General features: G+C 38.7%; 4 protein-coding genes across 8 annotated transcripts in view; 2 read left to right on the top strand and 2 right to left on the bottom strand.

Moving 5' to 3' along the window:
• Nucleotides 1-4060, bottom strand: part of LOC127623808 (sodium-dependent glucose transporter 1-like) — a 12699-nt gene extending 8639 nt beyond the window's left edge. For both annotated transcript variants that reach the window (XR_007968097.1, XM_052098331.1), the window contains exon 1: nt 3624-4060. Coding sequence is in view for 1 of the 2 variants with exons in the window: in XM_052098331.1 (XP_051954291.1) it covers nt 3624-3791 (168 nt within the window). In the remaining variant the exon portion in view is untranslated. The remainder of the gene's footprint in view (nt 1-3623) is intronic.
• Nucleotides 4061-14126: 10066 nt separating this feature from the next.
• On the top strand, nt 14127-52362 carry LOC127624135 (RAC-alpha serine/threonine-protein kinase-like). Of its 4 annotated transcripts, none has more exons than XM_052098815.1 (14): nt 14131-14401; nt 29625-29760; nt 40779-40907; nt 42654-42765; nt 42960-43086; nt 43415-43546; nt 45441-45506; nt 45659-45727; nt 45916-46041; nt 46666-46794; nt 46940-47154; nt 49241-49328; nt 49418-49520; nt 51640-52362. In XM_052098815.1, the coding sequence occupies exons 2-14, from the start codon at nt 29715-29717 to the stop codon at nt 51717-51719; spliced, it is 1422 nt and encodes a 473-aa protein (XP_051954775.1). In that variant the 5' UTR covers nt 14131-14401; nt 29625-29714; the 3' UTR covers nt 51720-52362. The 4 variants fall into 4 exon arrangements, with proteins under 4 accessions (XP_051954778.1, XP_051954775.1, XP_051954777.1 ...); XM_052098817.1 differs by lacking the exon at nt 14131-14401 and adding an exon at nt 26203-26368; XM_052098816.1 differs by lacking the exon at nt 14131-14401 and adding an exon at nt 26204-26372.
• Nucleotides 52363-57259: 4897 nt separating this feature from the next.
• Nucleotides 57260-102621, top strand: LOC127624139 (centrosomal protein of 170 kDa protein B-like). Its single transcript, XM_052098822.1, has 20 exons — nt 57260-57280; nt 58606-58740; nt 73452-73541; nt 78016-78094; nt 83063-83121; nt 83393-83507; nt 83981-84097; nt 84198-84698; nt 90616-91721; nt 91978-92154; nt 92282-92408; nt 92559-94208; nt 94362-94593; nt 94698-94857; nt 95377-95415; nt 95818-95949; nt 96112-96200; nt 96494-96587; nt 96686-96737; nt 100289-102621. The coding sequence occupies exons 2-20, from the start codon at nt 58636-58638 to the stop codon at nt 100456-100458; spliced, it is 5094 nt and encodes a 1697-aa protein (XP_051954782.1). The 5' UTR covers nt 57260-57280; nt 58606-58635; the 3' UTR covers nt 100459-102621.
• A 1167-nt stretch (nt 102622-103788) lies between these two features.
• On the bottom strand, nt 103789-142810 carry LOC127624140 (pleckstrin homology domain-containing family G member 3-like). The gene is made up of 18 exons (XM_052098823.1): nt 142705-142810; nt 134102-134550; nt 125338-125438; nt 120506-120575; nt 120330-120376; nt 118750-118900; nt 118147-118278; nt 116794-116976; nt 116568-116660; nt 116153-116239; nt 116034-116067; nt 115581-115676; nt 115432-115464; nt 114562-114572; nt 113467-113823; nt 112326-112412; nt 108583-110146; nt 103789-107238 (listed from the first exon to the last, which is right to left on the bottom strand). The coding sequence occupies exons 1-18, from the start codon at nt 142799-142801 to the stop codon at nt 106310-106312; spliced, it is 4521 nt and encodes a 1506-aa protein (XP_051954783.1). The 5' UTR covers nt 142802-142810; the 3' UTR covers nt 103789-106309.
• Between the last annotated feature and the right edge of the window lie 1369 nt (nt 142811-144179).

Raw genomic sequence — 144179 nt, 5'->3', positions numbered from 1 at the left:
AAAACTACATTATAAAGACATAAAACACTGCACTCAGAAATGTCAGCTGGTGTGGCTGCAGGATTATGACTCAAAATGCTCCGATGGGCTTTCATTGCTTAGCGTACTTAAGGGACCATCTGAAAATTCCACTCACTATTAAACACAGGCAGTGTCCAATCAATCACTTATTCAGTTGACACGCAAATTAAACATAAAACAATAAAGAACATTTTAACATTTTCAATGTTGTAGTAGGTTGCCAGTTAATAGACTGAGCTACTACAAGTGAGATTTTTACAGTATGTCCAATAATATGAATACAGTATTAGATTATTTAAAATAAATAATCCAAAATGTTATTTTCACATGTTGTAGTAAGTTCCCAGTGGATAGACTGATTTACGACAGGTGGAATAATTACAGTAAATCCAATAATGGGAGTACAGTATTTGGTTATTTTAGGATAAACATCATAAAAATTCCTGAAAATTTTATTTTCACATTCCAAAGGTTGTAGTACCTTCCCTGTGGATAGACTGACGAACTGTAAACATCTCACCTGTAGTAAGTCTATCTGCTGGGAAGTTACTATAAACTTAGGAATGTAAAATACAATTTTTGGTGAATTTTTCTTTTGTTTAGAAAACAATATATTACAATACTGTACCCATTATTGCATTTACTGTAAACATCTCATCAGTAGCATGTCCGTCTATCCACTGGGAACTTACTACAACCTTTGGAATGTGAAAATAACATGTTGGTGAATTTTAGTTAATTCATTTTTAAAATAATCTAATACTAATATTATTGGACGTACTATAGAAATCGCACGTGTAGCAAATCAGTCTTCCCACTTGGAAGTTACTACAACCTTTGGAATGTGAAAATGTTTTTGTTAATTTTAATGATTTCTGTTTCATAATATAAGTGAATACTGTACATTCAATTGCACAGCCATCACTCTGGCGATCTACAACCTGTGAAATGTATTTTGTTTGTTTTATTTTTTAAATATTTTTATTTTTTTATGACAGAACATGCAAGTCAACAGACAAATAAATGACTGCTATGATGCCAGTGACGTTTCAGTTGTGGGTGGAATTTTAAGACGGTCCCTTACGCACCATAGGTAAATATCTAATGAATATCGAACCAAAAATAGCTTTACTCTGCAGTTAAACGTATGCATGTCTTTACAATGTAGGCATATGCTTATGAATGTATTGTTATTTCCATAATCTCATTTAAAACAAAGACAGCAGGTTTATGTGTAGGGCTGTCTGATTAATTTGGCTAGCCTACTTGATGAAAGAGAGATACAGCTGAAGTCAGAAGTTTACATTCACTTATGTAGAAGTCATTAAAACTCATTTTTTTAACAGCTCCACAGATTTAATATTAGCAAACTATAGTTTTGGCAAGTCGTTTAAGGCATCAACTTTGTACATGTCTTGGCACAAGTATTTTTTCCAACAATTGTTTACAGACTGATTGTTTCACTTTTAAATCGACTATATCACAATTGCAGTGGGTCAGAAGTTTACATACACTAAGTTTGTAAAGCTTGGAAAATTCCAGAACATGATGTCAAGTCTTTTGACAATTAGCTTCTGATTTTAAGGCCAACCTTCAAACACAGTGCCTCTTTGCATCATGGGAAAATCATAAGAAATCAGCTAAGACCTCAGAAAAAAAAACATCATGGGAAAATCAAAAGAAATCAGCCAAGACCTCAGAAAAAAAAACATGGACCTCCAAGTCTGGTTCATCCTTAGGAGCAATTTCCAAATGCCTGAAGGTACCACGTTCATCTGTACAAACAATAATACGTAATGCAAGTATAAACACAATGGGACCACACAACCATCATACTGCTCAGAAAGCATTCAGATGCATTCTGTTACCTAGAGATGAACGTAGTTTGGTGTAAAAAGTGCAAATCAATTCCAGAACAACAGCAAAGGACCTTGTGAAGATGCTGGAGGAAACAGGTAGACAAGTATCTATATCCACAGTAAAATGAGTCCTATATCAAAATAGCCTGAAAGGCTACTATGCAAGGAAGAATCTACTGCTCCAGAACCACTATAAAAAAGCCAGACTACAGTTTGCAAGTGCACATGGAGAAACATCTACTTTTTGGAGAAACATCCTCTGGTCTAATGAAACAAAAATTGAACTGTTTGGCCATAATGACCATTGATATGTTTGGAGGAAAAAGGGTGAGTCTTGCAAGCCGAAAAACACCATCCCGACTGTGAAGGATGGGGGTGGCAGCATCATGTTGTGTGGGTGCTCTGCTGCAGGAGGAACTGGTTCACTTCACAAAATAGATGGCATCATGAGGAAGGAAAACTATGTGGATATATTGAAGCAACGAGATGGAAGCTTGATAGAAAATTTGTGGGCAGAACTAAAGCATGTGCGAGCAAGGAGGCCTACAAACCTGACTCAGTTACACCAGTTCTGTCTGGAGGAATGGGTCAAAATTCCAGAAACTTATTGTGAGAAACTTGTGGAAGGCTACCCAAAAAGTTTGACCCAAGTTAAACAATTTAAAAGGCAATGCTACCAAAAGCTATCAAAGTGTAGGCCTATGTAAACTTCTGACCCACTGGGAATGTGATGAAAGAAATAAAAGCTGAAATAAAGAATTCTCTCTATTATTCTGACATTTTAACGTTCTGGGACAGGGAATTTCAGGAATTGTGAAAAACGGAGTTATTTATATGTATTTGACTAAGGTGTATGTAAACTTCTGACTTCAACTGTAGCTCAGCTGCAATACAAGTGGAGAGTTTTGGAGAATAAATGGTAAAGAATGTAATATTAACTGACACTAATTCATCTGAACAATGAAACATTTTCAGACAGAACTTTTATTCTGTTTCACAGCATTGAGGAAGACGATGGTGCAGGTTAACCAATCAGAGGAAAGGGGCGTTTCAGGTCCACCCATATGCGCGAAACAAGCCATATACTAGTGAAATAAAATAATCAAAACACAGTATCCCGTGCCCGTGGCTATTTTTCCCATTTCCATTCCACTTAAGCATTAAATCGAAATTACGAAAAACAAGTAATTCTTTGTTTAAAATATTGGTTTTGAAAACGAAAAATGAAATTAGTCGTTTTTTTTTTTGTTTCTTCAATTTTGAATTCCTAATTGAATATGAAATGAACGAATGTTACACGGATTCACAACACTAAATTGTAAAACAAAATAGTCCAGAACAAAAAACAGAAAACCATATAAAAAAAAAAAAAAACATCCAAAAACAGAAATCAGCACACAACACTAAATTGGGAAACAAAAAACACAGAAAACAAAAATAAAATATTAAATGAAATAAACAAGAAAACAGACAAAGAAAATCCAAATCAGAACACACAACACTAAATTGTAAAATGAAATAGCCCAGAAAACAATAAAATAAATTAATTAATTAAACAACATACATGCTACAGATCAATAATATTAAGACGTTTCAAACGAACATACATTCTGCAGGACTAGACTTACATAAACAAATCGAAGATCAAACTGATCATGTTGCAAATGTATCCAATCGTTGTTCATAACCTTTATTTGCACAGATCATGCACTAAACAAACAAATAAAATGAACAGAGACCCACCAGCCCAAGAGATGACGCGTAGAGCGCAAGGCTGACCAGCCATCGCCAACATGCCCCGGTGTTGCTGTGGCCACGTCCGGACCTAACTGCATCAACCATTTCGGGCTGGTTCCCCTCCAGAACGATTTTCAGTCCTGTCCGCTTATTGAAATGCGTGTGCGCTTCCATGTATCTCTATCGGTGCGGGTTCAGCGAAGGGACCGTCCGAGGCGTACTACGCAAGTGCTGTTGTGTCAAAAGTCAAAGTGGGTTTTACGTGCCCTTCAAGCGGACTCGGAAATATCGTAATTACTAGTTCCGAGTACATTATTGACCATGCGAAGTCGGAAGTTCAAGGTGGAAACTCGAAATTCTAGATGTTACCAGAGATATTTAGCAGAGATGGGCCACTTCTATTAAAATTAATGGGAGAATTTGGAACGCTCAACCAAGAAACTCTTAACGGATGTAGAAAGGAAGTTCCGCCTTACAGTTAAAAGAACCAATCACCTTTTAGATACAGACGTCACCTGTCAATCAACTCTACGATGCGCATGCGCATTAGTTATACAAGCGGGGGAATTGTTTTTTGTTGCGTAATTTGAGGTAAAGAATCACAATTTATTATTCCAGTATTTTCATATTTGATTGCTGATTTGAAATATTTTCTTTGATCGTAATCTTGACAAACCGTTTTTGAGATTGTGGTCTTTCTCCATTCAAGTAGATAGGAACTGCACTGGCATGTCTTTGGAAATGGCCTCACGAGAGCGTTCCAAAGATTGCCGACAGTGGACTGATTTGCTAGAAATCCTTGGATGATACCCGAGTTTCCAAGATTGGAGGAGTCATAAACTGTCAACATTGCGGAGGAGAGTTCGGTGTCTATAATGAATGGCAGGTTTTATAAAATTTTCTAAAAACAGCTAATTGTTAACGCTTGCAGCTTCGGTCATATGTAGTTGTATATATATATCAGCAACAATTTGATGCATTTTGTACATGAGTAGTATGTTTACACTGAAGATGCAGCAAAAAAAAGTGTACTACGAGAACCCGGGTGATGTATTTTTTTCAACTGTCAAAACGGATTGTGGAATGTTGGACAATTTGTGCTCTGAGCACACGCGGCTTGCCGTACATAGCAGAAGGGGGCAGAGTTACCGGCAGCGATTGTTATCTTGCAAAACAATTGTAAATAATGGAGAAAATGACACTAGCAAAACTCCTGTGAAGATAGAACCTTACAAAAGTGAGTTAAACTTTTATACGCCATATGCCCACCTTACTTTCTAAGGAGTTTGCGTATGCCCAACTAAAATAAGTGATGCTACATATGGCCGCCAGAACAACAGGTAGGCATTTGACGTGGAACTTTTAATCTACTAACGCGGTGCAATCAGAACGTTCATTTCAGACGCGATTAGATATTTTGTTAACCAATCATATTTTACGTTCTAGTAAGGGGCGGGACATTTCCAGCGTCTGATACACAAGCATCCATGGAGAAAATATAATTTGCACTGTATATTTATTTCCCTGCTAAACGTAAATATATGTATATACATTTAAATTTAACTTATGCAATTAAACTTTGTGAAAATACTGCATTATTGCACCCCTGATTTATTTTTTTATTTTTATTTTTTTCATTATTTTTGTTTTGCCTTTTACTGGTGCCTTTTTGTCGTGATATCAAATCATTTATATTCCTAAGTAGGAAAACATTTTTACTCTACACAGAAAAGCACATAATATTACACAAATAAATAAAACAACATACATTTTTATTTAGGCTATATATGGTAATATAAGTTATCATGAACATTACTACACTCATATTAATGCTTAACAGTTTATTGCATATTATGAATTAGTTTATTAGTTAGAATAATAATCAAGTATTAACAATTTTCATAGCAGCATAATAAAAGGAACAATAATGACACCTATTAATTTAAATACATATATAACATGAAGTTAATATACCATTGAACCCATTTATTTACTACAGTAATATTGTAGTAGTAAACATGGTTAATTGTGTGGTAACAATGGTTTATCTAAATACCATGGTTAAACTATACTGTATTACTGTAGTGAAATGGTTAATTTTTGTAAGGGTAAACAAAATAGAAGTCTAATCATTTTCTGTTTAGGCAAAACAAAAATTATAATAATAATGACTTGAATAATGACTAAAATTATTATTTTTAATGACCCATTATATCCCAAGTAATCGCAAAAAAAAATTATTTAACAGAAGTATCGGTATTGGTATCGATGATATTGGACTTTAAAATATTGGTATCGGATCGAAAAGAAAATAAGTGGTATTGCCCATCCCTAGTTGTATTATATTTTAAAAAGTGTACAAATATTCTCTCTAAACGCACACGGAGCTGCGGAAAGCGGAACTGCAACAAGGCAGACAGTCAGACTAAGCTGATCCACCAATCAGGACACTCATTTCAGATGTGATTGGGATTGGATATTTGCTAACCAATCATATTTTCTGTTTCAGGAAGCGGCGGGATATTTTCAGCGTCTGATGCACAAGCATCCCTGGAGTAACCATAATTTGCACTGTAAATGTATTTCCCTGCTAAATGTAAATGTATACAGTACTGTGCAAAATGTTTTACATACTTGTGAAAAATGTTGCACAGTGAGAATGTCTTCAAAAATAATGCCATAAATAATTTTCATTTATCAATTAACATCATCCATACAAAGTCCAGTAAACATAAAAAAAAAGCTAAATCAATATTTGGTGTGGCCACCTTTGCCTTTAAAACAGCACCAATTCTCCTAGGTACACCCAGACACAGTTTTCTTAGTTGTTGGCAGATAGGATGTTCCAAGCTTCTTGGAGAATCCGCCACAGTTCTTCTATCTATTTAGGCTGTCTCAATTGCTTCTGTCTATTTATGTAATCTCAGACTGACACGATATTCAGTGGGGGGCATCGTGGGGGCAATGGCTTCTCTTGCAGAGTGCCCTGTTCTTCTATTCTAATCTTTTCTATTTGCAAAAGGAATGTTTGGGAGTCTAAATGTAATTTTTCCTATTTACATACTAAAGCTGAAGATATAAATAACCATCTTAAGACAAATGCTTTTGTGAAACATCTTATGTGCCTAAAACCTTTGCACTGTACTGTATGTTTCTGGTCTATTTTGCTGAACAGCAGAAATGTACCAAATAAAACATACTCGGAATATGTTTATGACTTGATTGTATTACTGTTTTTTCAACTTATGAAGATGATGCGCTCAACAGTTATTGAGTCAACAGTACATCGAGTCATTTGTAGCCACCATATTTGTGAGCGTCAGTGGGAGAAATGTGGCAATGACAGTGAATGGAAAAACACCGGAAAAACATGTAAAAAAAAAAATAAATAAACATGCTTTTTATCCATTTCAAGTCCCAGGAAATGTTTATACAGTTCTAAAAACAGCACTAATATTGCCAAATTGAGCTTTCATCTCCGTACGCCACCGGGTCTGATGTGTTACTGGCGAATACACACGACCACCGGCACATCTGTAAACATCTCTCATTCAGAAGTTTCAAAAGGTCTGATTTAATCACAGTATTATACAAAACGTTTGTGATGATCCCGTTTGTATGAGTGTAAGAGCATTTTCTAACTCCTTAAGGAGGTTTTGTCACATCTCAAAGCGCAGCACAATGAAGGTATGTGGAATATTGGTCACAAACATGACGGCGTGGTCAAACAGTGACGTCACATGAAACAGGTCAATAGTTCAAATGAGTGTTGATGCGCACTTAAGAGATGCAGTAGGCTAGAGCAGAGCAGATAATTGGCACAAGTTGTACCGTTACACTCGAACGACAAACAAAATCACACCGCGAAAAAATCGCTATATCAGATGAGAAGACTTTTTACATGCATAAAGCGGTTAACACGAGATTATAATTTAAATAGCCTCAGCAGTCCTAAATTTCATTTGGGCAGTCGCTGAAAAAAAATTAAATGGAGAACCATAGCGACCCAGTCCAAATAGACCCACCAGTTGATAAACTATGGTTTAATAGCTATTAGATTAAATGTTTGTTCAATCAACGGCTGATGGGTGGGAGTACTCGGGAAAGCTATTTGAAAACGGTGTTTGTTTTTGCAGTTCTGTTAGATGTCGCAGAAATTATACACTTCAGCTTTAACTTTATTTCATAACTAGATTTGGCCATATACGTTTACATGACCATTAAGTGGTGCTGTCAAACTTTCCAGAGACCCACTAAAAAGCATTGTCAAGATAAAAGCTCACTCATTGTAAAAACAAAACAAAAAACAGACCTTGCTGAAACGTAATGTGGGTTATGTGCCAATGTAGTCATCACTGAAACCTTTGAACCTTCACTTGCATTGAACATCCCTGTTGTCCCAGCATGTATTTCCATGTTGATTCATGTAGAGCTGGTGAACCAACATATTGATGTGAAACGTAGCTTGTGAATCGAGAAGGATATCGCTGCAGGCTGAGTTCCAAACGGGATGGGAGCTCCAAACCTCCAGCAAAGATATACAGAGTCTCTTAACCTAACCTTTTTCCTAACCATGTGTGAAAGTGTTGCCCCCTTTTGGAGTTGGCCCAACCCCTCTCTGGAGATACCCCACCTCCTTCTGGTGCTACCCTGCTCTCTTTGGAGATTCTACCCCCATTTAGTGCTGCAGCTATGAGAAGGGTTTGTCTGCATTCTGCAAGACTACTACATGACACGCCACTGCAAGTTCAAATAACCTGCGAAATGCTCAAGTCTTGCAACAGTTGCATGTCATATTCATACACTGTGTTTGTTGTGTTTATTTGGAATCCTGCAACAACTCTAAACCTACACCTATCCATGCACCTTAACCTAACCACAAAGATTAAAAAAGAAAAGTTTGTAAAATTATTAAAATTGCCACAACTTTAAAGTTTTATTGAGTATTGTAGAATACCACCACATCACTAGGTGGGAGAAAGGGAGGATAATTGTGATGAATATAAAGAGGAGGAGAAGCTAGCCGTTTGCTAAGCTAATAAGCTAACTGGTTATCTTGTGAGCTAACTGGAGAAAACAGAACAGAGTAATCTGTGAATTTTTTATTTCAACCATTTATATCTTCAGTTTAATAATATTTAATGTTACATGTAATTGAAAAGATTTTTGTTATATTTAGTTATTTCTTTATTTGATTTTGCAAGACATAACAAAACATTTACAAGAGTAAATACAATCAACAAAATGAAATACAAGGTTTACAGTAAATGACATTCTGAAATGAACTGAAGCATATTATATTAACTTATAAGTGGTACACCATGAAAAAATCTTACAATTCTTTAAATAATTCATATATAGATCAAAATGTTTGTTGAAAATTAATAAATGTAACATTTTGCAAGGAGTACTAATAAAATAATTGTAAAATTTACATGAGAAGAGTCAAATTTCAAGGAATCACCAAAAAAAAAAAAAAAAAAATCTGGCTAATGCAGAAGTTTGGGGATAAAATGTTTTAATTGAAAAGTCAATCCAAAACACTTTGCAATAAACACAATTCCAAAATAAGTGGTCAAGTGTTTCTTGAAAGTGATGACAAAAGGACCATATATTTACAGTTAAAACAACATGAATCATGCAGCGATGGTGCAGGATTTGGGGGCGTTACTTTGATTGGGCGTGTTGTGTAATGGGTGGTCCATGTTGTCAGGCTGGACACAGAGGCTGATATCACATATATCTTTAGTATATTGTTTCCCCCATGTATGAAATACTTAGTTATTTTACAAATAAACAATTTAGCCTGATTGTTGTAATGAGGTACTTCTCTCACTAGATGACACTGTTGGTTTTTATCTCAGCACTGTCAGTGTCTAGTCTTTTTGTCCTAATGTTTTATGTACTAATCTTAAAGAAAAAGAAAATCAAACCAATGATTACAAATATAAGAAAAAATGTTGTACACCAAGCAATGCTAGAATTAAATTGATAGCTGCTCTCAAAAAAGCATAGAATTCCAGGTGCAGTCAACACCATTCGCCATTCGCCTCTCCACAGATGCAAGTTAAGACTTTACTATGTAAAGTAGAAGCCATAAATCAACACTGAAAGCACTGCCGACTTCTCTGGGCTCGATCTCATCTTAGATGTAAAGTAGAACGGTGGAACCGTGTGTTTTGGTCCGGAGAGTCCACATTTCAAATAGTTTCAAACAATTCAGAACACAGCTGTCGTGTTCTACGGGCCAAATAGGAAAAGGACCAACCAAGCTGTTATCAGCGTCAGGTCCGAAAGTCAGTGCCTGCATGGGCCGGGGGTGTGTCAGTGCCCATGGCATGGGTAACTTGCACATCTGTGAAAACACCATGTATGCAGACAGAACAACAACACATTGTGGAGCAACATATGCTGCCATCCAGCACCGTTTTTCCAGGGACGTCCTTGCAGTTTCTAGCAGGACAACTTCAAATCACATTCTGCCTGAATTACAAGTGCATGGCGGTGTAAGCAGAGAGTGTGGTTGCTAGATTGGCCTGCCTACAGTCCTGACCTGTCTCCAATTGAGAATGTGTGGCGCATTATGAAGCGTATTAGATGGCAATGAAGACTATTGCAATGAAGCAATATTAACGAAGAATGTGAATTGCCAAAAAAAAAAGAAGAAGAATGTGAAAGTGGAGATTTATAGTGAAAAAAGAACTTGCACTCAACATACAATCACATTGCTTCTGAAGATATGGATTAAACCACTGGAGTCTTTTATGCTGCCTTTATGTGCTTTTTGGAGCTACAAAGGTCTGATCACTATTCACTTGCACTGTGTGGGCCTACAGAGCTGAAATATTCTACTGAAGATATTCAACTGTTCTGCAGAAGAAAGAAAGCAATACACATCTGTGATGGCATGCGGGTGACTAAATGATGAGAGGATTTTCATTTTTGGGTGAACTATCCCTTTAAGCTAGTGTTTTACTTATCTGGAAATTCAAATGAATGCCTGTTATCCACAGTACCAAGAAGGAATCATAATTCTGAATTGCCCAGAGCAAATGTGAAATAGCTGAGACATCAAAGTTTAGCAAGTGGAATAGACACTAATTTGATCTCCAGGTGATCATATAACTTGTTTTCACACTCTGCTGTTCTTTAACTAAATAAATGTTTTGTCCATGAATTGAATGTTACGTAGAAACCATTTAAAGAACAGAGACTATAGCCGCAGGTGCTGATTGTTTCTTCACACAGGGTCCTCAGAAGGTAAACAGCTCATTTCTGCTTAAAGATAGAAAGTCAAGTCAATTTGATTTGTATAGCGCTTTTCACAAAAGTCATTGTTTCAAAGGAGCTGTACATAAAATGATGCTATAACAGAAAATTAATAAATATAATGCCTATTATGTATTTATGTTTAGAACTATTAGTGGTTAAAATGAGTACACTAAGTAAGTGTTGTGGCTCAATGGTTAAACAGAATGATTTAGTAATAAGTTTTAGTGTTAAAATCCTTGAATTCATCCCGAGTTATCTGAGGAAATACATGTAGATGCATTGCCCTTTGATTTTGGCCAATGAATGCTTTTGTTAGTGATGAATTAATTTTCTGTGTAGTTCTTTTTTTTTTCAGAGAGTGTTATCCCTAATTTGACCAAATTGATATACGTATCATTCAGTGAGGAGCATCGCAGTCCGGCTGGAAGCTTATGGCATGTAATTTAAGTGAACTCCAACCTGAGCCCATGCTTCAGACATTGGCTCATGAAGAATCCCATGTCTTTGTGTTTGAATCAATTCATCTTCTGTGAAGTCTGTCTGGCACATGCTGCAGTTGGTCATCATCACTCAGCGACACAGTGGGAGTCGGACATCAGGCTGGACCGGAGATGGATCTAGCAGGCTCTGGTTTAGACAGGGAAGAAATAGAATAAAATAAGTGTAGATGCCATTCACTTTCAAGCAGGGTTAAAGAATAAGAGAAGTGTTTCTGGTTCCGGCAGACCTAACTAAAGCAGCATAACTATGAATTGAGGGATAAATTAGGTGTATGTCTGGCTGAATAAATAAGTCTTTGGTCTAGACTTTAACTGAGAGTGTGTCTGAGTTCCGAACACTGCTAGGGAGACTATTCCGTAGTTTAGGAGACAAATATGAAAATGATCTCCCTCCTTTTTTTGGATTTTGATATTCTCTGTATTGTTAACAGGCTGGAGTTTTGTGATCGTAGTGAGTGTGATGGATTGTAGCGTGATAGAAGGTAATTTAAGTACTTTGGAGCTAGACCATTCAAAGCTTTGTAAGTAATTAACAGAATTTTGAAATGACAGAAACTCATTCTTTCTCAAGTACACTATTTTAATGGCAATGTGTTTTATTTTGACACATAGAACCAACGTTTATAGGCTATATATACAGTATACACACAGTACTGTGAAAACTTTTAGGCACTTTTGAAAAATGTTGCATTGTGAGGATGTCTTCATGCCATAAATAGTTATTATATACTGTATATATATATTATATACTGTATATATATACACTCACCTAAAGGATTATTAGGAACACCTGTTCAATTTCTCATTAATGCAATTATCTAATCAACCAATCACATGGCAGTTGCTTCAATGCATTTAGGGGTGTGGTCCTGGTCAAGACAATCTCCTGAACTCCAAACTGAATGTCAGAATGGGAAAGAAAGGTGATGTAAGCAATTTTGAGCGTGGCATGGTTGTTGGTGCCAGACGGGCCGGTCTGAGTATTTCACAATCTGCTCAGTTACTGGGATTTTCACGCACAACCATTTCTAGGGTATACAAAGAATGGTGTGAAAAGGAAAAACATCCAGTATGCGGCAGTCCTGTGGGCTGAAAATGCCTTGTTGATGCTAGAGGTCAGAGGAGAATGGGCCGACTGATTCAAGCTGATAGAAGAGCAACTTTGCCTGAAATAACCACTCGTTACAACCGAGGTATGCAGCAAAGCATTTGTGAAGCCACAACACGCACAACCTTGAGGCGGATGGGCTACAACAGCAGAAGACCCCACCGGGTACCACTCATCTCCACTACAAATAGGAAAAAGAGGCTACAATTTGCAAGAGCTCACCAAAATTGGACAGTTGAAGACTGGAAAAATGTTGCCTGGTCTGATGAGTCTCGATTTCTGTTGAGACATTCAGATGGTAGAGTCAGAATTTGGCGTAAACAGAATGAGAACATGGATCCATCATGCCTTGTTACCACTGTGCAGGCTGCTGGTCATGGTGTAATGGTGTGGGGGATGTTTTCTTGGCACACTTTAGGCCCCTTAGTGCCAATTGGGCATCGTTTAAATGCCACGGCCTACCTGAGCATTGTTTCTGACCATGTCCATCCCTTTATGGCCACCATGTACCCATCCTCTGATGGCTACTTCCAGCAGGATAATGCACCATGTCACAAAGCTCGAATCATTTCAAATTGGTTTCTTGAACATGACAATGAGTTCACTGTACTAAAATGGCCCCCACAGTCACCAGATCTCAACCCAATAGAGCATCTTTGGGATGTGGTGGAACGGGAGCTTCGTGCCCTGGATGTGCATCCCACAAATCTCCATCAACTGCAAGATGCTATCCTAACAATATGGGCCAACATTTCTAAAGAATGCTTTCAGCACCTTGTTGAATCAATGCCACGTAGAATTAAGGCGGTTCTGAAGGCGAAAGGGGGTCAAACACAGTATTAGTATGGTGTTCCTAATAATCCTTTAGGTGAGTGTATATATATATATGTGTGTGTATATTGTCATTGCCATAATTGCAACTTGCTACATTGATATTTTGTATAGGTACCAGGAAGATGCATTGATGCTGTCTTATGCCGGGATATTTAAAAGGATGTTGGCTGATATATATGGTACGGTATTGTATGCTTTTTTTTTTTTTGCCAGGCTGATATCTCCAAATTCATATTTACTACTTCCAAAAATGATGTTTAGATACAGTATATGCTCTTCAGCTATGGACTTTTTTGGTCCTGTGGATGTTTAAATGACACTTTCTTCAAGCTAACTTTTCAAACTCACTAGTTCATTTATTTACTAACAATAAATAAACAATTTATTAACGGACACACACACACGCTTCACATAAATGTCCCCTTGGTTAAGAGTTAAAAAGAGATTAATAACTTTACAATAATGACAAAGAACTCATTTGCATTATAAATAATTTATATACAGTTATAACAACATGCATTTAAAGGTTGATTGCAATGCAATACTTGCCAAATAGTGGGACATTTTACCTCACATGTTATAAATGCTTAATTACACTTATTCAACAACAGTAACCTAATGCTGCTTTGAATACAGATGCTGTGATTGAGCAAAAAGACCTGGAAAATTACAGTATTTGGCTTGCTGGATAACAAATCTTAAATGTGACAATGGCCAACATCCTTTGATTGTAAGGCTCCACCCTCCCAGTTCTTCAATTTGGTTATTTTACTATGCAACATCGTAAGTGGATAATGCCTCTTTGAGGAAATGATCGGTAGTTTTAAGGAAATCTGACGTCACCGCGTGCGCAACTCATTCCCCTCTTACTGCATGATCTCACTGAAATATCCCGAACGAACGGAGGAAAAGCCGAATGAGGTGAAGGATGAAGAACACCGAGCAGGAGTGAGAGATCATAGGAGTTCTGCAGGACGCGCTTCTACTCAGAACATTGATGGAAATAAGTGGCACGATAAGACGCTTGAAGAATTTTGGAAATGAGCCGAAGTCACATCTGAAGTATTGGGGTATGGACATGATGTATATACATATGCATATCGATATGGTTTTTATGGCTTTTGTGTTAAAACGATGAATTTGCGGTTTGAGTCGATGGGTTGGACATAATGATTGACGAATGCATGTCAGAACTCATGATGTTTTGGGCTGGTCTGAACATGATCTGTAAAAAGTGAACGTCATCATATCACGTATAGCGATATTTTGTCGGATTAAACATCGGGTAGTTTATACACATGAGTGCTATTTGAAAAAAGCACTTCACCTCTAATGATGAGAAGAAATAGGTTTTATTTGGAGAGGAACCCACACCAGATTATGGTCGTGCTGGATGTCACCGAGTTCAGTCGTGAATACACTATAGGACTAGTCTACCTGCTTTTGACCAATGTATTGCATTGACTTGTTGGCTCCTAGACTTACTGTAGTTAGTTATGTAGGTCTAATTATATTTAAGTAATCTAAGTAACTGTATTCCACTACAGTTACAATTTAAATCATTGGTAATTAGAATACAGTTACTTTCAAAACATATTTTGATTACTGAAGAGATTACTTTGCATTTTATTGTCATTTGTTTAATTTATTATTTAGTGCTTTCAGATGGAAAACATTTATACTTATAAATGATGCGATCCAAAGTGCATTTGAACAGCGGTGAAACACTTTCTTATGATGTGTTACATTCATACGAGCAGACAGAGAAGTACGTTTAAAGTAAGTTTGGAGCAGAAGAAATAGAAATAAACCTTGTTGTCAGCTTTACGCTAAGCTAAAATGCTATTTTTAGCCATTTCATTTTTTTTTTTTGTAATCCTTAAATTTAATTAAAGGATTACATAAAAAAAAAAAAAACAATTCCAGTAAGATCTTTGATTTTAGGGCAAAAATCATATTCTTGATAATAATTTTAAAATGTTTTCCTGTAAAAATATCTAAAAATCTTGAACATGATCAATTAGATTGCATAAGATATTTAGGGTTTTCAGAGAATGTATTTTTAACATGTGTATTTTGTCTTACTGTGAGTTTTTATAGTCAAAACAAGTGAAAAAATCGACCAGTGCTGAAGAAGTAATCCAAAGTATTTAGAATATGTTACTGACCTTGAGTAATCTAATGTAGTAAGTTACAAATTTCATTTCACAGCATGTAATCTGTAGTGGAATACATTTCAAAAGTAACCCTCACAACCCTGTATATATACTGTATATATATATATATATTTACAGTACTGTGTAAAAGTTTTAGGCACTTGTGAAAAATGTTGCATACAGAGGATGACTTCAAAAATAATGCCATAAATAGTTTTCATTTATCAATTAACATCATACAAAGTCCAGTAAACAATAAAAAGCTAAATCGATATTTGGTGTGGCCACCTTAGCCTTTAAAACAGCACCAATTCTCCTAGGTACACCTGGACACAGTTTTTCTTAGTTGTTGGCAGATAGGATGTTCCAAGCTTCTTGGAGAATCCGCCACAGTTCTTCAATCTATTTAGGCTGTCTCAATTGCTTCTGTCTCTTTATGTAATCTCAGACTGACACAATATTCAGTGGGGGGCATCGTGGGGGCCATGACATCTGTTGCAGGGCTCCCTGTTCTTCTATTCTAATCATTTCTATTTGCAAAAGGAATGTTTGGGGGGTGAACATTGAGATTTGGTATTGACACACTAAAGCTGAAGATATAAATCACCATCTTAAGACAAATGCTTTTGTGAAACATCTTATGTGCCTAAGACTTTTGCACAGTACTGTTTATATATATATATAAATTACTCCAATACATATACAGTCACGTTTTGAGTATTGAGTGTAAGTTCACTCTTGAAAAGACACTTCACTCGACCAGATGAAAAGAAACAATGGAACTTCTAATCCAATAATCAAATTATTGTATCTGATTTCTTGTGCTAAAACTGATTAATACCATTGATAACATGCAAAATGTAATAATTTCTCAAGTGAGCAGTTTTGTTGCCTCAAGTGTTTTTTTATTCGTACACTGAGTGTACGCTGAGCTGATCTAGAAACTATCAAAATGAAAATCCTGCTCAAATGGCCAAAAATATGAAACTGTTATGGTCTGTATGTTCAGATATTTATATCACTGTTCTGCTTTATATTTACAGTACTTTATTTTTACTTACTATAAGTAGTTGAATCTGTATTTGTCCATGTCATTTTGCACTTGTTTGGAATGCTCTGATCTTCAGTCCCCATGTAAGCAATTCTATTATCTCAGAATGGTCATTCAGTGTTTGTTACAAACTCGTGCATTAAGGAAATATTCACAGAGCAACCAACAAACAACTTCAATTTTCTTCGTCATGAGTGATTGAGAATGCAGATGCAAACTGTTCCACATCGGACATATCTGTATGATAAAACAAATAAATAAAAAAAACCTTCAATGGCTACGATTTGATATTATTATAAATAGAAATCTGTCCAAAATGTACAGAATGCACAATATTAAGATGAAACCATTAACTGGTATTTTCCAAATTGAAATATCTCATAGACTGTCAATGTTTCGTTGAAACGGATGCTGGAACTTCATGATGATGAACCAGTTTTTGGGAAAACTACATTTAAAAGTGTGAAACAGAGATACACGCAGTGATTGCGGAAGCCAACACAATGAGCAAATAAAAGGCCTTTGCTCGAAATGTTAAATTACAGTGCTGTTTGTCCTGGCTACAAACATGCTGACAGACTTAAGACCACACGGCCTACAAATGAGAATAGAAGTCTGACTAAAAGCTGCAGTTCTCTCCACATTACCTGCTTTAAACAATGAGTGAAGTATTCATCTGACTTTGCACTATTTTCTTTAGTGCTATGAGCAATGCAATTATGAGTCATTAGGGCAATGCATGACAAGTTATTGGAACAGTTCACCCCAAAATAGAAAATTCTGTCATTACTGAATCATCTCGTGTTGCTCCAAACTTTTCTTATTCATATGGAAAACAAAAGGATATGTTAGGCAGAATGTCATCTTTAGTCATCAATGAATTTCATCTAATCATTTTATTTCCTTGCAATGATTGAAAAACCTTGAGGGTGAGTAAATTATTATGTTTCATTTTTGGGTCAGCGATCACTTTAAAACATTGATCCAGACTCCAGACCTCTAAATTGCTTACGTTTAAGGACTCATGTAACTCTGATAAACCAGAGTTGGCTCTGTTGCTAGGAATAGTAAGGTCAGTCAGTACTAAGCAACTGTAATGTAAGTGATGTAAGTGAGGAGTGCCAAAATGTGTCTAATACCTGATGATGTGACATGCACTACCCCATATTTTAAATGTATGCCACTTGTTGGGTTAGTTTGTATAAGAGGTTGCAATGGTCCCTGTTGCCTTGTCATGCCTCTCAAATTTGGTGAATATCAGAGAACACATTATGCAGTTAGCCATTTACAGCCTGGTTTGAGAGTGGTTCAGTACAATTGATTTGTCAGTACAGCAGCCACTCATGTGGCCATTTATCACAGTTTATGGTTTTGCTATGAACACCCACCCCGGTTGTTGCCTGTTTTATTTCTGGAAGTGTTTGGAACATTTTTCAATGTGGTGGTAAATCAAGGTTTCATGTTTTCTGTGTGGAGCCTGACCAGTAGACACAACTCCCCTGAGTGTAGAATGTAGGAAAAAGCCAGAAATATTTGCCATAGCTCTGTAAATGTCTGCTAAAAGTTCAGCCTGTCAGTGAGCCTTGAAAATTGGATTGGTTTGATTAATAAGATTTCTTCCATTACCAAAATGAGAGGGATTGCCATCAGCCCCACAGCAATACAAAATTACCAATGGAATCACAATACGACTACTAATCATTACAGTAGCCAGTCAATCCTTACTTAATGTTAGAGAGTCTTGGGAAATTTAAACTAGCTGCAGATAATCTTTTCATGAATTGGAGGATTAGTTCTAGAGTTTCTAACACAATTTTACATAAATCACATCTCTTTTTTCACACACCGTCAAAGTTTTATCCAGTAAGAAATGTTGAAAATGAAATTGAAAGGTGCAAGGCTCACTGGCCAAAGACTGTTCTGATGTTGAGAGAGAAAACATGACCCGCTTTTGAGAAATTCTTAAAAGAAAAGCTTCCTCGTCCTCAGGCTGAAAAAATCTGGTGGCTCTTTCAAGGTGGTCCATTCTCAACCAGGGGTATAGCGGTTGCTAAGGAACCAGACGTAAAAACAAACAGCCCTCTAAAAGCAGTAATTCAGGGCCATTTTGTCTTTCCCAGAATAATCAGAATTCAGAAGATGCATCTGGAAATTAGTTTTATATTTGGTCTGGTAAATACCCCCTTAATATACTGTATATTTACATATATTTCTTTTCTTATCTGCTACTCTGCTACTCTACTACTCTTCCAGGTCCAAGTGTGAATCAAAGCGAAATCAACAATTTTATGAGTGGAAGATAGCTTATAATGTTTTATTTTACATTAAAACATTAAAAACGTGAAAACAAACACACACACACAAAAAAAGTGTGGGTGGGTTGTTCCCCACTGGGTGTTTGCCATCAGTCCAGGGGGACCTATAAAATATCAGGGGCTTGGCAGAATAGATCAGGGGCTTAAGCCTCCCACGATGCCACTGGAAATGTGTAAAAATTTTTAACCTCCTGAGACCCCCGTGTGACTTCTGTGTGCATTTTCCATTTCCGCTTTTTTATTTGTAACTAGTAGTACCCAATGAACATCAAATTGTTTATTATGTGTCCAGGAGTGTTGGTTATTCATGATTTTGAGATGTTATAGACATTACAGCAAATTTTCTGTAAAGCTGAATAAATCATTCTTATTCAAAGTAATGACCTGCATCATCCAATCACTGCCAACCATGTTAAAATAAAATGATACATTATAAAATTCTGAATATATGCTGTGATTATCACTGTCCCATTTCTGCCAAATATGTTGAGTGGTCCAAACATCATCTGCAGCCTGAAACTGAAATTTTGGTCTGATTTTAGGAGTGAATGCAATTGCATAGAAAGACATAGGATGTCCCCTTGCTCCCTTTTTAGTGAATGACTTAAGCTCCAGTATGTTGTCTGTCTACACTGGTCTCAGAACAGATTTGAAATGCAGCTTATTTGCATCCTAATCCATATAAAGCCTCTGAAAGCTAAATTTTTGTATGAAATTGATTCTCTATGTGAAAATGCACAGTAAATTAATAGGAATGCATTTACTAATGTTAACTAACTGTGAATTGTTTGTTAACTATCTGTTTTACTATGACTTGAATCAATACAGTAATTAATTAACGTTCCGTTATTAGCTTTAATTTACCTTGGAGCAAATGTAAGTGTTGTTGCAAATGTTATATGTTCATTTGGGAATGAATGCTGACACGGTTTAATCAATAACATGCACTTCTGCAGATTTATGTATGGATTAAAAAAAAGAAAAGAAAAAATAAAACACTGTGGGTCAAGTCTCGGTTACGTACGTAACCTCGGTTCCCTGAGACGATGTTCAAAAAAACGATTTTTTTTTAGCCTGTTCGTGTCTCGTTCCCTTCGTCTCAGGGAACCGAGGTTACGTACGTAACCCAAACATTCCCTTATGACTCAGTTCACTTGACATTGTGTATTAACGCATATGGGGAACAGAACGCCGCTCTACACGACATAACTTCCCAGAGAGGAAACATAGTGGCGCAGTGTTATGAGTGATTCTCATAAGTGAGTGATTCTCATGATGGCCAGGAGGAGAGCGCTCATAACGAATATATGAACTACAGTCATATAGTATAATTAACTCCTTATGAACCCAGTCGGGAAGGGAGTTTATTTATAATGAAAGTGCTTGTAACTTTATGGTAATTATAACGGCCTGAATGCAGGCGGTTGTGTAAATGATGAGGAGCCCGTACTTAAAGGGAAGGGCATAAGTATATATATATATATATATACATATATATCAAAGACTTGCTCATCCATTTGTCTGAGGAGCTTTGCTTGTAATACCTGGAGCACTGCCATTGCGTGGAGTGCTGATTCAGCTTGTCCTGACGCTGAGTGGGCTTTTTCCGCCAATGTGGATGTCTGTCTAAACGGCTTAGAAGGATGTACAGGGCTTGATGTCCACGCCCTGTTACACGTAGGACAGAGATGTGCCGTTACCGCCGCCTCCACAGGGGGCAGTTGGGCATAGCCGTTCTTTTCCCCATGGTCCACGTTCGGGAGAACGGCGTCACTGCACATGCACGCTGAGAAGGGTGCGTGCCAGTACTTAGATTGTTCACTGTGCACTTTGTGGAAAAACGGGGCAGATCTGCGGGACGCTCATCCAGACGAGACTGCCCAGGTTCCTCTGGGCGAGACCACTCGAGGTTGAGTTTTTCAACCGCCTTTGTAAGGACGCCTTTGTCAGTGGTACGTAAACGGTTCCTCGCCTTTGCCAGGGGGAGGGGCGGTAGCATCATCCACTGACCATATGCCTGATGCGGCGAGAGACATCATCATCATCCCCAGCATCAGATCCACTAAACAAGACGAGGCTGCACACATCTTCAAGGGCGATTTGTGAGCGAAGCGACTTGAGACTCATGTCCTCACAGTGAGGACAGTTTGTCTCCATGAGAGCTGACTCTGCATGGGTACGGCCCAGACAGAAAACGCAGCTCTCGTGTTTGTCACTCGCACAATGAAACAGGCAGGGCTCAAATACCATAGCCAATATTAAAATATTGGCGTTATTATAAAGAGGTTTCAAATAGGTTGTGTATGCAGGCACTCCCATATGTGGTATATACGCAATGTCTTAAGGGAACTCTATTCACTATTACAAATGACCCGGTAAAATCCCGCTTAAACGTACTCAAGCACACATTACTCCCATAGGCTGTCATTGGAAAATAGCTAACGTGTTTCAGAGTAATGGCGGCAGGGCAACAGTTGCTAAGACAGAATTGGTCAGAAGCACTTTTAAGGCAAGGCTTAGCAAGTGTCAATTAGGGCTGTCGATTTATGCAGTAAAATGTATGCAATTAACATGACTCCTGACCCATAACTAAATTCCCTAATAAAATTACAAATTTTTCCTACCAGCAATGTAAGCTTACAGTACATGCGTTTTTATGAGCGTTGTCAGCAGGGGGCAATCATCATTCCTCAACAAATGCAACACAGCCACAGAATGAGAACCAGTCACACAGGACCCATTCTTGACAGGTATACAAAGCACAACATAATACTGGGAACTCGAAGTCGCAATTTTCAAAACTACTTTTAATTTGAAACAGTGTTCTAAAAACATGGTGCTCTTGATGCGAAAAACCATCTAAAAGCATCCATCTAATGCATATGATCATAGACAACAATATAATTAAAAAAACAAACAGAACATCCGAACACACCCTGTGAGAACAGGACAAATGGATTGTTGTCAACTGAAGGCTTATGTACAATGATTTGGAAATAAAACAAACAATAAATCGACATAACTTCAGACTGATCCCACAGTGAAATCGGTGAGTGCTTGTCAGTGAGTCAGCATAATGAGGCCGATCCTAGGGTACCAGAATGCTCAGGAACAACATGCAGACTTCCCATGTGATCATGTTGAATGTTTTACTCGTCTGCCACAATAATACAATATATTTCAGTCTATATTTTGGATTTATTATATATAGCCTATAATTATTTCAATTATGTTTAATGTTTTATTTATGTTTAAGTATCTTTATTTGGGTGCCATATATCAAGTACTGATATATGCAATTAATTAATTTGCAAGCAATGTTATTACTTCCATAATAATTCCACACTTTGTATTGGTTGACAGTTCTAGTTTAAATACTTTATCCTATATACCAGATTAAATTGACAATTATAAGAAAGCCATTCTTTAAGATTGATTTACCAAATAAGTGTAAACAATGTGACTTTGTGCAAAAAAATCTAAATATTGCTCTGTTTGTTTGAGTATCCTGACCAGGGGTGCGTTTTAGGTACAATGTTGTAACTCACTGCTAAACCACCATAGTACTATTTAGGGGTGGATAAAAATATAGTGTTTCCGATGCATTGCGATCTTCATTTGAACAATCACAATTCTCTAAATGTTTATATTTCACTCAACAGTGTATATACAAGTATACAGCAGCAAGATTTTTTAGTGTGTGTTGAGAGCAATTTGTTCCATAGCGTGTCCAGAGACAAAATCCACACGACCCATTTTTTATTGAATAATGTCTCTTTTAATACCCCCCGTACAAAAATCGAGCATTCATGGCAAATTTGCCACTGAATTTTCACATGCAAATGAGCTTTGCAGCAAACTTGTTGCCAAATGTTTGCTGCAGGTTCACCACTAATGGTGAAGAGCTGCAAACTTCTGGCAAACATTTGCCTTGAAAATAAGGAGTGGCAGATTTGTGGCAAGTTTGCGGCTAGTTTGCCAGACTTCAAGGTGCCTTTTTATTCTCTACACATCAAAAACAAAAAAGAAACATTTAATTCTAATCATGCATGGGACAAATGAGATAAAGCCATTAGAGTCCTGTCTCATTATCATGCTTTCACGCTGAGCAGGATGAAGACGAACACAGAGGATGTCGGTTAACCCAAATGCAGTACTTTTATGATGAAGATAAACAATAATAAACTTAAAAACTCCACTGATAAATAAACAAAAGTAAAGAAGTCACAATAATAACAATATTAGAGATAATGATACACAGCACTTATCTTGGGAAAAAGAGCATGTTGAGGTCAATGCTGCAATTGATGTGAATAGACCATGACTGGAGGGAAGTGGTGCATATAAATAGAGTCCTTGAATAGTGTGTGATTGGTGACAGGTGATGCCAATGATGGTTGTGAATGAGAGCGGGTGATGGTAGAGGACTGGGAGACAGATGGGGTGTGACAGTAGCCCCCTCTACAGGGAGCTCTGGAGGCACGGGATGGGATCTGGTAGCTTGGGAAGAGGATACAAGAAGGGCAAGTAAACCAGGGTGGAGCAGAGGGGCCAGGTGGACAGCCAGGCGATGAAGTAGGAGCCGCTGGACGCAGAGACTCCGAAGGTGGAGTTGCTGGGGATGGAGACTTAAGATCCTGAGCTGCCGGGAACAGAGGCTCAAGAGGCTGAGCTGCCAGAAACGGAGACTCAAGAGGCTGAACCACAGAAGGTGGAGGGTCAGGGGGCTGAGCTGCAGGAGGCTCAAGAGGCAGAACAGCAGGATGTTCAGGGGGCAGAACCACAGGAGGCTCAATAGGCAGAGCAGCAGAAGCTCAGGGGATGGATTCTAAGGGGGCGGAGCCGCAGGGGGCAGAGCGGATGGAACTGTAAGAGTTGGAGTGGGCCGGGCCAGAATAGGAGAACAAGATGGAGCCGCAGGAGTCTCAGGAGGTGGAGTGGGTGGAGGTGCAGTAGGAGAAGCAGAAGGAGCTGCAAGTTTCTTAGGAGGCAGAGCAGCAGTAGGGAAAGCGGCAGAGCCGCAGGAGTCTCAGGAGACGGAGACTCAGAGGGCGGGAAAGCTGGGGTGGTAGAGTCTCCAAGCGCTAGCTCTGGGACGGACAAGGCTCCAAGTGCTATCTCTGGGACGGACAAGGCTACAAACACTAGCTCTGGGATGGATAAGTCTAAAAGCCCTAGCTTGGCTAACGGACCATGGCAGGCGTGGGTGCTGGCTTGTGGGCCGTGGCAGGTGTAATGGGGAACTCCACCATGGAATCCACTGTAGGAGTGTTGGCCTCATATAAAAAAATATATATGAAATATAATGTTCAGTATTATTTATTGATTGAATATATAAATTTGTTCATTTTTTAAAAGCCAAGCAAAATGTAATCAAAATGATGATAATTATTTTTGTAAAATTTATATTTTCGTAATGTACCTAGCATTTGCTGGGAAAGAATTTCTTTCATATGTGAGCAAAAGGAACATTATAACTGAAATATACCCATATGAATTTATCCCAAATTGGATCAAATCGAAATAGGAATCGAATCGAACAGCTGGTGAATCGAAAACGATAAAAATATGGAAATCTGTATTAATACCCAGCCCTAGTACTATGCATTATTGGAGAAATTAACTAGGTAGTCACAATTGTTTCCCAAAATGGCAGTAACTATTTTGCACATCTGTCGTTTGAACCACATGGGTTCAACAAAAAAATCTGTTGTTAATGACGACATGCAGGGGTAGATTAAAGATTTCAACATGTATTGAATGGATGAAAAATTATAGCCTGTTTACATGGACACTAGAAAGCTGTTTTTTTTTGCAAGAAACCTGCTTAAGACACGTAAGTAGAGTCTGCGTTTTTATGCACTGTGAAAACAGCATTCTCGCAATCCCCCATATACAATACATATAACTTGGTATGTTATAGCAAAAATCGGTTAATGCTGAGTGAAATTTAAAACACTGCCCGAGAGGGGGCCTAGGTAGCGAGAATTGACGCTGACTACCACCCCTGGAGTCACGAGTTCAAATCTAGGGCATGCTGAGTGACTCCAGCCAGGTCTCCTAAGCAACCAAATTGGCTCGGTTGCTGGGGTTGGTAGAGTCACATGGCGTAACCTCCTCGTGGTCACGATTTGGGGTTCTCGCTGTCAATATAGCATGTGGTAAATTGTGCGTGAATCGCAGAGGGAAGCATGAGCCTCCACATGCTGTGCAACCTCTGAATCATGCTCGTCATTGATTATGCAAACGTGGTTACTTCCTAGTATCAATGCAGATATGAACGTGGGCCTCTCACGCTGCCGTCGCAATGTGCTCCCTGTCGCACCACGAGGAAAGGTAAACACACTAAAACCAAAAAAAAAATTGCCGCAAAGAAGTGCCGCATGCCAGTGAGTTGCCGATCCTAGGGTGCCGGGACTTTCGGCAACAGCATGCCAACTTCTTGTGTGATCATGTTGCATACTGCGGGTTCACTTGGTGAATGTGCACACATACGAAAATGCGGACTCTTCAAAAACCTTTAAGCACAAATGCCCACATAAGCGGCATTCTCTGACAGAAACCTTGGTGTGTTAAATTGATTTCTCTTAATCGGATGCACAAATGCACTTGCATGACATGTCTTATAGAATTAAAGATAAATATGGAATGAAAGATATAGAAGTCAAATGACGTCAACACCATAAATTAACGAGACAATTTGCTTCTAATCATAGGCGGAAAGCTGTTGTAGTTCCAACTACACAACTTTGCGATGCTGTTTGCGAATTATTCATAAAATAGTAACATTAGCTCAACTACAGTTTGGAGGGTAGCACTATTGTTTTGTCCCACCAATGAAAAATGGTGGGGGTTGTGCTAGGGAAACCTGTTTGAAACAAGTCATTAGTTTTGCAATTCCGATGCACACTTGCACACAATGACACACTTTACCTTTAAACACATAAAGACATCCTTACGAGGCATACCAAGAGTTGACAAGCTAGTTAAAAATTTTACGCACACAGATGTGCAATATGTCATTAAGGGTAACTAGGCACTGGCTTCCCCTAAAAACTGTGTGACTGATGCATCTTCCTTCCTCTGAGCCACGAGCAAGGGCAGAAATGTTGAATGAGGCGGGTGGCCTCATTGGCCTCCCCAGGGGCCTCTTTCTCTCACTCACTCACTTCATACGTGCAACGTGACCTTCCGTGAGGCCATTGAGTTCATTTGGAGTACTGCAGTGAGCACAGGATTGGCCGTCCGCCCACTTTTTAACTCTCGCTCTCTTTCTCTCGTAGCGTGGCTGCTTTTGGGAGGGGCCAGGCTCCGAGACAAGCTGCAGTGGCAGCACTAGTGGCTGACAGTGAAGTAGACACACATGAGACTTCTCTGGTGTGTGTGTTTGTGTGTGTGTGTGTGTGTGAGAGAGAGAGAGAGAGAGAGAGAGAGAGAGACAGACAGAGAGATAGAAAGTAGTTATGCCTGAGAGTTGTAGGTCTGTGTGCTCCTTGGTATTTGCTTGGCATCATTGTGAGTAAGTGGTTCTTCAGTGTGTATTTTCAGAGTGTTGGAAATATTGTCATGACAATTGTAATAGATTAAGTTATTGCATGTCAGCTAGCCTGTTTTTGGTGCAGCTTTTGCACATATGTTGGCACCCTTGTGTTGGTAATGGTTTGCTGTGTGTATGTGCTAGTGTGTTTTGTATCAGAGGAGATGAGGAATACCTACATCTAGGAGGAGCTGGTCTGTGGGCCAGGAGGCAGGGGGAGGGGAGCTTCACATAAGGCTGTTGTTGCAGACAGTTGTGAGGCAGGGGAATGCTGTTCTTTCTCACTGCATTCCAAGCAGCCCGAGTCTGCATAGCTGTGGGGTGCATCAAGGGCGGCAGGTTTCTATGGACAGACTTTAGTATGAGCTAAAATCAAAGCAATTCCCTTATTAGCTAGTACTGGTTCTAATACAGCTGTGCCATTTAAAACTGCAGCAAAAATGTTGTCAAATTGTTTATGAACCCTGATTGAAAAAAAATAAAACAGCACTACTGGTCACTAGTGTACATTATGTTTTAAATGCGGGTGTGCTTGTGTCACCTGTAGGCTTCTTAATTAGTTTAACCAGCAAGATTTCCTTGGTCAACCAACTTAATCAGAAAGAACACGCTTGTCAACCAGTTTTACCAGCAAAGTTTTGTCTTGTTTGTCCACCATCAGCTAGACCAGCACCAAACCAGCATATACTATCCAGGAGCAGCATGGAAATGCCTGTCTAAGCTTGTCTTTTCAGCAGGGAAGACCTTTTTTTAATTGTTGGGTCATTGACAAATATGTTGTACGTATACGACAAGTATTGCTGTATTCCAAAGTGCTGCGTTCTAATTGTTATTTACTTCACAGTTCAAATTAGTCAATATCTCTGTGCGGAACTCAGAACAATAGCAAACAAAATGTTGCTATGTTTGTTGACATACACTTCCATTCAAAAGTTTGGACTAAACTTCTGTTTTAAAAAAACATTTTGATCTGTAGGTTTATGCAAACATGATTGAAATTAGATGTGTCAACAAAAATTAATTGTGCTTAATATTAATTTCTTTACAAGGTTAAAATAGTTTGTCGGTCGGTTGGTCTTAACACTTTATAACACTAAAATAATTAGTTAGTTGGTCTGTCAGTTAGTTAGTTGTTTGGGTGGTTAGTTACTTAGTTAGTTTGGTAGTTTGTTAGTTAGTTTGGTTGTTAGTTTGGTTGTTAGTTTGGTAGTTTTTAAGTTAGTTAGTTAATTAGTTTGGTAGTTAGTTTGGTTGTTAGTTAGTTAGTTAGTTAGTTAGTTACTTAGTTTGGTAGTTTGGTTGTTAGTTAGTTAGTTTGGTTGTTAGTTTGGTAGTTTTTTAGTTAGTTAGTTAGTTTGGTAGTTTGGTTGTTAGTTTGGTTGTTAGTTTAGTAGTTTTTTAGTTAGTTAGTTTGGTAGTTTGGTTGTTAGTTTGGTAGTTTTTTTTGTTAGTTAGTTAGTTTGGTTGTTAGTTAGTTAGTTAGTACAATGGAGCATACATGGGGACTTTTTCAGTACTGTTTAAAAAACTTCCCTGGTTGCAGCTTTTGAAGTTGGTTGAGAGAATGACCAGAGTGTTCAGAGCGGTAATCTAGGCAAAGGGTGGCTAGTTTGAAGAAGCTAAAATATAAAATAGTTTTTGGTGCCTACATAATTCCATATACTTTTGTTATTTAATAGTTTCATGACTTGTTTTTTAGATTTTATTCTACAATACGGTAAATAGCAACAATAAAAATGTCTTTTGACTGGTACTGTGGACAATTAACCTGTATAATAAAACAGTGTAAAATTGTCTTGTATGACCTGTTATAGTTGTCCTGTGCATGGCAAGACAATTTCTTGGAGAAAATTACGTTAGAGACTTGCAGGACACTTTGTAATCATGGGAACGTTCTCTGCGATGGTCTTCAATGAAGAGGTGCATTAATGCACAGTACATTCATTCATGTCTGTATGCAGCAGTTTCCTGAGTGGGTGCTTGTGGGTTTATACCTCATTGCAAGATCTTTTGGTGCAGCGCCATAACGGGGGTCTCTTAGAGGGCGTGAGCATGTGCAACTTCCTGCTCAGCTGGCTAAATCAAAACATTGCTGTACACACGGTGTTGTTTATCACTCAGAAACAGTTGTGGTAGGGCTGTGTTTGGCCCACGACCCTCTTGTTTGCCACCTTGTTTGTCCTTTGCAATTTTTTTGTGTTGTTTTTCCATTGTTTGGTCTCATTATAATGTATGGCTGGGCAACAATATAGATTCTATAATTAATTGCGATATTCATATGAACAATCTGAATATCGATCCTTTAATCCATGATCAATCTTTATTTGAGTAAATCACTCACATATTCATCCAAATTTCACACTATTTGACAAAAAATGTCTGTAATTAGCCACTTGCTGCAAAATGTTCATATTTAACTCACTAATTGAGTATTATATTGACAAAGAGGTTCTTCAGCTAAAACTCAGCCAAAATTTTAAACAGTGCTGCCAGTGGCCGAAGCGGTAATTGTTGTTGGTCTTATGGGCACGTGTGAGTAGGGTCGCCACCTGTCCCATAAAATACAGGATCATCAAGTTTTTAAAGGATAATCTTTTGCGTCCCATATCGAATCAAAATGTGATACGAATTGTTCCGTATTTAAATTCTGAAATCGTTAAAAAAATATAAATTAACCTTTACATTCCTTGGAAATTTTGCCTGCGGTTGGTAAGGGAGCATCTGAAAAGTTCACACATTGATCTAAAATGTGCTAAAACTGTGGAGGGTGTGGTAAGGGACCATCTGAAAACCTCAGCCAGCATAACATTCCCTGGAAGATGGCACTTGTCAGTGAGCGAGTAAGTCAACTTATGAATGACTTATAGATTTCTCTGCACATTAAACTAGTGTAGGAGAAAGATTTTGTAACATCCAAAAAGCCTTAAACATTTCATGCCAGGGTGAACATCAGTCAATTGTTTGATAACAATAAACGATTAAATTTGGAGCTTTTAGGTAAAATGTTTTTCTCTGAGCCACAGCATTTCTCTTTTTTTTTTATTTTATTGTTGGGCAGTTTAAGGTTTTTATTTAGATTACAGGCAAACAGGAAAGTGGAGCCACTGGATCCGAGCCTGGGTCCCTGTGAGCCAACAGTTCTTATGTTTGTAATGAGTTCATCGCATGTGAACTACTGCACCTTCTGCACCACATCTCTGACTCTGTTCTTCTGTTCGTCTGTTCTTCCTATAGACCATCTGTCCTGCTGAATGTCCAGACTGAAGACCTCCACCAGCTATAATCTTCTGCCCCTGGTTCGAGAGGGGTTACTCTCTGGCCACAATGACTGAAGTTGTCATTGTGAAGGAGGGATGGCTGCACAAGCGAGGTAAAGTTTCTGTTGAGGGTATCAGTGGCATATGATTCCAGAAGGTTCTCCAGTTTCAGACCTAGAAGTGGTCACGATTCCTGTAAGCACTGAGGACTACAGCTGTGATCTGTACCTTCCAAGAAGTTCAATGTGCAAAACGGAGGGCGTTAACATGGCTTGTTAGCACCTGCTGATACAGAAGATGTCTTAAAGGGGCAGTTCACCCAAAAATAAAAATTCTCTCATCATTTACTAATGCCATGTGTATGACTTTCTTTCTTCAGCAGAACACAATCAAAGATTTTTGGAAGAATATTTCAGCTCTGTAAATCCATACAATTCAAGTGAATGGGTGCCAAAGATTTAAAGCTCCAAAAAGCACATAAAGGGATCACAAAAGTACTCCAGTGGATTAATTTAAGTCTTCTGAAGTGAAAATATTGGTTTGTGTAAGAAATAGAACAATATAATTTTTAAAAATATTTTTTTTAACAAAAAATGTTTGCTTCCAGCTTTTGCTTCCAGCCAGCTGAGGTATGTATGTTCGTGACATCCTCGGTTCTATCATAGGAGAGTATGTAACGTTAAACAAGCATGTTACGACTGTAAACAAGGGTGCAGATGGCACTAGGGACGGGGGGGACATGACCCCCCCAGAATCATAGTGACCCGATTCGTCCCCCGTCCTCACTATCCCTACGAAAGGCGACAAAAATCGCAACACATTGTCACACCCAACTCGTCACATATGGACGCTTCGCCAGGACCCCTTGGCGTCACTTATGCAGGGTAGTCCGATAGAACCGGAGCCTGTAGTGTTGAAATTTGACGTCTTGGGCTGCGAATGGGTCGAGAGTCGAGACTGCAATAAATAAAAATAAAAAGGAATAGGCTACAATAAATGATCTATGCCAGGGCTAGTATAATGGTGGCCCCCAGATCATCTCTATCTGGCCCTCCAACGTTTTTTTATGTTTAAAAACCCTCACAATCTGATATCAAAGTGCCCTCTCAGCAAAGGTTTAGCGCGTTCATAGGCATCCGCATTCATCGGTGAGTTTAACCGCATTCATCGGTGAGTTTAACAATAGAAGTCTATTGGACTACCCTGCACGTTGAAAAATGACACCAAAGGTATACCCAGTGCGTCAATAAGTTACGCCAAGGGGTCCTGGCGAAGCGTCCATATGTGACGAGTTGGGTGTGAGAATGTGTTGGTAAAACAGAGGATTACGGCCCGCCGCTGCTTCAGAATCGGGTCGGGACAGACGCAGGCTGACACACAATAATAATCTACACCGGTCGGCGGTCACCATTACTTTGTACCCACATTCTCACTACATGCTGTTCTGTTGTCAATAAACACACGATGCCATCATGCCACCGACGTTTACACTCTCTCTCTGTGTGTGTGTGTGCGCTACGACTCCTGAGTGACGTTGCCGGGGTCCTATGAGGAGGTAGCTGCCTCAATCGTGCCTGTAGGAGCGGACCGGTAACCATAGTGATCATATACCATCTATGACTGAGCTGAGTCGGTGATTTTCTGAACTGAGAAAAATCGACTGTAAATGCCACATAAAGGCAATGAAGAGACAAAAAACAATCACCTCGTTTTTTCAAAAACCAAACAATGTAAGTATCCTATGGCTGTTGACTTTCCCAGATGTGGCAGATTAGATTTGTTAAGGGGAATAGCTAGTCTTTTTGCACTTAGCAAACACAGCAAAATGTGGAGACCATAACTATGCATTTAGGTGAGTGGACAGAAGCAAATAATGAATGAACATAAAAAGAATGGTTGGATAAATCAAACAATTTATCGTCGTCAGGAAATAATATTTTATCTTATCATTTAACCCATTGTACTGTATAAATTGACTGAGGTATGTTCACTGTCGTGTGTAAGCCACTATAAAAATAATTATAATAAGTACATTTGTGTGGTGCAAGGTTTATGCAAACAACAATTAAAGGCCTACATAAACTTTTGACATCCTCTTATAGCAGGAAATCATGTTTTTTTTATTGTATTCTAATCTATAAATTGCAAAAACTTGTAATTAACACTTACATTTAAAATTTTGAGTTATTCTTAGACATTTGAAATAGTAGTTTTAGCCATTAATTCTCAGGAATATGTTGTATTTCACATTGTTGTGAAATTCTATAGAGGTATAGAGGGTTAACTGAAATTATAAGATTTAAAATGTTATCCTCCTGGCCTGCAGGCAATTTCTGATGACAGTGAGGCAGACCCTAGTCAGTCAAGTGAGGATCTGCAGGAGGGCAGCCACAGTAGAATAAGACAGCATGAGGAAGGAGAGACAGTAGAATTACAGACAGAAGAAGCAGGGACAGAACAACAAGGAGGGACAGGAGGCAACACAGAGGGAGAGGATGTTGACATGATAATGACATATACAACCTGACCCTAAAGTGATGAAAGACCGGACACTGACATTCCAAAAATCATGGTATGAGAAGTTTTGGTAGGTGATTGGCATACTAGTCAAATAACAGTCTGATCATGCATTGCTAGTGGTGATCTGGTAGGCCTTAGTTTACCTTTGTTCATTGTTGTTTATCCATGATTTCAAATAAGAATCCCCCAATGGCTTTTTAGTGCAAATCATTAGCCCAAATTAGGCAAAGTAACTACTTGAGCACTAGTTAAAGCCCAAATTATGCAAAATAACGAATTGAGTTTAAATCATTTGCTGACAGCTTGGTCCCCCCAGTTAAAAAATCCTATCTGCGCCACTGACTGTAAGTCACAGTATACAAATGAATTAGGAGAGCCTTAAACTGACAGCTTCCTGTTGCAAAATTGCGTGTCTTCTCTTGTGAAACAGCTATATTATTATAGTAAACTCCACACATAGTTCATTCAAAAAGTAAAACATGATGAAGATTAATGGACAGGCATTCAATTCTTTAAGTGTTGAGCTTATTCAGCACATTCAAACATCTTCAACATAGACATCCATTAAAAAAGAACGGCCTCTTGTCTTTTCACCAGTGTACCGCCATAGAAAGTCTATGTGACTGCCCCGTTATGCTATTTTATGCTGAGCTTGTAGGCCCCCCCTTGGAAGGGATCTGGCATTATCTCGACCCTCGTGAACGTGCCACATCTGGCCGGAAGCGAACATTTTAGTTAAAAAAAGTTGTATATATTAATCTATTTCTTACAACTAGCGCTGTGCTTTAGAAAACATTGATTAACCCACTGTAGTCATATGGAGTACTTTTTAGTGGCTATATGTGCTTTTTGGAGCTTCAAAACTTTGGCACCCATTCACTTATATTGTATGGACCTGCAGAGCTGATATATTCTTCCAATAATCTTCATTTGTGCTCTGCTGCAGAGAGAAAGTCATACACATCTGGGATGGCATGAGGGTGAGTAAATGATGATTTTTGAGTGAACTAACCTTTTAACTACACCATTATACCGTCAACAAGCATGTTTTTCAAATAACTTTAACCGTGAATTCCAGAGGCGTTCTCTCCATGGAGGAAAGGGAGGCAGTGCCTTCTCAACAAATTTACATGGGAAACATAATCAATTGTACAAAAATATAACAGATAAAATATTACAAAATGTGAGATCAAATAGTGTGTCCCTTGAGCTCATTGTGTTCGCATTGAACAGGTTTTTATAAAAACACTTTTTCTGAAAATTAACATTTATTCACTTCATAACTAGCATCATACATTTGTGTCAGCTCTGACAGACACACTAGAAAGCATGCTATTATATAACAAGAGTTATCAGTCTTTAATGATCTAATAATAGTGTTCAGTAAAGGAGTTAAGGGATCAATTACATTATATCCATTTTTTCTGTTTTCATGCTATTCTGAAAATTATGATGGTGTTGACAATATTGAATATCCCTACCTTTCATTTTAAATTTATATTTATGAATTTATTGCATTTTTAAACACTTTGTTTGGCAGTTTAACATTGTGACCTCTTGTTGAGGACAGGTTAAATTACAGAGCATGCATTAAAAAATTAGTTAATTAAAAATAGAAGTAATATATTCCCTTATTATACACATTTTCAGCATTTTTATTATTAAGAAAACTGATCAAATATAAACATTATCGCAACGCTGTACCACAATGGAAAAATTGCTTTGTTGCCAGATGGCAACTCTGTACTAAAATTGAATTTTTATAGATAGTGGCATCACTTCTGTTGTTGCATTTAGAAATGTATTTGGAAATGTTTACCATAATAAAATTGCATTCATGTATACATAACACAATCATGATTTGCATTTCTTCATGGAAGACAAAAATAAATGTCAATGTTTTCTTCCAATTGACAACAGTGAGGACGAGCTAGGCTGCAGTGATAGAGAAAATGACAACAATCAACAAATATTGAAGAATGTATGATAATGATTAACTCAATTTTAATTACATTTAATACAAATTTGAATATGTAAATATCAATTTAATTCAAGGAGAAATTTATAATTTTAAGAAAAAAATTAAACGTTTTTGGACCATTTTCCATTGGAGTTGTCATCTTGCAACGTTTCACAAATATATCTAAAAAAAAAAAAAAAATATATATATATATATATATATATATATATATATATATATATATATATATATATATATATATATATATTATTTACTCTTTTTATTATTAGAGATATTTTTTGTCTGAAAAATCAGCAATCTGACAACATGTTTCACCAGTGCCTAATTTTTTTGAAAGGCTCATAACAGTTCCTATCTGCTGCATGGAGGTCTAATACATATTTATTAGTCACATGGCATTTATGACTCAGCTGGCTGGCTCGAAAAATTATCTCCAGAATACCCATGAAGCAAAGATGGCAGAATCCAGGTCATGTGCTAGTGGAGTTATTTTATATATCTGTAAATATCTATATCTGTGCTTGAACTCCCAAATATTTAAGAATTTCATGGGCTTCTCTTGTAAACTTTCCTACTGTACTGTACGTGTCATTCAGAGGCCGTTACCGTATTGCCGTCCTCAGACCATGGAAATTCTGAGCTCATGTCTGTCCTTGCAAACCACAGAGCATCCAAGTCACTGGGCCAAAGACACAAAAGCAACATCGTGCAGGAGAAAGTCAGAGGGTGTGGCAAGCACAAAACAGAACAAGGGCCGAATATGGAGCCCTGAGGCACTCCGGGTGTTTACCAGGCGTTGTTTGCCGGGGCCCATGAGGCACGGACTGCTGGACAGTGCAGGGCTGTGTACTTCTCTAGGCAAGGTCATTCCAGTTCAACTATGCAGACAGACACCACCCGTAATGGCACTCTGGGCCCAGATGAAAAGCAGTTCTGCCTCGCCTGGATTTATGCTGCTTAGTGTGGCGGCAGGCTTGTTTTGCCCACAAGGGATTTGGGGAGTTATGTTTTCCCGTATGTGTGGCCATGGGGGCATGCAGGACAGCGTGTTGATTATTTTTTTTTCCATCTGTTTCTCAAAATGTAATTTCGGTCACTCTTAAATTGGATTTGATTGGTTCAAAAATATTCATCTAAAGACTTTTCTTTTTTTTTTTTTTTAAATAACCCCCTGTATTGACTGGGATGCATCTGCTCATCTGTCTTGAAACCGAATTGTTGCCCCTAAACGGAAGGAAGTTGTTGAGTTCAAGTTGTGGCCATGCTTAATATGGAACAGAACAGTTTTCATGCAGACTTGTTGATTATTTATACTGACAGCAATGGATGAGGTATTTATTTTCCATTACAGAGCGAAGCTTAGATGCAGTGTCAAACTCTTTTTGGACATGGTTGAACTTTCTTAGAGAAGGCTCATTGATTTTTACCTGATGAAAGCTTTGCTGACACGCAGCAGTCTGTTATCTGAATTCTGGAGTTTCCCCTGATGCTGAGTATGATCTGGCTCTTGTTAATAAAAATACTACATGTGATTCGATGATAAAGTTCATCTCAAGGTCTTATCCATTTATTTTTTATTGTTGAGATGTTTGTTAATCTGGCAAATTTTTTCGATTAAGTGTTGTCTCTCAATTAAGATGAGGCCATGTAAGCTGCTTGCATAATAATTATTAAATAGTTATTTAATAATGTCTGTTTCTTTTTATATTTAAAGAATTTAAGTGTTGAAAATAAGTCATTTTACACTAAAAAAATAATTGTAGCATTTAATTTCATTACAAAATTCCAGCAAATTAAATAGAGTAATCTTTAACAAAATAAACATTTAAAAACCTAAATGTTTTAAGTTTTTATTAATTTTGTAATTATTAGTAATTCATAAAAAAAATAGGCAATTTTTTTTTTTTTATATGATCAAATGTGTCAGACCCAAATCACTGGTAGTCACAAACAAAAGGAAAGAGTTATAGCGGATCCGTGGTGAATTCACTGAGCAGTGGCTTGTGGCTAAGGTCCAATTTGGATGTACAGGACTCTAGAGTCAGATATTAACCAGGGCTTGCAACAAAATTGATAAAAACCATCCAGATATTAAAAAAATGAGGGCATACATTTTTTTTGTTATCTAACTTTTGACTTTTATAATATGCTATTATAAAACAAAATTTTCCAACACTAAATGATCAGACTCTTTCATTCCCAAGTTGCGTGGCAACGGCAAAAAGCTTACGGTTAGGAAAATGAACATATTACTTGGCACATCATGAATTGTTTCTATAATTATTAATAAAGGCATTCATTGTTTATTGAACATTGGTTTTTTTGTGATATTGCTGTTGCTGCTGTTTGTGTATTACAGTGATTTTTCCCTGAGTGAAGGGGTTTTATGCACAACTAGAAGCTTTTTTCTAATTATTGGTTTAATTGTATTGGTTTGGTGCAGACACTGGAGTGACTTGTGTGAGTGATGTTGTATGTATGGTAATATAAAGTGGTTTTCAATGGGGAAATTGTTTTTTCTTTATAATGCATTGTAGAAAAGTGTGTATTGTACTATGATTAGAGGTTGACCGAAATGGGTTTTTCAATGGCCAATACCGATATCTAAATGCAGGATGACCGATATAGTCAATGCCAATAAACATAACACAATACAACATAAATATTTTCAGACAAACACTTATTTTATGGAATATTTACTCAGATTTGTATAAACTTGAACAGAAAAAAAAACTTGCAAACAGAAAGTGTTGACTATCCATTGACTATCGGTACATTTTGGAACTGAAACAAGGAAAGTTTTGTTAAATAAATAAAAAAAAAGCTTTGTTAATCGGCCAAGCAAATCCAGTTATCAGCCGATGCCAATAATCGCTGATAATCGCAAAATGGACAAATATAGGCTGTTTAATCAGCCTGGCCGATATATCGGTCTGTTACTAGTAATGAGATCTTGTGTATTATTTACAGCTTTTGTTTAATGTTTAATTTAGATGTTGCCACATGAGTATATTTTTTAGGTTAACATTTTTTTGTGTGTGTACAAGTAACTATCTAATTAAAGAAATCCATATGATTTATTTATTTAAATTAATTGAGGTGATATACACAAGTGCCCTGCTTAAATAAAAACATAATTAAGCCATTGTAATCTGGTTTGCTGGTCTTAGCTGGTCTTTCTGCTCAGGCTGATCAGTTTACTTGAAGGGAGACCAGCTTAAACCAGCAAAAACCAGCAAACCAGCTTAGGTTGTTTTAAGATTTTTATTTATTTATTTGAGCAGGGTGAATGACACTTTGTGTGTTTTTAAATGTTTAGGAAAAAAATTAAACATATGCCCTCATTAATGTACATAAATACTATATAAAAATACTATATATATATATACTGCCCCTTAATACAGAAGTGAATTTCTGCCACTGACAGACACACACAACCAGTCACGCAGACACTCTGCCTGGACGATGGTGTGAAATGATTGGGCTTTGCATGTGTTTGAGTGTGTATATCAGTGCAGATATGAGTCAGCAATAGCAGTAGCTCATTTTTAAACTGTTTGTATGGCCACGCTATCTTCTGTGTTACTTCCTGTTTTTAAGAATCAGACTGTTGGTTACCAGAAGTCCCTCTAATGTGGCGACATTAACAAAAGAAAAAGAAAAGAAAATACAACCATGAAACCCCCAAACACCAACAGCATTCATGGACACTTAATGTTGCTTTTGTTTTTGAGTAATCTTGTGCAAGTTTGTGTGGGAGTCTTCACATTGACAGTCACTCTCGGCCGATTAATAACGTGAACTCTTGCTGTTATTTGATGTTAGAATTTTTTTTTCTCTGGTTGAGTTTATATGAAGCTTATCTTGAGTGAGTTATTTGGAACAGAACAGCGGTTTCCTGTTTGTTGTGATTGCCATGGATAAGCTGATCAAATAAAAGCTGGTTATGATGAAAGTTCTCACCTATGAATTTTGTTGATGTTCAGGGATGCCCCTTCACTATTTAGCTTAAACTAGCAGTGGGTACTTCCCCAGCAGGCAGAAATGGACTAGTTGTAGGTGTGGACTTGCAGCCTGTGTGGTTTACAAGAGAATGGCCTGAAATAGTTCTAAACTGTGTGGTTTACCAGAATTTGTGTGCCGGTCAATGATTCTGGCCGTTCGAGAGTCTGTTCATCAGCAGCACGTCTGTGTTAAAATGAAAATAGTACCACTTAATATTTGCAATTTTATTTCTTGATTGCATGCGTGTTTTCCTCACAACATTTGCATAACAGAACTTTAAAGCTCCAAAACGCTATTAAAGGCAGCATAAAAGTAATCTATAAGACTCCAGTGGTTAAATCCATGTCTTCATAAGTGATATGATATCAATATTTAGTCATTGTTTTTACTATCAATGTCCATTTTCTATTTTACAATCTTCTTTTGTTTTTGGTGATTCACATTTTTCGTGCATATCACCACCTACTGGGCATGGAGGAGAATTTATAATAAAAAAGTAATAAAAAATGTATTCGTTTCTCACTCACACCTATGATATCGCTTCAGAAGTTATAGATTAAACCACTTGAGCCTTTTGGATTGCATTTACGCTGCCTTTATGTGCTTTTTGGAGCTTCAAAGTTCTGGCCACAATTTACTTGCATTGTATGGACCTTCAAAGCTGAGATATTCATCTAAAAATCTTAATTTGTGCTCAGCAGAAGAAAGAAAGCCGTACACATCTGGGATGGCATAAGGGTGATTAAATGATGAGAGAATTTAAATGATTTTTGGGTGAAATATCCCTTGAAAATCTGGTAAAATACCCACAACACACTCATACATGGAAAACATATATATTAGAGGAGTATTCAAGCAATTGTTTTTTTATGAATTGCATTTTTAATGTAGTTTTTGAAAAACTGAATAGATCCTGTCAAAAAAAAAGAGAGCATCGAGTCATCCCGCCCTGTTTTCTCCTGTTGTTTCAAAGAGCTGATGAGTAATGTGCAATAACTTTAATGGCCTCTGTAATTGCTTACAGAATAATGAGGCTTAGGAATAAGCATAAATAGATAATTTATAAATGATTTACACTCACTGAGCACTTTATTAGGAACACTAAAGTCCTAATAAAGTGCCCAACATGGTCTTCTGCTTTGTAGCCCATCTGCCTCGAGGTTCAACTTGTTGTGCATTCTAAGATGCTATTGTGCTCACTACAATTGTACTGAGTGGTTATCTGAGTTACTGTTGCCTTTCTGTCAGTTCAAACCAGTATGAACATTCTCTGTTGACCTCTCTCATCAACAAGGTGTTTCCATCCACAGAACTTCCGCTCACTGGATGTTTTTAGTTTTTGGCACCATTCAGAGTAAATTCTAGAGACTGTTGTGCATGAAAATCCCAGGAGATCAGCAGTTACAGAAATACTCAAACCAGCCCATCTGGCACCAACAATCATGCCACAGTCCAAATCACTGAGATCAAAATTTTCCCCATACTGATGATGGTTGATGTAAAAATGAACTGAAGCTCCTGACCCGCATCTGAATGATTTTATGGATTGCACACGATTGGCTGATTAGATAATCACATGAATAAGCAGATGTACAGGTGTTCCTAATAAAGTGCTCGGTGAGTGTATATTCACTATGTGTGACTATTAAAAGACATTAAATTAGTTTTAGATTTGGAGTTCCTCCACATGCCATTTTATTCACATATTTAAGTTGAAGTTAATTGTCTGTAAAATTGTATTTTCATTTTTAATCTTTTCATTTAACATTCACTAGTTTTCATGTAGCCTTTCAATTAATATGAAATAAAAACTGCATAATCTATCTATCTATCTATCTATCTATCTATCTATCTATCTATCTATCTATCTATCTATCTATATATATATATATATATATATATATATATATATATATATATATATATATATATATATTACAATACATACAAATAATTATAAAAGAATTAGTAAAATGCTGTTTGAAATAGTTTCAGATGAAGTATAGCATGTAACGCTGGATGCCAACTTCCCTAAAGTATTTCATGTCAACTACCCAAATAGTATTATTAGATGTATAATATTATTACAGTTTATGATATTCATGCTATCCAATTCCATCTTTCTAATAAAGAATCAGAATAGTGTTATATACAATATAATTATATTATTATATTTATTTTGTGGCGGGATGAACAAGAGACACACACACAATGTGTTTTGTGGTGTGGTGTGGCACAAGTGGAGTGGAGCACGTGCGGCCGTTGGACCCCGCCCACATCCTGGACCATTCCTTTGGTCACTCCCGATCCTTTACATAGCCCCCTTCACCCCGAGGATGCTAGATTTTCCTTTATTTTGGACTCTTGTTCCCCCATGGACACTTTATTCCCCTCTTATGTACAGTTTATGTTCTTTATTACTTCCAATAAACAGCTCTCTGAGGCTTGACACCACACCCACAATGTCTGTCTCTTGCTCACGGCCCCAAAATATATATTTCTTAAGTTAATCCACAATGAAATAGCATACATTTCAAAGTAATACAATTATTGTGTCCATGTTATTTAGTTATTTTTGATGTTAAAGATGTTCTACTAAGCTAAATGCATTTTCTGGATTGCCAGGAGAGTACATAAAGACATGGAGGCCACGATATTTCTTGCTTAAGAGTGACGGCACATTTATCGGGTATAAAGAGCGTCCACAAGATGTTGACCAGCTGGAGACTCCACTCAATAACTTCTCAGTGGCCCGTAAGTTTTGTTCTAGCACTTTGCAAGGGAGAATTCTCTCTCTTTCACTCTCCCTCTTTCTTGCCTTATATGTCCCTTTGTTCTCTTTTGCGCTCTTTTCTGACTGGCATTCGTTCACGATGGTCAACTAGCTGTCAGACAGTTTGCACATTACAACCCTCTCAGAAAAGTTGCGTTTCTAAAAGTTCTTTCTTGTGTAATGTCAAAAAACTGTATTGCAAACCACTGTTTTCAAACAAGTTTTCTGAACACTTCTCCCATCTGCCATTGTTCCAACAGATAGTCCTGCTCAGGGCTGCAGTTAGAAATTCTTTGGCCCGGTACAAAATGTATTCAGCAGGCCCCCCTTCAGTTAGTTGTCTGACAGGGATTCGGACAGTTCTTCCATCAACATGCGCTGCCCGGCAGTTTTGCTTTCCCTATTGCGCACTGTCTATGTGTTTATATCCGCGTCTCACGCTGATAGCACAAAGACGTGCTATACAATCAGGGTTGGGGAGTAACGGAATACATGTAACGGGATTACATATTTGAAAGACAAAACTATTTGAAACCGCCCCCAAACTCACTCTATTGGTTGATCCAACATTTGTTAAGCAAACAGCATTTTTTGATAGCAGCATAGAGCCACAGTGTTTAACTTTACAGGGAAAGCAACCTGTGGCCAGGCTATAAATAGATGTGTCACCAGCGTGTCGTCAGATCAATTTTTTTCAGAGCCCATTCTGTGTGTGTGTGTGTGTGTGTCTCACAAGCCTGTCAAAACTTTCTTCCCTTTGTTAGGAGTTAGAAATTGTTAGGCAGTGCACAGAACTTTCTTTTCTTCTCTCTTTGCCCTGGAAAAAAGAATATGTGTATATATATATATATATATAAAAATAAGGGGAGAAAAATGTCGGAAAGTCAAGGCAAACGATGCGTGTTCCCCTGTTTACGCTCTGTGGCTGAGAAGGACACGCATCAATTTTGCTTTGTTTGTTTGGGGGAAGAGTATGCTGCTCTCGCGTTGGGGCAGGGCAGGTGCGCACATTGCGATCTACTTTTGGTCAAAATGCTTCGCTCGCCTTGCTTACTTCTGAGAGCCGGCACCGCAGCATCTCGTTCCGCTTTTTTCAGGGAACAAGGGTTACACTACATAACCAGAGATGTTTTTAAGCCTCTGCATTGAGTTAAAAGTAGTTAAACTTTTGGAAATGCATCTTGAGGGGTGCCTGGGTTGCTCAGCAAATAAAGACGCTGACTATCACACCTGGAGTCGCAAGTTTGAATCCAGGACATGCTGAGTGACTCCAGTCAGGGTTCCTAAGCAACCAATTGGTCTGGTTGCTAAGGAGGGTAGAGTCACGTTGGGTTAACCTCCTTGTGGTGGCTATAATGTGGTTCTCACTCTCGGTGGGACGCATGGTGAGTTGTGCATGGATGCCGAGGAGAATAGCGTGAAGCCTCCACGTGCGCGTCGTCTCTGCAGTAACACGCTAAACAAGCCACGTGATAAGATGCACGGATTGACGCTCTCAGACGTGGAGGCAACTGAGATTCATCCTCCATCCCCAAAAAAATTCGAAAAAAAGAAAATGCATCTTGAGACCTCAGTCTATGTGCATCCTATGTGAACGCACCCTGAGTCAGGTAAACCTAAAACAGGCCTTTTTCTACCACTTCCCCTAACTTCCCATCCACATATACAGAACCCCAAAATAACAAAACCACACATCAGCTTTTTCTCACTCTCTTTAATGATCTCAGAATGTCAGCTGATGAAGACAGAGAGGCCTAAGGCAAACACGTTTATTATTCGGTGCTTGCAGTGGACTACTGTTATTGAACGCACCTTTCATGTCGAGACCCCAGAGGAAAGGTTGGTTTGTTGTATTTAGGTAAAAACATTACACCAATTCATCACCTTATGGAATTGCAGATATGTTGATGTCCAATTGATTAGACAAGCAGACACAGTAGCTATTCTTTTCTATACGTGTTATACTTTTAAAAAAGCTTTAAAAGAAAGAATTGAATGAATCAGTTAATACATGATTCTTATGTTTTCTGCAGGGAGGAATGGACAAAGGCCATCCAGGCTGTGGCAGATAGTCTACAGAAGCAGGAGGCAGAGAGAATGGACTCTTCGCCTGACCCCATGGACATGGAGATGTACCTGTCCAAACCTCGTCTCAAAGTGGTAAGACTGCAGTACACACTCAGCGTTATAACATGTGAGGCCCACATCACTATGCAGAGAAGTTAGGTCTGAGCTAAACCGCCTGTTTCCTCATCCCAATGTTATTTGATAGAAGAGATAGGAGTCAGTGTCTCCAGTGCTGAATGATTATAGGTTGATTGCCATGGCCAATATTTTGTATGTTTATATGTTTCCTTCATTGTGGATGTCTAAATGGCTAGCATATAGTGCACGTACACCAGACACATTGAATTCCCCCTCTTTTTATCTCTCTGTTGTCAATAAAAAGTGCAGAAAGCTATTTTACAAAAATGTTTATGTTGTGTAGACAATGCATGACTTTGAATACCTCAAACTCTTGGGGAAAGGCACTTTTGGGAAGGTCATATTGGTGAAGGAGAAAGCCACAGGCAAGTACTATGCCATGAAAATCCTTAAGAAGGAGGTGATAGTAGCAAAAGTAAGTCCTGTCCTTTTTTTCTATGTACTTTTTTTAATATAATGTGTAGTATAATGTGGTGTTGTTTACATCTGGGAATATGTATCTTAAAAGAATTGTTTACCAAGAAAAGATCTTTCTTTCATCATTTACTCACCCTTATGCCTTTCTTTATTCTGTGGAACACAAATGAAGGTATTTTGATGATGTACTAATAATGAATGAATATATCCATACAATGCAAGCCAATGGGGTCCAACACTTTCGAGCTCTGCCAATGTAGTCATGCGCAAAACCGATCCTATCATTCCAGAAGACATGATTTGAACCACTTGAGTCATATGGATTGCCTTTATGTCCTGATTAGAGCTTGGAAGTGTTGGTCCCCATTGACTTGCATTGTATATGTATTCACATCACATCTCCATAAAAATGTCTTTATTTGTGTTCCGAAGAAGAAAGAAGGTCATACGAGTTTGAGATGACATAAGAGTGAGTAAAATTATGAGAGAATTAGAGAACTATTTCTTTAAAGCTGAAGTGTGTGATTTTGTTCATATTAAAATACTTTCTTTTTCTATCCCAACATAATATTTAGAGACAACTTCAGGTTAGACATTTATAGGCAGATTTACCTAAAAAATGTTTTTTTTATAGAATTAATGACAAGATGTGCCAATTAATCAAATGAATTGCATATAACAATTTTTACTGTAAAAGGCCCCCAAATAAAGATAATTTAGTTTATAATAATTAAAATAATTACAAATATCATACATGATAAATATTATAATTCAGATCATTCAAATACATTATATATATATATATATATATATATATATATATATATATATATATATATATATAGTAAGTTATGCAATTCTACAATACAAAAAGTGGTTAATAGGCTAAATATTTTTTATTTATTTACAGATCATTAAACATGAACCTATTATTGGCCTACTTCCTTCTCATGCGTCTGAGGACATTTTGGAGCGTCTCACAATTGTTTGTGTCTTGTTTCAATACTTTCATTGTCCCTAGTCATAAGTGCCGTGTTTTTAGAATGCTGTCAAGTTGAATGTAGTTTGAAAAACGTGTCTCGAGATCCCTGCATTCTGTTGTGCTTAGTCCAGCTCTTTGAGCACAAAAGCAAACATATGGAAGGCCAAATTATAATAAAATTTTCCCAGCATTACTCTTCAATAATTGCAAAAACAACGTGCTCTCTAATTGTAATTCGAACTAGTAAAAATTGCATTGATGAGCTTACTAGTAAGAATTCCAATTTCAGAGATCTATAATAGAATTTTTCTAGTAAGAATTTAAATTACAGAGCTCTCTAACTGAAGTTTTTGCAAGTAAAAATGCAAATGAAGAGCTCTGTAACTGCATTCTAACTAGTAAAATAGAGCTCAGCAATTGGGATTCAGATGAGTAGAAAGTCTATTGTAATGCAATTACAATGAATAACGCTGGCTTGCCATGCACATGTCTTCATAAAGCTGTGCTGCCCATTGATAAGATGTGTTGCCTGTACAGCTGGCACCGCACTAACTGCCCCCTGCTGCCACATCAAGGTGGTACATCAAGTTTGAATTGATCCTATGGTGGGAACATTCTTTATTACGGAATTTACGAAGGGCGGGGCCATGATACATTTTGTAAATTTTTTTAAACCCATTATTTTTCATATAATTAATCACACTAAATGAACAAGTTATAAACACAGCAACAGCTTGTCAGACAATGATTTTGGGGCAGGACTATCTGTTTGTCTAACCAATTGCAAGAGGGGGTCATTTTCGCAGTTCCATTTGATAACACAAGTGGCGCACAAATTACACACTTCAGCTTTAATTATACATGTCTAACAAGTCCTAACAAGTCTTTTTATTTACTTATCTATTTATAGGATGAGGTAGCACATACACTTACCGAAAACAGGGTCCTCCAGAACTCCAAACATCCCTTCTTAACTGTAAGCTGATTGAATCACAATCAGTATATTTTAGGTTGAACAATATATAAATATTAGCAGTATGACATATACAGTACATTAATAAATGTCACATTAATTGTAATGTATAGTGTAATAAAAGGAAAAAACTATTTGTCACTTTTCTTCCGCAGGGTCTTAAGTATTCTTTCCAGACTCATGACCGCTTATGTTTTGTTATGGAGTATGCAAATGGAGGAGAGGTGAGCTATTATAAAGGGGAAGTTTAGCATTGCTTGAAGGTTATTGATTAATTTGCGCACAATCATATATTTTATTCACACAATGTTATAGTACAGATTATAAGCCATTTTATAACAGAACTCTCAAAATTCTATATGGGTTTTGATATTTTATAAATAAATAAAATATCTATATTTCAATTTCACAGCTTTTCTTTCATTTATCACGAGAGCGAGTATTTTCGGAAGAGAGAGCACAGTTTTATGGGGCAGAGATCGTCTCGGCTCTGGACTACCTTCATTCTGAGAAAAACGTTGTTTACAGAGACCTGAAGGTGAGATGATTAGAAAGAACAATGGAACATTTTTTTATACAGGATGAATATTGTATCATCATTTGAAATTCCTGCAATTACTTGTTGAATTAGAAAATGTTTTATTAAAGGGATAGTTCAATAAAAAGTGAAAATTCGGGCATCATTTACTCACCTTTATGTCATTCGAAACCTGTATGACTTTTTTCTTCCGTGCAATACAACAGAAGTTTAACAGAATGTCCAAGCTATGGTACACTCTTCCTTACAATGAAAGTAAATGGGGACCAGGGGCTGTCAAGCTCCAAAAGAGAAAAAAGCACCATTATGCAACTATATTCTATAAGTCTTCTGAAGCCATACTATAGCTTTGTGCAAGGAACATGCTGAAATTTAAGATGTTATTCACAGAAAATATTGCTTGACAGCCATGGACACCATTAATTTCATTGTTTGGAAAGAGCAAATTAGAAATTCTGCTATAAAAAAAAAGAAAAACAGATTTTGAACAACACGAGTGCGTAAATGATAACAGAAGTTGAAGAACTTACATGAACTAGATGAAGTATTGTGCAACTTAGTGCATCACAATCAAACAGATATAACACATCACATCAAATGAGGAATATAATTATTCTCCGGTAGTTGGAGAACCTAATGCTGGATAAAGATGGCCACATAAAGATCACAGATTTTGGCTTGTGTAAGGAGGGTATTACAGAGGGCACTACGATGAAGACGTTTTGTGGTACACCAGAGTATCTTGCTCCAGAGGTAATAAAGCATTTGATGAAAATGATTTGAAATGGGTATAATACACTGACAGATTGTACATATTAATGAAAATAAATATGTGCAAGCATTATTTCAATTTTAAAGTTCAAAGTACATGATGTCCATGACTCCTGGACTTTCTCAGGTTCTTGAGGACAATGATTACGGTCGCGCGGTGGACTGGTGGGGGCTGGGCGTGGTCATGTACGAGATGATGTGTGGCCGGCTCCCATTCTATAACCAGGATCATGAGAAGCTCTTTGAGCTGATCTTAATGGAAGAGATCCGTTTCCCTCGCACTCTCGGACCCGAGGCCAAATCACTGCTTTCAGGCCTGCTTCAGAAAGACCCCAAGCAACGGTGAGAGACCTTAATGAATGTACTAAATGTCTGTAGTATACTGTGGTTCCCATGTACTTTTGGAGAATTCATCAATGGGGGATGAATTTAGTCAAGAAAGGTATTAGTTAAGGAATTGGCCCTTGGCTAAGCCCCACTCATGTTTACATTTACATTTAGTTAGCAGTCACTTTTATTTTAAGCCAGTGGTTTTCAAACTGTGGTCTGGCATCTCACAGAGGGCAGCAAGTGGGTGCTGGGGCGTCTTTGTAAACTTTAAGGGGAAAAAAAGTGTAAAAATTAATAATAAAAAGTAAGCATTTACTGAGTTGACCAGTGTTGGGCAAGTTACTCAAAAAAAGTTGACAATTACTTCTCTAAAATTGTAATCAGATTGCAATACTTCATTGAAAAAGTAATCACAATACAAAGTACTTTACTTTAAAGGGGTCATGACATGAGGAATTACATTTTCTTTGATTTTTTGACATAAAAGTGGTCATTGTACCCTAAAAACGTACTGTAAGTTTCAGAACTCAAAACTTCCTCCTCACTGCAAAAAGAACATATGTTGAAACCAAGCTGCAAAAATACCTTGTTCGCTATTTCCTCCACATTGTGATGTCACACTGTGGTAGACATTTACATCTGACCGCCTCCACAACAACACATCAACGCCTACTTTACCTTATCACTTCCGTAGCCCCGCCCAGTAGCGACAAGCAGCGAGATGCCTAGAGAGCAGGTCAGTCAAGTGCAGAGAGCCAATCAAAACAGTGAGCGTTTACTGTCAAATCTTAACTGAGAGATTTTTAGTTTACCACTAAAAATGATTTCAACTCATCCCTCCCTTTTCTTTAAAATAAGCACAAATCAAGGCTACAGTGAGACACTTACAGTGGAAGTGAATGGGGCCAGTTTTTGGAGGGCTTAAAGGCAGGAAGTTTATAATTTTAATAAAGCACTTACATTAATTCTTCTGTTAAAACTGTATTGTTTTAGGTGTAAATTTGATTAAATTGTCATTTTTATAGTCGTTTTAGGGTTTTAGAGTTTGTTGACATTACATCGTCATGGCAGCAACGTTGTAAAATTGGCTATAGCTTTACACAGAAAAGGTTAGTAAGTGATTTTATCACATTCAAATCATGTTTAAACATTGTTTATGTCTTGTGGCTAAAATTTTGAAAAAGAGAGTATTTGAAACATTTGCGGATTGGACCCCATTTACTTCTATTATAAGTGCCTCACTGGAACTCAGGTGTTTGCTTTTTTTTTTTTTTTTAAAGGAGGGACAAATTAATTAGGGAAATACATTTTTGTGGTAATAAATGTTGTGCCACAAATGCTGTCCATCGAGCTCAACTTGTATTGAACCTAGAACATTCCTTTAACTTAATTAAAGGTCAGAGTAACTGTAATGTGATTACAAGGATTTTAATGTAACGTGTTGGACTACTTTTCTACTAAAAGTATTTGGATTACAGTAAATAATTACTTGTAATCAGATTATTCTCAAAACTGGGATGGACATTGATTTTTTATTTTTATTGAATTGGACAGTTTCATTCTGCTTTCTAAACGTTGGTCATAAATAATGAGATTAATAATAATCATGTTAAACAATACACCATACACAAATAACTCTACATTTTATTTAAAAGGTTTTTCTTTGAGTTTATACATCTAGCATTTCTCTTAGAGTAGGTTTTTTTATTCATAAAAATGCTGTAAACTTAATGCAAAGTAAATATTTGTTTTTATAATATCACATCTACTATGTGTCACACAATATAAATGAGTTTTTATGTGTGAAAAAAAAATATAGCTGTCTTTATATTTTAGGAAGGGGGTCCCTCACAAGGGGATCATCATGTTTGGCGGTCCAAATGAACCCTTTCTTAGATGACTTACAAATTAGAAATACAACTACATAAGTGACATAAGTAACAACATAATTTATCCTAACAATAAACCACATAATTTATCCTGAAGAGGCAGTAATACGATAAGTTCTGCTATACAAAGTTCCAAAATTGCTCTGAGAAGTACAAGCTAGAGCAGAGATGAAAGTGAAAGACTCTGTTATTGTGTTGTCTGTCTGCAGGTTAGGTGGAGGACCAGACGACGCAAAAGAAATCATGCAGCATAAGTTCTTTGCAGGCATTGAGTGGCAAGATGTTTATGAGAAGAAGGTGAATTTTTAACTGCATGTAGCCATTGACAAAATGCTTTTCATAACTGGAGGCTGCTGAAGAAATATTGTCTTTCTGTTTTTTCACAGCTTGTTCCACCCTTTAAGCCCCAGGTAACCTCAGAAACAGACACTCGCTATTTTGATGTGGAGTTTACAGGACAGACCATTACCATCACGCCCCCAGGCCAAGGTGCTGCCCCTATCTCACGTCATGTTAAAGCAGCAATTTCATTGCTTAATGCTGAAGTCACCACCTAGTGGTGATGCTGTTCAAGTTACAGGATGCTGAGCCAGAATGAAATCCATTGGTCTGTGTTTTTTATGATCCAACTTTTCAGGCCAAGTACAACAGTTGATCAAATCAGAACATCCAAATAACCCCTAGTCACAACAATGTTCCTTCTGATTTGTTCATTCACTTGGAGAACAAGCTGAAGGACTGTGAGCAACAAATACAATATGCAATCTCTTTAATACTATCAATGTTCAACAATGAAATATCAGGGCCTGGGTAGCTCAGCGAGTTTTGACTTCAACCCCTGTAGTCGCAAGTTCAAATCCAGGGTGTACTGAGTGACTCCAACCAGGTCTCCTAAGCAACCAAATTGGACAGGTTGCTAGGGAGGGTTGAGTCACATGGGGTAACCTCCTCGTGGTCACTATAATGTGGTTCTCGCTCTTGGTGGGGCACGTGGTGAGTTGTGAGTGCTATGTCTCCGCGATAACGGGCTCAACAAGCCATGTGATAAGATGTGCAGGTTGACAGTCTCGGATGCGGAGGCAACTGAGATTCGTCCTCCACCACCCGGAGTCACTACGAATTACACTATACCCAGGGCTGGACTGGGAAGAGAAATTGGCCTTGGATTTTACATAGCAACTGGCCCAAATGTTGAGTCTGTCCTTTTCTGCATATCGCGTCACAGTTTTGTGGTCCGTTCTGCATAACGCGGCCGCTCATTTTATCTTATCGCGGCCCATTTGTCCCATTTTGCGGCTGACCCTGCAGCCCACTCGGTTCTCCCGATGACCAGTACGCCCCTGATTGTGGATTAATCCCCCTGTGTGTATTTTCCGCGGTACGGTCCCCCTATGGGCGGACCCGCTGCTCCCGGTTGCGGTGTTTGTAGCAACTCCTCCCTCTCAGCAGGTAGGATCTACCACCTTGCCATTCCCACATGAAAACCCATGTGACGTATTTCGCCACCCTTTACCTCCTCCCAGCCTGGGCAGGATGTGGTCTCCGCGGTGTCTTTTCCCCCTGAAAGAATAGGAGTTGGAAAAGAATGCCTTCTCCAATGCGTGTGGTAGCGTTAAGATGGCCCCAGCTGCTTTAACTCAACGCGAGAAACATAGAGGGAGAAAAGGCGCGGCTGGCACAGCCTGCTTCCATGCTTGGCACGTCGCTTTGTTCCCCTCTTCGGGGTGCCGGGAACCTACAATTTTATTATGATTTTATGGGGCGTTGGGGAAGGGTACGTGCAGTCTGACGCAGCCTGTCGCTTTGGCACGCAACTGCCTGCACCTGCATCGGCAGCGCACGTACACGGTTCAGCGCATGGCGCGATTGAACAGGGACCCCTAGTGTCGCTTTACTTGACACAATGTCGAAGTGAGCGACAGAAGGGGAACATCTAGGTTACTGTTGTAACCTCTGTTCTCTGATGGAAGGAACGAGATGTTGTGTCCTCCCAGCCATGACGCTGAACCGAGCCGCTGTTATGGCTGAACCTTATTCTCGGCTCCTCACTGCAAAACCTGAATGAACAGAGGCATGATTTCCTCCCTTTATACCCGTATGTCCGGGGGAGGGACATGCAAATTCTGTCTGCCAAATTCTCATTGGCCTTTTCTCAAGTTCAGAGGTAACCGAGGCCTTCAAGAAAGTCCCCTAGTGCAGCTTCCCTCGACACAACATCTCGTTCCCTCCATCAGGGAACGGAGGTTACAACAGTAACCTAGACGAACTCCTTTGTAGATTCATATGAAAAATTATGATTTTTGAATGTCTGTTCGGGAGACGTTCATGTCACAAAACAATCATGCTGCAGTTCAAGTTTTGGCTTTCATTCGTCGATGAGATTTTAAAATGTCAGTTGGTATTATTAGTTGGCTTATTAGTTGACATAATGTATGATGTCCATAAGGTGTCTTTATCATTATGAAGCAGTGTTTCTTAATGGCATGAATCGCACTGAAGGCCTAGACTTCAAATGCCTGGACCGCCACTGCTTTACACACTGGTAAACGAAACAGTTTGAGATATTGTGATGATACAGAAAATGACTTATTATCTCTCTCTTTTTCAGATGAAACCATGGAGTCCTTTGACAGTGATAGAAGACCTCACTTCCCTCAGTTCTCATACTCTGCCAGTGGCACAGCATAAAAAAGCCCAGAAAACACACACATCCACAATTTCAAATGCACAAATACTCCCCTTTCCCCCGAGGCACTGCTGATAACGTAGCCAACTCTGTCGCCTCTTCTTCAATAGTATACCAGACTTAATTCACACCGAGAAGATTTCACCAGTAGTCATTATTTGGTCTATTTATGAAGTAAGCGTGGCATATTGGCAGTTTCTGTTTAAAGCAGGAGTGGTTCACTTTACTATGTCCAGTCGGTACAGTTGCTCGATATGCATACTGTGCATTATGAATAATGAAGACATTTTGAACTCAATTATTTGGTACGAGTATTTCCTGTGGTCCCTGGAGATGCAGGCTACCCCTAAAATATACTACTGTGTAAATGCAAATTAAATTACAACCAGACCTGGCATTTTAGATAGAGTTGGAGAGAACAGTATGTAAGAAGTATTGGCTATTTTCACTCATATCTCTAGCAAGACCCACAGTTCACAAGTACGCCTTGTTTCCAAAACTTCTGTAAAACTGGTTTGTTTTTTTAAAAATCACGTGGTCCTTAAGTGATATTGAAGTTTATCATGGTTTATGTTCTGTAAGGACATGATATTACCTGAATACCAAAGAAATTATGATTTATTAGTTTTGTTATTAATGCATTTTCCACATTACCCAATCACTTTTTTTGTCACACAAAAAATAACGTTGTTCCTTGTAGAGATACAGTCGTGCTGTATCATGCCTTTGTGCTATTGAGGACTGCACTACTTGCATGAACATTGCAGCCGTGATCTGAAGTTTGAATGGAAATATTTTGATTCTCACCCTAAATCTTATAGCATAAGCCCTTTTCAAATCCATGGATTGCAGCATGTAACCGCAACATTTTAAGGATTAGTTGAGAAAATTCACATGTTGCAGTGATTACTTTGCAGGAAATTATTGTTGTCCTTGCAATTTATACAAAATACTGTATATCTACTGTAAAGTAGGTGCAAGCTGCGAATGTTCTTTCATAAGGTTTTAATTCATGACTCCTAAATGTCATGAGCCGTAAGAAAATTACAGTAAATAAATTTTTGTATTCATGTGAATTTGTTGTTAAGAATTGCAAAAACATAGTAAAAATGGACAAAAAAAAAAAAAGACATGTTTAATGATTAGCACGCTCCTTACATTGGCAGGTTTTTGATTCACATGCCTAATAGAACCCAATATTTACCGAGATGTAAATTAATTCATGCAAAAATGGATATTTAAAGGAGGACTTCACTAAAATGTCAAGTCCTTTGATAAAGGAAAGGGTACTGTAGCCTATTCAATCAAAACAATGTGGTTTATTTTAGTGTGTTGCACATTTTTTACAGAAAAGAAGACTTGTTAATGGAATAAGCTGCAAATTCTGGTTATACAAAAATGCAATCATGTTACATGAGTGGCCGTTGTAATTTGCATATTTGCAGGCCTCTGCAAATGTGAAATAATTGTAAAGTTGCATCATAATATAAGGCGACAATTTCAAAGATTTTGAAAGATACTAATTTTGCCCCTAAAATAAAACATTTGACAAAATGTGCACAGACATTTCTGATTTGCTCCATGTTTGAATAATGAACGATGACCCAAAAATAATATTGAATGCAAGTTGCTCTCTCTCTCTCTCTCTCTCTCTCTCTCTCTCTCTCTCTCTCTCTACTTTGTTTTTATATTTTGTATAGTTTTTTTTCTATTTCAAGTTTAAGTGAAACATTTTGTATTGGTACACCCCATACTCAATGACCATGACTGGTTTTTGAGAGAAACATTCACAGTTTAAGTTATTTTCTTATTTTTCTTCTTAGTGGAGGGCGGACTGAGGGACAAAATTAAATGACCATGTTTTGCAAATTAAGAAATAAATTTTTTTGATTAAACCATCTCCTGTATGTTTGTCTCTTACCTTTAGAAGAATAGTATGGAGGGCCAAATTACTCAAAAGTTAATTGTTAAATTAATATTGAAATCAATATTTAAATTCATAATAAAATCATATAAAACTATACAATTTTGAAAATTAAATAAATGAATTATTAAACTACTAAACGAATCAATAAATGTTTTCATTGTTTTCATTTTAGTGGTTTGCATCTATTTTCATTTTATGTGCACAAAGTGTGATGAGAATTTTATTCTCTGAAATAACAAAAAATAAATGTTGTATTTAATTGACTTTGTTTTCTCAACAAGTTCCATGTAAATAGAAATTACACTAATTCCTTTAATAAGCAATTTATTACATCATAATTAATCCAGTGCTATTTATAATCAAGTTCAAATATCTAAAGAAATATTAAGTTATTTCAGTTAAAAATATAGATTCTCACGTTCAACCAAAGCAGACATTTACATTTCGACTGTTAATTAAATAATGCACTCACTGTGGATGGAAATGTTTAACATGCATTTTTAGCAAACATACTCAAAATCTGCTGCAAGACTCCTTCCATGTTTTTAATATTGAAAATGCTTTTATTATTTAACCATTCATCATGAAAATTGAAACCTTATGTACAAAGGTTTATTATTATTTTTTGTTGTCATGCCGATGCATTGGAACACTTTGAGATCTAAAGTTTATGAATAACGAAGTTTATTTAAACATGAATATGCCTATATAAGAATGTATATGAGTCTAAATATTTTTCAATGTAAAATATATATATATATATATATATATATTCTAATGTAAATTTACATACAATATCTATAGCATTATATTGTGGAATGTTTGTTGATGTTATTAATGAAAGTTATTAGAAAGTGTTACCTTTATATTTATAAAGTATTTCCATACTTTAACATACATACCATGTCCTCCATTGCACTTTTCATAAATGAAGCAATTCATAGTGAAGATTAATTCATGTCTATAATAAATAAATAAATCAAATTATAAGCCATGTATATATTTGGAATTTAGGCCTAATGATTATTTATTTTTCAAATCTATGTTACTAGGCTATTTTAACAGCTCATTGTTTATAAAAATACCTCTTATCGAATGCAGTAGCCTACATAAATAAATAAATGGGAGAGGCGATCTTTAGGATCCAATGAAAAATAAATAAATAAATGGGAGAGGTGATCTTTTGAATTAAATGAAAATAAATAAATAAGCAAATCAATAAATGGGAGAGGCGATCTTTTGGATCAATCAATGATACATAAATAAACAAATAAATGGGAGAGGCGATCTTTTGGATCAATCAATGATACATAAATAAACAAATAAATGGGAGAGGCGATCTTTTGGATCAATCAATGATACATAAATAAATAAATGGGAGAGGCGATCCTTTGTATCCAGTCAATGATAGCCTAAATAAATGAATAGATAAATAGATAAATAAATAAATAATTAAAATGGAGAGGCAATCTTCTGGATCCAATCAATGATAAATAAATAAATAAATAGATAGATAAATAAATAAATAAATAAATGGGCGGGGCGGTCATTTGGATCCAGTCAATGATAAATAAATGAATAGATAAATAGATGGATAAATAAATAAATGGGAGAGGCAATCTTTTGGATCCCATCAATGATAAATAAATAAATGAGAGAGGCGGTTTTTTGGAACCAGTCAATGATAAATAAATAAATAATTAAATGGGAGATGCTGTCTTTTGGATCCAGTCAATGAAAAAATAATAAATAAATAAACAAATGAACAAAAAAATAAATAAATGGTAGATTCTGTTTTTGGATCCAGTAAATGATAAATAAAAATAAAATAAAAAATAAATAAATAAATGGGAGAGGCGATCTTTTGGATCCAATGAAAAGACCCCGTTTGCTGTGATGCTGCTGGTTAAGTGGTGTTGCAGTAACCTGCTTTACACATGCACTGGTGGCGGCGCTGGACGCAGATGCCATGACAGCATGATCTCTGTCTTACAGGAGAGGGTGTAGTCTACATGAAACCACAACACTGATAACAATCAAACACCTTTAACTGGATATCGCAGAATAACAGAATTTTCGAGAGCGAGGGGAAGCAGTAGAAGACATTGATGATGACATCATTTGTTTCTCTGTCAGAGATCAGCGCATCTGGATTATTGTAGGTAGGTCGGAGGATGATAATGGGGCTGTAGATATAAGGCCAGAGTTCCACTAGATTTATCCTTTTACATACTGCAAATGGGATAAAGTATTTGTCAAAGCCACATTTCATATACAGTATTAAGCAGCAAAAATTGGAGGAACATGCAGTCAAATAATAACGGTGAAGAATCATTGAAATCGGAGAGACGTCTTGATTCAGACACCTCAATCGATATGTGTACAGCTCTCTATATAAGTTAATTTGGTGTATCATGTAGGCTGTTGGAAGGGCAGAGAGACAGCAAAACATGTATGTCTCTGTATTTGTGCGACAGCATTTGAGCGCGCTTCGTCCTCAGATAATTTCAGTCGTTAAATATGGGCCTGACTGACTTCTAATGTGCCATATTTTATTAGAAATGTGACTGAAATACACCTTACCTGCATGAATAATCATTGTACCCTCTAGTACAATGAATATATTACGTTTAACATGATGTGAATCGTGTATTTTTACGGTTTTAAAGTCTTATTGACACGAACATATGCTTTTAAGCAAATATTCAATATGCTGTAATACGCCACTCGTGTACACAATATACGTATTTCTTTCATTTTCATAATATAATTTATTTCTAAAGGAAAAAAAGCTTTAGCTGGATATGAGGACCATAAAACCGGTCTTGGTCACTTCACCTATAGTAGGCTTATGGATATACCATTTCTCTTAGCTAAGGTTAACAACACATTTGCATATATATCATATGTCCATATAACATAAGTCTCTTCACACAAGATCATCTTTAAGATGAAAATAAAATGATACTGCACAGAAAGGTCTGGCTGCATCATATCTTCAACAGATATCCTCTTATATTTTCAAATCATGTTCTCCCACATGCATTACTCATCTATGTCGATTTCTTTTTAATGTATCTTTTGGTCTCTGTTGGTTTCATTTTAATAGGAATATCCTTAAAAATCAGACACATTCATTCTGCAGTTTTTATATCGGCATGTTTTAGAAAACGAATTAGGATCCCACTCAGTTATTAATATGAAACTGCTGCCCTTTAAAGAAAAATCCGTAGTGTCCTCTGAAAAATATTGTTCCAACGTATCATGTCCAGACAGCTGTCATATCCAATAACGGGTTTTACACTGTCTGCAAAGATGCATTGGTTTAAGCATCCATTTTGTGGCAAAAATCTGCACAAACTGAGCATGAAGGGAAAGTTCTCCCATAAATGAAAATTCTGTCATCGTTTACTCATTCTCATGTCGCTCCAAACCTGTATGACTTTCTTTCTTCAGCGGAACACAAATGAAGATATTTTTAGGAAAGTTTTAGCTGTTTTTGTCCATTTAATGAAAGTCAGTGGGGTCCAAAACATCGTTGGACCCCATTGACTGAAAAAAACACTAAGACGTTTTCAAAATATTCTCTTTTGTGTTCCACAGAAGAATGTCATTCAGGTTTGGAGCGACGTGAGGGTGAGTACATGATGACAGAATGTAAGTTTTTTTGGTGAACGATCCCTTTAAGATGAAAGGATAATTGCTTTATGTTTTTGTTAACGTTTTGTGCTAAGGAACATACAGTCCTGCACACATGTGTGTATTAAACGATGACGTTATACTCACAGAGTCTCAATGAAGTTGAATCAAAATGGCTTAATTGATTTACATTACTGCAGATTGCTGTGTACGAGCACTGCTCGATCACTCATCACAGCTTTCTAGAAATCTGTAAATTGGAAGATTTCTTATTACAGCTAATATAAAAGTATAAATTCAACTGTTGAGCACATGAACAGAAATGAACACAGAAATGACAGAGATTTAGAGGCATAGCTACAGATAATCATCAGCTATTCAAAGTTTAACTCAAAACAACTTTTGTGTTAAACACAAATTACTTTTGTGAAGTAATTTAGATTAATTTAAAAGTATCATCTAACAGATCATGTTACTGATTAAAATTTTGTTTGTGTAATTTTTAGAAGTAATCTGTCCAGCACTCTCTACTTGGCTGTGTTTATATCCAGGTATTAACTTGGACTTATATATTTAAGCAATATCACACGAGTTAGAGTGCAATATGGCCCTACATCAGCACTGCTGTGATTACCTACGACACTCGGCCTGTGGCCAAATCTAGAAACAACATTCTTTTAAAAAAGAATATATTTTTATCAGTTATTTTATAATAGTGCCATTCCGCAGTAAGTAGGGGTTGCTGTTTTTTGTTTTGTTTCTTTTTTAAATAAATAAAACAAAAATCATTAAGAGTAAGAAAACGCTCTTCATTAGAATATTAGTTTTTCATATTCAGGTTGGCAATGACATGTACAAGCAGCGTACAAGCACTCTGCACAGTCAAAGTCTGTCGGGGGGGCCCAATTTAGAAAACTGTTGTCCCCCTGTCCATACATTCTGATGAAAATCCATCAGTGACCTGTGACCATGCACGTCACCTCAGCTGACTCATTTACACACAAAAATTGACTTTTGCTGCCATCTGCTGGCTAAAATTTGCGATGTCACAAAAATAAAAGCAAAGAGACATCTAGCTTTTTACACATCTGCACTGTTCTTACACTAGTTTAGAACGGCATGAACACAATCGGAGTGATACAAGCAGTGAAGCGTCTGAGTGCTGATGATCTGAGGCATCAGTACTCATGGAATGTCTCTCGTTCAATCAGATTCGAGGACTGGAACTAACTGTTGTATATAAAGTTATATATATATATTTGTATATTGATATTACATAAAATAAAATTTCTCATAAAATATGTTGTCTCTCTATATCAAAGGATGCAAAGTGTTTTCTCAGCTAAACAAAAATGAGTGTGACGTCATGGTTCCTGGTCAGCAGCACTGGTACTCGTCACCGTCTGCCACGGGAGATGATCTTTGTTGGACGGGAGGACTGTGAGCTCATGTTGCAGGTGGGATTTTCAATTTCACTTTCCTGAAATGTTGCGACATATTTTTAAATAGCTCTTTCTTCTGCAGAAAACAGACATAAAAATATTTTTAAATGATTATTCCAGCTCTGTAGGTCCATAGAATGCAAGTGAATGGTGGCCAGAACTTTCAAGGTCCAAAAAGCATATAAAGGCAGCATAAAAATGATCTATATGACTCTAGATGTTAAATTCATACACATGGATTTGAATCCATAGAAAGTCATACACTTCTGAGATGGCATGTGTGTGAGTAAATGATGAGAGAATTTTCATTTTTGTGTGCACTGTCCCTTTAACTATGCTTTATTGTGGTTGTATATATTATTCGCATTTGCATAGTTTTTTCCCTGCTGTTCATGACTAGGGTTGTCACTTTTGAAGTTATAAAATAAGGGACACTTATTTTATTAAAATAAGTGGAGGATGTTTTTGCTACTGTTTTAGCAATAAATGCATTAAGAGTTAATATTCTTTATTTGTATTTTTTTTATAAACAATTTAATTGATTCCATATAACATATATATAAAAATAACTGAATATTTAGAAGCACATTATATAATTTACAACCCTTCCCCTGAACATTAGTCACCCCACACCCCACCCAACACAAACAGATACCTCAGTGGTCAAATGCCAATTGACAAAGGCACACAAACAGACAATAAAACAGTAGAAAATATTTAGAAATATATATATATACATATATAAAAAACAACAACAAAAAACAAACATAAAAAGTATACGTTCAAAAACAAAAAGGCTGCAACACACACATTTAAAACAACATGTCTCCCTCTACTGCCCCTCCCTGAGAGACTTCTAAAAAGGCTAAATAGAGTCCCCATTTTTTGATGAACAAATTTATGTTGCCTAGCCTTCTATATGACATCTCTTCAAATGCTGCCACCCTTCCCATCTCCGCATACAACTCACGAAACAAGGGTGCTCCAGCCGACTTCATCCTCTAAGGATAACCTGTCTGCCTATCATAACACCAGCCAGGATCCAATTCTTCATGTACATATCCCCTACATCAGTAACTGCCCCATCACTTAAAATACAGAGTCTGGGGCAAAAAGAGATTTGTGTACCAAATACGTCACCCATAAAACTCTGGACCCTCAACCAGAATTCTTGTATCTTAACACACCACAAAAAACATGGGATGTGTTCCCATCCTCTGATTGGCTTCGCCAACAGGTGGGTGTTTCTTTAAGACCCAACCTATACAATCTAGAGTGGGTCCAATAGAATCTATGTAAAATCTTAAATTGCACAAGGTGCACCCCTGCATCTCTAGATGTAGACTTGATGTTTTTTAGAATCCTAACCCAGAGTCCTTCCTCCAATACCAAGTTTAGATCTTTCACTCATAATCTCTTGAGCGATGTTGAAGCTCTGTCCCCCAGACTCTGAATTAATAGGGAGTCTGCTAATCCCTCATGGCCTTTTCCAAACGCAGTAATCACCACTTCCAGAGTATCTGCCATTTTAGGAGGGTGTATAATAACCCCAAAAATTGTACAGAGCAGGTGGCACTGCTGTAAATACCTAAAGAACTAAGATCTGATAAATAAAATGGCCAAATACTTAATGCCATGTTTAGGCCACTGAAAGGCGCCCGACTGAAAAGTCGTTATTAATTTAATTAATTTAATTTGACCAATTGTCACACATTATACATACATTTCTGCATATACATGGTGAAATTATTTATTTTTCACATATCCCAGCTAAGCTGGGGTCAGAGTGCAGGGTCAGCCATGATACGGCGCCCCTGGAGCAGATAGGTTCAAGGGCCTTGCTCAAGGGCCCAACAGTGGTGTCTTGGTGGTGTTGGGGCTTGAACCCACGACCTTCTGATCAGTAACCCAGAGCCTTAACCGCTGAGCCACCACTGCCCTAAGTGGCAGTATCAGAGCCAAAGCTTCGGAACCAATTTACTCTGTATCCTGAGAATTTAGAAAAGGAATGAATAATTCTGTGGAGGTAAGGCATAGATCTAGTAGGGTCGGAGACGATTAATAAATTATCATCTGCGTTAAGCAAAAGTTTATGCCCCACACCTCCAGCCACCACCCCTGAAAAATCATCTTCCTTTCTTATCGTGGCTGCTAATGGTTCCAGGGCAAGGCAGACTAATAATGGAGAAAGAGGGGAACCCTGACGGGTGCCCCTGTCCAAAGTAAAATAATCTGAAATTAAACCGCTATCGGGTGTCTATAAAGTAACTTAATCCATCCAATAAATGTATTCCCGAACCCGTATCATTTAAAAATCATAAAAAGTTAATCCCATTCTACCATATCAAACGCCTTTTTGGCATCAAGTGAGATGGCAGCGACCAGAGTCAGATCATTCGCCACTGACCACATGACATTAATGACATGCCCCACCTAATCTATATGTATAAGAGATGTCATAACTTTACTTAATCGGTTACCACATCAGTTTTATTTTTTGACAATATTTTTACGTCTAACTAGATCAGGGAAATTGGACAGCAACTCTTACACTCGCTTGGATCTTTGTCCTTTTAAAGAATCAGACTGATCGGGGGTTGTGTCATGGTTGGAAGAAGCTTTCCATTCTTTAATGATTCTGTATAAACTTCTAACAAAAGTGGAGCCAATTCAGCGGCAAAGCCATCTGGCCCCGGAGCCTTGCCTGTAGGCAAGGCCTTAATAACCTCGAAAAGCTCCTCCAAGGTTATCTCAGAATCAAGAGAATGTGTTTGCTCAGTTGTCAGTTTAGGGAGTTCTAATGGTTCCACAAAGTTTCTAACATTTTCATCAGTAGACGAAGACATGGAACTGTATAGATCAAGATATAATTCTTTAATAGCATTATTAATATCAATGGCTGAGGTAAATATTTCACCACGAGCAGATTTCACTGAGGGAATGGTAGAAAAAGACTCTCTCTGCTTTATATATCTAGCCAAAAGCTTTCCTGCTTTGTCCCCTGACTCAAAGTATGACTGTCTTGCCCTGAATAGCCAAAACTCTACCTTCTATGACAAACTATTATAGCTGTATTTCAATCGGGCCAATTCTCTGAGGCAATCAGATGACATTCGGCACTTCAGCTCTGCCTCTACACTGTTAATATTCCCTTCCAACTCCACAAGTTCTTGTGCTTTGGATTTTTTGATGAATGAGGCATACTGTATGATCCGGCCCCTAAGAACTGCCTTAAGTGCTTCCCAAGCCAGAGAACATTGAGGACCAGTTGGTCTCCATATACACATTGATTTCAGCCTTTAACATTTGATGGAATTCAGGATTTTGCGAAAGGGATACTTTAAAGCGGTAACTATATGATTTATTTTTCTCTGTATGTAGCAACACCTCTAAACTCACCAGGGTGTGATGTTTCCAATTGAACAATCAACAACATATGAAATGAGGGACTTAGATATATATAAAAAAAATCTATTCTAGAATAAATCTTATGGACTGATGAAAAAAATGTATAGTCCCTTCCAGATTGGTTCAAAAGTCTCCAAATATCTGTAAGACCAAGATTTTTACACATCCTATGAAGCGTCAATGTTGCTCTAGGGAGCTTTCACACTTTTGCTTCTCTATGATCAAGGACTGAGTCCATTAATAGATTAAAGTCGCCTCCCAATATTATATCATTAGGGGTGCCAGCGGCTTGCAACATCCGTTCAAGATCTATAAAAAAGCCCTAATCATCATCGTTAGGTGCGTAAATATTAGCCAAAATCAGCCTTTGCCCCTGAATTTCTGCGGAAACAAAAATTACACTTCCTAATTTATCTTTAATCTGTTTGAGACATTTGAATTGTAGATGTTTATTTATCAATGTAATGACTAAAAAATTGTCTATATGTCATAATGTGTCCCGTAGAGATCAAGGGGAGATGGTAGATAGGCTCAGGACTCAGATATCATCCCAAAGAGGATTTTTATTAAAGGCCAGTGGAGTAGTAGGGGTGTACGAACTCTCAGTGAAGTGTCACAGAAACAATTCCAAAATTAAACCAAAAAAATATATATTTACCAAAAATAAACATACACTGGACTCAGTGCAAACTTTGATATGACAATAACCAAAGAAAACAAATTGCTACAGGCAGCACAAATCTTCATGATACGTTCAGCAATATAACCCCCTCCTCTCCTCCCAAGGTTCCGTTTAGACTGTCTTATATAGCCTAGAACAGGCTCATTACACTCAAGACCATACCAACTACAGGGTTATCAATACAAAACCTTTGTAGCTTAAATATATGACCATTATACAATTAACTTTCCAAAAATCAAAAATTAAATAAAATAAACTCATTCAGCAACTTAAACTAAATGCAAACACCATAAGACATTTCCCCATGCCTACATTACCAAGGATTAAGTTCCCTATTAGTAGAAATCGTTTAACCCAACCCAAGAAAAAGGAAAGCTGTGGACCCGCCCCCTCCTTTGAGGAGTCACAGGAACAGGAAATGGTAAGTAAACAGCATGTGGGGTATCTGTTTGCAATGTGGGAAAAAAAATACAAATTTGAAATAATAAATAACAAAAATGCATAGCTAAAAACTTGTCTGTGTGGTTAATAAAAAAAAAAAAATCAAAAAGAAACTATAGTAGACATAACATGTTGTCAAGACCACTGATATGTGCACCTATCTGCAATCAACTCCAACAGCATATCTTCAACTTATTATAAATGAGTATTATAGAATAATGAACCTAAGGGACTGCACCATAGTCAACAGAAACACAAAACCCTAAATAACAAATGTAAAGAAACATAAGTCCACAAACAATTTGTAATGACTACAGCAGTGATGACGACATCTTAGCTCCCGTCATCACACTATAAAACAAACTCCAGCCAATAAACTGAATAAACACAAAAAACGTGTAAATTCATCCTAGCGGAACCAGCAAAAATAAAAAAATTAAATAAAGTGCCTGTTTAATTCTTCGGGCAGTCAAACGAATGTTCAGTAAGCCATCCCATTTGGCCAATACATGAGTGCAAAGACTTATTCACTCCAATGTCCTGCAAGAGATATTCCACAAAACAAACTCCAGGTCACAGGAGGCGTAAGCACCAAAAACGTGCAGCTTTATCCACAAGCTGTCCCGAAAAATGTATATTACATAAAACAAACTCCAGCCACTAGGCAGAACCAGCACAAAAAGAAATAAAAAAGCCATCCAGCTTCCTCTGGCAAGCGAGTGTATGTTCAGTCGGTTCACTAAGTGGCAACAAGAAAATCACCAAATGGCTTACTCACTCCAATGTTTTTATGAAGGACAGTGCTTGCTGTGGGGCTTGTAAATTCTCTATGTCCATCCTTAGTATCTATTCTCAATTTGAGTGTAAGAGTTTTTTTGCATTCCCTGAATTGATCATGCAAAATCTGGGAAAAAGAAAATGCTTTGGTTCTTCCAAGAAAGCCTTCCTTTATTCCTCGCCTCGCGAATCACAAGATCTTTATCGGATGATCTCAGAAATTTGGCCAGAATTGATCGGGGCCTGTCTCTCTCAGCGGATCTCCAAGCCGGAACTCTGTGAGCTCGGTCGATTTCCAGCTTATGGCCTGTTATGTCGAGCAGACTCGGGAAGAGTTCATCTAGGAATTTCACCATATCTCGGCCTTCTTCTTTTTCAGGAATTCAATTAGATTCTCAAGGTCTTCCAACTTATCACAGATGCACTGCACATCTGCCTTGGTTGCTAACGGGTTAGCAGCTAATTCCCTCTCCGATGACTCATGATAATCGATCCGTTTCTCGACGTCCCCAATTCTTGTAACCAGCTCAGAGAATTTCATCTCCATGGAAGTGATCGATCGACATATTACAGTAAGATCCTCTAAGTCCGCCATGACCTTCGCCAGCATTACAGACATACTGGACAGCTGATGCTTAATTTCTCCTGCAGCACTGTCCAAATTGAGTCCCTGGTCTGCGTCCCTGTCTGGGGTATCAGCTTGAGCACGTAAGTGTCTTTTAATGTCTCCAGAGCCCAAGGATTTTGAATTCTTTGACATATTGTCTTCATAGAACAATTAAGAATCAGGATGTATCGAATCTCACCGGTTTATGACACAAATAGTAATAAAATTAGCAAAGTGCGCAGAGCTCGCTGTTCACACGTCCGACCCTCGCAAGGCATCATGCGACTCTTGTTAATATGCGTTATTAATAAAAAATTGTATATCCTTTCTTGGGGGAGGTCACGCGACTATGCACGCGATGGTCGAGGGACTCTAGTGCTCCGTCTAATCCCTCTTCCTTTTGCTAAATAATAGGTTTATTAGTACTGACAGCCTTTCTTTTTTAATTAGTATATTTTCAGTAGAAAACAAGACTTTTCGCCATCCACAACCCCTCAGTAAAGAAAAAGATGATGCTAGCAAGCTCTGAGGCTAATCTGACCGACCCCGTTATGGAGGCACTTTTAAAACAACAGATCTCGCTTGAAACTATGGTTCAGAATGCAATACGGACGGCAATGGAGGATGTTAAATCCTGTTTGGCCGAGCTCCGCCAAGAAGTGCAGTCTCAAACAAACATGGTACGAGACTTGATATCAAAGGTAGACAAGATCCAGGGCAAGACACGACAGATGAAGAAAGATCTAAACTTGCACAACAGAGCAGCAAAATCTCACCTCGGAGTTAGAGGACAGGTCTCGCCGTAGTAACGTGCATTTGGTGGGACTGCCGCAGGTCTGAGAAGGGAATGTCCCAATAGGCTTCCTTCAAAGATGCTCCCTATCTGGATACCCGAGTTGAAGAAGAAGGGACCGATCGAGATCGACCGAGCACACAGAATGTATGGCTTTGGGAAATCCCGCACTTTGATCTTTCTGGTGTTACGTTACCAGGACCGGCAGGCTATTCTTCAAGGTGCCAGGGAAGTGACGAAAACACAGTCTATGGATGGTTAAAATGGTCAAACACATGTACTCTGTTCATTAGGTGCAAGTTATATGTTTACCTATTTCAGAGAATTTGAGCTCTGTACTTTTTGATAGGGTCTCCGATAGGGGGTATTTGTCTTTGTTATTTCCATCGATTTATCACATTGTTTTGGTTTTGTCACAGGTCATGAAGATTTATTTTGGGTTTGCAATGTATATTAAAAGTCGCAGCACTTTATCAATAGACTGTGGTAAAGTGCTAAAGGAATAGATATGCGAATAAAGATTACAAACGAACCCCCCTTTTTAAGATATTTGTTAAAAAAATTACAAAACCCACATTCCACAAGCGGAGTTTTCTGTGATGACGCGGCCCAGTCAGAGAGAGAAAGGTGAACAATGAAAAAAAGTATCGGTATAGGTGACATCGCATTTTATTTTAAGGAAAAAAGAGATGAGGAGAAAGAGGAATTTGGCGAGGTTTACCGGAGACGGCTAACGTTAGGGATGCTGAGAGCAAAGCTACCATGACCACAGCTGTCACTTCAACGTCCACTGTAGCTGGTGGAGGGAGAACATATAGATTCAGTGCAAATTGTCTCAAAATGTTCCCATGGCTAGAGTTCGAAAACAACGTCATGTTCTGCAAATATTGTAGAGGGCAGAAACAGGTGGACAACTCGTCCTTCGTGTCAGGAAACCCACATCTGAAATAGTGATGGGTCATTTGCGAACGAGTCGGCTCTTGTAGGTGAACGTTGGGAGCCGGCTTGCATATCAGAATCTATTTATACAAATATTAAAAAAAAATTAAGATATGAATAATCAAAAGATTTCAAAATAACGAAAAAAACAAATAAAATAATATAGGCCTAAATGCTCAAGCGCACACATTAGTTCTGACTGTCTGCTCAGACTAAAAGCCTCACCTGTTGTTCCTGTCAATCAGACAAGCAGTGTCAACCAATGAAATAAAGATGCGTGAGGGAGGGCGGAGCCAACTTATGTTGTTCAGATTGTATTTGAATTGTTACATTTATATGCACTTTGTTTATATACATTGAAAAGTTATACTTTAAATGCACACGTGAAATAACATCCTTCTTTTTTACATTTATTTAAATTTGTGGGATGCTGCAGATTTGCAAATAATTAATTTTTCTTTGATATGGTGCATTATTCTATTATCAGTACCGCCGCTACCTTCATGCATACTACGCAGTTTGCGTAGGGCATCAACTCCCTAGGGGGGCACCATCTTACCCTAGGATGGCACCAGAAAGTCCACCGGCTGCCCTTACTCGTTCGCTATACGTTATTCAAGGACCCGAAAGTAGTTGCGGAACACAGACGATCGCTTCACGCTCATATCACGTGTAGGGCATCGATTTGGGCAGCGGTGGTCCTGTCTATTATGCTGTTCAGACTGTATCCGTTTTGAATGGTTAGATTTATATGCACTTTGTTTATATACAATAAGTTATACTTTAAATGCAAATGTTTAATAGTATTATTTTTCTTAACAAATCAATGCATTTTTAAATAAATTGTGGTTAAGGTAGAGTGTAATTACATTTAATAATTTAATTCGAATTGTTTTAACACCAATTATGAAAAGAGCCGGAATGCCCATTGCTAATCTGAAAAGAGATATTGTAGCGAAACATCTCACGGCGGAGAAACCATCAAGCTCGGTGTCAGCAGCCTTGAGGAGGCAAGTGCTGCAGTCTGAGGAGGAGAAGAGGAAGCAGCTGAAAATAAAGATAAACATTGCATATTTCATTGTGAAAGAAGAAGAACCTTTCGTCAAATTTGGGCCGCTTATCAGAGTTTACATGAATCCCACATACGAAAATGTGCGGAGATGATCGGTCAAATTGTTGACATAATGAGAGATCGCTTGCTGACCTCTAAGTATGCCAGACTGTCAACATACAAAAGCAGCTGGACAACTTATATCCTTTGATTTTAGTAGGCATGGGTTCAATGTGTGATTTGGGAGGTATGTGCTGTTCCACAGATGTGTGTCCCTTAGTACATGCACACACACTCATACACACAGTATAAATATGTATGTAATAAATTGTTTGTTAATAAACTCTGTATTTAATTTTCACTGTGCTCCTAAATTTCTTTAAGTGCTCCTAAATTTTTTTAATTTAGGAGCGTATGTACTCCTTGGGAAAAAAGTTAGCGTAGAGCCCTGATATTGCTTAACACGAGATGACATAACAGTCCAAACAAGAGAAACAAATTCTTGATCTACTTGCGCAGGAAAACAATAGATATTGCTCTAATTCAGGAAACCCACTTAAAGAGAGCGGATGTTCAGAGGTTACAGAATACAGTTTATAAAATTGCAGCTTTCTCCACTGATAATAGTAAAATTATTGTTACCATTGTTTTGATCTCTCGTAGCTGTAACCTCAAGATTGAAAGAGACAGTCAAGATTGAACTGACAGGCTTACCTATTTTTGTTCAAACATTAAGGAGAAGAACATAGCATTCATATCAGTCTATGCTCTGACAATATTTGAGGCTAACTTTTTCCTACATGTAACAAATCACTTGCTCTCATTGATAGATTGTTCCATGATTATTGGGGGGGATATGAATGCTGTGATGAACTCAGTATTGGATAGATCTTCTTCTTGCAATCTATCTGAGCTTAAGTCCTCCTCTGTGCTTAATGATTTTGTGAAAGCATTGAATTTGGTAGATGTTTGGAGATCTGGGAAACCCTCAAGTAGAAATTATACCTTTTTCTCAACATGGTATCTGTCGTATTCAAGAAAAGACTATCTACTGTGCTCTAAGGAACTTCTGAATTCTTTTGATCAGACAATGATACTCCCAGCCATTCTTGCAGATCATAATCCTATGATGGCAGATTTTGAAAGTAACCTGTTTGCTGAAAGTTCTCAGCGGTTGCATTTTAACATTTCCCTTCTACAGAATGACCAGTGCGACAAAGACTGCAAAGCCAATTTGTCTGAATTTCTTTCATTTAATATTGGTTCAGTTGAAGATATTATATTGCCTGGGAAGCTATAAAGATTTCTCCATAGCCTTTGCCACTAATGTAAAAAGTTGCGTAATCATAGAATGGAGTATCTAGAAAAAGAATGTCTTAACACTCGAATTGTTGCTCATAAGACTCGATTCAGACTCATAAGGCAGAACTGAATGATCTTCTGAGAAGGGAAGCAGAATTTGTGATACACAGAACCAGACAGATCTATTACTTCATTGGCGCTAGACCCAGCAAACTCTTAGCCCTACAATTGAAGCAAAATCAGGCGAAAACCTGCATTGACATAATTAATCACCCATCTAAAGGGTTGGTTATGGAAAGCAAAGAAATTAACTCAACATTTTCCGACTTTTTCTTTAAACTCTGTTCATTTGAACTTAATCCTACAAACCCCAGTTGTACCACTTTTTTGCAATCTCTTATATTATCAAGTCTCAGTCACGCCGAATGTTTAGGACAGCCAATTACTTTGGAGGAACTTAAAGAGGCGTTACAAGGTGCTAAGAAATCCCAGCAGAGTTATTTCTCAAATATTTTGATTTACTTCACGCAGCAGCAGAGGCTGGTGCCTTTCATCCACAGATGAACACAGCGCTGATCTCGTTGATACCCAAAAAAGGGAAAGATCATATGGAATGCTCAAATTACAGACCAGTCATACAGATATTAAAATGTATGCTAGAATTTTGGCCCTGCGATTGCAGCGATATATAAATACATTTGTCCATCCAGACCAGATCGACTTTATTCCAGGTAGATTAGCATCCGGAGACAACTGCATGTCATACACGAATCCCAGGCCTGTCCCACTTCAGCTGCTGTTCTATATAAAAACCTCACCGCTTCTGTTGTAACTAATGGTATCCATTTTCTACCCTGAACCCTATTCAAAGAGGCACAAGACAAGGGTTCCCTTTATCCCCAATGCTATTTGTGCTTTCGCTCGAGCCTTTAGCCCAACTGATAAGACAGGAAAACGTTTGCTCGATTTCAGTTAACTCCCATAAACAACATACACTCACCTAAAGGATTATTAGGAACACCTGTTCAATTTCTCATTAATGCAATTATCTAATCAACCAGTCACATGGCAGTTGCTTCAATGCATTTAGGGATGTGGTCCTGGTCAAGACAATCTCCTGAACTCCAAACTGAATGTCAGAATGGGAAAGAAAGGTGATTTAAGCAATTTTGAGCGTGGCATGGTTGTTGGTGCCAGACGGGCCGGTCTGAGTATTTCACAATCTGCTCAGTTACTGGGATTTTCACGCACAACCATTTCTAGGGTTTACAAAGAATGGTGTGAAAAGGGAAAAACATCCAGTATGCGGCAGTCCTGTGGGCGAAAATGCCTTGTTGATGCTAGAGCTCAGAGGAGAATGTGCCGACTGATTCAAGCTGATAGAAGAGCAACTTTGCTTGAAATAACCACTCGTTACAACCGAGGTATTCGTTACAAAGCATTTGTGAAGCCACAACACGCACAACCTTGAGGCGGATGGGCTACAACAGCAGAAGACCCCACCGGGTACCACTCATCTCCACTACAAATAGGAAAAAGAGGCTACAGTTTGCAAGAGTTCACCAAAATTGGACAGTTGAAGACTGGAAAAATGTTGCCTGGTCTTTAGATGGGAGTCTCGATTTCTGTTGAGACATTCAGATGGTAGAGTCAGAATTTGGCGTAAACAGAATGAGAACAGGGATCCATCATGCCTTGTTACCACTGTGCTGGCTGGTGGTGGTGGTGTAATGGTGTGGGGGATGTTTTCTTGGCACACTTTAGGCCCCTTAGTGCCAATTGGGCATCGTTTAAATGCCACGGCCTACCTGAGCATTGTTTCTGACCATGTCCATACCTTTATGGCCACCATGTACCCATCCTCTGATGGCTACTTCCAGCGGGATAATGCACGATGTCACAAAGCTCGAATCATTTCAAATTGGTTTCTTGAACATGACAATGAGTTCACTGTACTAAAATGGCCCCCACAGTCACCAGATCTCAACCCAATAGAGCATCTTTGGGATGTGGTGGAATGGGAGATTCGTGCCCTGGATGTGCATCCCACAAATCTCCATCAACTGCAAGATGCTATCCTATCAATATGGGCCAGCATTTCTAAAGAATGCTTTCAGCACCTTGTTGAATTAATGCCATGTAGAATTAAGGCAGTTCTGAAGGTGAAAGGGGGTCAAACACAGTATTAGTATGGTGTTCCTAATAATCCTTTAGGTGAGTGTATATCTCTCTATGCGGATGATATATTACTATATTTCTGACCTTCAGACAGCAATTCCCCAAATAATTAAGGTATTTAAAAATGTCAGTACACTCTCCGGTTATAAAATCAACTGGGATACATCTTCTTTGCTTCCAATTAATAATACTGCTAAGACAGTTAGACTTCTGTTTAAGATCCCAATACAATCTTCAATTACTTAATTTGTAAGTAATTGTTGTCTTTCCATCCCTGCATGTCATTCCTGATACCAACTATCTAGCAATTCTAACCAGGGTGGAACAAGATCTCCAAAGATGGACCTCGATGCCGTTATATTTACACAGCAGAATAGTGAGTGTTAAAATGAATGTTTTGCCACGAATCAATTTTCTTAGTTACCTGCCCCTAAAAGGTTTTGGCACAAACTTAATTCTATGCTCTGTTAATTCATCTGGAACGGTAAACAACCCAGAATTAAATTTGAAACATTGCAGTGTGCAAAGCATAATGGAGGTTTAACATTTCAGAATGTTTAATTGTACCATAGGGCCTTTCAAATAAAATGCATTAAGGTTTGGCTCAACCCACAGTCTGGGGTTCATTGGAGAGAGATAGAGGACAGCTTAGCAGGCAAATTCAGGTTACAAAACATTCTGTTCTCTGGGTTGAACAGCAAACAATGAATGCAAGACTTTGGTCCAATCATTGCCAACATGATCTTTAACTTTAAACTGATGGGCATAATTGGCACACCCTGGTATAATAATAATATTGGTTCGGGAAGTGCACCATTTTTCTCCAGAGACTGGATGCAGAAGGACATTTATACATTGAAAGACATTTCTGGTCCTAAGTGCATGTTAACTTTTCAAGAATTGTGTGAGCGGTATGGAACAGAACCCTCTTCCCTCTTTTTATATCTGTGCCTCAGCTCGGCCCACACATCCAATCATTGCTTGGCTCGACATGTCCCCTTCCAGACACCTGATCTCATGGATGTACAGCTACAATACGGGCCAGATCACACCCTGTATTGATTTGATATGGGACGTATCATTTTATCTTTAAATACGGGACAATCCCGTATTTTAGGGGACTGGTGGCAACCGTATTCACGACCCACCAGATCTGCGACGACACATCTGAGCCACAAATTAAAAACCAATGGTCTATTTTACCTCTATATCTTTTTCTGTAAGAAATTAGCTATCACAACCGACATACAATGTGGTCTGTAAGCTCAACAGTAGTACATTGTGTTGCGTTATGTAGTAGTGTAGGTAGGAGGAGAGATTAATGAACTTGTGTCAGTAATGGTCCTTTGGTGTGGGGTGAAATGCAGCGCTTACTTTGAAACAGCATCCTGAAGTGGATAACGAGTGATGTAAATAGTAGATCATAATGAGGTACTTTGTGTGAAAGACTAATGCATGAGCCAAAAATGAGTAAAGACATAAAATAAGTATATTATATTGCAAAATGGATTGAAAAATGACACCAGACTGCACTCAATATATTAAATATTGATAATATTTAAATATTTATAATCTTTCAAAAGATTTACTTCTAAAGAAATTAATAGTAATCTTGAAACATGTATAAAGTCATGATCTCTCCCTTGAGATGTAGAGTTCAATCATATCAGTAACCTTATAAAAGCTATTTTATTCTACATGGGGTGGGGGCACCCTCATGGGGGCTGCCATGTTAGCATTACTTGACCAGCTGAATACTACTCGCTTAATCTCAGTTACTACACTGTTATTGGACACTTTCACTCATAATTAAATTAAATTTGGCTTACTGTGCATAGTGAATTTCTACAATGGCATTTGTAACTGAAAACTACTACTGTGTTTGTGTGATGCGGCATCCAGGCCACTAGGTGTCAGTGTAAGCCATACTTCAACATACAGTACTGAGTGCACCTTTAAGATGTCTTCCTTCCTTCCTTCCCTTTCAAATACTGTTTTGAATTTTTTTTTTTGGAGATGACCACTTTTGCACAGTACTTTTTAAGCCAAACAGAAGCAAGAAGTGGAATCCTGTGGAATTAGATGGGTGGCCAAAATTTTGGATTTTTGTTAAATCTACTATAAACAATTTTCAGACATTTTACTAACTTCTGCTAGACTTAACCACTGATTTAGTCCACCCCCATCCATTTTACCACACACCTTGTTTACAGAGCCCAGGCAGCAATTTATAAGAGTATTCTTAAAGTGATAGTTCACCCCAAAATGAAAATTCTCTCATTATTTACTCACCTTCATGCAGTCTCGTGTTTTGTCTTTTAGGATCTTGACAGTTTCGAAGCCCATTTTGGATGAGTTTGAGACAGGATGAGTGTGAGGTTAAGGTTTACTTAGCATTCTGAAAGAAACAGAGGTTCCAGATATAGAACTAATAAATCAGTCATTCAGACATCAATAAAAAGCCCAGTATGATTTAGGCTAGGGAAGGAGATAGAATTATGATAAAGAACAATAGATACACAATATAGACATGTTTTTCTTCCTTCAGTCTCGTAGTGTGGATAAACAGCATGCTGTTATCAACTATAACCCTGGCACAGATGAGCACCTGGTCAAGGATCTGGGGAGCTTAAATGGGGTAAGTCTAAAAACAAATAATGCAATATGTGCTCAGTCTATAATTCACTGAAGAAAATGTTTATTTCATTTTCACAAATTTCATTAAAACTGTGTGCATTATATTGTGACTACTGTGACACAATGGTGGGAATTCGCTAAGTGAGAATAGTGCGCAACAGTCTGGTTCCGGAAATAAGAATATCATCAAAGCCAAAAGACACGATCTGCATTAATTTGGCTATATTTCTTTTGTTGGAACTTTTGATAATATTAATTTGTTAAAAACGTTAAAAACGCTTAGCATTTTGTTTTAAGCAAATTAAGAAGTACTTTTTTTTAGATACCATGCATTAATAAATTTTATGTACCTGTATATTGTGTAAAAGTGATGCTGGTTTATTCACTTATGTCTATTCATTGGTACAACATAAAAAGTTTTTCTATTGTTTATTGTGTATATATCTGAGTTTGCCGTGCCTGTATTCCCCCACTTGAATGCGTGACTGTAGAGCGGAGGAAGGCTGGGCCGGGCTGGAACAACCCACGCCCGGTCCCCAATCAGCCTGATGATTGAGGGATAAAGGCGGCCGGTGACGACGGTTCGAGAGAGAGAGAGAGAATTACAGGCAGCTGGTCTGCGTGTTTATGTTTGTGTGTTTTTGGTTCAGTTGTTTATTAAAATATTATTTATATTGTCAAGCCAGTTCTTTCTTCCTCCTTTCCATTGAACTGCTTTACATTGGTGCCGAAACTCGGTAAGGAGGAGGGATGCCCGTCGCGGAGTCCTCGACACTGCCGTCCACCCAGGGGAGTATCCCTGCCATCCGCCGGGGGACTGAGTAGCCCGACCGCCCAGATTTGGAGAACGGCCACCGTCCGCGAGGCGAGTGGGGACTGGACTCCCTGACCGCCTGGAGCGAAGGAGCCACTGCCAGAGGTGGAGGAGTGCCCTGCTGTCCCCAGAAACGTGTAGGGGTTGAGAGGACGGCCGTCCGCGCCGACCGCCTGGAGCTGTAGGGCCGCTGCCAGGGGCGGAGGAGAGTCCCCACGGGTCGCCAAGAAAGCGGAGGGGCGTTCTTTCCGCTGGGGGTCGGACTGACTCCGGTCCACCTGGGGAGGAGCAGCTGCCGTCTGCCTGAGAGGGTGGAGGTGTGATCGGGGACCACGTGACGGCGCATCAGAGAACCGGTCAGTGAGTTTTTTCCCTCTCTCTCTCTATCTGTCACTCCGTGTTGGCCTTTTACCCTCACCTATATTGTTTTGTTGTTGTTTTTAACCCTCCTGCCTCCTCCCAGGTCGAGCACGGCGGGGATGACCCACCGGCAGACAGGGGGCAAGGCTCGCCCCCCTCAATTAACCCTGCAATCAGACCCAATCCCAAGAAGGGTTGAAATGTATAGTTGATGATATCGACAACAAAAAATTTCATTTCTTATCGTGAAGAAAATTGGCAATACGCAAATGTATTAATGTGAGAGATTTTTTTTTTTTGTGAGTTAAAGATGGATTTAAGTGAACAGAAAGGTGAGAGAGGAAGTCTTCGCCCCATTATACACGGCAACAAAATACATTTTTGATTTGTTTTTGTTTTGGCTTGTTTTCAGAATTCACCTGAGAAGCAGCATATAAGATATTTAGACTGGATTTTAGATAACAGATCCTGAATATAAGTATATGTTGTCTTTACTGCACTTGCAGAAGTATAACCAAGTAAAATATACACTTATATACAAAATGCACTTATAGTCGAAGTCAGAAGTTTACATGCACTTACGTTGAAGTCTTTAAAACTCATTTTTAACCACTCCACAGGTTTCAAATTAGCAAACTATTGTTTTGGCAAGTAATTTAGGACATCTACTTTGTGCATGACATGATTAATTTTTCCAAAAATTGTTTACAGACAGGTTGTTTCACTTTTAATTGACTATATCTCATTTCCAGTGGGTCAGAAGTTTACATACACTAAGTTAACTGTGCCTTTAAGCAGGTTGGAAAATTCCAGACAATTGTCAATTCTTTAGGCAATTAGCCAATTAGCTTCTGATATATTTAGATCTATTTGGAGGTGTACCTGTGGATGTATTTTTAGGCCTACCTTCAAACTCAGCTTGACATCATGAAAAAAAATAAAAATAAATCAGCCAAGACTGATCAACCAAAAAAACAATTGTGGACCTTCACAAATCTGGTTCATCATTGGGAGCAATTTCCAAATGCCTGAAGGTACCACATTCATCTGTACAAACAATAATATATAACGCAAGAATAAAAACAAAGGATGATGAACGTAGTTTTTGCAAAAATTGCAAATCAATCCCAGAACAACAGCAAAGGACCTTGTGAAGATGCTGGAGGAAATAGGTTGAAAAGTATCTATATCCACAGTAAAATTAGTCCTATATCAATGTATCCTGAAATGCTGCTCAGCAAGGAAGAAGCCACTGCTCCAAAATCAACATTAAAAAGCCAGACTACAGTTTGCAAGTGCAAATGGTCTTACTTTTTGGAGAAATGTCCTCTGGTCTGATGAAACAAAATGGCCATAATGATCATGTTATGTTTGTTGGAAAAAGGGTGAAGATTGCAAACCAAAGAAAAACATCCCAACTGTGAAGCATGGGGGTGGCAGCATCATGTTGTGGGGTGCTTTGCTGCAGGAGGGACTGATGCACTTCACAAAATAGATGGCATCATGAGGGAGGAAAATTATGTGGAAATATTGAAGCAACATCTCAAGACATCAGCCAAGAAGTTAAAGCTTAGTCGCAAATGGTCTTCCAAATGGACAGTGACCCCAAGCATACCACCAAAGTTGTGGCAGAATGGCTTAATGACAACAAAGTCAAGGTATTGGAGTGGCCTTCGCAAAGCCCTGACCTCAATTTAATAGAAAATTTGTGGGCAGGACAGAAAAAGCATGTGCAAGCAAGGAGGCCTACAAACCTGACTCAGTTACACCAGTTCTGTCTGGAGGAATGGGACAAAATTCCAGCAACTTATTGTGAGAAGCTTGTGGAAGTCTACCCAAAACGTTTGACCCAAGTTAAACAATTTAAAGGCAATGCTACCAAAATCAAAGTGTATGTAAACTTCTGATCCACTGGGAATGTGATGAAATAACTAAAAGCTGAAATAAATAATTCTCTCTACTATTATTCTGACATTTCACATTCTTAAAAAAAAGTAGTGATCCTAACTGACCTAAGACAGGGTATGCTTTCTACGATTAAATGTCAGAAATTGTGAAAAACTGAGTAAATGAGTAAATGTATTTGGCTAAAGTGTGTGAAAACTTCTGACTTCAACTGTATATTTAAGATGCATTCTTTTAAAGCAAGTCTAAATATATTATATGTTGCTTCTCAAGTAAATGTATCTTGTTTTAAGGATTTTTAGACTATTTTAAATGGAAAGCAAGACAAAAAAACTTGATAACAATGGTATTTTTTTGCAGTGAAATTCTTTTCTGAATTAAATTTAATTATTTATTTTTTCTATCCCCTTTTCTCCCAATTTAGAATGTCCAATTCCCACTACTTAGTAGGTCCTCGTGGTGGTGCGGTTAATCACCTCAATCCAGGTGGCGAAGGACAATTCGCAGTTGCCTTCTGAGATAGTCAATCCGCGCATCCTATTAAGTGGCTCGTTGTGCATGACACCGCAGAGACTCCGCATGTGGAGGCTCATGCTACTCTCCGCGATCCACGCACAACTTACCACGCACCCCGTAGAGAGAGAGAACCCATAATCACGACCACGTGGAGGTTACCCTATGTGACTTTACGCTCCCTAGCAGTAAAGTTTTGGTTTGCTTAGAAGACCTGGCTGGAGTCACTCAGCACACCCTGGATTCAAACTCGCGACTCCAGGGGTGGTAGTCAGCGTCAATACTCGCTGAGCTACCCAGGCCCCCACTAAATTAAACTTATTAAAAAGTATTTTTTCCCCTTTAATTCAGTGAATGTCATTCAGAGGTATTTTTAAAAGATGATTTTGTCCTCTTTATTGTTAGTAAGCACGTTTAAAACATTATTTTAAGTAGGGACACAAACTGAATAATCTGTAAAGAGCTAATGATTAATCGTTGTAATAATTGCAGAATAGTTGAATAATCGTTCTTATAATCGTTAGATTATCAAAATAATTGTTAGTTGAAGCCCTAATCCCATGGCCTTGGCACTGGATGTAGAGGAATCCTTCACTTGAAACATACTGCATACTGAAGCATTTCCTCTAACTGCAGTTCATTAAAGTAAACCAACAGGACCGATAGTGTGTCTGTATATTATTTACAGTAATCCGTTAGACAGTTGAAAGCCCAAGACAGGGAACATTCTTGCACAATTAAATGACCTGCTTTTTTGGTTTTTGATTGAAGGTAAACTGCACTTACTGTATATTTATTTATTTTGCAATAATGATCTACATGAAAAACATTATTACTGTACAGTCATATTTGTTTTCTTTGGGATTTCCTTTTACCATTTCAGACCTTTGTGAATGACTTGAGAATTCCAGACCAAACATACATCACCCTCAAACTCTCAGACATTGTTCGTTTTGGATATGATATCCTTTTACTGGATTTGCCAGTTTTGATTGATGCTGTTTGTAGCACATAAATAAGATATCCACAGGCACATCTGAATATTCTGCTTTGTTTACACAGTTTAGTTCATTAATAAATAGTCATTACTTATTAATTTTGGAGGGTCAGAAATTCTAACTACAAAACATGCTCACATTTGCCATTAATTTCTTTACTGTTGACTCTACAACCTGATTTGAATGAGATTTGCAATTGTCAATTTCAGACTAACTATAAAAGACACGTCAGTCAGAATGCCCCTTCCTGTCTAAATGGGTGGTTTTTAGCCAGAATAACCTGCAAAGTGGATCATACTTTTGGCCTAAAGTAAAAAATCGTGCTATGTGTGACTGCATTTATAATACTTAAGAACTATAATTTGTGTTAGCTATAGGATTGAAATTTAAATATTTAATATTTGTTGCGTGCACTTACCATTCCGCATATTATAAATTCAGATCTTTCTAAACTACACTGAAAATAAAAATCTAGTTGCTTTAACTTAATTCAATTGTGGACATTGGTTCCACACAATGAAAATGTGTTTCCTCAATATGAAATTAAAATGTAGGCTCTATTTAAATACCAAACTTCAAGGTTCAATGGAGTTATTTGAACAGAGCAAATTTAAGTTAGGCTAACTCAAATTTGCTCTGTTCAAATAACTCTTGCAGTGTGGTGCTAGTTAGCAAAAAGCACATTTGCTGAGAATTTACAAATTACAATTCAGTCTGTATAATGTCTGATTTGGGATGATTTCTCAGCAATTGCTTTATATGCCATATATATATAAAGCAATAAACAATGATATTTAAGTTTACCCATCCTCAACCTAACCATTAGCTCCTCTCCACAATGGAAACCTCTAAAAATATTCAAAATGACAGAAACTCCTCTAAATACCAACATAACAGCACCGATTCTTGAGATAAGGGACAAAACATGTCTTACAAGTAATCTTTATTTTAAAAATAAAAAAATTATTTATAATAAAAACTGGAAAAGTTAAATCTAAAGTAAATATGGATACTGCATTTATTACTTATATTATATTACTTATATATATTTATTATTTTGTAAATGATTTCATTATAATTTATTTAAATGCATGCTCTATACCTGGAAACACGTGTAATTTAACCTGTCCTCAACAAGAGGTCACAATGTTAACCTGCTAAACAAAGTTTTAAAAAATGCAACAAATTCATAAATACCAATTGAAAGGTTTAGATCTCAAACAATACATAAAGTAAACTTTAAATTATATTTTCCATAAACTGCCTATCAAAGTTGTGTCCTAATTTTGCATCAATAATTTTTAAATAATCCTGAATATCAAGGTTACTGTTGTAACCTCCATTCCCAGATGGAGGGAATGAGACCTTGTCTCGAATGAAGCGACACTAGGGGACTTCTTTGAAGGCCTCGGTTACCTCTGAACTTGAGAAAAGGCCAATGAGAAATTGGCAGACAGAATTTGCATGTCCCTCCCCCGGACATACGGGTATAAAAGGATGGAATCAATAGTCTGTCCAGTTCAGGTTTTGCACTATGTTCAGTGTCATGACCAGGGGGACACAACATCTTGTTCCCTCTATCAGGGAACGGAGGTTATAACAGTAACCTAGACGTTCCCCGTCTGTCACTCACTTTGACATTGTGTCGAATGAAGCAACACTTCACAACACGGCATGTGCGGAACCGTGTGCATACGCTGCTGATGCAGGTGTGAACAGGCATTTGAATGCCAAGGCGACAGGCTGCGTCAGACTGCACGTACCTTCCCTAACACCCCATAAAAATCATTTCCTGGCACCCCGAAGGGGGGAACAAAGCGACATGCCAAGCTTGGGAGCAGGCCGTGCCAGCCGCGCCTTTTCTCTCTGTTTCTCGCATTGAGTTAAAGCAGCTGGGGCCATCTTAATGCTATCACGCATCGGGGAAGGTGTTCTTTTCCAACTCCTATTCTTTCAGGGGGAAAAGACCCCGCAGAGACCACCACCTGCCCAGGCTGGAGGGAGGTAAAGAGTGGCGGAATACGTCACATGGGTTTTCAGGCCACATGTGGGAATGGCACGGTGGTAGATCCTACCTGCTGCAAAGGAGGAGTTGACAGGGGGACCGTACTGCGGAAAATACATCTCAGGGTGTTGCCTGAAAAGGGAATTAGGCCTGTGGATCCCTACCACATTACAGAGTACTTGAAACTCGTAGTGGGTCTGGCCACAAATTCCTCCACTTAATTCGCAGGCCAGAAGGCTAGGGAGGAAGAACATCCAGGAATGAGAGCTAAGTGGATAACCTGGGAGAGAGAGAGCGCACTGGATCACTTTGGTGAAGGGCGCTAGGTGCAAGCGGAACACCCGCTCAGCTGTTCCGTATTACCGAGTTCTAACGGCTCGGACAAGACAAAACACAGGACGAGACCGACTCAACCCTGAGATTATAGAATCTCGCAAATGTATTGGGTGTTGCCCAGCCCACTGCTCTGCAGATGTCTGCTAGGAAGGTGCCGTTGGCCAGTGCCCACGAGGATGCCACACTTCTCGTCGAGTGTGCTCAAACCTGCAAGGGGGCGGGCATGGCCTGGGTCTGGTAGGCCAGGGAGAAAGCCTCAACGACCCAGTGAGCTAACCTCTGTTTGGAGATGCCGTTCCCTTTCTGCCATCCGCCAAAGCAGACAAAGAGCTGCTCAGAACATCTAAAGCTCTGCGTGCAGTCTAAATAGATACGCAAAGCACGCACCGGACACAGCAACAAAAAGGCTGGGTCTGCCTCCTCACGGGGCAGTGCTTGCAGGTTCACGACCTGGTCCCTGAAGGGGGTCATAGGAACCTTGGGCAAGTAGGTGTAAAGCTGCCTGGTAGAGGGAGTTTTGGCTTGGTTGATCGTGAATACGACCACAGTGGTAGGTCACGCAGATCTTCCGCGTTCCGTCCAGGGGCCAGACGTGGAGGTTCCAGAGGTCTGGGCGCGGATGCCAGAGGTTGCCCCGTCCCTGAGAAAGCAGGTCCTTCCTCAGGGGAATTTGCCAGGGAGGTGCTGTCGCGAGAAGCGTGAGATCCGAGAACCAAGCCCGAGTGGGCCAGTAAGGAGCCACTAAGGTGACTTGTTCCCCATCCTCCCTGACTTTAAGGCTCACTGGTTGAAATGCGTACTTGTGCAGCCCCCGTGGCCAGCTGTGTGACAGCGCATCTGTCCCAAGGGGGGCACCCATTAGGGAGTACCAGAGCAGGCAGTGGGAGTTGTCTTGGGAGGCAAAGAGATCTATCTGTGCCTTATTGCAATGGTCCCAAATCAGCTGGGCTGCTGGGGATCAAGACGTGCTTGCCCCAAATCAGTGGGAGAAACCTCTGTAGGGCAAGGAATACAGCCAGCAACTTTAGGCAGTTGATGTGGGACTCTCCAGGAGCCAGCGGCTGTGTGCCTGTTGCACACGTCGCCCCAACCCAGTTGAGAGGCATCTGTTGTTGGGTTGAAAAATCTGACGGCAGGAAGGGGTGATTAATACACGGTACGTGCCGTGGCGCCATGCCCATCTCGGGACTCGAGTCTGAAGCCAGTGCCTAAGCAGTCTCGTATGCATCGACCCGAGCAGCGAGACCGCTGCCGAGGATACCATATGCCCCAGGAGCCTCTGGAATTGTTTTGAGGAACCGCTGTGCTGGGCTCAAAGAGAGCGAGGTACCTTAGCACCGACACTCGTCCGTGAGGCACGCTGACATTGAATCTAACACCATGCCGGAAAAAAAAGAGATGCTCTGAACCAGGAGAGCTTGCTCTTTTCCCAGTTGACCTGAAGTCCTATACAGCTGAGGTGCCTGATCACCTGGTCCCTGTGAGAATGAGCTAGAATGTGCCAGTTGTCGAGGTAATTGAGTATGCGGATGCCCACTTCCCGTAGTGGGGCAAGGGCTGCCTCTGCGACCTTGGTGAATATGCGAGGGGACAGTTACAGGTGGAAGGGGAGGACCTTGTACTGAAATGCCTGGCCGTTCAACATTGTTAGATGGAAAATATTACAAATATTACATCTTGTCAACTCCGTCATTTACATTTACATATTTGTCATAATTAGCATGTATAGACTGTATTTTATCACTTAACTCCTTTACTGAACACCATTAGTAGATAATTTAAGACTTTACACTCTTGTTGGATGAATTAAAATAAAATTGTATGCTTTTTGTTTGTCTGAAGGAATTGACACAATTGACAGTAAGGTGCAAGTTATGAAGAGAATAAATGTCAATTTTCAGAAAAAATACAAACTCAGATTTTAAACTTTTCATCCCTTATCTCAAGAATCAGTGACATAATATTAATTACTATCAAGTCTGCTACTTGTCTCATTTAGCATAAAAATACATTAAAATAACACTTAATTTCAAAATATACTCTCCCAATTTAGTTCCATGCAAAGCATGCTGGGAAATGGACATCCCCTGCTCAATTTCTGTAATACATTGATGCAACAAATATTATTCACATAGTCTCAACACAATTGGATTAAATAAACACAGATGGATTGTACAGTACACAATGAAATTAAATTGAGACTAAATGCTAAAGAATTGTGTTGGATTAACCTAAATTCATTGAGCAAACAGTTGAGTGAACACAATCTGTTAGAAGTCTCAATCCATTTGAACATTTCATAGCAATGTAACCATATCACTTTTTGATGACCGTGTTAAATTTCACTTGGACTTTATACATAAATGTATTTAGTTGATTTTATATGTACTGGTTTAGCATTTTCAAGAGCTGCATTCCCTTTTTTCCCAGTGAATTTATCTAAAATCTGTATCTGCCAAGGTAGCTAAATACGTAAGCAAACAACCTATTTTTAAAAATCATAATCATGCCAAATGATCGATTACATGTATGTAATGTTTAAAATGTGTATACATTGAACTAGTGGTGTATTTTCTTAACATCGAGAGCACATTCACATGTGTATGTTCTGGAAAAGAGTCAACATAAAGTCCCGGAAGAGGCACTTAAGGTATGTCTGTATGTCTTAGTGTATGTGTATTTATCTTTTTTTCATGTTCAGGGAAATATTTTTAAGGCTTAATTCAATGAGCATGGGAAGAGTACTATTACAGTGATCCACAGTATATTTTATTTGAAATGTTGAGTACACAGTTAGCAAATATAAGACTTTTCTTTTCCTTTTTTATAACAGAGTAATATATTCCTCGTGGTTTAAAAATGTTTGAGTTTTCACATTTATTTTTAAATTGTCAAAAATTGTCTGCCCCCTACTGTTTCAGCATGAGAAGTACACTAGTCAGCTGCATATGGGCCTTAAAACCACAGAGGGAATGCAACAAAATCTGCAAGAGGAGAGGTCCAAATTAGATCGGTCTGAACGCAAGAGTCTCACAGGTGAAGGTGATAAAGACAGACAGAGAAAGACAGATGAAGAGCTAAAGAAAAATCAAGAGAGAATAACAGAAATTATAAGAGATTACGCATCAGATTTTCTTTATTTCTGGATTTCACTTCAAAATACTGTGTAACATGGAGTACCTTATCTTGCAACAGCCTTTTTGTTAAGCTCTGTTGGACTGCAGTACAGTGGCCTGGTTTATACTGTATTGTAAACCCCTCCCATTTGAGTCTTGGTCAGCTGACAGATGCTAAAGATAATCCTTGCGCTTTAGTCCAGCTGCAGGCGCTGCATTGACACGTCCATCAATGAGCAGTCATTGGCTGTCACCATGGCATCACATAACTTTTTGATTAGAATTGCTTGTTGAATAAATTGTGCTCAGCATAGTAAATAACTTACTTCTCTTGTCTCTCTATCACACATACTGTCTGTTTCTGTGTTTATGTGTGTAATTGTGCCTCTTCAGAGGCCCCTGTACCCCGACCCACACCACTGTATGGCCAGCCATCATGGTGGGGAGAGGAGGACTCTGGGAACAGGGGAACACACAATGAAATGCATAGGTTAGGTAATGGTCATTCAGGTAAACATTTGTCCTCCCTAACACCAACATTCATGTGTTATTCATTTGGACATTCGACTCATTACCACAATTATAGTTTGGTGTGGGTGTCTGTTGACAGAAGTCACTAAGGAGGGCCCGACAATTGAGGATGAATTCAGCGGTTCTGTTCAGGAGATCCATGATGGCCAGGCCAAGTCAGCCTACCTGTTCCATCGGGAGCCCAGCTACTTTGAAATCCCAACAAAGGAGGTCCCGACGCACCCCAAGTCCCCAGTTACAGACCTAAGTGACATCCCAACCAAAGACACTAATGTTCCTCTGACCTCCACTGCTCCAGTTGTCCAGAGTCATGCTTCTTTCACCATTGAGTTTGATGACTGCATGCCAGGCAAGATTAAAATCAAAGATCACGTGACTAAGTTTTCCTCTCGTCAGCGAAGCAAGCAGAAGTCGCCCAGTAAACCTCTGGCATCCACACCTACAGAGGTGCTGTCAACTGAGAGCAAGGTAGCTGACTGGCTTGTGCACGGTGATGTTAGCATGATGTGCAGGCGGCCACCTTGTGAGGATGTGTACAGCACTAAGAGTGACCTGGCGATGCATATTAGAACACTTAAAGGTAAGAGACAAATTCCGCTCCTATAAAAATACACCTACACTGCCTTGTGAAAATGGATTAATGTTCGTAGTAACCAGTGGCTGCTAGTGCTTCAAAAGTGGGAAAGCACTGACTTGTTTTTGGTGTCTGCGATGTTGCTCCCAACAGCTGTTTAAACAGCTACTCAAACGGTTTCTTAAAAAAATTAATTAACTAAGCTCAAAACCTTTTTGCAACAAAATAGGCAAAACATCAGATTATGAATGTCAATCACTTAAATCGGCATTTCAGTTATTGGTCATTTGTTGCAAAGTCCCACCCATTTGAAAGCACAACCAATCATCATATAGAGAAGCAGGGCTTCCAGTCGGAACAAATATTTGATGCTTGAAAGCCTAATGTCCGGTAGACAACCAGATGCAGATCCAATGCAAAAATTGCTCATGAAATTCCCATAAAATCCCAAAGAAGCACGGTGTCCAGATGGGATCCGAAATTATGCGTTTAGAGACTCTCGTCTAATTAACATGAACTAAAATCTAAAGGTACCAGTGTCTGTCATAGACTCCCATTGAAGCACAGCTTCAATTGCGTTCAATGGGCCGTGCATCCACGGACTATGGACATATTTATGTAAAAAAAACAGATTGAGTTTTATTCACTAAAATATAAAAATATCATATTCAAATATTGAAATGACATTTGAAATATTTTAAAATGTAATTTATATAAATTATTTGTATATACATGAAACTTATCATTGGTGCATTTCTTATGAAATTTTAAGGGTATTTTACTCTAAAAGAAATCACCACTGGTAGTAACCATAGACACTGTCCTAAATGGCACCTTCATACCTCACAGGTGATCTCCTAGGCGAGGGGTCGGGAACCTATTTTCACTAAGGAGCCAATTTTTTGTTGATGCATTTTTTCGAAAGAGCCATACCACAAACGAATAATTGACTTATCATCAACAAAAGTTGTTCAATAAAATAAAATGATTATATTGCCCATAGACTACAGTACACAAAAACAAACAAATATGCAAATAGGTAACATGTTGCAATATAGAATTGAGTACACGTGTTTGTGCAGGTCTCCGTAAAATGACTTCATTTTACAATTGTTCATGAAAATAATCTATAATCGCATTTCAAATATCACGATATCCGATTATATAGTCAACCCCCAAGGTCGGTGAATATTTTTGCTTTATTGGTTTTGCTTTAAAAATGTAATAAATTTATTGAAACACGAAAAACTTAAACAAAAGACATTTCTAAATTCAAATTGCACTTTAAACTAAATTAAAAAAAGCAATTAAAATAACAAAGTGATTAAAGAATGTTCTATATAGCCACCTCCTCAAATCCTCAAATCAAATTTACCGTCTCCAACGACCCCATTTTCTATCACACAAGTATCAGTATGCAGCAACAGTTGAAAAATTACTTATAGCATACAAATTAAGAACTAAAGACAATTATAAATGTAAAGATAATTATAATAATCATCATAATAAATAAGCCTAATAAATTCCCAGCATTTGACTGGCAGCCAAATTCTGCCAGTCTTATCGAATGTGTTTGTATTGCGTTTTGGTAATACAGTTAATGCTGCCTAAAGAAAATAAAATAAAATTCAAATTTAGGTTCAAGGTGTCTTGTATTACTTTATGATTTAATCACTTTCCTCTTTGTTTTTTTAATATAAAGATACCTGTATATATGACTGAACCTGCAGAGTTGCGTTCACAATGTGTAAGAGTGAACTGCTCCATGGAAATAAAGCGAAACTCACAGCAACTCACGAGATGATCAGAGATCATTTGCAGCATTCTCATAGATTACATTATTCTTCCAAACAGTTTTCAATTGAATAAAACAGATAAAAAGGAGTGATAACTCTTTACATGCGCATGTTCCCGTTGCATGCCTCTGAACAAACAGCGAATCAGACACGAGCACTGGCTGCTTTTCTTTTGTCTGTTCTTAACAGCTTAGATCAATAGTTATTGGGAAACTAGGCCCAGAACTCGAGAAGTGCTTTCATTGTACTTGTGAACAGCGGAGCTCACTGCGCACATATATAATCTGACATGCATCGGTGGCTTTTCTTCTGTTCTTCAGAATATAATCAAGTTTTGTCTAATGCGTGTATTAGTGTCTATTTTCTTGCAATATATCATTCCGAGAAGTCTTACAGGTTGCCTTCCACAGTGGCTGGTACATCAGCAAAATACTCTGCATGAAAAATCCACATTTGGTGGTTGTTCATTTCAAACCTTGTTCACCAGGAGTAGGATGTACGACAAATTCGGAAGAAAGGAAATCAAAACAGCGTCATTGACTTCAAGCTTTGCAATCGCACACACACTTTCTGTTGAAAAATGATCTCTAGAATGTTTTAAACGATCATGTGTTGGTAAATGGTGAGACACCCAGCGAGCCACTTGATTTTTAACAAAAAGACACTTGTGGCTCACAAGCCATAGGTTCCCGACCCCTGTCCTAGGAGTTCAGAATTAATTACTACCATACAACTACATACTACAAATCACTTTTTTTTGCCATAGACAACACTAGCATGGCAGGGTTCCCACGCGTCCTGGAAAACCTGGAATTTTGCAATGCAGTTTTCCAGTCATGGAAAATTAGAAAAATACCTAAATGTCCTGTAAAAAATTATTATTTGTCCTGGAAAATATTAATATAACCATTTGACTGTGTTGCTAGCAAGGTTTCCGTTACAAGCACAAAAACATGGTAACGATCTGACTCGGAATAGTATTCAAATACACAAATTTGTATAATGTGTTCACTGCTGCCGGCTGCGCATTGTGAAAGGCGCTGCCGGCTGCGGTTAAGGGCGCTTACACCCTCATGATTGATTACAGCAGCAACCAATTGTGTGCTTGGCAATCGTGGTCCAACCGAGGCAGATCTCTTGGCAGCTGGCCACATCGGTGGCTTCGTCGATCTGGAGTGCAAAAAATGGGCTGTGTCTGATGCTGTCTAACTCTTGCTCCTTCACATCCTGTGCCATGTCAGAGATGCAACCCACTGTTTTGTCAGAGAGTGGATCAGAATCAAGCTTAGAAGTCGCTGATTCCATCAAGGAACACTGAATCAATGTCTCTCCGATGTTATGGGCTTTGTCCACCTTGGCAAAACTCAGTGCAACATGATATGAAGCGTCGGTGGCCTTTACATTTAATTTGACAAGTTCTCCAACAACTTTTTTCTGACCTTGAAAGGCTTGAAATTTTCTTTGGAAAAAGAAGGTGTTTGCGGAGTTTAGCAGGTCGCATGCTGTCATTAGCGAAAATCTCCTGACAAACAACACAAAGGTTGTGGTCAGGGGCGTAGATTCCAGGGGGAATGGGGAGGTAAATATATATACTTTTTGCCAACTAGTTTCAGAACTGTTTAAATAATATTTTAAATATAATATAATAGTTAAGCTCAGTACATATATATATATATATATATATATATACATATATGTTCTGAGCTTAACTATTATATTGAGTTATATTAATACATAATAATTAATATTTAATATAATATAATTAATATATATATTAATTATTTAATAAAACATTTTATCACTCTCCACACCCCACGACCCTGTACACAGGATAAGCGGTTGACGATGGATGGATGGATGGATCACTCTCCACACCTCCCCTGACATGCTCTTGCTCCTCCACACTTTGAAAACCCCATCACTAGAGAAGGCTCAAATGGAGCATTTGAAAAGGCCAGTTTGGAAGGCGTGTAGAAAGGCGAGAGAAAAGGCGGCCACGGACAGAGATGGCTTTTTAAAATATGTCTTAATGACAATGTACCAGCAAACATTGAAACTCTTCTCCAGGCTCCCTCTCCACTAGTAATATATTTTTAGGAAGACAGAGAAAGATACTAGAGGACAGGGAATAAATACTTTTTTTCGATTTCAAAGCGCAACTAGTCCCGCCTCTCCGAGATTCCCATTGGTCAACGGATGCCCACACCAGAGTTTGTTGCAGTAGAAGTTCAAATGTTTTCAACTTTTGGTCGCATGATGAAGCTTCACTATTGGAAACCCTTGCGTTTTCCCTCTTTGTCCTTCCGACGTACCATCCCCATTACATTCGCAGCATTCTCTGAAGCTGCATAAACTCTAGTCAGTGTGTAGGCACCCTAAAGAGACCCATAGTGAAGCTTTGACGCTTCGACTCAACTCATGTGAAATGCACTTTACAATGACGAAGGGACACCACTGAAACTCAAAGTTATTATTGTTATTATGCTATTAATGTTGTCTTTTCTGATATAAGTCATTTTCAGCTAAATTATAAAGTACATCTGATTTGTTTTTATAATGCTTAAACATTCTACTGAAGTCAGTAGATTTGAAATGCAAATTGTAATAATGTAGAAGGTAAGGACATTATATATACTCATTATTATTATTAGACTATTATTGTTGGCTATTTGGATGAAAAGTCATGCTCGGCAGTTCACAAACTGAGTGTAAATTATAGATCTGCTTTGTTCTTTTAATGTTTAAATACTATAAAGTTTCTTGGCAGATTTCGGTTGTGAACATTTCAAATGATTCAATGACTCGCTCATAGAATATTAGACTTTCATTTGTTGCCACCTAATGGCATCTCCAGAAGGGGTCACTAAACTAATCAATTATTGAATCTGAACATATTTGTGTAACAGAAGCAAGCCACACCAAAATACCCTTTATTGTTGCAGCTAATTCTACACAATTGTGCAGATAAGTTGGTGCTTTTAGTTTATTCTTTAAAAAAATAACCCAGGAAAGCATGTCTCATTAGTTTGCATGCCTGTGAGTTATAAACTTTAGACAATAATGACAGTCGGACCACTGATTTAAAAAACATTTAATAAAAATTCACACTGGGTTCGTAGCATGATGATCTTTGTATGTTAATACATTTTCAGTAATTCAATGATCAGAGTCTGCTTATTCCGCGGTTACAACATGTAGTATGCAGAAAACATGGAATATAGTCATAAAAATGGCATTAAACAGCAATAAACCGCAGAATGTCATGGAATATGACATACTGTATTTGGACAAAAATGAATGTTTGAATGTACATTTAAAATTGTGATATGTCCTACTCTGATAATTAAACTAAAAAAGTTAGTGTAGAGCTGGCCACTCATAGACTGAAAACACCTCATCATGGTCATCATGTGTACACTTGTGTGTGTGAGATGACAGAGACAGAGAGCACTCTGAAGTACACAGCACATACAGACTATGCATTTATTTATTTCAATTACTGCGTAACAGGGATTAATAATCACACTATGCCATGGAGTATACTGCTTATCTGGAGGTGAGAAACTTCTGTCTAAAACACACAGAAACGGCAAAATTAAAGCTTGATTTAAATGGACACGTATTTTTGCTTAAATATTACACTTGTTGGGCGCATAAAATGTCCTGGAAAATTGTGGCTTGAAAAGAGTGTGAACTCTGCATGGGTAGGACACATTTCCGAACTAATCCCTAGTCTGTTTTTTTTTCTGCATAGTCTGTTTTGTAATAGTTCGCAGTTAACCAATTGGCCCTTAAGGGGATGCTTGTGAGCACTTTTCTACATCCTAAAATGACTAATTGTCTTGTGGACATCACACAAGCAAAAGCCACAAAGCCAAAACGTCCACATAAATTGAATTTTTTACTGGTATAGTTAGTTCTTGAATACATTACTTTGTTTAAATCTACAAAAATCACTATTATAGTAAAAAAAAAATGTTTTTGTAAGGGAATGAATAGTGTTATTTAAAGGCAACTATGGCAAGATTATGTGCATAATTTGTAAATATCCAAAATGTTGTCTTAGTACATAAAATGTCAACATATAGGCTGGCTTTGATGTACTGTAAATAAACTGTACTTTTTAGGACACCATCATGAAGATGGAACCCAGAGTGATTCAGAAGACCCTGTAATGAAAGAAAAACACAGCGAGTCTCATCATTCCTTGCAATCCCAATCATCAGTACAGTCACACCAGTCAAATCAATCAAATATATCCAAACCATCAGAATCATTTCTGTCTCAGCAGTCCATCTCAGTGCAGAGAACTCATCATCCTCAGTCAGTCTCACCAACAAAACACCCTCAAGTAGATCATGAGGAAACCGAGGCTCAACCTGTCCAAGAAGCTTCCTCTTCTCCCGGGGTTAAGCCTGTTCACCCTGAGCCTCTTGCCCAACAAGCATTCATCATTGAGTTCTTTGATGATAATCCCCGCAAGAAGCGCTCACAGTCCTTTACCCACAACTCTGCTCATGCTGACTCCTACTCTGCATTGAAGGCTAAACTAGAAAGACGCAAAGGTGGAGTTCACGGTGAAAGGCCAGCCTCTATTCATGGACATATTCCTCCAACGCAACAGGTCACTGTTCCACTGAAAGGTTCAGGCCTTGAAGGTCCACAGCGGTCAAGCTCACTTAAGAGGGAGAAGACAGAAGAGAGTGGAAGCAGTGCATCCCTTTTGGGGACCTCGTCTCGCTCCACACCATCCATCAACATCAAGCCTTTTGGCAGTGTGGGCAAAAAGTCCAAACTAGCTCAAGAATTTGCTGCAGAGTTTCTAAAAGACACAGGAAAGACATCCCCACCTCCCATGTCTGCACCACCTGTAATGATGTCCCCATCACACACTAATTTACCTTCTCCACCAGAGCCATCTAGGTCATCAACTCTATACTACCCATCTTCTCCATCCCAGCTGCCTGGATTGTCTCAGTCTCTTCTCCCAGCATCTTTTCCTGTCCCTTCCCATGCCCCTGGAAGGGGTCCAGTTTGTAGTGCCTCATCAATCTGCTTAGCTGGATCATCTGTGCCACAGTTTTCTCCATTAGGAGTCAGTGGTGTAGACACTCATGTCTCTAGGGTGACACGAACCGAAGAGGAGGATAGTTTGAGCGATGCTGGTACCTACACTATTGAGACTGAATTACAAGATAAGGAAGTGGAGGATGCTAGAAGTATGATTGACCAGGTGACAAAAAATTTTGGGGGGGAAGAAAAAGAGATATTACCAGTTTACTTATTCCGATCCCAGTTTAATGTGCAGGTACAACTATAAGAAAGCTGATTGTACTTTAGTTTCCTGAATAAACATATTGTAGCCTTTATCTACATAACATTGCATGCACTCGTGTCCCGTTATTAATAGCTGTTGTGTAGTTAATGTATGACCAATACACAGAGTTTATAGCCATTAAATTATTATGGTAAATCATATCTGTTTACAGGTGTTTGGTGTGTTAGATGCACCAGAGTACAGTGGTCAGACCCATGGAGTTTATAGACCTGTCATTGATGATGGCAAAAATGAGCAAGAATTCTTTAGTCAAAGCCATGGTGGGGCAAGTGATGTAATATCGACATCAGCACAGGGCCATGGTGGGGACCAAATCAGCTCAGTGCAGGTACAGCTATTACACTATGACCAGACAAAAATGCTCTCCTTCATTTCTGAAAAATTAGACCAGTTGTGTCAGTGAATGCAACTAATCAATTGAACTGTGGTCATTGTTTTTACGCCCTGTGATTTAGGCACATGATGATATTGCAGGGCCAAAATGGGTTTCCTGCTGGGCCAGCTTAGCGGACACTTACAGTGACCCTGGAGCCATACAAGAATCCATTGGCACTCCACTCCAAGGGGGATTTACAGACAGAGGTACAGTATAATTAATGACAAATTGCATGTCAGTAGTGGCGTTTGAGCATGGAAGCATTGCATTGAAAATTGTGATATTGGCTAAATAAAAACAATTTTCGCTCTTTGGCTGAGTGACATTAATAGTTAATCAAAGCTTGGATATCTCAGAATCTGAGGGCAGTCACGGGACCAGGACCAGAAGACTACTTCCTCAGGTCCCACCTGGAGATAAACTGGAGAACACATCCCCCAGTATCTTGATCAGGCATGAGACAAGCATGGATCATGAGCCACCAGAGAAAGGTTCCAGGACACCACAGCAGGAAAACTGTAATCAGAGGCTTCGTGTCCAAGACGACTTAGACCCAGACAGTCTGAGTGACACTAGCCGTTCAGATGACAGCTCTGTATTTGATAGAAGTGGAAGGAGCCAAGGAAAGAGAGGAGCCACAGCACACTCGTCATCTGAAAAATCAAACCATTCCAGAGGCCGAGGGATGCCAGCACCCACTCCCAAACCCACCTCATTTTATATTGGCTCTGAGGGTGGTTCATGCAAGTCAGATACATCCAAAAGCCCCCTTCTGTCACAGCCAGACAGAGACCACTCTAATAAGATTCCTCCAACCACTGTCTTGATACAACACTTGAGTGGCCATGAGCCTAGGCGGACAGTGAAGCCTAATTCATCAGCCCCAAATCTTCAGACCCAGGACAGGGATGTGGTGCCCACCAAAGAGACATCCACCTCATTTGTTAGACAAGAGAGTTTTACCAAAGATAGGCCAAGTGATAACATCCAAGTCAAAAAGCTGCCACATATCTCCAGTCATCCTGCTTTGAGAAGCTTGGATGCAGGCGAAAGGGTCCGAGATACATCTCACTTTCCTAAGGAAGCAGAAAGATCTTTGGTGTCACCAGAGGACAAGTTGCCTGGATCAAGTCAGCGATCAAAAAAAGGGAGGTTTCCTGCACAAGAGGACTCTCTGTCTGGTGAATCTGACGTTGACACCGCCAGTACTGTGAGCATGGTCAGCAGTAAAAATGCACCTATCAGTGCACCTAAGAAGCGCACTACTGCAAGTGACCAACGTAAGGAGAAATCATCTTCCAGCTTACATGCACAAGATAAAGGACGACAACCTACAGCCCGTGAACGACTATCAGAAAAACGCAGAAATCATGCCGCTGCAGAAAATACCAGTAAAGCTGAAGTATCCCGTCGCCTACAAATTCGTCGCAGTGCTGGTAACCGTGGTTCTTTAGATCTTTCAGAGAATCAGCATGCTGAACAGGTTTGGCCTGAAACCGCTACTTCTGACCATGAGTTAAGTTCACGTCCAAACGGCCGCAAGAAACTCACTGTACCCCTGCAGAAGGAGGACCCCAATAAGGTTACCAAAGTAAGCCATCAGGTGCTGACCCGATCAAATAGCGTTTCAGCCCCAAGACCAACACGTGCCTCCATGCTCCGGCGAGCCCGGCTAGGTGAGGCCTCTGACAATGAAGGTGCAGAGACAGACCGCGGATCTCAGAGCTCCGACCACACAAAGACTGCTGCTGAAGGAAAGAAACTCTCAAGGCTGGAGATTCTTGCCATGCCTCGGAAACGCACTAGGTCCTTCACCGTTCCAAGTGACAATGAGTCCACCTCAAGCAAGCATGGCATTTCAAACCGTCCTGCAGACAGTAGTAGTGGTGCGAAGAAAGGGACTTCTGGTGAGGTGAGGCACCCTTCAAGCAAAGGGACTCCATCCACAGGGAAGCACTCCTCCACTCGTAACCATTCTAACCAGGTTAAACACAGTAGCACAGCAGGTGAGTATCAGTCAAATTATTTCTCCTAAATCTCATAATACTCTCTACTTACAGTTCCTCTTGACAAGGTTGGCTAATCGAGTGCCATACAATTGGCATTTTCATTTCATGCCTACAAATTTTCCTTTCCATTCATGCTTTTAATGACTTAAGGTTCCCACTGTAAACAAAAGGATTCAGACTGTTCATCTACCTCAGAGGAGGACGTTGAGATCAACACCAACTCTAAACACAAACGCTCCCACTCCTCAGCTTCAACTCAGACACAGACACCACAGAAGACGATTCATATGAGGCTAAAATGCAGCTCTTTGGAAACGGAAGAGGACGAGGCTCAGAATGAACACTTTCAGAACTGGTCTACTCATAGTGCAGAGATTGCCAGGTTATTTATTTTTATTGCTGTCATGGTGATATATGCTAATAAATGAGGTGCATATTTATTATATATATATTTTTAAATATATTTATCATGCTTGTTTCCTTCAGGCTGAGTCAAGACCTGGCCAAAGATCTTGCCATTCTTGCACGTGAAATTCATGATGTAGCCGGTGATGGTGACTGCCAGACATCCTCAGGAATGGGAAATACCACTTCCCCTAGCTCCATGCCCAATACCCCTGCATCCACTATATCAACCAGAGAAGAGGTGGGCCTTAGGTTTTTGTTTGTTTGTTTGTTTGGTCAAATGACATCCCACCATATACTGTACATTGACCCATTCCAGTACATTTTCAATATGAAGCAGTATATATAATGTGTGGAGTGGTGGTGGCGTAGTGGCTAAAGCACAGGGCTGTTAATCAGAAGGTCACAGGTTCTAACCTCACAGCCACCACCATTGTGTCCTTGAGCAAGGCACTTAACTCCAGGTTGCTCCGGGGGGATTGTCCCTGTAATAATTGCACTGTAAGTCGCTTTGGATAAAAGCGTCTGCCAAATGCATAAATGTAAATGTAAATATAATGTAATCTCCTCATTAGCAATTCCTCAATACAATATAATAAGGTGATAAAAGATTTGTAGTTTGGAGCCATGGTAAAATACCATGTTACACCTTATGATAATTATATTGTGTCCCAAAAACAAACAGAGCTAAGATTAAACAAAGTTTTTTTTTATTTTTTAGATTGCATACATTTTGTTTTATTTTATCTCTTTTGTGCAGAGACCATATGCATCATTACAGAGGTTCCTGTCACTTCAGGTGCTGAGTTCATCACTCATTATCACCATGTGGTGTTCAAACTTAAAACACTTGATCTGTGAGCTAGTGTCAATGTACTAACAGCTGTCAGATGTCCACCTTGAAACTGCTTTACTGTTTTATTTTTTTGCATGAGAGAATTCCCTATTGCATGGAAAAGCCCTTCCTAACTCACATCTAAGGCTGTATGTTTTCAGTAGATTTTTGAAGCCCTTTCCTATTCACAAGTGAATTAGCATGATCATATAGATATCTTCCCAGAGTTTTTCCCCTCCTAAGCTAATTACACAGTTATATGTGAGTTTAGAGGTTTTAGTCTTTACATTAAGCTATAGTCTTAACCTGACATTGTCATGTCCACATGTTCTTACCAGTGCTTTCCCATCCCTGATTAATCTACAGCTGGTACAGCATATACCTGAGGCAAGTCTGAACTATCAAAAGGTTCCTCCAGGCTCAACTAGTCCAATAGACCAGGACTCAAATATGAACGACTATGACAGTTCCAGACGGCGTCCCTGGAACCGTGAAGAGGTCAAATTTAGTCAAATCCTTTCCTCATTACACTAATAAACTGATCCATTAGCCATTTACTCAGGGTGTCATAGCATACACAGCCAATGGCCTCTCAGATAATGTGTAGATAAACTGCAATACTATAATTTTTTATTTTAACCCATGACTCTTTAATCACAGGTCATTCTTGACAATCTAATGTTGAACCCAGTGTCCCAACTGTCCCAGGCTATCAGAGAGAACACTGAGCAACTAGCAGAGAAAATGAAGTAGGCACATTTGATTCAATCTGTCATTTAAACTCTGTATCCTAACCAGTAACAAGCAACACACGTCATTGCTCCATACTGTATAATGGTGTGTATCAAACAAGCAGTTTTTCCTTTTCAGTGAGGACAGAAAAATGACTTGTCACCTGGTTAGGACACTGATAATTTTTCTTTTCTTTCTTGTCTTTTTACTTTCTACATTTAATTTTAGAGAAGACAAAGAAATGTCATTAATGTCCAAATGTTTTCTGTACATAGTTTTACAATATTAAATATATTAATATATTTTTTAGAGTTATGTTTCATAACAAGACGGAGGTCTGGGAGGAAATAGAGGCAAAAATCAATGCTGAAAATGATGTTCCCATCCTTAAGACATCCAACAAGGTACATGCCATCCTTATTACATGCTATTTCAGTGACCAAACCTTTATTCCAGATATGCTCCTTGATTTTGTAATCTATTTTCATTACCTTGCATGCAGGAAATCTCATCAATTCTCCTGGAACTGAGAAGAGTCCAGAGACAACTTGAGGGTAAGTGTAATAGCATTAAGATCCTGTAAATCCTGCGTAATTCCTTAAAAATTACACACATCACTTGAGCTGTCAAATTTAAAGGGGCCACTCAAATATAATCAAATCAAAAAGAGCATTTGTTGAAATCAATCTTCCAATATGACTTGTTCTATACTTCCTCCATACTGTGATGTCACACTGTGGTAGACATTTGCATCTGATCGCCTCCTCAACAACACATCAACGCCTGCTTTACCTTATCACTTCTGTAGCCCCGCCCAGAAGAAGTGAGCAGTGGTTTTAGTTTACAGTGTTATTAGGCCTACAGTTCCCCTTCTGTCGCTCTCTCCACGTTGTGTCAGAGAAGCGACACTAGGGGTCTCGATAAGACGATTTTTCCGCCCCTGTGTAGTTTCTGGATGCGTTGATTCTCCCCACCTCTGACGGTCATAAAAACTGCCTTGCATTCCTGGGTTGCGATCACACGCAGGCAGCGTTTTTATGAATGGTCTATGTTTTCAGTACGAGAACATAGCCATGAAAGCATTGCGGTCGTAGGCTTTTTCTTGTAGTGAGAGAAAGCCACTTCAGCCGCGCCTCGCCTCCTTCCTACGGGATTGAGGCAGGCGCCGCGGGCGATGAAGATGATCCGGGGACAATGACGGGCTCTGTTTCGCCGGGTGAACCCCCTCGAAACCCCCACCTTCCCGGCACGCTTGCTTGTTTCCGTCCGAGCTCGGGATGAGCATTCTCTCCAATGGGTTATGTTTTCAGTGTGAGAACATAACCGTGGCTGCGTTGCGATCTCTGCTTTCTCTTGTAGTGTGAGAGAGCCATTTCAGCCGCCCCCCCGCGCCTCGCCTCCTTCCTACAGGATTGAGGCAGGCGCCGCGGGTGATGAAAGACAATCTGGGGAGAATAACGGGACGCTTTCGCCGGGTAAATCCCCTCGAAACCTCCCGCCTGCCCGGCACACGTGCCTGCTTCCCCCAAGCTCGGGATTAGTGCTGTCCGCTTAACGGCCTACCATCCGGTCCCTCGAGCTCCCCGGCATTGGATGATGACATCACCGCTGCATCGAAGAGCGTAACAGCGGCGTCGGATGCGGATAACTCGCCTGGGCCGCCACCTTCAGGTCTCCGCCCAGTCTGAGCCTGACGCACGGAGGTCCGCTATGCTTCCCCGGGATTAATTGGGGGCACCCCCCGGTACCTGAAGACCCACAGAGGTGCGCGGTTAGGTCAGTGCTCGTGTTTCTACAGGAGAGGCTGGAGAGGAGGCTGTCCCCCTCCACCCTCAAGGTGTATGTCGCCACCATCTCGGCTCACCACGACACGATAGACGACAAGTCTCTAGGTAAGCACGACTTAATTATCAGGCTACGAGACCAAGGTTCCTACCACGCCCTTCAGAGACCAGGTAGTGAACCTGCAAGCGCTGCCCCGGGAGGAGGCAGACCCAGCCCTTTCATTGCTGTGTCCGGTACGTGCTTTGCGTATCTTATTTGGACCGCACGCAGAGCTCTAGACGTTCTGAGCAGCTCTTTGCCTGCTTTGGGGGACAGCAGAAAGGGAAAGCTGTCTCCAAACAGAGGCTTGTCCACTGGGTTGTCGACGCCATCTCACTGGCTTATCACACCCAGGCCGTGCCCCCCCTTGCGGGTCCGAGCTCACTCAACCAGGAGTGTTGCGTCCTCATGGGCACTGGCCAGGGGCACCTCCCTAGCAGACATCTGCAGAGCAGCAGGGTGGGCAACACCCAACACTTTCGTGAGATTCTACAATCTCCGAATTAAGTCAGTATCGTCCCGTGTTTTCTCAGGTCCGAGCCCGTAGAACTCGGTAACACGCTGACGTTCTGGCCGGGTGAATCGCTTGCGCCTAGGGCCCTTTCCCTCAGCCAAGGTAAAATAGTGCGCCTTTGTTCCCAGGAGACCCCATCTTCGGATCCCTGGTTGATTCCTCCCTACCCCTTTTGGGTCCGCAGTTCAGCGGAGGAACTCGCCGACCCAAGCCACTACGGGTACTCAATCTATCCTGTACTGGAATAGGTGCTCCACAGGTTAAGGCCTCCTGTTCGGACTCCCACTGTGTGTAATTCCGCGGTACTGTCCCCTCACGAGCGGACTTCCGTGTTCTCTTAGGCAGTTACAGCTGCCTCGGTCGCCGTGCTGTAAGCTTCCCCCTCTACGAGGCTGGATCTACCACCGCGCCAACTTTCCCACATAGATCCTAAGCGGCCATGTGATTTATTCACCACACTTTGCCTCCCCTGCTGGGTAGGTGTGGTCTCCGCAGGGTCTTCTCCCCCTGAAAGAATAGGAAACGGGGTAAGACCCCCTTCCCTTAATGCATGTAAGGGCCCTGGCCGTAGTTGCTTTATGCGAGAAACATAGAGAGAAAAGAGGCCCAGCCAGGCTTGGCCCATTCCCAGGGCAAGCATCACCTTGTTCCCCTCTCCAGGGTAACCAGAAGGATTCTGATGGCTTTAATGGGGCATTGGGGAAGGGTACGTGCAGCCTGATACAGTTGGTCGCCTTTGCACGTAAGAAATACCTGCCCGCTCCTGTATCAGCAGCGCGTACACGGCTCAGCGCGTGGCACGTTTAAAAGTGGACCCCTAGTGTCGCTTCTCTGACACAATGTGGAGAGAGCGACAGAAGGGGAACGTCTAGGTTAAGTATGTAACCTCCATTCCCCGATGGAGGGAACGAGACGTTGTGTCTTCCCCGCCACGTCGCTGAGCCGAGCCACTGTTGTGGCCGGACCATTTCCGGCGCCTCAGAAAAATCCTGAATTAACTTCCGTATTCACCCCGCTTAAATACCCGTATGTCTGGGGGCGGGATATGCAAATACCGTCTGCCAACTTCTCATTGGCCTTTTTTCATAGAACAGAAGTATATATCGGCGCTCAAGAGAGACCCCTAGTATCGCTTCTCTGACACAACGTCTCGTTCCCTCCATCGGGGAACGGAGGTTACATACGTAACCTAGACGTTTCACTTGCTTTATCAGCTGCCGTGTTCACTTTTTACGTGTTAGTCACAGCTTTAGTCTTTTGACAAAAATGTCCATTTAAAATAGTCAATATTTCGTCATGCTATATACTACAAAAAATGACATAAAATTTTAGTCAATGAAAATAATATATTTTATTGATGATGATAAAAATCCATCCATCTTCAACCGCTTATCCGAAGTCGGGTCGCGGGGGCAGCTGCTCCAGCACCTCCCTAGGGAGGCGGCCAGGGGGCATCCTTACCAGATGCCCAAACCACCTCAACTGACACCTTTCGACGCAAAGGAGCAGCCACTCTACTCCGAGCTCCTCACGGATGACTGAGCTCCTCACCCTATCTCTAAGGGAGAAGCCCACCACCCTTCTGAGGAAGCCCATTTCGGCCACTTGTACTCGTGACCTAGTTCTTTCGGTCATGACCCAGCCTTCATGACCTTAAACTTTGTTAGAACCTTGGGTCTACTACCCTAAGCAAAAAAAGTGTGCATTTGACATTCTTTCCCTGTATCAGTTTTGTGTATGTGTGTTTTTGTCTTTGCCACACCGTAGTGATCAACACTATCGTTGAACCTGGAGGAAAGATGCCCTCTATAGCAGCATCTCCCAGGGGAAAGACCAAAGCTGCTTCCAAGGAGTTTACCAGCCCCAGTTCCACTAATGTCAACACAAGTGCAAAGAGAGGTCCATGTGGGCCTGAAGAGGGGCGATATGTAGTATAAGCATCATCAACAACCTTTGGAGGCTGCCATCATGGCATATTGGTAAAAGTATTCAGAGACTATTTGTGTTGCAAAAACATCATATGCTTTCTGTAAGACTGCTGACACTCTGCACAGGCTAAAATAGTCAATACTGTATTTATAACAGTTGTAACTCGTGGCTTGCTTGGATGATGTGGTCCTTCACGGCTGAGTGAATGAGTGAATGTTGTGTTGTGGCAGTACCATGTCTTATACGTTTTAATTGTTTGAAAGCCTTTGTAGCTTTCACTCAAAGTTCAGTGTCAATCATTTTGTGCACTTGGCTGCTACTAATTTACAGCAAGAAATAAGTGTTGACACACCTCACTTTAGCCTGTAAAATGATACTGAATTAGTCAACGAGGGCATAGCCTTTAGGGCGCCTGCTTCGCCAAACGTGAGTTCTTTAATGATTGATTTAACTGATGAATGTTTTGAAAGATTCAAATGTAATATTGGTGCTTCTGAGAATATGGCTACTGATGAATAACCACACAGATCATAAAATAGGTTCAAATTGTCAAAAAGTGACATTGATTGTTAAGATAGGCTAAGTGTACTGGGAAAATTGTGATCAGAATCGATTGAGCAAATAATTGTATTTTTTTGCATCTATATTACATATGTATGGGGTGTTGAGTCGATGTGTGTGAGCGGGTGCTTAGTGCTAGAACATAATAGTATCATGTGTGTTGCTGTGTGTTAGAGGTGAAAAAGAAAAACAGGTTACACTCACTCTGCCCAGATATATTTTATGATTGTATTGGATGACAAAAATCTATTTTTGAGTCTGATTGTTGCTCTGGTTCACTTGAAGAAACATAAAAACAACAACTGGATGTTACAAGTTAGCGCTCTCTTGTTTGTATTTTAGCCATGTAGGTGTCGGTTACTCTATGTATTTGTGTGATAGCTATAAAATTATTAGAGGGAAGTTTAAAAACTGTTTTTAATCGACTCATTGGGTCAAAAACAGTAATGTATCTCAAAACTGTAATTTAGGGAGTTATACAAATCTGCAACTCTTCTGTTGTTTAAATCTTAGATTTTAGTTCGAGGCTGGCATGTTTTGTGAATGTGCAGTTAACTATTGGCACAAATCAGACCAACAGAACAGTTGTAGTTAAAATACAGGGTATGTTACATTGAAACTAATGCAATATATAAAATGTGCTTAAATTACATACAGCATCTAGCCATCTACACTGAATTATGTGGGAAATGACAGCGTGTTAGTATTGTATTTTCCTGCTGTACCATCACAACTTGCAGTCCTGTTGCAAGATTGGGAGGAAAAAATCCTAAAAATCTGCACTAAGAAATGATTGTATATCTGTATTTTATGGTTTAGCAGTTTATCATAAGTTTGCTTTCGTTTTGGCTGGATGTTACGAATGGTTCGATGTATGAAAGAATAAAAATACAAATGAAAGAATTATTTAATAAATATTGCATGTGTACCATACGAAATGTAAGTGGGCCAAAGCTAGAAATTGTTTACCAGCTGTGTGTTTGTCCATATGAAGAACTGCAGCAGTTGGTGAACATTTACATTTATAATGCCTAGTAAAGACAGCCGCAAATATGGTGACTCAAGATGCAATTGTATGTTTTGTGCTGGAGCACTAAGTTGTCTGTATGTATTCCTGCATTTGTTTTCTTTGAGTCACCTTCAATATCAAGCCTTCAAGTTCATTGCCAGCTTTGAACTTGACAACTGTATTTAGACGTTCTCGGAAGTGAAGCTGAGAACACAAATTCTAGTCTGAATCATCTATGTATGCATTTATCTCACTGGCTTTGCCCTTTACACCAAGACATTTTCCTAATTACATGTATCTCATCCCATGAGATCCAGTCTTTAATCTTCATAAGCCTTGAATTACTGAGATTGGTGTCACTTTCACATTTACAGTATATTTCATTTACCTGCATTACAGGACACATGTACCTACACTATTAAAATACATAAACATCCTGCATACAGTTGAAAATTCAAATTAAACTGTTTTTGCTAAACACTATAATTTACATTTTTATTCTCTACTTTTATCATAAGCAATGAGTAGTGTACATTTTTTGTAATTTTGTTATTACATTTTAAAGAATGTCACTAATATCATCTTATGCATCATCCAAAGTTTTTTCATCACATTTGTAATAAATTGATTTAAACCATTAACTGCTTTTTATACTTTTACTGGAAACACAAACTACTTAACTACAAAACGTCTCTGTTACTCTCGTAACCTTGGTTTCCTCAAAGGAGAAAACGAAATGCTTCGTCATTAGCTGACGCTATGGGAGCGCCTCTTGAAACCCTATACCATCCCGCCAATTTGATTGGCTGATGAGGCTTTATGCTGATGTCAACATGAATATGTAAACCTGGGTCCAGCATAACACCTTCAGGATTTTTCAACTGAAGGAGAGCGTATCACTCGTCCTTTAAATTTGATATCATTTATTTAATCGTTTATTCGTTCATTGTTTTATTATCTTTGATCTGTTTCATGTTTTTGTTCTTATAATTTATAAATAATAAAAGATTACAAAATGATTATAAAAAAGTCAAAATAAAATGTCAAAACTTAAATAACTGAAATAATTACTTTGCACTGTGTTTGGCCATTTTAAATGAAGAATTAAAGTGTTTTTTATCTGCTCTCATGGACAGTTCTCAAGTTCAACATTAAGGGCAGCAGCAAAGCGAGACCCTGGTAATGTACAGCAAGCTAAACCAGGCACAAGTGCAGACTTCAGTCATGTAATGCCAGCAAGTGCCATGCCAACTGACCCTGCAGACTGGCCTTATGATACTTTTCCTTTTTGAAATTTGGCACATTAGGCTTAGACAATATGCCATATGCTTATTGTTAGTATAAAAAGTAAAACATACTTGTATTCCTTAATACTGGGGGGCCCCCAAAAGGCTAGGACTTGAACTGCGTAGGACCTGTTACTTTTCTCAGCTATTTAAAATGCTTTTATAGATACTGCTGAGGTGGATTTCCATTCACAGATATGATATCCTTGCAGATATCAGTTTTTATGCAAAATAGTTATTTTGTGAAAATGTCTCCCATGAGATATAAAACATTCTGAAATTTAAATGCAGATGAGAGAAGGACTTGGTTTTCTGTGACATCAAGCGCCCTCTTGAGGGAAAATAAATACTGAGCTCAGTGGCTGACAACATTTGCAATATTTCTTCATTTGTGTGAAAGTTTTTCATGTTTCAAAGGTGGGGCCTAACCAAAAATAATTGTGAGAAGCAATGAATTAAAGTATCAGAGCTTATGGGTTTAAACTCTTTAATTCAAAACAATTCCATAAATCTATAAATCAGATACAGAAACATTTTATGTAAAAAATAAATTCTAGTGAACATGCCTTGACTCCCAACTGCACAGCATTAGACTGCTTTCCATTTCCACTCTGGCCAGTCTTTACCAGATTTGACCACTGTATTGCGCCGTTGCCTCACCTTTATTAAGCAGCACTGCATCATTGTTGCAGTCAGAAAGATTCCATGATGTAAGAGCTCATATATAAAAAAATTTTTTGTTGAGATATATATATATATGAGTATTTCATATATTTTTAATAGCACCACTATCTAAAAACACATGTTTATGTACTTGGTCTCTGCTGAGTTATGTTATATACTTCTAAGCAGTGCTATGTGTTCAACTTTTGAAAATGTTGATATTTGAGCGAGCATTTTGCAATGTTAAATATTACTGAAACGACTGAAAACTAAGGGTTTATCAAGTTTTCATTTGATTACACCCAGGAAACTGGGTTGAAAGGACTCATAAATGCTCTTGGTTCAACCACATTTGCTTAAGATAATAACACTTATTTGAATAGGCTTCTACTAGTCCCACTGACCTCATTTATATGGGAAGTACAACAATTCGAAAACTCTTTCACAGTTGAAATTTCTTGGTTTTATTATGGAGTGAATTTAAGTTGCAACTTTATGAACTGGGTATTTCAGAAAAAGACAAAGCCCCGTTAACCCTTGTTCGACCTTCAGGACATTTTTGATATTTCAACCTCAGTTCCTATAATAAACTTTATACACAAAATATTTACACTCAAGACAAAAATGTCCCCATTGAAACCCATAAAAAATTCTATTTTCTATCCCAGTGCCATTAAAGCATAAAATCATGAATTCTATGATATTTTGGTTTCACTCCAGAGCCCTGGCTTCAAATGTATTTATTTTTTTATATTTTCCTCCAGATGTCACCATTGCTCCCTTGTTTCGCCTATGAAGCAAATACATTGCTTGTCTCCTATTTTCTGTTTGCTTTATTATAAAGCACTGCAGGCCAATTGAATAAATGATGCAGCAAAAATTGTGTGGGTGTGATGGTATGGATGTCAGAGTGTTTTATATGTGTGTATTGAGAAATTGTCTGTGTATGTGTAAAAACAGCAACAGTGGCATTATATAAACAAACTGGCATTTAAAGGGTTAAAATCCAGAAAATGAATAAATATTTAGTAGTTATGATCAGGACTGATGTTGGTTAAAAAATTAACTCCTTAAAAGTGGAAAATAGTATTAATATATAATATTATTATGGAATTTTTTGACGTGGACATTTTTGTCCTCTATGGACCTCTGAACAACTTTTTTTTTTATTTACGCACATGGGTTAAATGACATAGAATCTGCATTTATATAAAGCCAGACAAATAAGGAAATGTACAGTATTCTTAATAAATAACACAGAGAGACACAATGAATCAGAGAGCAGTCATGAAGGAAATGACAGAGCACACAGTCTATCAGCATGAATCATGGGCTGCTTAAACCGATGATTAATAGTGCAAGGTTATATTATGTCCTTCCCCATAATCTCACATGAATGCCAGATATACTGTATCATTCACCACAACAATGACACATGGTAAGTTAATTAAGGTCATACTACTTGTTCTTAAAACAGTTATACTAAGTAATTAAGAAACTTAATTAAATTAAGTTTAAAAATGAAGCCTAAATCCATTAGACCAAGACAAGTCGTAGGTGCAAAAGGAAAAAATAATTACCATGCCTGACATTTACTAAAATATTAAAGCTTATTCTTTCCCAGATAAGAGTAAAAAAAATAAATGAATAAAAACATATCAAAAGTTAAAAGAGTTGTGAGAAGAGTGCAAAAAGCACAAATGTGGAAAACAACAACATGAATTTCAAGTGGTCTGTCCCATTAAGAGCCTTTGTTTGACTGCAATTGCACTACTTTGCCTGAGCTTGTTTTGTAGTACAGACTAGACTTTAAACATTTCTAGAGAAACTTTAGCTTAAGTAAGTTTTTATCAAATTACTTGGAAATATCATTGACAGTTTAAAGATTCATAAACAAGAGAGAGCTTTCCTGTTAGAATAATGTAAAGTGACTACCAAATTCCATATAGATATACTGTATCTACAATTAAATATGTGAATGGTAAAACAAAGAATGCATATACAACAATATTTACTCTTCTTGCCTGACGTTCAGACCGCAAAAATTCACATGTTTCTCAATATCTGTGAATTAAACGGTGTCCAATATACCAGTAAAAATGCAACATAATGAATATAAATTTTGAGGTTTAAGTCTGTAAAATGATTAATTCAGCAACAGTAGGATAGTTCTGACCATACCTTCAGTGGTATCTGACTTTAAAACAATGAGACAAATAATTAATAATGCGAAAATATTTAACAGCCTACAACTTACTACATTTTTTGAAACTTAAAACATGTCCCTTAAAACAGAAGAGCCAAAAAATATACATATATACACAGTTTTGTGGCCTCTTTTTATCTCAAGTTTTGGAATTTCTCTCTAAGGTTCTTCACAACACCCTGTTGACTAGCATCAGCCCTTTTTCCAGAATCCACAAGGGCATCATCTAAGTGTTCACTAGTGGATGACGCCTTCTCAAGATCTTGGGTTCTATTAATCTTCGGCAACTGTTCTGCTCTCGACCCTCCCTCTTCCCTCAGACGGTACTCCTCCGACCCCTGATAGGCCAGACAGCGGTCAATGACAGCAATGATTGCGATCTTCTCTTGAGAAGTTGGCGAACTAATTTGCACATAGCCTTCGTCCATTTCATCTGTCCTTATTTCCTGTGTCTTTGACTCTTTTGCAGGCTGGTCCATCTCTGCTGGTGGTGTTGCCTCTGGGAGTTTCTCGACCACAATTATGCTTTTCACATTGGGAAGGGTAGCGCGAGCAGAAACGTAGTAGCCACTGCTGGTGTTTTTACTCTGAAGATTGTGCAGATCACTTAGGTACGCACCAGCCAATTTATGGTCCAAAGAACCAGCATGCTGGGTCCGAGCCAGCCCATCTTCTGTATCCCTTACTGGATGAGATTTATATGTTGGCGCGTCTGTGGAGACATTGGTCACAAAGCTAGAAGTGTAGCTTGAACGTCTTCTTGAACCGCCATCAAACCCCCTCTCTGGCACAGAGCGACTTTGGCTGACTAGTGGTTGCCTCAACGAGCCGCCCAAATGAGAATACTTCGAGCGAAGCTCACGGACATCTGGCCAGTTGAAGTTCTCAGATGGGGAGGGACTAAGAGGACTCCTGGAGCGGGACAGGTATGGAGACAAGACTCTTGGGCTACTGACAGAATTAGGAGTGTGGATTGGGCTGGGGGTCATAACCTGGACCTTCAGGTCTCCATCATAGCCAGCTTGGTCGTATGGAGTCAGCGACAGCATCAGGTTTGGTTTACCTGCGAATTAAACCGACAAATATAAATAATAAGACGAAGTTTTAGATTATATTCAAGTATACAGTATAACAGAGTAAACTAAATATAAGTAACATTTCAAGATTATAACTTGAATCCTACCTTTCATTATTTGCTTTATTTGATCTCCATTTAACAATCAAAATGTAAAAAAACATAATTATATATATATATATATATAAAAAAAATAACAATGTTAATAATAGTAACTTAAAGGTGCAAAAAGCAACCCTTTGCATAACCTGGGGGTGATTTTCCATTCAAGTCACACAGTTTTTCAGCTGTGATACATGCGCTAGTAAAGGTCATTTTGGTCTGGTACCTACTTTAGTTTTGAAAAGAAATAATAATGAGAACTGGGTTTACTGTAATTAGGAAATGACATCAGTCAGACTCAAAGCTGCATTGTCTGGATGAGCACCATGACTCCACGTGACTAACTGCTAGGCCACAGTTCCGACAATATTATCTTGTTGGATTAAGATTTGATTATAAGTTGGAGCTGTGGCACTGTGGTTAGAGCACACTGTGCTTACAAGGATGCAGATTCTAATTTAAACAATACAAAAAAGTGGCTTTAGAAGCCAGTTTATTTCCTAGAGCAGTCAATTCAATTTATTAATCAAATAAAATACATGATAGGCTGATTATTTAATAGAATTAATCGCATATATAAATATTTGCAGAGGTTCTCAAATAACAAAAATTCAATATATAATGATTTAATAATTATTATTATATTTCAATAATTATAAATAAAATATATATGATTATTATAATAATTCAGATAATTAAAATACATTACAATATAGTGTCTGATGAGTAAAGCATTGATAAGACAATACAAATAGGGCTTTAAATGGCAATATATATATTTTTCCATATTATTGAACATAAGGCTATCATTGGCCTACATGCGTCAGATGGATGCTTTTGGAGCAACTCACTATGGTTGCATCGCGTCACAAACAAAGAGTTTTTTTGGTGGCTGAATCAAGTTAAATGTAGTTTGAATTTAGAAAAACACATCTGGAGATCTCTGCATTCGGAATTGCGCTCTGTCCAGCTGTGTTTGAACAGAAGAAAGCATTCTCATCTAGTGCTGTCGCTAGTTTCAAGCAAGCCTGAATGTGGTTTTTTGGTCTGTACAGCTGCACGTTGCCTATACAGCTGGAGTTTCACTTACTGCCCAAGCTTTAAGCTTGAATTGCTCTTACGGACATTAATAAAAAAAATTAACTCATTATTTCTTTATATCATTCATCACATTGATTTAATGCTTTAAATTTACAGCCCTAGTCAATAGTCAAGTCCGGTTCATCCTACCTTTGGCCTCCTTCTCTGACTTTTCTTCTACCACCGATAGCCAGTCTCTCTTGGATATCAGTGGATCTCCCTCCTGATTCTTGTATCTCAGCTCTGGTTGTGTGGACTTGATGCATTGACTGAACTTTTTTGCAAGATGGAAAACTTTGTTTTGGGCTGAATCTGCATCTTCTGCTGACTGAGAACTTGAGTCTCTCTCTTCTTCAGCCCTCAACTGAATAACTCGTGGTACTAAAGCTCTAATGGGCCTTCCTTCATCCTCCCAAATTCGGGGCCTGATACCTTCATTCTCACTGCTTGCATGGTTCAAGATCTTTTCCTTCTCCTTAAGAGGTGATGGTGTGGATGATTCCTCTGTGATAGTGCTAAGATCTGAATCTTCAAGTAATATCAGTCCATCACCACCTTCTGTTTGTGATGTTTTGCCCTGGTTTTGACCCATCCTGGAGAGGCTCGGACTGGTGCCTCTAAAATAAGGAGTCTCTTGAGGTTGCAGTGCCTTGAGGTCCCCTTGACATCTAGTGACCTCTCTCTCCATGTCCTGCCATACTTTGATCATTTCAGAGGAGGGGCGGAAAACCTCTTCTTGGTGGCTTTCCAGAGGTTTCATTGAACCATCTACACCAACGTCATTATTTTGATCAAACCCAGTGAAATTTGTGGAAGCACTGATAACAGAACATGCCTCAGAAGCTGACATCGTACTCATATTTGCCTCTGAGAGAGCCATGGTAACCAATGGATGTTCTATGGCAGGGGTATGAGCTTTATCAGGTCCAGATGAATTGGTGATCTTGTCGGGGGCAAGGCCATTATCCTTAGGAATGCTGTTGAAACGACTAACTGAATTTCTCACAAGTCCACTAGGAATGTAATTGAGGCTCTCTCTACGCTTTAAGCTAAAAGTAGCATCCTGGTGTTCTGCGTTTTCATAGTAGCTCCTAACCTTGTCAATGAGTAGTTGGTCTTGCATTGAAAGCACCGAATCCTTTCTTATGAGGATGCTTCGATCAGAGTCAAAAAGATTGTCGTCTCTTGAGGACATGATCATAGAGTCTGTTTCTGCAAGGGCTTCTTGGGTCAATGGAATGCCATGCGACTCAGAGCAGGTACTAGCCAGACGGTGTGGCCGCTCATGGGCATCTCCCAGAATTAGAATGCTTCCAGTCCTGCTGGCAAGATGTGGAGATGTGCAACCGAGGGAGTGCACCTCTTCAGTGCTGACGCTACTACGTCGTGCATTACAGGCAAAGTGTTCTGCAATAACACTGGCTCTGTCCAGTACAGATGATGGAAGGATGCTACTGGAGTCTGTCTTCTCCTCGGCATCCTCATCGTCCTCTGAGGACTCGCCGGGCGTGTTGACTTGCTGTAAGAGTGGCAAGGTCTCTTCTTTGGGAACTTCCTGGTCATCTTTGTCCCTTACCGACTCCAGATCATGAATATTTGTAACCTGCTGGTCCATCTCAATGAACTCTGAATCAGAAGAGGTGTCCGGCTTTAGTTCCTCGGTGGAACCCCAGTAAGAGGTAATGTTCAGGTTTTGAGACTTGTCCTCAAGTGTCTAGAAAGGGAAAGCAAAATTGCAGTTACAAGCGAAATTCTTGATCATTGGGTTTGTTTTCAAGCATTATAATTCTAACAACAGAGCTAAAATATCATGGTTACTGTTGTAACCTCCGTTCCCTGATGGAGGGGGTGAGAAATTGTGTCGATTGTAGTGACACAAGGGGTCTTTCTTGAGAGCCTCGCATATCTCTAGATTTGAGAAAAGGCCAATTTGCCAATTTTCTAGTGACGTGGTAGGTCTAGACACAACGTCTCGTTCCCTCCATCAGGGAATGGAGGTTACAACAGTAACCATAATGTTCCCCTTCTGTCACTCACTCGACGTTGTGTCAATTGTAGTGACACAAGAGGTCCCATTTAAAAACGCCATGCACTAAACCTTGTTACGTGAACTGCTGACACAGGTGCAAGCAAACTACTCCCCAATACCCCAAAAAATTTTATATACAGTTTTTGGGTTACTAGCACCCCATGACTATCATGGGAGCAAGCCGGCAGAGCCGGCAGAGCCCGCTGCCATCCCCAAATTGCCTCAATCGCCAACCGGGTTGTCCTCAATCCCGTGGAAAGGAAGAGCGACGTGGGGGTGGCTGAAGTGCCATTCACTTTAAGAAATGAAAGCCGCGACCGCAAAGTTTCCATGGTCATATTCTCGCAGTGAGTACATGTACCATCCTCAAACGCTGCCTCGGTGTGATTGCTGCTCAGGCACACGAGGCAGCGTCTATGACCATCAGATTTGGAGATATTGACCGCATCCAGGAACTAGACAGAGGCGGAAGGGCTTCTTTAAAAAGACGCGTCCTGAAAAGGACGTTCATTGCCTGTTGTGTATTGCTCTTTTGTGAGTGAAAATATACTCTTTTAGAGGGGAAAATACTTCTCTTTTAGAGGTATACACTCTTTTACAGAAGCGCTGTCGAAGCGCCCAGAGGCATGGACTGCACAGCGTGCAGAGGAGAAAGCTGCTGGAAACGCGGTGTAGATCCAACAGCAATGCTCTGGTTAGAGGTGAGTGGATCAGTAGTGAGACTCAGCTTGCTGCTGCACAACCGCTCAGCTCCGAAGAAAAAATCTGACTGACAGATGCACATCCGCTTCACTTTATACCCGTATGTCCGGCGGGACATGCAAATTCTGTCTGCCAATTTTTCATTGGCCTTTTCTCAAATCCAGAGGTACGCGAGGCTCTCAAGAAAGACCCTTGTGAGTGACAGAAGGGGAACCATGGTGCAAGTATAAAGTCATGAAAATAAAGAAATAATTATCTGAATATCTACATCTGAAGATATAAATCGACAGCCATTTAATGTAGAGACTCAAGAAGAGAGGCCAGACCAGATTGAGCTAACTAAACACATTTACAATGTACTGTTTAGATCTATAGCAACCTGTTACTTACCAAAAGCAACTTAAAATCAATCAATGCAATTGTAGTTCTAGCAGGGGTTAAATTAAGGAGGAACGACGTTCCAACATCTCCAATTAAAAAAACTAAAAGTGTAGTCTATCGCATCAGAACCTATTCCACTATATAAAGTGCCAAAATATACCGGCACACTGCTTTAAGCTACCCATTTCAAGCAGTTCAACCACACACACACACACACACACACACACACACACACACACACACCCACACACCCCACACCCCCACACTCTTAAGTCTCCTGCATATTTCATACAAAATGGAAGAACGAACAGGTTGGCCAAAATCTGTCCAAAACTAAGATGTATTGCTTTCATTTTGGTGGGTCGTAACAGCTTGCCAGAGCAAACTTTCAGGGAAACTTCTTGCTGGCTGCCAAACACCTGCTACCATTGGTCATCGATTGGTGTGATTTGAACCTACTTTGAGGCCAGCTAATTCAGTTTACATCAAGATCAGTCATTTATCAGTATAGTTGATCAGTATATTACCTTAATTCATCATCGAGTAGTTAAAACAGCTTTTTACTGATCTCGTGTGAATTCTACTCACAGAATGAGGCATGAAGTCATTAATAACACATTTTAATGTCATATTAGTTGGTTTTACATGTAGTCTTGAGTGTCCTTATGTTATAATGTGTGCTGGGGCCTTTATGGTTCCGCCACCTCAAAAATCCCAATTTAACCACTGAGTTCTAGATGTAAAGTACTAGTAGTGGTAGTAATGTGACAAGGTTAACAACCTGTTCTGAGTTAGCCTCTTCATGTTCAGCTGATGGGCCAATGTCTCTTCTGAAGTTATTCTCAGTGACCTCACACTCCTCTTCATCCTTTCATAAAAGAAAAAACATGCTTTGAGGATTTATGGATTCAACCAAATAACATAAAACCACTACATTTTCAGAATATTTAAAGTATTAAATAAGCAATACAACTATTATAACAGCAAGATAATTATTCTCAATCCAGGGATAATTTAAGTTAATCATTAGTAATATTATTTGTTTATCAGATCAAGCACTTTATAACAAGCTGTCCATTATCACAAATAATCTGACAAGAACTCTAAGCTAACACGCATGAGTTTAAAGGTTATTTTAAAATGACATGGACATGTTTTAAACTGTCAATGTAGGAAGAGAACAATTCCTATGACGTGCAAACATTAGTTAAAATATGTTTGAATAAGTAAAGTCAACTTGAAATGATGTGTTTGCAATTGAGTCAGGATAAATAGGACAAGAAAAATGTAGGGTGGGATATGATTTTATCCATCAGGAATAGATTGGATGGTGAAAAGTGGTAACATTTCAAAGTCCTTTGGGATAATGTGTGTTGATCACTCATGTACAATATGACCAGCAATGTGTATTTAGAAAGTAAGCAGGATCGATTTTGATTTCATGTTGACATTTAAAATCAGTATGAAAATCAACATCACTGCTGAACATTCATTATAAGCCAAATATTAAGTCATTTTAAACCAATTATCATTTAATAAAAAGAAAGAAAGTAAAAACGCATATAGAAACACTGAAATACTACATTAATCATCAACTGTTCAGACTGCGTTTCCTAACAACACCATTATTAGATGTTTCTCCAGTGAGTTGCAGCAAACCAGGGATCATATTAGTAATAAGCATGTTGTATGTGATCCATGCACTGTATGATGATGCATTGAGCAAAAGATGACATTCATGCTTCAAGATAAGTCCTTACAATTTGTTAAATTCCTGGAAAAACAGCACTGGTGTTAGCATCTCGCGAGTTGTTAGTGGATTGAGGCATTCAGTGAGAGCACGTGCAACATGTAGGGACGTTTGGCAGATGCAGGTCAGGTGGGAGTACGAGAAAGCCCCCCATGGTGGCAGAAGATCTCACCGTTGTGAAGCCCATGGAAAGCAATGCCCTTGCTCTATAGTGCCAGCAGGAAATGGCATCCAGCATGGAACTGGCAAAGTCAGCTACCTGGTTGTCCTGCATGAGAATATCATCAGAGTCACTTCCCTCATCCGCTGCATCTTCCTCATCCTCCCGGGTTAACCTGTCCTTTGGGGAGGTCGAGACAGGGGCCGACTCTTTATTGTCACCGTGAATCAGGGCTTCTAGAGAGTCTTCATCATCTAGGGCAGGCCTGTCAGCTTCAGACTCGCTTATACTCGAGCCCAGAGTGCTGACGCTAGCCTTGGCCTTTAAAGGTCGTCCATCAGCAGGCAAAGCACCCTCACTGTTTGCATGCTGCGATGTGAAGTCACAAAACTTTCTCCATGATACGAGGTACAAAACATGACCCGAATCCAAAGTGTTGGTAACATAAAAAAATTCAAATAATGAATTTCACTGGGCTAATTTTCATTTCACACAAAAACGAAAATGCTGTTATCACTTTAATGTTATTCCAAACATTTTAGCTATTATTTTTCATTTTTAATTCCTCTTTTTTACAATTTGATCTACTGAAAAAAATAATGTAAATAATGTAACTTAATGAGTAAATGACAACGGAAAGTAATTTACCCCATACAACACATTCAACAATCTTAATAACTATAAAAAAAAAAAAAAAAAACATCAAACCAAAAGTACATACGATACACTTGAGCTGTACACTGCCAACCTAGTCTCATGGAATTAATGTTACTTTAACACCATTTTTGCAAACTGAGTTTTACATGCCACATTCTACAGGCTTTAAAACAACTGCGTTTGATTCACTTTCACACAAATCACAAGTTCAACGGCTGATTATGACTTTATAGACTGGACATTTCACTGGGAAAATGCAGTGAAATGTGTAATAATGCACGTCAGTCACGTAATGTTCATGAGATCAGGCTGACACTGCTGTTTGTCATCTCTTATTGACAAATGTGTGCTCTCTATACATCTCTTTATGGCTTGTTATCAATACTGGCTACAGCTGAGCATTGGCAGTTCATTCCTGCCCTGCCTTTGATTGATTTATTGGCTTCTTACCTTCAATATTGCTGAAGAATTTACCCAGACAGCATACCAGACATCAGACAAGAAGAAAGAGAATGTCAGTCAACATGAAGGAAAATTATTCTGTCTACAAGGTAATTATTAAAGCAGAAGTGTGTCATTTTCTTGATGTTAAAATAGGCTTTCCTTATCCCAGTTTAATATGCAGAGACAAGACATTTGCAGGTTGCTTCCCACAAAATAGTGGAACAAGTGTATGGGAAACCACAGAACTTACAAATTGCAAAAAAGTCAAATTATCTTTTTAAAAAATATATATATGTTTTTTCCCCACTAAAATCACTCATTTTGTTGCACTTTCAGTCTAGTAATATCTATTAAATTAATGATTTATAATATCTTTATTATGAGGCAAGAACAGGGTCTGGGTAGCTCAGCGAGTAAAGATGCTGACTATAACCCATGGAGTCGCAATTTCAAATCAGGGTGTGCTGAGTGACTCCAGCCAGGTCTCCTAAGCAACCAAATTGGCCGGTTGCTAGGGAGGGTAGAGTCACATGGGGTAACCTCCTCTTATAATGTGGTTCATTCTCAGTGGGGCACGTGGTGAGTTGAGCATGGATGCTGTGGAGTATAGCGTGAAGCCTCCACATGTGCTATGTCTCCGTGGCAACGTGCTCAACAAGCCACGCGATAAGATTTGCGGATTGACGGTCTCAGATGCAGAGGCAACTGAGATTCGTCCTCCACCACCCGGATTGAGGCGAGTCACTACGCCACCATGAGGACTTAAGAGCAAATAAATAAATTATAAGGTAAGAACAATCATTTATAGACTGTTGAGTCTAAAAGATGAGAATTACATCTTTGCTTCCAGTAGGAACATTAAACATGGAGATTTACCTTTAGTGCTCCTCAGGATCTCTTTAGATGTTTCTGTTGGAAGACAGAAAAAGACCAATTTGTAGAGAATTTTTTTTATTTTGTGACACAAAAACAAAAAATACATCAAATAAAACACATTTAGATGAAAACAGATATTGGACACCCACCAGACTGTCTTCGACCCTGTCTAGAGTTCAAGAACTCCTCTGATTTACACGACACAGACTTCTTCAGTCTCTCAGGGCTGTACCTGTAGTTTTTATCTGTAAGCAACAAAGTAATAGTAATAAAATAATAATAATAATATGCTGAATGTCAAAACAGGTCCATGATATTTTTTTATACGTGTTAGAATTTTTTAGACTTTAATAATTGCATAATTAAAAAAACAATGTGACATTTACTAATGGTCTGGTAAGCATTGTATTGTACATCCAAGAGTTAGAAATGTCATGAGACTTTGCTACATCATTTTATATGTACATGTCTTTAGCAGTAAATATGACATGCTTGTTTATGACTCATTGATAAACGTGTTTGAATATGTAGACTTTTATTTGTTTTTCGTGAATGACATCATGAAATGAGTGTAATATTAAACCATCTTTAAAGATACTTACAAATAGAATCCATCTCCAAGATTGCTTCCTTTGCCTAAAAGAGAAACAGTCAAAATGTCAAAACAAATGCTAGATGTTTAAATCAAAAATCACAATAAAGTCTGTTTAATGTTACGTGCCTTCTGTGGTATAACAGCCTGATGGTTTTCAAGAATGAGACGTTTGATATGGTGAGCCCATAATTTTTTCTCCTCCACCGTCCGAGCCTAATTGAACGAAAGATTTTGCACATGTTAAGAGTTCACGTACGCTGTTGTTTGTTCCATGAAATGCAAAGAGAGAATTTCCATACTCTTTTCCATTCAATTTGCTGAAACTACAAAAATCAAGTGGCCTGCAAATTTCTGACAGTTCCTGAAACTACTGTATCATTAAATTAAATGGGATTCATTATTTTAATCTACTAAAACGCCAACTTTAGTTTTGTAGTTTTCAAATATTGTCTTTGCGGGGCCTTGGAGTCAAAAAGGTTGAGAACCAAAATGATAGAATAAAGGATTTTATTTTTGGAAAGACCGATGACCGAGTACACACCTGGACAGTATGAGGCTGTTTGGGATGCTTGTAATGAGTGACACTGAAGCACAATGAGTCCTTGGCACTCTCAATCAGCATGAGTGTTGAGCACTGCAGTGTGAGAAACAAGAAAGACAACATCATCATTTCCAAACAAGAGCCTAATAATGTATTAGTGCAGAACGTTCAGAGAATGAACTAAGAATCAATCAGTCCTCTTCTGCAAATACAGATAATGTCATACCGAGATGTTGGTCTTATAGACATAATGTTCTCCTCGCCGTTTAGTGATGAGGAGCATGCGGTCGAACAGGAAGAGCGTACGCTCATTCTTGGCACGATGGACACGGAAGGTGCCCTCCAGGACCATTTCCCCAAATGTAGTCAGATCAGGTCCCTTCCAGTTAATGAGCAGAGACTGAACCTCCTGAGATAGACATCAAGGGAACAACTCATGTAAAATTGCTTATATCTTGATTAAATGTGGGTGCTTCTTCGACATCTGACACTTTTATGTCTCAGGGGTTGATTTGAACTTGTTTCTGTTTATTATATGGTCACATTAAAACTTTCTTGGGAACTGTTTACCATGCTATCATTTATTTTTCCTACTTTACAATTACTTTCAAAATTGTTTTATCCTTGACCTAGACCTCCTTTATTTTTTTTTTGTGGGGGAGGGTTATCCCCAATTTTGGCATGCCCAATTCCCACTTCTTACTAGGTCCTCGTGGTGGTGCGGTTACTCACCTCAATCCGGGTGGCGGAGGACAAGTCCCAGTTGCCTCCATTTCTGAGACAGTCAATCCACGCATCTAATCAAGTGGCTCATTGTGCATGACACCGCGGAGGCTCATGCTATTCTCTGCGACCCACGCACAACTTACCACACGCCCCATTGAGAGCAAGAACCACTAATCGCGACCACGAGGATGTTACGAGGAGGTGACTCTACCCTCCCTAGCAACTGGGCCAATTTGGTTGCTTAGGAAGCCTGACTGGGGTCACTCAGCACGCCCTGCATTCCAACTTGCGACTCCAGTTGTGGTAGTCAGCATCTTTACTTGCAGAGCTACCCAGCACCCCCTCATATTTCTAGTCTTATAATTCACTTGCGTCTAGATTTAACGCATGCTTGAACGAAAGTACCAAAACTTCATGGCCATGCCCACTGACTTTGCACATATGACTTATTTGTGCTTCAGGTAACAATGGCATAGTAAAATGGGATATCAAACAGAAATATATGTGTAAACTACCTTTAACTGTTGAGGCTGCCGCCATATTGGTTCTTTTTACACAACGTCACAACTGTCAGACTCAGAGTTTTCATAAAATTCTGAGTTTACAACTCGTAATTACGAGATCTATGAAGATGTGAACGCTGGAACATGACGTAAATGCTCTGTAAGTCTGTGATTTTTAAATTTAATTTTCACCACAAACTGAAGTAATTTGAGATGTAACGGAAATTACTTTTGGTTATGATGATTAAGCAACAAAAAATCAATGAATTCTCTTGTGATGCATGTATATCCGATGTTGGACAATGTTTCTTTGAGAAATAAACTAGTTTCAAGGGAGTTTGTGAGCCCACCTGGAGCCGGACTGCATGCTCATGTTTTCTTTTCATGTCGTTTATATACCATGCTACACCCGTCATAGTGTATATGGCCTCCTCCACCACCTCATACCCCTCCTCCTCTGGATCAAAGTGCTTTGCAATCTCCTAAAACAAAACAACATGAACATACACATAAATGGTGAATAAAGACCAAAAAAGACAAGCTTCAATTGTGCACACCAATAAACAAGCCATTTTATGAAACGCTTTCAATAATTCGCCAACAATACGTTTTAAATACCACGGATTCTTGGACATGTGACATGTATTCGGATGGGTCAGAAATGGATGGTCGACCAGTCATCCGATCATTAAGTGAGATTGACAAGTTTATTTCGATTAACCTTTTTTTATGGCTATGTTTTAAAGGGGATTCATTTAGAAGCATAATTTCTTTAAGAGCATTTTTGCATGCTAAATGGTACATGCTGTAATATTATACCACCACAGTACTTATTTGTAAGGGTTGTCTGGTAAACTTGTAAAACTTTAAAACTGGTAAGAGAATGTCACTTGCCATCAGTGTATAATGAATGCAAATACTTGTTATGAAATACTATATAGTGGTGGATCAACCTGAAGCAGGAGATGATATTTGAGTATCCTCTGCACAGGCTTGAGCAGGTAAGATCCCAGAGGTAGAGTTCGCTTTAGAGTAGCTTGCCTCTCCCTGAAGAACTTGGCCAGTGTTTTGTTTCTCATGCAGTCCGTTAGAGCAGCTACAGAGCTGAGGATAGAGGGTCAAAGGTCAAAACACAAACTGACATTTTTATTACTATACACACTGATATGACATAAACCACCTGAAAATTCAAAGGAGTATAGACAGGAAATGAATAAAACTGTCAACAACAGGAACATATGAGAAAACAGAGATAAGCTACAGTTTCAGCAGATTACTGCTCATTCAAATGAGGTTCAGAACATCAGAGAAACAGAGACTATGTGATGACTTGAACTTTTCCCGCACAGAGGTATAGTAATGTCTGGTCTTGGCACTGGATTTGTGTGCATTTGAAAATGTAGACATTGATATTTCACCACCATGAAATTTTTTTTTTTAAATTGTGGATGAAGAAACGAAACCTTTTAAGACATTACAATTGTTTTGCATTGTAGCATTATTTTCATGACAATTAAAAGAGATAGTTCAACCAAAAATGAAAATTCTCTCATCATGTACTCACCCTCATGACAACCCAGATGTGTATGACTTTCTTTCTTCAACAGAACACAAAGGAATTCTTTAGAAGAATATCTCAGCTCTGATGGTCCTTACAATGCAAGTAAATGGTGATCAGACCTTTGTAGCTCCAAAAATCACAAAGGAAACATAAAAGCAATCCATATGACTCCAGTGGTTAAATCTATATCTTTAAAAGCCATATAATAAGTATGGGTGAGAAACAGAGAATATAGAATAGATAATATTTAAGTCCCTTTTTACTCTAAATCTCCACTTTACCTTTCACTTTCAGATTTGAAAGTGGAACTAAACAGGCACCTCATGTGACTTTCAGATGTTAAAATGAAAGTGGAGATTTAGAGTAAAAAAAAGGACTTAAATTTTGATCTGTTTCTCACCCATGCCTATTATATCTCTTCTGAAGATATTGATTTAATAACCTTATGGATTACTTCTATGTTGCTATGTCACCATTCACTTGCATTGTATGGATCTACAGAGCATACAGGATATATTCTTCAAAAAATTTTTTTTTTCTGCAGAAGAAAGAAAGTCATGCACATCTGGGATGCATGAGGGTGAGTACATGATGAGAGAATTAAAATGTTTCGGTGAACTATCCTTTTAAGCACATTTCTCCAAAAAATTATGATAAAAAAGTAATGCGGGGGGGGGAACATTATCTGTATAGGGGAAAATGATTATATAATATAATATTATCTAAAAATATGAATGATCAAGTTTTTTTTTTTAATTTTTTGGAGTGAAATAAAACTCTTATGCATCTTGTCACAGGCAGATGGCAGTGTCACATTATCTGTTGAAGTAGAGCTGAACTAAAATAGATTATATTACGTGCATTATATTATTAAGAAACCAGAAATGCTTTTACAGACTTTTTGTTTCCCAGGCAAAGGCACTTTAACGTAATGTTAAGTTTTAAACACAGCAAATGAGTGTCTTTACTTACTTTGGGTAGTTGGTGCAATATTGTGTGTAGATGTCAAAATATTCACGCTAAAAATGAAGAGGAACAAAGTAAATATATATATATATATATATATATATATGAGATCTGAGCAGGTATAAAAATGTGTTGGGTTGTGACACATTCTGAGATTCCTGAGCATAAATGTTCAGCTTCACCTTGAGCACAAAGCATCTGGCAATGGCCACAGGATCATTGTCACACATGTCCAATGATTGAAGCAGCTCACTGAAAAAGAGAAGACATTTTGTTTATTTTTTTTTAGTTTGCGGATCTCAAGCATGTGTTATCTAACATACAGTATGATCATGAATTTACCACATGATCTGGACACTTCTGCAAAGGAAAACAGCCATCAGGGTTAAAGCATGCGAAAGGCCTTGTGACACAGAAAAGAAGCCGCCTCATCAAATTGATCACCAGAATTTGCAGTTTGTTTTACCTACCTGCAGTCCAACTTTTGCATCAGGGTCACCAACGAATGGCTTACCCGGAGTCTCTCTCTGTGTGCGCATGTGTGCCGTAAAATTGAATGCCTCAATGAACTATTTTACTTGGCAAAATAAATGTCTATTATAATTATTAGTAATGATGAACTTCATGATTAATTAAACATTGGTGTCTTATATCATATCACTCGAGTCTTTGCGTTACAGTGGTTTTATCACAATTCAAGGGGTTTTAGGCACGCCTAGTGTGGTCATTCTACATTTAGGAACGTTACAATTTTTTGCATTGTGACATTATTTTCAGGGCACTTAAGAACATTTTAATTGTCATAACCATCCAGACTTTTTACTTTTACTATTCACAATGTTTTTTATGATTCTTATTACTACAACACTTTTTTTTTTTTTTGACAGTATTATGGTAAAAAGACGCTGGTGTGCAATGATTTTTTCAAATTAAAATCAGCCTCTCTCTCTCTCTCTCTCTATATATATATATACAGCATATACTCTGCAGTAATGAGAATTGGGGGTTAAATTGTGTGTAACCGTCATAGAAATAATGTCACAATGTAAAAAACCTTAATGGCCCTAAAAGAGGCTTAATTTTCTATATGGAAAATATATTTTGTAGTAAAATAGGGCCAGGACATTTCCTGGTTTGTGAGACTCACCTAATTATAAGCAGCGTAAAGTTGCCAAAAATACTAAACAATTAATAAAAAATGTTAAAGGAGCTGTAAGCGATTTCATCATTCTGAATCTTTCACGTGTCTGATCCACTGAATTAGCCACGCACCCTCATTCCAAAACTCCACCCTCTAAAGATAGTTTTGAGACCAAAACGGAGCAAAAGAGCAGCATTATTTTTTCCTGGGGCTGTAAAATTTAACAGTGGCACAATAGCGCCCTCAATTGACAAACATTACGATCCGCTTCAAATATAACACTATGAGAACGAGCAAAATGATTGACAGGTGAAAAGCATCAATGTCCATGGTTTTGTTTGCTGTTTACAAAGTCTACAGCTGTCACAGAGACCGGTGAGTTATCTCAGGACACTTATTTCATTAACATCTTTAAGGGAGTAGGACCATTTTTTTGCATCCTTTTCCAGAAAAAAATAAAAAATTGCTTACAGCACCTTTAAATATGATTGGACAAGTGGCGTCCAAGAGTGCTGATATTCAGCATAACACCACTGGAAAATGTTATTGTTTATATCACTTCGCTTTTTTTGCACCATAGTTTCACCATGAATAACTATTGTATAAAATAGGCAATATCACAATTATGATGTTGTACTGAATATCAGCACGGCTGTGATTAGCTGCAGCCTCTTGCCTATGGCCAAATCACAGCTCTGCTGCTATTCAGAACTGCACTCTTACTTGTATGATACGCTTAAATACATTTTTAAAAACGTAATGGATATGAGGTACCATGATCACACGGGACGCCTCCTTGTTGCTACTGAAAGTTACCCTGACATCATCCACATTCTGTCGAGTTACTGACTGGCACATCTCCCATCAAACATTTTTGCATCAGTTTGATGCTTACCTTGTCCTATGGTGCAACCGATTTGTATGGTGTATATTGTCATCAATGTAGGAGACCAGGGTTCTTGTCCCGTGTTGACACCAGGAATTAATTGTGTTTGCATAATCGGTATGAGTGCGATTCAGAGATTCTAAAGACGGTTAGGTTTAGGATTAGTTTTTAACTTTTGGGGGTAGACTATAATAAAATATCCATTACGCTTCACTATACTTTATAGCTCGCTTCTGGCGCCCCTCTGTGGACATTTCATCAGAAAATGGGAGCTCACATGTGCCCTTACGTTCAAAAACACTTCCCGCTTCGGCCTATAGTCAACCTACTGTTTCTGAATTCACGACTTTACACTGAATACTGCTAATTCTTTAAAATCCTTTATAAAATATCCATACTCTGCCTCCACGTTATCCTGAAATGTACCTGAAAGCTTTCGTTTTGCAGATGTGAAATCACATTTACTGTTCATTAAGATCAACCTGCAGCTCAATAAACACATCCATCTAATACATGGATTTTAATGCAAACATCTCAGAGGGTTAGTGAACACAAACTCCACAGCAAACAAAGGAAATGAAGACCACACTGTCTGTGTCATGCATTTGTGGCAAAACCACTCCAAACAGAACCATGGCAATCATTCCCTCACTTACTGTATTGTTTTTAGGAGGGGAATATGATCTCTCTGGAGTGGACAGACCTCTGACAAAAGATGGGGAAACATATTTATGTTTAAAAAAACATGGTTAAATGGAGAGAAAACTGAAGAAAGCTTGTGTGCTTGTTAAGTCGCTTTAGATAAAAGCCAACTCCAATGAATGTATATAAAAGCGTTATGAGTAGCTACATTTTGAAAAATGATCTCAGCTAAATTCATAATAGAGTTGAAACTCAGGCTGACACATGTCAAAGAACAAAATAAAGCAAAGCAAATGTTTTATTTAGACAGATAAGCTCTCAGACAGTTTAATGGCTTCTCTCTTCTCTTTCAGATCATGTTGAGGCAGGGAGCATGCTTGAACAAAGGGATTCTCTGTAAACAGACAAGCCTTGTACACTGCAATATTGTGCAGCTTGTATAAAGAACATACATAACAAATGTGGTCAAAGCTATGAAAGTACGCATCAACCACAACAGGGCCCTGAAACGCACAGGCCACAATGAGAAAATATCTGTTCAGCTATTAATGGGAGTCTTTTAGAATGCCTTTCTTATTACACGGCTCTTTGGAATACTTCGTCAAATAGATTTGTCTCTTGACGTTAGTCAGCTGACTGCACATCATCCCATTCTGCAACAACATTCTGGGTTCAATACAATTTAAACTCTATCGACAGCATTTGCAGCATAACACTGATTACCGGAAGTCAACTTCAACTCATCCCACTTTTTCTTTAAAAAAGCAAAAATGTAGGTTAGAGTGAATCACTTACAATGGAAGTGAATGGGGCCAACCATACACATTACAATACTCACTGTTTTAAAAGTATAGCCACAAGATGTAAACAATATGCATTTTAATATGATTTTGGTGTGATAAAAACCCTAAAACGACTGTAAAAATGTGATATAAACAACTTTACAGCAAGTTTTAATAGAAGAATTAGTGCTTATATTTTTTAAATATGCTTCACATTTCTGTTTTTAAACCCTCCAAAATTAGTCCCATTCACCTTCATTGTAAGTGCCTCACTTTAACCTCGATTTCTACTTATTTTAAAGATTTATTTTTCAACATTATGCCACAAATGCTGTTAATTGTCCTTAAAGGGATAGTTCACCCCAAAATTTTAATTATCTTATAATTTCCTCACCCTCATGCCATCCCAGATGTGTATGACTGACTTTCTTCTGCAGAACACAAATGATGATTTTTAGAAGAATATGTCAGCTCTGTAGGTCCATACAATGCGAGTGAATGGGTGCCAAAATGTTGACGCTCCAAAAGGTACATAAAGGCAGCATAAAAGTAATCCATAAGACTCCAGTGTTTTAATACATATCTCCAGAACTGATATGATTGGTGTGGGTCAGAAACAGATCAATATTTAAGTCCTTTTTTGCTAGAAATTCTTCTCTTGAGGGAATTTACAATTTTGGGTGAGCTATCCATTTCTGTCTACGCCAAATTCTGACTCTACCATCCGAATGTCTCAACAGAAATCGAGACTCATCAGACCAGGCAACATTTTTCCAGTCTTCAACGGTCCAATTTTGGTGAGCTCTTGCAAATTGTAGCCTCTTTTTCCTGTTTGTAGTGGAGATGAGTGGTACCCGGTGGGGTCTTCTGCTGTTGTAGCCCATCCGCCTCAAGGTTGTGCGTGTTGTGGCTTCACAAATGCTTTGCTGCATACCTCGGTTGTAACGAGTGGTTATTTCAGGCAAAGTTGCTCTTCTATCAGCTTGAATCAGTCGGCCCATTCTCCTCTGACCTCTAGCATCAACAAGGCATTTTCGCCCACAGGACTGCCGCATACTGGATGTTTTTCCCTTTTCACACCATTCTTTGTAAACCCTAGAAATGGTTGTGCATGAAAATCCCAGTAACTGAGCAGATTGTGAAATACTCAGACCGGCCCATCTGGCACCAACAACCATGCCATACTCAAAATAGCTTAAATCACCTTTCTTTCCCATTCTGACATTCAGTTTGGAGTTCAGGAGATTGTCTTGACCAGGACCACACCCCTAAATGCATTGAAGCAACTGCCATGTGATTGGTTGATTAGATAATTGCATTAATGAGAACTTGAACAGGTGTTCCTAATAATCCTTTAGGTGAGTGTACACTTGACGGTGGTAGCAACAAGAGCAGTAACTATGGTAATATTGGGGAAAACTACAGTTACCATGGTTGTGTTTTGTACAAGTAAGCTAAGGGACTAATGTCCATATGTGCTTCAACAAAAGCCTGTTTGCTGCTGGTGTTGGATTATTGGGGCAGTGAATGACTAATAAAGGATTACAATGAATGTTGCCTTACCTGTTAAACTCATAGATGTCCTCTATGTTTCCAAACAGAGCACACACCTCGTCTGGCCCAATGGGAAGGTCATCAATGTCTATAATGTGAGCGAGGTAGTCCTGTAAAGAGAAAAGCAGTCCGGTATACTCACTTGTAGACTTTTGGCATGAGACTGAGAGTGAAGTGACACCTTATTAGTTCAAATTGGAGACAACTACTTTTGTGACACTTATCTCCAAGATGGTGACAATATATCAGCCAATTTGTACATTTTTAATAGGCAATTTGTGCAATTTTAAAGAGGCAATACTATTTCTATGTAAGGTTTCAAAAGTACTAAACCATGACCTATCTACTTGTATTTTCTACTGTTTATTACAATACTATCTACAGTACGTGGCCTATTTTCTAATGTGCAGTGTGTTCTGATGCCTGATTTCACTTGAAACAATCCAATGAAATTGTACATTGGAGTTTTAGAGCAAAATTTCTGTCTGTCTGGATGGATGAGTGGATGGATGGATGGTCCCTCCCCCTAATGAAAATATGTATCCCTTGAATGGATTGTAATTTGTTTTGGATAAAAGCATCTACCAAATACATAAATGTACTAAATCCATAGTGTGCAACTGAAAACTGATACCAGCTTTATCTATTCATGTTGCGTCACAGTTTTCTGAACTACATAACAAAAAGCTTCATAACAGCTGTCTTATGTTTCATTCACAAATGCCGCAAGGGAGATAAAATCAATTACATCATTATGATTGACCTCAGTCCACTTTAAGCCAACAAAAAGCACTTTTTTATTTTAAGCCCTGATTGGCACTCGGCCCCATTCAGTGGCGGGTCTATAATTCGAGCGTACACCGTACATTTATTCTTCTGTGAAACACAAATAGAGATGTTAGGCAGTACGTCTGTCTCAGTCACCATTCACTTTTATTGCTTTTTTTTTTCTCTCCATACAATGAAAGTTAATAGGGACTGAGGCTGTCATTCTGCCAAACTTCTTGAAGAAACTAAGTCAAATACTGTACATTTGGAACAACATGAGATTCATTTTTGGGCCAAATGTCCCTTTAATGCTACTCTTAAATGGATAACGTCCTGCAGATCTCTTTGAAATACACTTCCCTCCAGCATTCTCAGCGTAATCCCTACTTACACTGGCGGGAGGTCATGTTAGACTGAGGATATGTGGCCAGACTGGCCACATTTGGCATTGATCATTAAATTACATACAGTGTCCCAATTCAAACTTAGTTCTGTAGGCAAATATATTGTCAAGTTCGAATGAGGTATAAGGTCTTACAGATAGTTAAAAGCCTTGTTCTTTACTTGAGTGAATGGTATTTGGACACTGATAGGTGATTTGTCAGACAGGATATAGGTTTACACCGTTACCTAAACAGCTTGAACATGTAGACCACTGCCAATGTAATAATAGGTCCTCATGCAACCTGGCAAACCCATTGCTCTAAGATGGTGTTGGATAAAATGCAAATGTATACTAGTGGTGGGTGATAAGGCAAGCATATTGTTTATACTTAGAATTTGGGATTTACACAAGTATTACATTTTGGCATGTAAATTGGCCTGCTTGGTTTGTTTCAAGGCAAAAATGATACCTCAAATTTGGCGGCTTGTTCAGGAGAGGTGTGCTATTACTACGTATTCTAAGCGACTAGACATATGTTGGCATGGATCTCGTCTTTGGACACATATTACATAAAACGAGTCAAACCAAACTTTTACTTTCAACATGCAGAGAAAGGATTTTGGTGCTAAACTTCTTCACCACTACTCAATCACTAGTGAGTGAAATCGTAACATTTCTCGGCCTGTGGCTAATCACAAACATTTTTATTCACAAACCGCGTAGTTGCGCATAGTTGCGCATTAAGCAAAAGATCTATCTGTGATTTTAAGAATCGATATAGGACTGTTGTAAGAAAAATAAATCATGATTGAGCCCTATTGGATAAGCTGGTAAGAACACCGTAAAGGCGTTTCTTTGCAACATGAAATTGATTGGTTTATTCTTAAACCATTTATGACCTTAAAATGACCATATATGTTGTCTTCTTATTAATCTGCTTTAATTTTCAATTTCCTTTTTATATTTTCCAAAATATGTGGTTCAAAATGTGATTTTGATGGTGGAAAATGCTGTTTCAATGTGGATGCAAGGGGTAAAATGAAACAAAACCGTTGCATTTTCAAATGATATGTAACCACCAAGCAATTGTCTAGCAAGTCACTAGCAATCACAAAACAACATGCTAAAAAAAACATTCAATACACATTAATAACCGCATAGCAACAGCCTGGCAACCACTCACAAAACCCTATTGAATGCACACACAGTATTTCAGACAAACAGAAAAAAGTGTGACAGCTGGAGTTGTTTCTGTCAGGTCCTCTGGATTTGTTTGTCTAATTAATGCAAACCTCACAGTCTACTGGTAGTCTCCTCTTCTAAAGTAAAGACACACACACTGCAAAATATTGACATTTGTTACTTCCTAATGACAACTGCAAATATTAATGCACAAATAAACACACCCCTTTAACAGCAACTAGTGATTACAACAATATAAAAGGGCTTATTATACAAATAGTTAATCTTAGAAAGATTTGCTAACTCAGGGCATACAGTAACAGAACTGCACTTCTGTCATTCATGCTCTTTCAATCTTCAAAGTTTAAACCACTGCAATCCGTAGTGACACTACGTGTCTTTGTTCCAGTTCAAAAAACCAGCACAGAGCTCTCAGTTGCAAACAAGAAATTAAATTAGAAAAAAGATGCAGAATGCTTTGCCCTAAAAGTATAAAACATATCCAAAAGGATGTCAATAATGAGCAAACAAAGAATCTGGACTGTCATATTTTAAGTGTATCATCATGCAGATACTGAAAGAAATCACTGTTGCACAGCTGAGTGGAAAGAAAGATGGGAGGCATGAGAAACCACACAAGTTTACCATGACCTAAGACGAACAGCAGTTTGAATAGAGAGCCATACTGAACAGTATATACTGTAACAACCAATAAACAGCAGTGATGGCAGAATTTTGCAGGAAAGGTTTTCTGGCTTTAGCAAATTATTTAATGTTGAATTCTCAAAAACACAATTCTCATTATTTGGTATACCTCAGGGGAATGTAATAGGTCCGCTCTTGTTTTCAAATTCACATTATCATGTGGGATTTCAGCTCATGAGAAACCTGTGAATATTGTTTAAACCTAAAAGTTTGTCAACAGAAAAAATTTAATTATATCTTGCCTCAAAATCCACAGAAATAGAGAAAGAGAAGAATTTGGCAGGGCCAAAGGAAAATTAATCTAAGAAACAAAGATCTGTCACTGATCTATGGTGTTATAGGCTAATATTACGGCAGTTACAGTGAGAAATTGTATGCCAAGCTTATTTATTCTCTCATCTTCATGGTAAAACAACAACAACAATAAAAGCATAACTAAAGTCAGAAAACAACAAAAAATAAGACTATAACACTTAATGCATAATTTATTCATGTTGCAATGCATGCTGGGAACTCACAAATAAGCAATATTGTTCACTATGAAATTATTTGTTCAGACAACTTGGACAAGGCTTGTTGGGACAACATTTGGGGCAACATTTTTATGTAGATGAAAAGTAATTTACACTTCATAGTATCTGTGACTCCAAAAAAAAAAAAACGATCGAAACTAAAGTTAAAAGGAAAACAAATAACCCTCCTTGGAATAATGAATTTGTGACCAATCAGGTAGGGCTTTCCTGATAAATATTAACGGATCATCCAATCAGTTATTGCTTTCCTCGTGAATACAAATGACTCTTTGGGAAACTCGCCACCCGTGCACTGACAGACGGATTCTTTTTGTGTGCGTGTGTGTTGTGAGAGCTCTCAAGGTAATGTGGATGCATGCCTGTGTGGTGGTCAAGTACATTTAAAAATGCTTGTCTTGGCATTGATAGAAACACAGTCAGTCATGTCTGAAGTAAGCGTAAACACTGGGACAAAAAAAAAACTGATTTGTATCAAAATATCTACAACGTACATATATTTAAATTGTACATGGTAGATATTACTATACTAGCATTGAAAAAGTAGATCTCATGCCATACAAGTGTGAGCAGCCCTGTATTATAGCTTATCATAGTATTAAGCTGTGATAAGAAATATTATTTTTACACAAAAAAAATACACATCAGCTTTAGCATGTTTATATTAACACACCATGTGACCGTTTGTAATCTCTATCCAAGCTGTGACATTGCATTGCACTTGGTGGACTCAATCGGCACAATCCAATTGTCAAGCCTGACGTTACATAACATGATAATCCCAGTGTACTACATGTCTGACTGCTAATGAGTCATTAAACGCAATTCCAACACTTCAGACACAGAGTCCCTCATCATCTTTTGAAGACAGTCATGCAAGTATTTTAACATGGAACCTAGTAGCAGGAGAATTAAGCATGAGGTATGAGATGTGATAAGACCCTTCTGATGGATTTAAACAAATGTCCACAAGAGCACTGAACTGATCTCCTAATGGAATAATCGGCTAAAGCAAATAACAACTCAATAGTGAGATGCAGTAATGGTGAAACTTCAGTCACTTCAAAGTATTACCAGAGACATTATAAGAGGAAGGAGACAGACCACAAAGAGAAAATCGCAACCACAACATGCCGACTGTCAGAAATAAAGTCCTGCCTTTTGGTTAAAATAGCCAATCGTCTTTTTGATATAGGAAGCTATTTTTTGTATTCTTTAGACATGCATACACATTAGACAGACCAAACTGAAAAATATGTTTTTGTCTTTTTTCTGAACTAGGATAGTGAATTCTACACTCGTCGTCTAATACGAGCGAGCACATGCTCTGGGCCTGGCTTACGTTTAACATTTTATGCTTCATAGAGCGCCCAATTTTGGCTCCAGGATGTTTTTCCCATTCATTTATTTCACAGGGATTTCATAAGATCCTTCATAAAAGAGTTCCAAGCCATGAACCACACCAACCAGCTCTGAGGTAAATCACAACATTATAAATTTTGATTTGGAGCAAAATAGTATTTAAAGATCGGACAAAAAGGTACAAGACTGTATATTTACCGCTTTTCATAAAGGAATACACTACAATCCCCTGAAGCGTTTCACATGACATAAACGAATACAAAAATATGGAAAAATACATAACTATTGATTTAAATTTGCTGATTAGACATATTTAAACAATGTAATTAAATAATATATGCAAAATGTTCAGATATATACAAATATAGTAGTTTAGGAGTATAGGGAGACTGACTCAATTGTGAAATTCCCAGTGTGTCATTGTACTGGGCAGACACTGCAGAGCTCTTTTGGCGCACTTTGTTCGCAGCAGTTCTATGATTGGAGGATCGTTTATCTTCAGGACCATGAGTAATTTAGTTGTTCACCAGGAACTATGCTATTAAAAATAATGTTTTAAAAAAGAAGCTCAAATAATGGTTACTTCAGCAGAAGCATATAACCACATGCATATTGATAACCTAAGAACTCATGGTAGGTCTTCAAAGGTTTATAAATGATTGTTAAAAATCAATTAATCTATGGAAAAAATTAATTGGATTTTTAAATACTTCTGGAAACAGACTGTTGCACTCTATAGTGTCTCTCGTAAAGGCATAGTTCACCCAAAAATGAAAATTATCTCATTATTCACTTACCCTGATTCCATCCCAGATGTGTATGACTGTCTGTCTTCAGTCTTCAGCAAAACACAAATGAAGATTTTTTTAGAAGTAGACAGAGCTCGGTCAGGCTCTTATAATGCAAGTAAATGGGTGCCATCAATTTGAAGGTCCAAAAGTCACATATAGACTGCATAAAAGTAATCCACATGACTCAATCAATGAATGTATTCTGTGGCGAATCGATAGATTTATGTAAGAAACAAGCCAATCATTTAAATGTTTCTAACTTTAAATTGGTGCTTCCTTTCAGGGCTCTGATGCTGTTTGAAATGGCCGAACACTCATGTGACATGCGTTCTTCTGTTGTAAATAAGCGGCGCTTCCGAATTCTCGCGTGAACTCACAAAAGTGCTTACGTCACGCAACAGCTACGTGATGCATCATCTGCTGGCAAGAAGCACATTTTAAAATGTAATAACCCTATAATTATTTATTTATTTTTTAAACAAGCATATAGATTTGCTTCAGAAGACATTCATTGCTTGGATTACTTTTATGCTGCCTAAATGTGACTTTTGGACCGTCAAAATGCTGGCACCCATTTACTTGCATTATAAGGACCTGACAGAGCTCGATCTTCTTCTAAAAACTTTTCTGTTGAAGTAAGACAATCATAAAAATCTGGGATGTCATCAGGGTAAGTGAATAATGAGAGAATTTGGGTGAACCGTTCTTTTAAGTCAAAGTATAATTCCAAACAATGCGTATTTGTTCAATTGGTAGGTAGATTACAATGTCATTTCCTTGTGTTTTGGTGTTTGATGACCATACTTATTATTGCAGGGATCATATGTCAACAATACATAACCTATATTATTGTTCAGTTTGACTCTTTCCCCTAAAATACTTTTTTTTTTTTATGGAAAAAATATGCAGATAATGCCTTTAGTAACTGACATATATCACTGAAATGGGTGTTCTGATATCACACATGTCTCTGTGACAACAGCAAAATAACAAAAACAAAAAGGCTATTGCCAATCTTTGAGGCTATCTCTGCCTATCAGTCATTTTAAACACAGGGTTTGCTGACATATCTTTGGAGGGTGGGATTTTGGTGAAGGTGACAGACTAATTCAGTGGCTAAGTCTGGCAAATGGCTAGCATGGATTAGAGTACCTTTGTGAGAAGTTTCTTCACAGTTTTTTATTCAAAAACTTGGATTAACAGATCTAAAAAGACATTCTGTCTGGACTAAGAATACCCTTGCACGTTCTTCATCTGGCAGCAGGTCTGTGAAATAAACTGTCACCTGAAGTGTACTTTAGAACTGCGACAAGGTTTCACCCTTCACCTATATTCACTGTTTGGTAGATAAGGCTAAGCTTGGAGATTAACATTTGTAATCAACACTCTTGTTGACATTTTACATGCAATCAGACTCAATGTCCTCAACTTTTCTTGACAAGTTTAAAAGCTCCAGTAATCTGCCTTCCTTTCCAAAGAGTCTTTTTGGTAGAACTTGATAATGGCTTATCTATTACTGCTCACGGTTGGTTAAATAAAGTGTTCATCTACCACAACATATCATGAAATTCTGCCTGGTCTCCATTACTAGCTTCTACCACACTAGGGACGCAAACAGCTATCTTCAATTTCTAAGTTGTGTTTTCTATCACGAAGTGTAGAAATTCATCATGTCCAAAACTTGAACTTGAATGATCTATGAAAATCTAACACACAGTAATTTAATCCTTTAGCACACTTGGCTCCATTGCTTGGTCAGAACCAGAGCTCGATTCCACCATCTACCACAGCCCCCGCTGGTCTCTTTACACTTACTAGCAATACTTTTGTGTCGAAACACAGTACATTTTCGTCATTAACCAATCCCAACTGCCACATTTTAAATTTCAAAATAACGAAATCGTTCACGCTTAATAATTTATTCTCCAAGCAAGTAAATTTGTTCCAATCATGGGCAACATTTGTAACAGTATGTAACAGTATTAGGTTCGAACAGCCCCTAACGATTGTCCATTCGAGCATATCTGTGAGTGAGAGCGAGTATTTTTTCATTAATTACAAACCTAACCAGAACCCAAAATTATACTTAAAAAAAACTGACCCAAACCCTACCTGAAACCGTCCAGAAACCCAACGGTTTGTTGGTCCCTTCGGGCTCAAGTCGGATAGCAGACCTCTAAGGCCTACATAGGTACCTAATGAACAACTCCGGAGAAGACACCAGTAGATTAACCTACACTTGCATTTGTCTGCTGTGGTTGCATTACAAGAAATGCCAGCTAATGTCTTAAACCTAATTATTCAGAGACAAGCAGCTATAAAATATGCAAGAAACTATAATATATTAAGTGTGACTGGAAACTAGGGCTAGGCAATATATTGAATATTTGCGATTTAATCGTTATGATTTTCATGCAGTAAACAATTAAGCAATATTGTGAATATCACAATAATTTTAATGTGCTTTTTATTTGGCCACTACATATCCAAAAGAGGGTGTCATCAGACTCATTTTACAATCTTTCAGGGCAGCACAGTTCATCAAAATAACATACCAATTGTGATATAGTCATAACATATTATTAAACCAAACATGGCTGCAATTGTAATAAATTAATACATAATCTGTGTGCATTTAAGAGTAAATGTGTGACAGGCTGTGGGGCTGTGGGACAAGATTGAAAAACAATGTTTTCGGCAAATTTTTGCTCTCTACTTGGGAATGAAATATGTCCTATCATTACTTACAGCAGATGCTCCAGATTAAAACGAGGTCCAATAAAATGTAAAACAGCACATTGATGTTGAAATTATACTTAAAGAGCGATATGACATGTTAAGTTGGCTTCAAACAGTATCTGTCCAAGTGAAACACGCTTCTGATTGCCTGACAAGTGGAGAAACTGCAAGCAGTCAGAGATTCTCTGCTAATTGTCAGCAAAAATATTGGCCGTTTTTGCAGCATTGTTTCCATTTTGCAAGAAGCTTGACACAAGCACTTGTTTAACAAATTACAGTCTAAAACTGGAAAGATTAAGACTGATTCTGACCTCTACGATACTCCGCAGATCTCTCACATACATACGCTCGGTCTCAAGGATCTCCATGACCACTCTGTCCAGGTAGGTGAGCTCAGGGTTGGGTGCCATGGTTTTGGCAGCAAACGGAGATAAAGTGTGTTGAGAGGAGCTGCTGTGGTTTAGAGCTTTGCTGCTATTTTTCCGGAGGAAGAGACTGGGTGCCGGGGTCAGGTTAGTGTCCTGAGTTTGACTTGGGTCCCCAGAAGGGGTCAACTTCAGGTCCAAGTTGGCCTCAATGGGAACAGTGGATGGGATGCCTGACAGGGGTACGTCATCCCGAGAGGAACCTGATCCGGATGAGATGGTGGACACCACACTTATGGGCCGCTGGATTTCTGGAAAGTCAGAACAATCAGACAGTGTAGCTGTAGAGGCCCGGTCATTACTGCCAACAGAGGTGTTGGACAACCGTGGTGATTCTAAAGAGTAAACAGAAGAAAAAAACAAACAGAAGAGGTTTATTTGGTCATCACTGACAGTCACAATACCTTTCTCAAACTAAAAAATGACTCTTTTTAATATATTCTGTAACATGACATTAGTTCAGGTGTTTTCAAACAACAGTGTTTCCAATGAGTGTAGCATGACAAAGCTCTATGTCTCTATGTGCTATAGAGCTGCACAATTAATCAAAATAAATAATCAATATTACAATTACAGCTGCCAAGTAATCATGAAAACGGCATTTACAGCATTAAATTCAGGTCTACTCCCATTGTGTCAAAGTTTTCTTTCTTTCTTTTTTTTAATTTAATTTTTTTTTAAATTTTTCTCCCATTTTTCTCCCAATTTGTAATGCCCATATCCCAATGTGCTTTTAAGTCCTTGTGGCATGACATAGCATGTGTGGAGGCTTCACGGTATCCACGCTCAACTCCCCACGCACCCCACCAAGAATGAACCACATTATAGTGACCACGAGGAGGTTACCCATGTGACTCTACCCTCCCTAGCAACAGGGACAATTTGGTTGCTTAGGAGACCTGGCTGAAATCACTCAGCATGCCCTTGGATTCAGACTAGTGAACTCCAGGGGTAGTAGCCAGTGCCTTTACCACTGAGCTACCCAGGACCCCAAAGCTTTCTTTTTACAATTTCTTTTTTTGCAGCAGTACAGCTTTGTACCAAGGCCTGTCGCGATTATTAAATAATTGCATGATCACGTTATATGATCTAACCGTGGTGATTTTAGATAATTAGTGGTGCTTGCAAAGCATCACTATTGTAATCTCACATACTTATTATACTTTTTATTTTTAGTGGTGCTTGCAAAGCATCACTATTGTAATCTCACATCTATCTCCGTACAAAACTTCGGCACCTAACTCGTCCCGCACCGTTTGGCGTAGACCCACGAATGGGGTGTCAAATCGAACGCCCTATTGAGGACACGTGTGCTATGACTTTTATAAGCGATCGGGGGTACGGTATTTGCCCCAGGGGCAAAAAAGCGGCCAAAAAATCCCATAGACTTAACATTGCGACAAACTTTGACGCGTCACAGCTCCGAGCGAGGATTTCGCAGAAACGTGTGATTTGCCACATTTGAAGAGGCTGGCAGGCTCTGTAAGAGCATACCTCAATATGGGGTAAAAGTTGCACCCCTGGGGGGCAGGAGCTGCCCAAATTTGCCCCCATTGACTTACAATGGTGTAGGACAGCCCATGAAATAGGGATATTGTATTGAACATAGCTCTGGATCACAGTGTCATAGAGACAAGGGGGCGGGCTCATTTGACTCAGACGACCAATCAGTCTCTCAGGATCATTGTGAAGCTATCAAGCCACGCCCTAGCAACAATTTAAACCACCTTAGCAACAAGTCCCATAGACTTCTAATGAAAGACATCAAAGGGATATCTCCGGATAGAAGTGTCATAGAAACACAAGGGTGGTCTCGTTTGACTCGGGGCAGCAAACAGCCAATCATGAATCACCTCAACACTTCCTAGCCCCTCCCTAGCAACCATTGTCGACCACCTTAGCAACCAAAATCCATAGAGGGATATCTTCCATTCTGAATGTCACAGAGGCATGGGAGTTGGTTTATATCATTCATACTGACAAGCAGCCTTTGGAGATTCATGATTGGCAGCTGCCAAGCCACTCCCTAGCAACTAAACAGAGTACCCTAGCAACCGAGTAACAAATCACATATTTCTGCACCAGAAAATCGTACAGACTTCTGGGTTGATTTATTTCAACCAGGATGGCAAGGACACTACATTAGTATCACTATGGTAACTTCCTAGCAACCAGATGGGGTTACCCTAGCAACCGAGTAACAAATCACATATCTCTGCACCAGAAAACACTACAGACTTCCGGGTTGACTTATTTCACTCAGGATGGAAAGGAGCCAAGTATTGTATTACCTTGGTAACTGCATAGCAACCACATGGGCTTACCCTAGCAACCGAGTAACAAATCACATATTTCTGCACCAGAAAATCGTACAGACTTCTGGGTTGATTTATTTATGACCATAATTTTTGTTCTTTTCAAGTTACAACATGCTGTTTGACGAGTTTTGCCACGGCAAGCACCACTCACATTTTCTTCAGGAAATGTACCCATCTAGTTATTTTTACTATATCTCTTAACAAAACTTCGGCACCTAACTCGTCCCGCACCGTTTGGCGTAGACCCACGAATGAGGTATCAAATCGAACGGCCTATTGAGGACACGTGTGCTATGACTTTTATAAGCGATCGGGGTACGGTATTTGCCCCAGGGGCAAAAAAGCGGCCGAAAAATCCCATAGACTTAACATTGAGACAAACTTTGACGCGTCACAGCTCCAAGCGAGGATTTCGTAGAAACGTGTGATTTGCCACATTTGAAGAGGCTGGCAGGCTCTGTAAGAGCATACCTCAATATGGGGTAAAAGTTGCACCCCTGGGGGCAGGAGCTGCCCAAAAATGCCCCAATTGACTTATAATGGTGTAGGACGGCCCATGAAATGAAAAGGCATAGGGATTTGTATTGAACATAGCTCTGGATCACAGTGTCATAGAGACGAGGGGGTGGGCTCATTTTACTCAGACAACCAATCAGTCTCTCTGGATCATTGTGAAGCTATCAAGCCACGCCCTAGCAACCATTAAGAGCACCTTAGCAACAAGTCCCATAGACTTCTATTGAAAAAGATCAAAGGGATATCTCCGGATAGAAGTGTCATAGAAACACAAGGGTGGTCTCGTTTGACTCGGGACAGCAAACAGCCAATCATGCATCACTTCAACACTTCCTAGCCCCTCCCTAGCAACCATTGTCGAGCACCTTAACAACCAAAATCCATAGAGGGATATCTTCCATTCTGAATGTCACAGAGGCATGGGAGTTGGTTTATATCATTCATACTGACAAGCAGCCTTTGGAGATTCATGATTGGCAGCTGCCAAGCCACTCCCTAGCAACTACACAGAGTACCCTAGCAACCGTTTAGCAGTAACTATATCTCTGCACCAGAAAATCAGAGAGACTTCTGGGTTGATTTATTTCAATCAGGATGGCAAGGACACTTGATAAGTATCACTATGTTAACTGCCTAGCAACCAGATGGGGTTACCCTAGCAACCGAGTAACAAATCACATATCTCTGCATCAGAGAAACGTAGAGACTTCCGGGTTGACTTATTTCAATCAGGATGGCAAGGACACTTCATTAGTATCACTATGGTAACTGCCTAGCAACCAGATGGGCTTACCCTAGCAACCGAGTAACAAATCACATATCTCTGCATCACAAAAACATAGAGACTTCCGGGTTGACTTACTTCAATCAGGATGGCAAGGAGACTTCATTAGTATCACTATGGTAACTGCCTAGCAACCAGATGGGCTTACCCTAGCAACCGAGTAACAAATCACATATCTCTGCATCAGAAAAACGTAGAGACTTCCGGGTTGACTTATTTCAATAAGGATGGCAAGGACACTTCATTAGTATCACTATGGTATCTGCCTAGCAACCAGATGGGGTTACCCTAGCAACCGAGTAAAAAATCACATATCTCTGCATCACAAAAACATAGAGACTTCCGGGTTGACTTATTTCAATCAGGATGGCAAGGAGACTTCATTAGTATCACTATGGTAACTGCCTAGCAACCAGATGGGCTTACCCTAGCAACCGAGTAACAAATCACATATCTCTGCATCAGAAAAACGTAGAGACTTCCGGGTTGACTTATTTCAATAAGGATGGCAAGGACACTTGATTAGTATCACTATGGTATCTGCCTAGCAACCAGATGGGGTTACCCTAGCAACCGAGTAAAAAATCACATATCTCTGCATCACAAAAACATAGAGACTTCCGGGTTGATTTATTTTAATCAGGATGGCCAGGAGACTTGATTAGTATCACTATGGTAACTGCCTAGCAACCAGATGGAGTTACCCTAGCAACCGAGCAACATATCACATATCTCTGCACCAGAACACACTACAGACTTCCGGGTTGACTTATTTCACTCAGGATGGAAAGGAGCCATGTATTGTATTACCTTGGTAACTGCATAGCAACCACACGGGCTTACCCTAGCAACCGAGTAACAAATCACATATTTCTGCACCAGAAAATCGTACAGACTTCTGGGTTGATTTATTTATGACCATAATTTTTGTTCTTTTCCAGTTACAACATGCTGTTTGACGAGTTTTGCCACGGCAAGCACCACTCACATTTTCTTCAGGAAATGTACCTATCTAGTTGTATCTATTGTACACTTCAAATTCCAATCACAATTTAATGACCAAAAAAGGTGCATTTGTAATTCAGTTGAACTCAGAGCGTCACTGAGCTGCCCCACAGATGTCAACCAGAGCAGCTCCTGTCTGGAAGAGTGTGTGAACTACTTCAAGCGCTCAGATGCGATCGTGTAATGGCAAATGTTCCTGGTCATTGTGGGTTCATACACACAGTGTTAATGACAAGCATTGGCACACAGGAGAAACATGCTTTATTTCTGTGGAGTAATAAAAATAATCAAACAAAATCTCAAAGGTTTTGCTTAATGAGAAATAAGGGCTCATGGGTTTAATCAAAGAGCATTCAAATGACATGTGAAAATACAACAAATATTTTACTTTTGCAAAAAATAATATAATATAAAAACATTTTTAAAAAAAAATTATATAAGGGGGCCTGTGTAGCTCAGTGTGTATTGACGCTAACTACCACCCCTGGAGTCGCGAGATTGAATCCCGGGTGTGCTGAGTGACTCCAGCCAGGTCTCCTAAGCAACCAAATTAGCCCGGTTGCTAGGGAGGGTAGAGTCACATGGGGTAGCCTCCTCATAGTCGCGATTAGGAGTTCTTGATCTCAATGGAGCGCGTGGAATGTTGTGCGTAAATCACGGAGAGTAGCATGAGTCTCCACATGCCGTGAGTCTCCGCAGTGTCATGCAGAGTGAGCCACGTGACAAGATGCGCGTATTGACAGTCTCAGAAGCGGAGTCAACTGATACTTGTCCTCCACCACCCGGATTGAGGTGAGTAACCACACCATCACAAGGACCAATTGGAAGTGGGAATTCCAAATTGGGAGAAAAGGGGATACATTTTATATATATATATGTATATGTATATAAATGTATCCCTTGTATCCACTATATATATATATATATATATATATACATACACACACACACACACACACATATATATATATATATATATATATATATATACACACGAGTTCCAGAAACAATGTAAATTGAGACATATTTTAATTATTTTGAAATATTTTGATATTTAAAACATAATTTTTCATGTTACTTTTTTAAAGCATTAAAAAGGAAATCATCTATCACTATTTTACTATTTGATTTATATATTTGAAGTTACATATGTAAAAATGACTTCTTAAGGTGTATGAAGCACACGTGCACCTTAATAAATGACAATTTATATGACAATAATTCATGAAAGCCCAAAGAGACAAATATTCACAATATCCCTAAAACAGACAATTAATCATCATAATCCCAATTATTTGTTTGACCATTAATCTTCAGCCAAATTTCATAATCGTGACAGCCCTAATCATTCCCAGTCACATGCATGTCCACTGCTCGATTTCAGTGTATTGTATATTTTTTTCAAAATTTGAATAACAGGTTTATTTGTCATGCCACTAATGTGAAGACTGTTTAGGCACCATCTTAATTTACAAAGTAGCTTTCCCAACACTGCACACAAAAATCCGAAAGACACCACTCAATCTGTGAACAGTCACATACTTACTTCTGCCTCAATTTGCCTTTACAATGACTTCTGCCTTAGAAAAATATCTTACAAGCCCACATTTTCAAATGGTCAAACAGCAAGTCTAAAAACAGGAAAGATGTTTTGTTTCCACTATTAAACGTGTTAATGAAATTTAATACAATTCAGTTAGATAGCCCAACAAAACAATGCAAGTCTATTCTTTACCTCCCAAGCCTATTTAATAAGTGGAGTTATCTTCACACCCATTTTACGAAATCTCAAATGACAGACTCATGTATGGAATTTGTGTGTCATTTTACTATTATGCAATAATCATTACATAAATGACACAACAACACATAGCCATAAAAAGCCACGAAGATGTAAAATTCACTGGAAGCTTAAACAAATAAATAAATGCACATAGCTGTCTCAAATAGTATTTCCTTGAATGAATACATTTCTCACGTAATCTCATAAAAACAGCCAAACACTGCGCATGTACACTACAAATGCCTGACTAAATTTATGACCCATTTAAATGGTCAGAAACAGAAAGTATAAAAAAGCATTGCTTCAAACCAAGAGTGTTTCCATATGCACCTGATAAACGTAACAGTGAGCAAGGGACTGTCATAGCACATCATATTTCTCCCATTAAATCATTGTCAGATCAGGCATTCACAATGGACAATAATCCTAAATGATAATTCTGTTTGCTGCGATTGGAATGCAAACTTGTGTTTTTAAGATCTTTGGCATGCAAGTCTATGGAGTCTAAGGATTAAGATCAGGACGAGTATGTGCTAATGCATCCCATCTGATAGAGTAAGAAAAAAAAAGCACATTAACATACCCTTTGATCAACCAGGGAATGGTCTGAACAGAACAGAACCTACCAAAAAAGACAACATTGTCAGTAGCGCGACAGAGGAACGAAACTCATTTTTCTGCCTTCATTTCCATGCAAGCATTTTGAAAGTAAACACTTTCAAATGGCACTGCCGTCTCCTGCCAGCCCAGCCCCTTTACGCCTTGCACTGGACTTTCACCTCTGTATCTTAAAACCGTTGGTGGGTGGTCAATGACACTGTGCATTTAAAAAAATACAAAATACACCACTGGAAATGGGACAGCAATTGCAAATAAACAATGTACAAAGTCATTAAAACAAAAACTGGTGTTGAATTTTAAACCACCATTCTTAAGGCAAACAACTTTTGCAAATAAATGTTCTATGGCTTGAGACTAATTCATATTCAGATGTTCAGATGTATTGGTGAATAATCGTCTAATAACAAGTATAGTAATCTCTCAAGTGGCCGAATGTATATAAGATACTATAATAAATATACTATACATATATTTTTTCAATACAGTGCAGCATCAATAACATCAACAACTATTTTACTCTAATATTTGTGTAAGCTATATATTTTATGCTTATAAGAGTATTACATTGTTAGAACTTCATTGGAAGTCCAATTGAAAATGATGACAATGTGATGACCCAATAAGAAAACTTATGATTATCATTTGTAAAATTTTTCCATTAATAGATAGTTAGTTGTTAATTCTTTAATCCTACACATTATTTATTTTATGTATACTGGCTCTATGGCTCAGGAAATGTTCCTGTTGAATAATATGTAAAAACTATTTCATATCATTTCAGTATTCACAAATATTTGGGTGTCAAGCCAACCTAAGCCTATGTAGACCAAATGTAGCAGCCTATGTAAAGAGTAGACAGCAAGGCCGGAGTGTTCAATGGAGCTTGGGTCTGCTCATAGCAAAATTTCAAAAACTTTGAGTCTGACCATAAAACATAATTGCAATAAGAATTAAAGTGGTCACACTAGACAGCTGAAAGTATTTTTACGTTGCAGCAACCACATCAGGACGAGGTTCCCACACAGGCCTCCATATAAACTAGTTGCTCAACACACATTGGATTGGTTTTCAGAATGACTGGCCTCAGGATACAATAACACCATTTGTTTTTTTTTATCCCCTTTTCTCCCCAATTTGGCATGTCCAATTCCCATACAATAGCACTATTATTAGTTCCAGACAACTGGCCTCCCTTGCTGGTGATGGACTCATGTCCTTAGATCTCAATTCTGAGTTTGACAACAGAAGATTTGTGATGGGTGACTGGTAGGGAGTGACAATGTGATTGACAACATCATGACTGAGGAAATCCTAGTTGCCTCAAATAATTAAAATGACTGAAAACCATCAATCAAAACTAAAAATCTTGAAACTAACACTTTTAATACCTCCTTTGATACCTCCTTGACTTGGGCCCGTGAAGGAGCCCCATAGCAAGTGAGAGAAAAGCCTCTGGACTCACCAAACCATCGTGATAACCTTCGATTAAAGCCAGTGAAATGACTTCGCTCCTCCCAATTACTAAGTGTAGCAACTTCCAGATTTGGTTGGAGAACCATTCCCCAAGAGTTCTCCTTGTTATGGCCCAAAAAACTCATTGCTTGGTGCTGTCTTTCCTCCAGCTCACCAGGAACTCTAGGCCATCTATTTTCTCTCTTCTGTTGTCATACTCCTTTCTAGTTTCATTCAAGTCTTCCCCTAAAGGCTTCTGGGTGCTGTCCAATACAGCACTGGTACTGGCTCCTCCCATAACCGAAAGTCGACTGAGCTGAAGGCATTGGTTTCTGTTACACACACCCTCACGTGAACAAACATTGAACACCTCTTTCCTTAAGGTGGGAGGTCCTAATGGCTGTGCTTGGGTGTACTCATAAAAGACTTGAAATACAGAGATAGATCTTTGTTGCTCAGTAAGACCAAAGGAATGCAAAGGGAGCAGTGAAATCGTAACTGGTCTCTCCCTTCATAGTAGGTTTGGCAAGAACAAGGATGGGCAGCTGGACTCAAAGAATCCTTGATGACACACGATTCTTAAGTGACTTCTGCTCTAATCTCGAGGTTTCCATTCCCACATCAGCCTGTGGTTTGAAATTTAGAAGCCCATGAAAAACTTCACTCACTTCTATTTCAAAATGCTCCAAAAGACAGTCTAGATTAATCCAGATGATCAAATATAGATTAGGCTACTAGACAGTTTTCCAATGTATTTTAGATCAAACAAACACTTGATACATAAACATGTAATTGGAAAATTAGGCAATCTACTCTACTTGCTCCACGTTTGAGTGGTTTGGCTTGCTCTTCTAAACAAAAAAGTCCTCTGATATATTGCAATCCAAGAAGTTTTAGGGAGAAGACAAAATTTATTATTATTTTGCTTATGAAATGTTTAAAAAGAAGGTGATGCCAAAGATGTGGCCTGGCGAGTGGTGCGTGTGATTCGGCAGACAACCCTGCTGTATTTCTTCAGTGAAAATCACTGTACTAAAGGAATTTTCATACCAACAGCACAATTCATGCTTCAAACACCACCTCCATGTTTTTACAAGTTTCAGTCAGCAGGGAGCAGTAAGAACAACTCCAGCTGTAACCACAATATATTGATTTCTAAAGCCACTTTTGTATATTTTAATCAGTGTTTTCCTTGTCTGCCACTTTTAGAGATGTCAAAAGTACCATTACTTCGGTATCAAGTCGGTACTAAAATAAAAAGATGTCATGATATCAGTGTTTCTGTCTTACCGGCTGTACAGAGTACAGACTCAATTCGATAGCCATACGCTGTCTGACTGACACGCGACTACTTCCATCAAAAGCACACGTCAAAATAAAAGCTTGATTCAAAACTAAAGCTAGATGCCTGACATTGAAGAAATGATGACAGAAATATATTACAACTGTATAGTACAATTTAATATTCACTGTAGTAATAATAGT

The sequence above is a fragment of the Xyrauchen texanus genome, chromosome 30, assembly GCF_025860055.1.
Source record: "Xyrauchen texanus isolate HMW12.3.18 chromosome 30, RBS_HiC_50CHRs, whole genome shotgun sequence".
In the NCBI taxonomy this organism is placed as follows: Eukaryota; Metazoa; Chordata; class Actinopteri; order Cypriniformes; family Catostomidae; genus Xyrauchen; species Xyrauchen texanus.
The sequence above is the reverse complement of the archived record's forward strand: the minus strand, read 5'-3'. Positions and strand labels throughout refer to the sequence as shown.

Excerpts from the sequence above, each read along its gene's own strand:
- LOC127624139 (XM_052098822.1), top strand. The coding sequence starts at position 58,636 with ATGAGTGTGACGTCATGGTTCCTGGTCAGCAGCACTGGTACTCGTCAC. Across the intron at positions 58,741-73,451 it reads ACTGTGAGCTCATGTTGCAG|TCTCGTAGTGTGGATAAACA; the intron begins GTGGGATTTTCA and ends TTCTTCCTTCAG. Across the intron at positions 94,209-94,361 it reads TAAACACAGTAGCACAGCAG|GTTCCCACTGTAAACAAAAG; the intron begins GTGAGTATCAGT and ends TAATGACTTAAG.
- LOC127624140 (XM_052098823.1), bottom strand. The coding sequence starts at position 142,801 with ATGGTTCTCCAACCAAATCTGGAAGTTGCTACACTTAGTAATTGGGAG. Across the intron at positions 118,279-118,749 it reads AATATCATCTCCTGCTTCAG|GAGATTGCAAAGCACTTTGA; the intron begins GTTGATCCACCA and ends GTTTTGTTTTAG. Across the intron at positions 116,661-116,793 it reads TCTATAAGACCAACATCTCG|TGCTCAACACTCATGCTGAT; the intron begins GTATGACATTAT and ends CTCACACTGCAG.
- LOC127624135 (XM_052098815.1), top strand. The coding sequence starts at position 29,715 with ATGACTGAAGTTGTCATTGTGAAGGAGGGATGGCTGCACAAGCGAG. Across the intron at positions 42,766-42,959 it reads GTCGAGACCCCAGAGGAAAG|GGAGGAATGGACAAAGGCCA; the intron begins GTTGGTTTGTTG and ends TGTTTTCTGCAG. Across the intron at positions 45,507-45,658 it reads CCAAACATCCCTTCTTAACT|GGTCTTAAGTATTCTTTCCA; the intron begins GTAAGCTGATTG and ends TTTCTTCCGCAG.